At 37.9% G+C, this 105,872-nt stretch overlaps 4 protein-coding genes across 5 annotated transcripts; 3 read left to right on the top strand and 1 right to left on the bottom strand.

Moving 5' to 3' along the window:
• The first annotated feature begins 9,730 nt into the window (after nt 1-9,730).
• On the top strand, nt 9,731-11,046 carry LOC114362635 (putative nuclease HARBI1). Its single transcript, XM_028318105.1, has 2 exons — nt 9,731-10,152; nt 10,246-11,046. The coding sequence occupies exons 1-2, from the start codon at nt 9,871-9,873 to the stop codon at nt 11,035-11,037; spliced, it is 1,074 nt and encodes a 357-aa protein (XP_028173906.1). The 5' UTR covers nt 9,731-9,870; the 3' UTR covers nt 11,038-11,046.
• A 195-nt stretch (nt 11,047-11,241) lies between these two features.
• On the bottom strand, nt 11,242-19,559 carry LOC114362643 (putative per-hexamer repeat protein 5). The gene is made up of 9 exons (XM_028318115.1): nt 19,529-19,559; nt 18,682-18,712; nt 17,359-18,060; nt 16,297-16,698; nt 15,838-16,035; nt 15,061-15,312; nt 14,507-14,974; nt 14,146-14,413; nt 11,242-11,266 (listed from the first exon to the last, which is right to left on the bottom strand). The coding sequence occupies exons 1-9, from the start codon at nt 19,556-19,558 to the stop codon at nt 11,242-11,244; spliced, it is 2,376 nt and encodes a 791-aa protein (XP_028173916.1). The 5' UTR covers nt 19,559.
• An 806-nt stretch (nt 19,560-20,365) lies between these two features.
• LOC114362642 (formin-like protein 2) lies at nt 20,366-24,480 on the top strand. The gene is made up of 5 exons (XM_028318114.1): nt 20,366-20,377; nt 22,224-22,327; nt 22,952-23,220; nt 23,921-24,352; nt 24,455-24,480. The coding sequence occupies exons 1-5, from the start codon at nt 20,366-20,368 to the stop codon at nt 24,478-24,480; spliced, it is 843 nt and encodes a 280-aa protein (XP_028173915.1).
• A 5,170-nt stretch (nt 24,481-29,650) lies between these two features.
• Nucleotides 29,651-85,012, top strand: LOC114362616 (homeobox protein araucan). 2 transcript variants are annotated; one of them, XM_028318081.1, is made up of 7 exons: nt 29,651-29,949; nt 50,852-51,220; nt 68,513-68,625; nt 74,343-74,659; nt 80,934-81,522; nt 81,653-81,715; nt 83,571-85,012. In XM_028318081.1, the coding sequence occupies exons 1-6, from the start codon at nt 29,890-29,892 to the stop codon at nt 81,690-81,692; spliced, it is 1,488 nt and encodes a 495-aa protein (XP_028173882.1). In that variant the 5' UTR covers nt 29,651-29,889; the 3' UTR covers nt 81,693-81,715; nt 83,571-85,012. The 2 variants fall into 2 exon arrangements, with proteins under 2 accessions (XP_028173882.1, XP_028173883.1); XM_028318082.1 differs by lacking the exon at nt 81,653-81,715.
• The last annotated feature ends 20,860 nt before the right edge of the window (nt 85,013-105,872 follow it).

The following is a 105,872-nucleotide window of genomic DNA, read 5'->3' as shown; positions in this document are numbered from 1 at the left end:
ATTTAATCATAGTGTGATATAAGCGTACATGTGTTAAATTTGTAATAAACTTTTTTTTATAATATTGCGTTTTATTTTATACATATTCCCCTTATGTATATGATGCCGTAAGAGAGTCGCGAATGGGCATATGCATGATAGGCGGAGAGAGCAGTTTCCAAGTTGGTAATCCGTTTTAGTCGACCCAAGGCATATATGAAAGATGACAATTTGTTTGATAGCTTCTGGATATATGGTTTCCAATTTATATTTGTATCAATGTCAATCCCTAACATAGAAGTTGAATCTACCGTTTCTATTTCCTTTGATCGATACTTAAAGTTAATGTCAAGGGGAGTTTTTTGGTATGGTTTGAATTGAATTAGTTTGTTTTTTTCAAGATTCAAGTGAAGGTTATTATGACTAAGCCAATCCATAATCGAGTCCAGTGCTACGACCAGGTCCGTCTCAAGCGTGTCTGTATTTTTACATGGCAGGATAATCGATACGTCGTCTGCAAATGAGACACTATCGAAGGGAATTTTCTGAGGCAAGTCATTCACATAGGCCAGGAACAGAACACAGCCCAGGACGCTTCCCTGAGGGATAGAGCCGGTGATGGGGATAATGTCTGATCTTATGTGTTCAATGCGTTTCGTCTCAAAATCTGTATTTTCCACCTCAACATACTGATACCTGTTTCTGAGGTATGATTTGAACCAATCAAATGGCGTACCCCTTATACCAAGTCCGTAGAGTTTATCTAATAAAATTTTGTGATTTACTCTATCGTACGCTTTACTCATATCGAGTAACAGACCCACAGCGTATTCTTTATTATTAATGATGTCTAGTATTCTCTGCACGTACTTATATATAGCCAAAGTAGTACTTCTATTTTTTCGAAAGCCATATTGGGTATCGTTAAATATTTTAAATTTTTCAAAGAATGAGGTAAGTCGTTTAGCCATTGCCATTTCCAGTATTTTTGCGGATGTTGGTCTTCCCCCAAGTTCCCCTACCTACCTAGTCACGTAAGTCCCCAGTTTCCCTTAGGCCGTTTGTAGACATCCGTTTTTTCACCGGACGACGGACCGTCAAAAAACGGATATCCTTTGTTTGCTGTCAATTTTCTCGCCGGACCCATGCCCGATGCATGTGCACACGTTCATTATAAACCATACGCCACTGCTAAATCCGGTGAAAAAATCGGGCCGTTGTCCGGTCAAAAAAACTGATGTTTACAAGCGGCCTTAATCCCAGTCCTCCCAAGTTGCCAGTCTTCCCAAGCACGTCAGCCTAGTCTCCTTAACCGAGTCCCCCAAGTCTCCAGTCTCCCCAAATCCCCGTCAGTCCAAGCCCCGCTTATCCTAGTCTTCCAAAGTCCCGTCAGCCTAATCTCTCCCTACCTAGTCACCTAACTCCCCAGTCTTCCCAATCCCGTCAGTCCAGTCCTTCAAGTCCCGTCTACCCTTAACTTAGGCTCTCATGTCCCCAGACTCCCTCAAGTTCCCCTAACCCCAGTCTTCCTAAGTCCCCGTCAGCCCATACCCCGCTAACGCCAGTCTCCTCAAGTACCTGATAGCCTAGCCTCCCGAAGTGCCCAGTCTCCCCTTAGCATAGTCCCTCAAATCCCTCTAAGCCCAGACTCCAGTCTCCTACCTAGTCACCCAAGTCCTCAGTCCCTAGTTTCCCCCAAGTCCCTGTCAACCCCAATCTCCCCAAGTCCGTCAACCGTCTCCTCAAGTCATGTCAACCCCAACTCCCCCAATCTCGTCAACCGTCTCCCTAAGTCCCGACAACCCAGCCTCCCCAAGTCCCGTCAACCGCAATCTCCCCTAGTCTCCCCAAGTCCCGTCAACCCCAGTCTCCCAAAGTCCCGTCAACCCCAGTCTCCCCAAGTCCCGTGAACCCCAGTCTCCCCAAGTCCCGTCAACCCCAGTCTCCCAAAGTCCCGTCAACCCCAGTCTCCCCTAGTCTCATCACCCCAAGTCCCGTCAACCCCAGTCTCCCAAAGTCCCGTCAACCCCAGTCTCCCCAAGTCCCGTGAACCCCAGNAATTATTTGCATCGGATTTGTCTCCTTTCTTATGGACTGGCTTAACCAATGATATTTTTAATGCATCAGGAAAGCAGCCCTCCATGAATGACTGATTTATCAGTAAGGTATATGGATATACTAGTTCATCAGCGCAATTTTTCACTAAGCATGGGGGGATTTCGTCTATACCAAAACTTGTTTTATTTTTAAGATCATTTATTATTTTACGAGTTTCACTTAGTTCAATTTGTTGCAAATAGAGGGAGTTTTGTATAATGTTATTCTTACTCAGGGTCTGAAAATTACCTATAGGCTGTGTATTGCTTATTGTACTGAAATAGTTGTTAAAAAGGTTTGCTACTATTTTTGGGTCTTTGTGTAGTGTTTGATTTTGTTTTAGGATAATGTTTTGCTTAGGTGCTCGGGGTCTGGAATTTATCTGGTTATTTATAATTTGCCACATAGCCTTACTTTTGTTTTTTGAGTTTATATATTTGTATGAATTATTTAACTTTTTAGACATATAGAAAGCCTTTCTTAATATTTTACTGTATGATTTATAATAATCGTGAATTATTTTACTCTTTGTTTGTGATTTAAGGTATTTTAAAAGTCTTTTATTATGGCAAGACCTTTTTAGGCCAGGAGTCAGATAAGTTTTTCTTTGTTTGTTGTACGATTGGTATATTGTTTTGGGGATGTGCCTATTTAAAAGGTTTTGCAGAGTAGCATTGAAGGCGTTGTAATTACAGTTAACACTATTTCCAGGTAAGAGTATATCGTTCCAGGCAATAATTTGAAGTTCGTTTTTAAATTTCTTTATATTTTCATCGCTAAAGATTCTTTTTACCGTTGTGAATTTTTTTGGGATTTGTGTACATGTGGACATGGTAAATAGAATTCCCTTGTGATCAGAAAACCCATAATCTTTTACTTCTAATATATGTTTGTCATCCTTATAATTAAAAAAAACAAGATCGATACATGTGGAACTATTTACGGTGACTCTTGTGGGTTCTTTGACAATCTGATAGAAATTATAAGTGAGCATGAGTTTTTTTAAGGTGTTCTTTAAAGTGTTATTCGTTAGGTAATTTACATTAAAGTCACCCCCTATGACAATTTTTTTCATTTTGTCTTTTAATGACAACAGTTTAAGAAGATTTTCCATGCAATTAAAAAATAATTCTTTGTTACTCTTACTGTTGGGCCAATATATAACAATAACTAAAAGGTTACTTTGTGTTAACTCTACTGCACATACTTCAAAAATGTTAGCTTGAGACATTTGCTGAATATCGATCCTAGCTCTTATCTCTAAGTTGTCTTTGGTTAGTATACACACTCCTCCACCCTCAGTTTCTCTTCGCGTTTCGCGGCAGAAGTAGTTTCCTATTTGGTAGCCTGGAATCTTGAAGTTAAGTTTTTCTTTGTTCAGCCATGTTTCAGTCAAGCAGATGGTATGGACGCGGTGATTACTTTCTATGAAGTCTTGGAGTAGGTGGATTTTATTATTCACACTTTGCATATTTTGGTAGAAGATACTGGAATTAATTTCGAAAGGAGTGACTAGTTTTATGGCTGGCTATATTTTTATTGTTTTGATTATCTGTGTTTTCGACATCAATTTGTTGTTGTGTTTTACATAAAGTAATTAAATTTTGCTTCGTGTTGTTTTGTGTGTATGACCTGTCGTTTGTCATCATTAGATCTTCATTACTGCTATATGGCTTTGCAACAACCCTTCCATTTACTATCAGTTTCTTATTCCTTATAATGGCGTGATGCCCGTTTTTTCTAGCTGCTTGTAGTGCTTTTTTTAATTCTCGTATTTCTCTGAGTTCCGAATCATCTAAATACTCAGCTATTCCCAGGCCATATTCTCTAAAAAACTGAGCATTTCTAAGGATGTGTTTCTTTAGTCTTTTACTATTTAATTCGATTTTTAAAGGGTTTCTATAGCCCTTTTTTCCTATGTAAGATATCTCCTCTATATGCTGCGATACATTTAGATTTAATATATCATAGAATACATAGGAAACCCGATCGAAAAGTTCATCTTCAGTCTCTCTGTTATATACAGGTAATCCATACAGAACAATGTATTTTTCGAAGTTTACAGGGTCTTGTCTCACAGTAGGTTGACATGGGTTTGACTTTATTTTTAGGAGTTCTTTTCGTATTTCTCTATTTTCTTCTTGCAATCGTGAGCTTTCTTTTTGCAAAAGCTTAATTTTCTGTTCGATACTGATAATATTTTCTTCGATGGCTGTTTGTTTGTGGTTAATATTCTCTATATTTTCGTTAAAATCATTTTTTAGGTCTTTCAGGGCCTTTTCAATTTCTTTTTGTATAGTGTTCTGTATTGATATGAGGAAAAAATCATTGTTTTGTCTAAGATTTTGTTGTATTATATTATTTATTTGTTCCAGAGTTACCTGATTTTCTACTTCACTCATAGGGGTGATAGCAACGATATTATTATTTTGCGTGTTTTGAATTTGCTTCGGATCCTCCAAAAATGTGTCTCCATGAATAAAGGATAATGAATCATCGTCGTGAACTGGTGTTATTGCACGGCGTCGCTGCTGACGTCTATTATTTACTCTTGTATCTTCGCTCATTTCGTCATCATGGGTTTGACGGACAGGGGTGTTTTGATTATTTGTTTTTGGCATCTTAGAACAACATAGGGGACATTTCCAGTTTTTTTTGTGTTCTTTAGTCATTGTATTTATGAATCTCCTTTCAAAAACATTTGCACAATCTAAATCATATGCCTGCTTGCATAGACAGCATATTAAGAAATATTTATCTGTTATTAGTTGTTTACAACCAGAACATTTCATACCCGGGGCCGCCATCTCTTGATGATAATTTATAGAAATACACCAAAGTAGGTATTATTCAATTCAAAAATGAGGGAGCCGATGAGGTTCGAACCCGGAGTCCTTGGGACGGCGCGGCGCAATACCGTGCTGTGCACAGTTGAGCCAAACGTAGTTAGTACAAGTGCGCGAATTTAAGTATCAGTTCTTTCACACAATAACAGTCACTTTTTAAATTCGGCAGTATCGTTGTTGAATTTATTTCACTACCGTTCACTTAATATTAATTCACATTAGTATGTATAGATCACAGTTTTTATTAGTTTTTCGACACAGACTTTGGTTTTTAATAGTTTTTACACTGTTTTTATGTATTTAGATATTGTTTGTGGTAGAATATATTCGTTTTGACACTTTAGTAAACATTGTCAATTTTCTATAACAATCCGGACTTTTGCACTGAGATAACACTTTCACTTGTTCATTACATTGTTTACACTGATTTTAGTCCAAAATCATTTGGTTTAAGTTACTTTTACATTTTTAAATCAAGTTTATTTACGGAGTCGATGTTCGAGCAGTGACCTCTAGCGGTCATCCTCCGGTAGTACTATTGGCGCGTAACAAACCGGTTTGTTATTTATGTGAGTTTAGGTTCCGAGTTACGAGTAAATAACACTGCGTTTTGCGTCAATAGTTATTTAACGAGATTAATTAGAACTATTTAAATTATACAGGGCTACTATGTAATGTTATTAATAGTTATAGGTTGTTGATATGTGATATTTAACGAGATTAAATTCAAGAACTGAACGATCTAGAATCTAGATTATACAAGGTTGCTATGTAATGTTAATTAATACTTTTACATTATCGACTTGTTTTTAATATTGATGAATTTACTTTAACGAGAACTGACTAGACAATTACTAAGTACTTTTTATCTATCTATTGGAAACGTGACTTAGGTATAAAGTTAAGCTACGAGTAAATNGTTCCCGTGGTATGGCCTACGATCGCATCAATATATTATTTTCGTAGTATAAAGAGGATCGTAGCAGCACAATCGTAGCGTTATTCAATCGAGAAAAGGATAGCAATATTAGCCACCGCTGCTGTTTCGTTCTCGCGTCGCTGCTTGCGTCCGTGTCCTTGAAGCACGTTAGAAAGTATACGCGCAAGCTCAATTTGTTGTGCAGATTTGAGCCTTATTGCGGGACAGCCGAACACACGTCCGCTCTCAACAACACCACAGAGGGAAGAGGAATAAACGAAATCACTGAACATAGCGATTCCCACGCCTGGAGGTACGTGCCAACCAATTTAAACCCGGCCGACATAGGATCTAGGGGATGTAATGCAAATCAATTGAGTGGTTCTCAGATATGGTTTAATGTCCCGTCATTTTTAATACAGTCGGAATCTCAATGGCCTACTCAACCCAACTACATGCCCAGCTCTTTGCCAGAGATAAAGGTCGAATGCAAAGAATGCAAAACAAAATAACTACACTCAAAATTACTCAAATTTTGCTAAATTGAATCGAATCACTGCATACTTATTACGATTCATAAATAATTGCCGAAACCCAAGAAATAGATTCACTGGTCATTTAACAATAAACGAATTAAACTCTGCCACGCTTACTTTATGTAAAATAGTACAGTTGGATGCATTTTCACATGAGCATAATATTTTAACTAAAAATAAACAACTGCGAGTTAAATCTAAAATTTTGAATTTAAATCCTTTCATGTCAAATGAAAACTTAATTCGTGTAGGTGGAAGGTTGTCAAATTCCAACTACGACTATGACACAAAGCATCCCATCTTGCTCCATGCATGTAGCACATTCTGTAACTCTTTACAACAAAATAAATCGCGTACTAAANGAATAAACGAAATCACTGAACATAGCGATTCCCACGCCTGGAGGTACGTGCCAACCAATTTAAACCCGGCCGACATAGGATCTAGGGGATGTAATGCAAATCAATTGAGTGGTTCTCAGATATGGTTTAGTGGCCCGTCATTTTTAATACAGTCGGAATCTCAATGGCCTATTCAACCCAACTACATGCCCAGCTCTTTGCCAGAGATAAAAGTCGAATGCAAAGTTGCCACCGAACAAAATAACTACACTCAAAATTACTCAAATTTTGCTAAATTGAATCGAATCACTGCATACTTATTACGATTCATAAATAATTGCCAAAACCCAAGAAATAGATTCACCGGTCATTTAAAAATAAACGAATTAAACTCTGCCACGCTTACTTTATGTAAAATAGTACAGTTGGATGCATTTTCACATGAGCATAATATTTTAACTAAAAATAAACAACTGCCAGTTAAATCTAAAATTTTGAATTTAAATCCTTTCATGTCAAATGAAAACTTAATTCGTGTAGGTGAAAGGTTGTCAAATTCCAACTACGACTATGACACAAAGCATCCCATCTTGCTCCATGCATCTCACCACGTTACTAGGTTGTTATTTAGACATTATCACAAAATACTTATGCACGCAGGTCCTCAGTTAATGTTATCTATTTTAAGACATAAATTTTGGATAATAGGAGGTCGCAATTTGTTAAGAAAAATAACGCATGAGTGTCATGCCTGCTGTAGATTTGCTGGAAAGTCCATACAGCCTATAATGGCTGACTTGCCTAGAGAACGACTTCATAGTCAATTTCCATTCTCCAATGTAGCAGTAGATTATGCTGGCCCTATTATGCTAGCGGACAGAAAAGGTAGAGGATGCAAATTGATCAAATCATACATTTGTGTATTTGTTTGCCTAGCTGTGAGAGCAGTACACCTGGAATTGGTAACCGAGTTAAGTACTGAAGCATTTTTGGCTGCTTTAAATCGATTTGTAGCTCGCAGAGGTAAGCCTGACTTAATTCATTCCGATAATGGTACCAATTTTGTAGGAGCCGCTAATGAAATTTCAAAATTTTTAAAGTCAAATTGTGATGACATTAGTTCGAAATCAGCGGAGCAGTCAATTCAATTTAGATTCTCTCCTGCTTATAGTCCTCACTTCAACGGCTTAGCCGAATCTTCAGTAAAGGCAATTAAGCACCATTTAAAAAGAGTTCTCTCACTTGCAAATTTAACGTATGAGGAGATGTATACGGTACTTGTAGGTATCGAAGGAATATTAAATTCTCGTCCATTGACCCCCCTCTCCTCAGATCCCAACGACTTTATTCCATTAACCCCATCACACTTCCTTATCGGACGCACACTCACGATGTTGCCTTCTCCACAGATGGATCTGGAAGAAACGACCAGAATATGCGCCCTGCCTCGATATCGGAGAGCTCAGATCCTGACTCAGCACTTCTGGAATAGATACTACATGGAATATATTTCAGATTTACAAAAGAGGCTGAAATGGAAGCGCAGCAATGGAGGAGAATTGCGCACTGGAGACCTGGTGGTGGTAAAGGACGACCGGCTACCACCTAACCGCTGGCTGCTCGGACGTGTCACCCGCCTCTACCCTGGCTGCGATGGCATCGCACGCGTAGCAGACGTCACCACCGCAACTGGAGTGCTGAGAAGAGCATACAATAGATTATGCTTGCTGCCAACCGAGGATATTTTGGAACTAGACGTTCCAACCCGGGGAACTTGTTAACGCCAATCGCGCGCCGGCGCAGAAAACCGGTCCCGCAAACTGGACGCCGCGCTGCCCGCCGCCCGCCGACCGACAACGATAACGCCCTCGGCTCCACTCGCCACTCGCCGCAAACCGCCGGGCACGACGCACGTACCCTAGCCTACTCATATCATTTGTAAATTTTACGTCATCAAGTAAATCTTTGTAACCGCAAGAAGTCTTGATCATTTCACGACCCTGGAACCTGGTTAGCCGAAGAAGATTCCCGCCATTTTTGTTTAAATCGCTAATTTGTACAGGATTAGGCTTTTAGAAATTCAAACTGCACACGTTGATGATTTTAGAAAGCGTTGATAGTAAATATGGAAGCCCGTTTTAACTTGGACGATCTATGCTTTAGGAAGACATATTACTTGTCGACATTTTTAGACCCCCGCTACTAGGACTTTTACTTTGACTCTACCCAAGTTGAACGGATCCGTAGAGTTGTGCTCAGAGATTGTCTTAGGCTTTCTTTAGATGACGAAAATGATGATTCGGATCCAGAAACGGCATCCAAAAGGTCAATGAAAGTGAGCATATCGATTCGGAAACTCTTACATTATTTTTTTGAAGAATCATCAGCAACCTACTGAAGAGCACCCCAAGAATGCCACTGCTGAAGAAATCGCATTAGCAAAGGCTGACAGAAAAATAAACCCATATGAATGGTGCACTTTGAGTACCAATAAGAATAGATTTCCTATATTAAGTAAACTTGCTAAACGATACTTAATCACACCAGCAAGCTCTGTTTATTCAGAAAGACTATTTTCCGAGGCAGGTTTAATTTACGAGGAAAAACGAAACCGACTTGCTCCCGAACGTGCAGAAAAAAAAAGTTTTTTTGCACCACAATCTGCCTCTGTTGGATTTTAAATATTAATTAAAAAGCCTAACTAATTTAATATCATGAATATGATAGGCACAGGTACATTTTGCAAATAATAATTGATATTGTGTATTGTTTTATTAGGGAAATTAATAAAAATATGATTATTTTTAACTCATTAGTTTTTTTGTTTACTTAAAGTTTATTTTAGACGACTATTCGCCAAATGCCGAATAATACTAGCTATTATTCGGTATTCGACGAATATCAAAAAAATGTCGAGTAATGCCGAATACCGAATAATAGCGAGTATTCGCGGCAACTGTACTTTAAACCTCTAATAAAGAGAAATATGGCCGACAAAATGTGCAACAGCTGATTTTTTTTGCGTCCGGCCCGAACAGACGAGTGAGTCCGAACCGTTTTGACTTGAGGTTTGTAACAGTTGTCGTCCTCTTTTGTGTGGCTATTTGCAAGGTTTATAAAATTGATCGGTGATATCGTACTTTTTGTTAGCTATGGAAGCTCTGCTAACTCTGCAAACTCTGGAAACATTAGAAGCTATTGAACGCATTGAAGGAGCAGAAAATGCTCCACGTCGTCAAAAGATTTACCAGGAGAGATGTGATCCGTTTTCTTTGCCAGATGTAGAGTTTAAACGGCGATACCGTTTCAACAAAAATACCATGAACTTTATAATTGATCTCGTCAGGCAAGACTTGCAGTTGGACTCACGAGGTTGTGGAACTTCACCTGAGTTACAGGTGTTAACCGCTATAAGATGTTGGGGTCGTCGTGAAGTAAGTACTCTACTTACAAGTATTTAATATAATTATGCCGCATTTTAATACACCTACATAAAGACGTTTTTAAATTTCTTTGTAACATTTTAGGTTCAAGATGATGGGGGAGAAATCCATGGGTTATCTCAACCAACTGTAAGTCGCATTTGTGCCAGAGTAGCCCGCGCGATAGCGCGCCACTCTGAAACCTATATAAAAATGCCAGAGTCACTGACAGAACAAGAAAAAGTAATGAGGGAATTTTACAATATACGGCGATTTCCTTCTGTCCTGGGGTGTATTGATTGCACCCATATAAAAATAAAGAAATATGGTGGTGACGCAGCTCAATATTATATAAACAGAAAAGGATATTACTCAATGAACGTACAAGTAACTTGTGATGCCGAACTAAAAATAATGGACATTGTTGCAAGGTGGCGAGGCAGCACTCATGATTCCAGAATATTTAATGAGTCCACTCTTAAAGAACGCTTTGAACGAGGCGAGTTCAGAGGAAGACTTTTGGGGGATTCTGGGTATCGACTAGAGTCATATCTTTTTACACCCATATTAAGGCCTCAAAATGAACAGGAACAAAGATACAATCAAGCCCAGATTGCCACTCGCAACTGTGTTGAACGTTGCTTTGGTGTATGGAAACAGCGGTTTCAATGTTTATTAAATGGTTTAACAGTGCATATGCACAATGTAAAACCAACCATTGTCGCACTTGCAGTATTGCACAATATTGCAATAGGAAATGAGGACTTGGTACCAGATCAAGGCAACGAAATTATTGAGATACAGGATGCTGTTGCTGAACCACGAGTTAACGAGAACAGAGAAAGAGGCCCAAACAGTGCTATCTTACGAGCATTTATTGATAGGCATTTTAGATAAATAATAAGTAGGTATCTTATCTAGTTAAAGTTTTTATTTATTCTTTACTGTCTTCTTTATTTTCAAGCAACTTAATTTTTTTTCTATAATATTCCATTTTCAGCTGTAATAAAGATTCTTCCAAGTCCAAGTTTCGGGTTTTTCTTTGTTCGTTTGCCAATACGACTTCATGCAGTTGCTTCCTGTATTCAGTATCTACCGCAACTACAGTTGCTGCTGCTGTTGACACCTGAAATAAAGTAGTTATGAAGATAGTAATTGCGCTAGTAATCTTAACATATTATAAAAACACATTTTTTTAATAAATACTCTAGTTTTATGGATATACTCATACCTTGTTCACCTTTTCTTGTTTATTAGATTTCATCCTAGAAGGCGTTGTTTTTATTTTTGGCGAACCAATGGATATAAACTGAAACAATGAAGGCTGTTATAATTTAATGAATAAACAACTTTAAATTGATTGTGTCATTTCTACCTTTATTTGCCTTACCTTGGGTGTATTTTGTATCTCATGAAGTGGTTCTTGAGCCACATCTATCACTTCACTCTCTGGGCCCTAAAATAATAAACAATTATGAGACACACGATATGGAGGGCTGGACACAAATAAAATGGGAAGGGGCCAGGCAAAGAAACAATTATTAAAAAGATAATAAATTGTTGTTGTACATGATACTTACAATATCTGAGATCTCATCCGGTATTTTATGTATTATACTATGAGAAGCAATTATGTCCTGAAAAATGATATAAACGTTTATTTGACCACTCTTATAGGTGAGACAAATTATATAACCCTTTACACACGAGAATAAAAAAGTGTAAATATTTTAATAAAACTTGACTTAGGGGTTATTTTAGAGTTTAAATAAGATCAGAAAAATACTTTAAAAATTTTTGAATTTTCAGTTTTCCTGAAAGTATGCCCTCACGACAGTGAGGCTTCGGTATAATTTGTTAGTCTCACGATAGTGAGTGTTATACTATTTAGTTAATTTATTTAATGAAAACTACTAATTTATGAGGACATAAGTATTCATTTGGTGAGAGACCCCTATAAGTAAAGAGTAAGTTATAGTTTAACAAGCAATGAAACCTCTTTTAGCAAATTGTCTTACAAAAAACGAATTAATTAAAAAATATCCACCTTTTGACAAACTTGCAAAGTAAAAACCTTTATTAGTTTGGTTGGTACCAATATGAGGTCCGAGATGATTATTAACAGATTGTAAAATAGAACAAAATTACTTTATAATTAATAATAAAGAAATAATGTCATTTTTATGGCCTAAGATGATATGACTGGCAACAGCTTTTTTTGCGAGAAAGGCACAGGTAAATATCTCACTTAGCACTTTTAATTTTTGACCAGCTAGAACATCCTTCCAACATGTAACACCTCGGTGCTTTTTAGCCAGGTAATCGTTCTCATCTGTGTTATTATTTGCCTTCTGACCTGAAAAGTCTATATTATATTGTTTATGGATCTCGAGTCGTTTAGTAAATTTTCGACACGATGCTCTTTATTAGGATATCTGTTTAAAGCCTCAGCTATGCTGAATCGAAAATCTAGTAATGCTAAAACGTCTTTTTTTGAATAACCATTAGTTGTGCAATCAATTTTCTAAAGCCGCCGCGAATTAACAACTGCCAGGTCCAAAATTTAAACTAGTACTTTCAAACCCTATTATCTTGTAACAAAGGTTTGGTGGCATTCCATTTGTTAGTCCAGAATATCTATACCACTCATATCGTTCAACGATTGAATAATAAGATGGACCTCTTTGCATGTATATTGATTGATCCTTTATTTATCATGAGTTGCACCTTCCAAATCGGTTGTCTTGTTCTGTTTCTGCTAGTTGGTCATGCTCATGGTAAAATACATAAAGGGAATGTCGTGTGTGTACAAATCGGTTATGAACTATTTTGTTAGCAATAAGCCCCTATTTTTTATACTAGTGTGTCAGTACATATGCAAACATGGGTCCGGAAGACATCTCATGAAAATATGTGCACCGAACACTATAGCAATTTCGGTTCTAATAGTTTTTAATTCTTTATCGATTTAACGCATGTAGTGCAAGTTTGTACACCTAGCCATCTCTTTGTAAAATGTGCCATCAAAATAATCAATTCAGATACTCAGTTGGAGTACTAATTCAATTTGTTTGAATTTTCTTCCAAATTGACCCTGTATTTTGTTGCGGACGTGGCTTTTGTTTCAGCTTTTGCTTGCCACATAGCATTTTTAAAATGTCTGACCAGCCTTGCTGATTCATGTTCAGGGTCTACTTCGTCTCCTGAGCTTTCATATTTGGTATTCTACCCTTCAAAGTCCGTAAAAACCCGAAATTGTGTTTCCTGGTCTTTTTAGTCATGAAAATCTTTGATTTTATAGTCGGTTGCGTTTCCAAATAATGCTACGACACATCCTTCATATTTAGGATGCACTAAAATAGAAAAACAACTAAACACTAAGCCATAATATCAAATAACAAATAAAATAGTTTTCAATCAACTACTGGAGGTTTGACCGACCAGCTACGATCGTGCGACTTAATTTTGTGGTAGTAATAATTATAAATTTATGCAATGAAATAACAATAAAAGTATTCCATTCGGATAATCACTGTTTTCGTAATAAAATAAAACTATAACACTTATCCGAAAACAACAATAATCACATAAAATCAATCTTTACACTGGCCGCCTCTCGTACCAAAAAATGCAGTCAACTTTAAGTCCGAGTAAACGAGCACTGACAGGTTCCAACACTAAATGAGCGGCACTGTGTGCGAGTAAATATCTCTCACGAGCGATCGCTGCCGATTGCGGCCGCAAAAACAAGTTACCATGGGCATGAGATTTTTTCAAAGTTACTCTCACGTACGTGTATCGTCGTGTGTAAAGGGATAAAATATGAATAAATACTGTATTGAAACTAATAAAGCTCACCTTTTTCTTTATCTCTTCTACATTGTCCTTTTTATCCAACGTCTTTCCAACATTGATCTGAAAAGGGGAAGAAGTTTCATGTTACTGTGAAATATATTTGCGAGGTCTGTTACAGAACCATATTTAACATCAATAATATGTACCTACCTGATTTTTTTTTTTTTATTTGTGTTGNCAGATCCGGTGTCAGATCCGGAAGTTGTGCTACTGCCAGAGCCGGTCCAGCTGCCAGATGAAGTGTTGGAGCCGGATGATGTGCCAGATCCGGAGTTTGTGTTAGATCCGGAAGATGTGTTACTGCCCGAGCCGGTATAACTGCCAGAATTGGTGTTGGAGCCAGAAGATGTGCCAGATCCGGAAGATGTGTCGCTTCCGGAACTGGTCCAGCTTCCGGAGCCAGTGTTTGAACTGGAGCCTGTAAATAAATAAATGGTAGTTATAGTTTATTTTCTGAGAACGCGAACTTCTTTTGGTTATGAAACTATGAATTATGATAGTGCAATAATACCTGTGTTTGAACCAGATCCGGTGTTAGACCCGGAAGACGTGTTACTGCCCGAGCCGGTATAACTGCCAGAACTGGTGTTGGAGCTAGAAGATGTGCCAGATCCGGAGCTTGTGTCAGATCCGGAAGATGTGCTACTGCCAGAGCCGGTCCAACTGCCGGAACTAGTGTTTGAGCCGGAAGAAGTGCCAGATCCGGAGTTTGTGCCAGATCCGGAAGATGTGCTACTGCCAGAGCCGGTCCAGCTGCCAGAACTGGTGTTGGAGCCAGAAGACGTGCCAGATCCGGAGCCAGTGTTAGATCCGGAAGATGTGTCGCTTCCAGATCCGGTCCAACTGCCAGAGCTTGTATTGGAGCCGGAAGAAGTATTGGAACCAGGTCCGGTATCAGACCCGGAAGATGTGTTACTGCCCGAACCGGTATAACTGCCGGAACTAGTGTTTGAGCTAGAAGACGTGCCAGATCCGGAGCCTTTAACAAAAATAAAATCTGTTTAATAACTATTTTGTTTGAACTTATACCTATCCCGAAGTAGATTATTAAATAAGTAAACTTACCGGTGTCAGATCCGGAAGATGTGTTACTGCCAGAGCCAGTCCAGCTGCCAGAACTGGTGTTAGAGCCGGAAGATGTGCCAGATCCGGAGTTTGTGTCAGATCCGGAAGATGTGTTACTTCCCGAGCCAGTGTAACTGCCAGAACTGGTGTTTGAGCCAGAAGATGTGCCAGATCCGGAACCAGTGTTAGATCCGGAGGATGTGTCGCTTCCGGAACTTGTCCAGCTTCCGGAGCCAGTGCTTGAACTAGAGCCTATAAATAAATAAATGGTAGTTAAAGTTAATCCTCTCCAAATTAATAGCTAACGATCTCTCTTTGCAACGTAGACTGAGCCAGGTCCAATTGCCTTCGGTGTTTAAAAGTTTGATTGTCAAGTGAAAAGCAAGTCCACCAAGAACAATCGTAAGTAAAACCTATTTTCTATTTGTGACAACAGATGGCGCTGTGCTCCTTTAGCTCGCGCTAACATTTATTTTTTTCCTGGCTTTATATACCTCCTGGAAATGTATGCCCACCCAGGTTCAACTATTAGCTAAGCTTGAATCTCAATAAATGATGCTATTGCCTGTAAAATAGCTTTCATTTTCCCTTGCACACCTCGCTATCGTAGGGTTGTACACAGTGTTCTTTTGTAGTTGTAAGACTAAACTTCCTGTACTTAAATGTTGAATGGTTCGAAGGCAATAAATACTTTTTTTTAATTTATTGATTTAATTTTCTGAGAACACGAACTTTCTTTTGGTTATGAAACTATGAGTTATGATAGTGAAATAATACCTGTGTTGGAACCAGATCCGGTATTAGATCCAGAAGATGTGTCGCTTCCAGAACCGGTCCAACTACCAGAACTGGTGTTGGAGCCGGATGATGTGCCAGATCCGGAGTTTGTGCCAGATCCGGAAGATGTGTTACTGCCAGAGCCGGTCCAGCTGCCAGAACTGGTGTTGGAGCCAGAAGATGTGTTGGATCCGGAGCCTGTAAATAAATATGATAAATTATTCAGTGTTGAAGTAAAATATGCACCAATAAAATTATAATAAAAACCCAACCAGTGCAGGCAATGTTTGTTCTAGGCAAAAGTTAAACTGTCATTAGACCCTCAACGAATTTAACCAGCAGTGCGAAACGGATAACAGATCACAAACAAAGGTGTAAGTCACCTTTGAGAAAGGATATACACCACATTTAAAATAACTTTATTATTAATTCACTCGTAATTTTAAACAAAAATCATACCTGTATTTGAGTCAGAACATGTGCCAGATCCGGAACCAGTGTTAGATCCGGAAGATGTGCTACTGCCAGAGCCGGTCCAGCTGCCAGATGAAGTGTTGGAGCCGGAAGATGTGCCAGATCCGGAGCTTGTGTCAGATCCGGAAGATGTGTTACTGCCAGAGCCGGTCCAGCTTCCGGAGCCAGTGCTTGAGCCAGAAGAAGTATTGGAACCAGATCCGGTGTCAGATCCGGAAGATGTGTTACTTCCCGAGCCGGTATAACTGCCAGAACTAGTGTTTGAGCTAGAAGATGTGCCAGATCCGGATCCAGTATTAGATCCGGAAGATGTGTTACTGCCAGAGCCGGTCCAGCTGCCGGATGAAGTGTTGGAGCCGGAAGATGTGCCAGATCCGGATCCAGTGTNCTTGTCTTCCAGTGCCTTTTCGACCCTGTCAATCAGGCTGATCAGGGCTGTTTCCGTAGATTTACCTCTGCGGTAGGCATGCTGTGTGTGGTGAATAGGTTTCGTTTTTAGTGCTACGTCCCTAATATAGATGTCAATTACCTTTTCCATAACCTTCATAAGGAAGGATGAGAGGCTTATTGGCCTAAAGGACTTTGGCAAGGCGTAGTCCTTTCTGCCAGCCTTTGGAATGAATATGACTTTTACTGTGGTCCATCGTTCCGGTATATGTCCCCAGGCCAAGCTGGCTCTGAAGATTTTGACCAGATGTGGAGTGAGGATTTCCATCCCCTCCTTCAGTTGAGCAGGGAATATGTTGTCCTCGCCACACGCTTTATATGGTTTAAAGGAGCTGATGGCCCATTTTACCTGGTTGGGTCTTATGATTATAGCAGCCCTCCGCCAGTCGTCATTCTTCGGCCTGCGAAGGTTGCTATGTGTAGTCGCCGAGCAATTGCTGCCCACCGATCCAGGGAAGTGGGTTGCTGCCAGCAGCTCCAATGTGTCGTTTTCACATGAAGTGAAAGTTCCATCGGGTCTTTTCAGAAGCCCAATNGAGCCGGTATAGCTGCCAGAACTTGTGTTGGAGCCGGAAGATGTGCCAGATCCGGATCCAGTATTAGATCCGGAAGATGTGTTGCTTCCAGAGCCGGTCCAGCTGCCAGATGAAGTGTTGGAGCCGGAAGATGTGCCAGATCCGGAGTTTGTGCCAGATCCGGAAGATGTGTTACTGCCAGAGCCGGTCCAGCTGCCGGATGAAGTGTTGGAGCCGGAAGATGTGCCAGATCCGGAGTTAGTATTGCTTCCAGAGTTTGTACTTGATCCTGAGCCAGTCCAGCTGCTCGCGCCTGTGCTTGAGCCAGATCCTGAATTGCTGCCAGAGTTGGAGTTAGACCCAGAACTTGACCAGCTTCCAGAACTGGAACTACTTCCAGAATCGCTGCCACTTGAAGGTGGTCCTACAACTGGTGGACCTATCACAGGTGGCCCTACCACAGGAGGTCCTACTACAGGTGGTCCTACCACAGGTGGTCCTACCACAGGTGGTCCCACTACAGGTGGACCCACCACAGGTGGACCCACCACAGGTGGACCCACTATAGGTGGGTATTTTCCTTTAACCGTGTATTTTTCAGCATAAGCACTGCTAGCTGCATTTGATGAACTCTGGCTTTGACTGCTGGATCCAGAGTAAGTGCCGCCATATTGTTTAGCCACATAGCTGTTGGAACTGCTGCTGCTACTTGCACTGCTTTGGCTGCTTGCAGAAGTGTAGGACTGTTCCACGTATGGTGGCGGAACGTCAGGCCCGCATGGAACTCCTGAAAAAGTTATGAATTTTTAATACAATCAGGCGTGTAGGATACTAGGATATGAGCGGGAAACGGAACGTAAAGATGTGTGAAAAAGAAAGAGAATGTGTGAGTGTGACGTACGACGACGTGTGGACGGACGACGATTGTTATACATTTTTTTTATATTTTATTATTTTCTATTTTGATTTTGATTAGAACGGAATTTTAATTCCTTGGGGGCTCGTACACGTCCTAGTTAAAACTGGGAGCATGATGAGAAAAGCGCAGGAATTTACAAGTCTAGTGCATTAACTGGGCCAGTGCCTAAGTTCGTAGGAGCGGCATGGAAGAGGCCACATGACTTGACAGGTCAAACTGGAAGCACACATATGTGAAGTTTCTCTGACGTTTGATAATACCCTGACAAAAGCTCCCATATCTCAGGCACTGATACAATTAAGCACTATAATCCTCATGATGATAGCGAACGAGGGACACCAATGCTATAAAGTATTTTATGACAGACTGAAATTCTAGAAAAGCTCTAATACAGTCAGTGCCTATTTGTTTACTGGTATCAGCTACGAATAAGTTAGGTTTCAAAACGTAGTTAATGGTTTAATTGAATGAAATAAGTTGAATACTTACGAGGCGGCAACGCCTGTACGGCTACGATAGCCTGCAAAAGAAAATATAGTTTAGTCAGCAATAGGATAAATCAAAAGTTTTACGAAGTTCTTTCCATTAGGTTCCGATAAAGTAAAATATTGCCACTTCCACTCTTTTACGGGACTTTTCCCACCTCTTGTTCCCACCGCTGCAACTCCTATGTAGCCAGGATCTACAGCTTGACCACCAATAACCCAATCGGTGCAGGTCAAGTTTGCCCCGGGGGAAAGTTAACTGCCTTTGGACCCGCAACGAAATTAATCAGAAGAATATAGGAGGAGTTCGAAGGGTAGGTACGACTTCCCTCCAGTGCATAGCTGATGACAGGTCTCAAAACCAAGGTTTTGATATGGGAGCATTAGGCCTCCACAACCCATCTGGCCAGGGTGGGGAGTGCAAGCCAAATCCTCCAATTTCCATTGGTGAATTAGAGAGGATCGTGCTCCTGAAGTGGATACTAAATGGCCTGATGATGAATGTGAACATCAGGGCTCCCCAACCCTTGGGCCAATGTGGGGAGTGTACCTACTGCCAAGTCCCCGATTTACCGTTGTAAATTAGAGAGGGTCGTGCTCCTGAAACCCCCAAGGAAAACACAAACGTGGTCGCCCCATGCAAACTTGGCGGCGCACTGTAGCAGAGACGAAGAAAATCGGCAAGACTTTGAGCGAGATCAAACGCGAAGCTCAAGACCGAACGCGATGGAGGACTGTTTTGGACGCCCTCTGCCCCATCTAGGGGACATAGGACCTTAAGTCAAGTAATTCAAGTGCTCCTGCAGTGAAGACTGGGAGACTGATGATGATGATAAAAGGCTTGTACTCACCGCAACTAAGAAAGCAGCTGAATAGATCATATTGGATCGATTTGTGCTTTGAACTTGTTACCTACGACTTATATACCATCAAAAACAATGGTTTTTCAAATCGCATTCTACCCTGTGCAAATACCACACTGTGATTGTACCCTGTGCAAATAGTGACTATTTCAAACTGTGATTTGCAATTGTGTAAATAATTTCTTGTTTTTTTTTTCAATAATATTCAATGAACTTATTAATTTATTAGGTACAATACTTTATTGTCATTTTATTGTTTACTGAAATCATACCAGATAGCTACATGTTGGTTTTATTGAAATCGTGTGAGTTATTAGTTTCTTTGTTGGGGTTTTTTATGAATAAGTATTGATATTTCATAAAGGGCAAAGAATTTCATTCTGAATGCTTAGGACTTGCCACACTGAAGGCGTTGTGTATCCTAGCAGAGTTGATGCTGATTTTGCTGATCCGTTTACGTTACGGTCACGGTGCTTACGTAGGGTGGACGCTAAGGCTACTGCTACATACTCGCGACACCCCCACTCGGGCGATGACGGAACGCCGCGGAAGTTTTAGTGGGTATACCCCGTCCTTTTCAGAACGGAGCATCGTCCTTTTCAGGGCGCCGGGAGTCCCACACACCACCCTGTCCCCCGGCAGTGTGGACAAAAAAAGGGTGGACGCTTGACCGCGAGGCGAGGCGTATACGTTACGGTGCGAATAAGTGTGCGTTGCAGTATGGAGTTTCATACAAAGAATACTGACCGCCTCGAGTTGATACGGTTACGAATACGATCCCTTGCCGGGTTGTTAAATGTGCGACGACCTCAAAGGATTTGCCACATGCGTTCTGCGGTCAGGTCAAAGTGAACGCAGCCTATAGGAAGACGTAGTGTGGGCAGGCCTGACCGCGGATCTCTGAACGCATGCAGTGTGGAAGATCCTTTATTGTTAAGATAACTAATAAGTAGGATTATTGTATAGCAACAATAAGGTTAATAAATCAATAGAAGAATTTTTATTGTTCAAGTGTGAGTCGTGACCCCGTGCTAAGGAATTAATTACTTATGGTCTAAGTAACGCCAGTATTCACAAACGATGCTTGCTTAAGTGAAGCAGCTAATCGAACGCACAGCGTTGAATAGAGCTCTGTGATTGGTTCGTGTGTCACCCTGTGCGTCCACGCGCTCTGTGAGACCTCTGTGTTTGTGAATACGGTCGTTAGAGCCCGTGGACCTTTATCACGAAATCTTAGAAACTAAAACTCGCACACACCTGTACAAACGGTTTTATCTTTTTATTAGTATTCTTTTCGTAGTCTTTCATCCTTACCGATTTCCCGCCTTTTGTATTTATCTGTGCACTAATATTACTATTTATATATGTTTAGAAAATATTATGCAGCTCACTATTTTATTTATTTTACCAATGGTCCGTGACCCTCACTCGGCATGGGGCACACTGAAAACCAGCGCCGTGGCCTTCGTCACCGTGGACCACGGCATATTATGCTGAGTGGGGTCCCGTTGCAGTGGGCATCTTGTTGGTGAATGGGTGGCACTGCTCAGTTTACTCTTGTTTTTATTTTTTCTTCTTTTATTATTATGTGCCACTCTCATGTCTATGTAATTGCCTGTATTTGTGTGATGTCCATTGTAATAAATGTATCTTTCTTTCTTTCTTTCTAAAACACTTACAAACTTGAAACTTGGCAGATAGGTCAAAGACCCAAGGCTCTGCGAACTATGTGCCCCGTCCACTGCCACTTAATTTTAGCAATGAAGGCTATCGTTTTAGCGCTCACCAGTTAGCGTCACTGTAGAGTAAGGTCCTGTCACTTGCTAGTAGCGAAGACAGTGGCACCAACTGGTGAGCGCTAAAGTGGTAGGAGGACTATCGCATTTGCACTCATCAAGATGGCACCACTGTAGAGTAAGGTCCTGTCACTTGCTAGTAGCGAAGACAGTGGCACCAACTTATGACGTCCACCAACAAGGTGGACCGACGACATCGTAAAGGTAGCAGAAAGTCGCTGGACGCAGGCCGCTACCAACCGGGCGACATGGAAAGCATTGGGGGAGGCCTATGTTCAGCAGTGGACGTCCTGTGGCTGAAATGATGTTGATGATGATGAATAAGTATTATACGAGCTGTTATACTAATCACGGGACTCGAACCCAGGATCTTATGCAGTTTATAAGATAAGAAAGACTTTATTTAACATTATTTTAGGTAATAACAGCAGCAACTGTACCCGGAGCACGAATAAATATATTGTTGTCGTTAAAGTACAGTTAAAAAACAAAACAGTGGGCTGAGTGTGAGTTTACATACGCGCTCACAAAAAATGTATGAAAATTTTAGTTTTTGAAAGTTTCCCGCTAGGAGCGCTGTACAATCCGTCATACAGCCTTCAAGCAGCCTTCTAAAATAAATAAATAAATAAATACATTTAATGTCATTTTTTGACGCGCTTGTTAGATTTTTGGGCATTAGTCATTTGTAAATTAGGAAATATTAATGTATTAATGCAGATTCTTTAAATAATAAAGTGNCTTTCGCTCGCCCGTTGTAACAGTTAAACTATCGATATTTTTTAGTGACCGTCATGATTTTTTTATCGATTTATTATATTTTTTTATTGGTTTTAAGGATAGTAGATGAAACTTCTTTTAACTTAATTGGAACTCACTATCAATAGTTTTCAACTGCCCTATTCCAGGAAAAAGCCGACCGCGACGAGGTGGAGCTGTGCCCGGGCCCTGAAACGCCGCGGCCGCCTGACCACCCGCCGCCCGAGCCCGTGTAAGTTATTTTTTCTTTTTATCCACAACGAGGAAGCTGTGTCATTACTTTTTATTAGATGTACAGTGTGCGGCCATGAATGAACCGTGTTGGACAATTATTGCAAATTGCATTCTAAAGCACAGATATCCGTAACCGTATCCATAACCGAAACTACATATATCCCTAGTTTTAAGAGTAACCTCTTACGTTCTTTAATAAATAATACATTCATCTAATTCTTAGAAACATGTGACATGTCATCTTCAATTTCGGATTTTATTAAACTTTACACATTTCTATGTTTATATCCGTTATCTATAGTCTGGTCCGGGAGCACGTAGAATTTTGTCCAATGACCCTAAGCTACCCATCCTTATCGCTCGCGCGTAATTATATTGCTGTCGCGACTGTGTGACGGGCGCCCGCAGTGAGTGTGCGAGCGCGACAGCAACACAATTACGCGCGAGCGATAAGGATGGGTAGCTTGGGGTCATTGGACAAAATTCTACTTACTCCCGGACCAGACTATAGTACCCATTGGGTACTACCCATAGTACAAGCTTTGCTTAGTTTGGGACTAGAAGCGCAGTGTAAAATGTCCAAGGATATTTATTTATTATTTATTTATTTATTTTCTTTCAGCGACCCCGAAATAGACAACATAGTAATTATAGACGACGAAGAAGACCCCCTATCCTTACCCCCCACGCACCCTCCTCCCCTCACCCCCGCCCCTCCCCCTATAAACCACCCCCTAATGAACGACCCCCTACAGTCCAACTACCCTGAACAGTTACCCATAGTGCCGGAGCATATGCCAGCTATGATGCCTAGTGTGCCCACTATTGTTCCAATTGATAGACTGCTGGATTCTTCAAACCCTAATGAAATAGCAGTTATACCGAATGAAGGTAAGATATGAAAAACTTTATTGATTCACAACAGTTGCTTATCTACATAGTTACATACTTTTAAAGGCTGGTAGATCTAATTTCATAAACACTATAGGTCGCTCAACTAAAATTGATCAACAGAATCATGATCCCTTGTTGGGGCTTGCTATTCGTTATGAATAAAATTGCTTATTTGATACTTTTTGTTATTGTTTTTTCCAAACAGATTCTACTTTACCTGTTGTTGGCTATACGATCAGTCTATTTCGTTGTAGCTAATATTTTCTGTATCACTGTTGGTTTCTATAAATAAATAAATCAACACAAGCAAAGATTTCTATCTGTATACGCTGTCTGCGCTGACTGACAAGTGCTTTTTGTCTAACTTGGAGACATTTAACAAAAGCGTGATAACTGAACTTGTATTGTGTTGTATATTATATTGTATTGTGTTTTTAAGTTTAGCGCGAAAACAGTAAGCGCCGGCGCACATTGGGCGACAAAACGCGGCGACAGACGCGGCCACAAAACACATGCGCGTCATTTCATATTAGCTGTCGTTGCGACTCCACGACATGTCGCGACAAAAAGCGTTTTGTGGCCGTCTATCGCCGCGTTTTGTCGCCACATGTGCGCTGTCGCTAAACAGATACAAATCTTTGCTTTTTGATCGCCTCAACTCTCGTTGAGCGACCTATAATAATTATTATTTTTTTAGGCATGATCCTAACCAAAAACAACAACAACGGCTACATTCTCCAGCCGCTTGTGATCGGTCCAGACGGGCACTACCATATCGTGAGCGCGGACGCCGCTATTGGGAACCATGAACTCATGGCGAACCATGAACTCATGACAAACCATGAACTCATGGCGAACCATGAACTCATGGGGAACCATGAACTGATGGCGAACCATGATTACATGGGGAACTGCCCGCAAACGTTCACGATGCCGCAAGACAATAATTGCAAGGTAAGATTTAAAAACATAACCCTCCTTCTGACGCAGTCGGGTAGAACCCATCTACAACTCGGTCGAGTTAACTGCGAATGCGATTCTCCCTCCCCGTCCGTTATTATAAAGCTGAGGTTTCTTTATCCACAACGAGGAAGCTCTTCGCCTGTATTAAGTGACGATCAGGCCGAAGGTGGAAGCGAGCTTCACCCGGAATCCTCAACCACGTTTGTTTGTTTGCCTGAATCTCAGGAACTACTGGTCCGATTTGAAACATTATTTTTGTGTTGGACAGCCCATTTACCGAGGAAGGCTTTCTAGGCTACTCAGGGTGGAAATAACTGGGGGTGTAGTGTGAGTTTAAAGAAAGAAAGTAAGAAAGATACATTTATTACAACGGACATCACACAAATACAGGCAATTACATAGACATGACAGTGGCACATAATAATAAAAGAAGAAAAAATAAAAACAAGAGCAAACTGAGCAGTGCCACCCATCCACCAACAAGATGCCCACTGCAACGGGACCCCACTCAGCATATGCCGTGGCCCACGGTGACGAAGGCCACGGCGCTGGTTTTCAGTGTGCCCCATGCCGAGTGAGGGTCACGGACCATTGGTAAAATAAATAAAATAGTGAGCTGCATAAAATTGTCTAGATAAACATACATAAATAGTAATATTAGTGCACAGATAAATACAAAAGGCGGGAAATCGGTAAGGATGATAAGACTACGTCTATTAAGAATACTACTGAAAAGATTACTAATAAAAAGATAAAACTGTTTGTATAGGTGTGTGTGTAGTAATGGTGAAGTAATATTGTGTTAATGTGTAATATTCGTAAAGAGTGACATTTTTACGCGTTGTTGAGTGTCTCGACGCCCGCAAAACCGGTTTGTGCAATCGAATGCACAAACCGGTTTTGCGGGCAAGTTTACATCAAATGTAGTCGAAATAGGCTACGTAAAAAAGTGACATTAAATTATGACGAATTGTACAGCGCCCCTAGCGGAAACTTTCAAGAACTGAAATCTTCACATATTTTTTAAACGCAGTCGATATCGAATGCGTTTGACTTTGATGTAAACTCACCCTACGCTCCCTGAGGGCTGAGTGTGAGTTTATATCAAACGTCCTCTCTAGTGAGCAAACATTTTAGTTCTTGAACGTTTCCGCTAGGGGCGCTGTACAATCCGTCATACATTTAATGTCATTTTTTACGCGCTCACTAGACCCCTTGATCTCACTCGATTATTTCTAATACAAGAAATCGCTACTGATCCTGAAAGTGCTTCACGAGCTCTTTTTCAGGGTTCCGTAGTCCTGACAAGGAACCCTTATAGTTTCGATAAGTCTGTCTGTCTGTCCGAGGTTTTTCGTGGAAACTATTGGCACTAGGGGAGCTGTAATTTTGTGGAGGTATGTATATTAATTACGCTGACAAAATGGTAGAATAAAATTTTGAAAAGATTTTTTTAGGGTAGCTCCCCTACATTTAAAGTGGGGATGAATTTTTTTCATCTTCTACCCTATCGAGTGGGGTATCGTTGGATAGGTCTTTTAAAATGGCTTGGGGGTTTCTAAGACTATTTTTATTGTATTATAAAATTTCGTAACTAGTAAAAATTCCTATTAAAAGTGACTTTAGATGAAGTAATTGCTTGCTTCTGAAATACAGGGTGTCCCGTAATGTAACGTCAAGCCGGAACTGGGTGTTGAGGCAAGTTAGGCTGGTTATCAGAAAAATATAAAAAAAAATCTATGTGGCATATTTAAAAAATAATAGGCATTTAAAAAAAATCAAAAAATTCTACTCCAGGTGACGGTCCNGGGGGGTTGCCGTGACGTCCAGCCTAGAGGTTTTCTTCGGCTGTTCCCGCGGGGATTCTTCCTCCGAACGTAGGCGTTTTTTCGCCTTTGGATCGGGAGGGGGATTGTCGACCGGAATTTGATCCCAGGGCTTCCTGCAGAGAGCAAGGGCTTGTTCAGCACCAAGTTCCGCTGCAATCAGCCTCCGGAACCTCTTCCTGGCCGCACCACAAAGCCTGGCACGCTTTGTGTCTTTCGGGGTCTTTGTCGACTCTGTTTGTGGTTCAGCACTAGTGCCCCCCACAGACATAGCCGAGAGACTCTCCGAAATTTTGGAGCAAGGCGATTTGGAGGTCAATGAAGGCTCTCCGTCAGGCCTGTCCAATTGTTCCCCTAAGGGAGGAGTTTTGGGTGTTTTTATAAAAGTATTCATAAAAGTTCCCACGAGTAGCTAGGGAAGTAATCGGTCACCCTCGGCAGAGCCCCGCATGCCCAGGGAAGAGCTGAATACTGCACCGAATCGCTCTGGTCTCGGGCAGGCACCGTTCAAGACTGAGCTCCCTCTCAGCCACGCGTTCATCGGCACGGTTCGCATCACACCTTGAATTAGGGGGCAGTCGTCCATGGTACTTTCCCAAGGTAGCCATGACCACACTTTTTGAGGAGGCTAAGGACCTCAAGGTTTGTGGTATCCCTAGGAGAGGAAGGAAATGCAAAAGCAAAGCAGGATTGGGGTAGGAAAAGGGTGTTAAGGAGCATGGGATGCGTCTGACCATTTCCGTTACGTCTGTTTCATAAGCCCATTTACCAGCCCTAAGACACTACGACATGCGTATCGCCCCACCGACTTCGTTATCTGATCCATCGTAAAAATTAATTACATACACATGTTCATAAATATCTAAACTGTTAGCATTTACTGCTAACGTTCGCTCGGCGGTTCGGTTCACGCGAACGCTCACGCACGTCTACCCGCGCCCGCGTAATTAGTAACACGGCAAAAACTTAAACATGTCAACCACTACTTTATTTAGTGTTAGTTTTTGTGTAACTTCCTGCCCGCAGAGACGCCTGGGCACTCGGTTGTATTCCAAAAATGCAAAATTGGCTCAAATTGCTTGTTATTAACGATGACAGATGTCTTGGCGCCAGGCCATGGGATTCTGATTTTGGTGCGACCTTAAGCGCCTGTCCCATGGTTGCATTTGCAGCGTCGGCTCCGGGAGTGTCCCGAGACGTCCGATCGGATGTGTTGATACCAGAGCTATGGATACGCAATTAGTGACACAAAAGTTTTTTTACAAACGGAGGGAAATGAGACGTTGAGTTGTGCTGTAACAGCGTGCGCTGGGCGTTCACGACTATTAATATTGTGGTAACAGTAATGAGCCCTTATAAAAGCAAACTTTATTTTTCGAGCTTTCAGTGAAATACTTAGAAGTAATGACTGTCGCAAACAGTTATTTTACATGTAAGCTGTAAGTAACATCGTTTCGTGTTGGCGTATTGTGTAATTGGCTTGCACGTGTTGGAGGTAAAACTCATAGCTTAGTATGCATGTTTAAAATGCTACAGTAGGTATATTAAAAATAGAGACTACTTTGATAACGTTATCTATTCTTGAAACTAATCTACTTTACAAACTAACACATGTATATTTCAAATATAAGTATGTTTCAAGTGTAATGAAAAACTTGTTGATTTATATTATTATTACATAGTTTAATTTCTAAAAACAATTGAAATTATTACTCTACTATATTACTTATGTCTCTATCACAATCTACATCGCCTGTGTTGCAAGTTTAAAATGGAAATATATATTTGAAAGCATTTTTAAATTTTTTAATTACTAAAAATATATTGTTTTTAATTTTCTTTGAAATCGAATTATTTTAACTTGATATCGTTTAATATTTTATAAGAGGCATTCAATCGAACGTTGTCATGACATAAAACTACCTTTGAATTTACTTTCTTTTTGAATTAACTTCAAATTAACAGGTGAGTTACAAGAAAAAGCTCCTGTCTTGTTTAAAAAGTTGATATTGGTTACTAACCACTTACCTATAAGGCTTAGAAAATATTGTCAATATGAAATACAATGTTTATGATTAGACTGCCTTTCCTGAAGTTGTATCTCGATTAGTATTGAAAACCAATAAGTGTAACAAACAAAAAAATGTAAGTAGTTTAGAAAAGCTTTGATCCATTTAATCTCTTCGCGACATTTTTTACTACGAGTTCATTTTAAAAAGATAAAAATAAATCTTATTTTAAGATGGCAGAGAAAAATAAAGTTTATGAGTTTCGAACTTTTACCTATTAGGCTTAATTATCTAAAAAAGCTCAATTTTGTTAAGTTAATAGTTCTCAAGTGTTCTTTTCGTCGTTTTTTAAAATTACTAGCTGAAAATGACAAACAACACAGATCAATCGTGTAAAATTGCTGTATTACTATGTCATTAGGCATTTGGTGAATTATGAACTCTGATATTGGCAATGCATAAAACATCACCGTAGTAAAAGTTTAATTAGGATCAAATGCAAAATAAAAGTGAAGATAGTAACGTTTTTGCAAGGGTAGGTAGCGTAGGGATGACAAACGGCGATGCGGGCGCCACCTGTTACGCGGCCTATGAAACTCTACTATGCGAATTTCATGGCCTTACGTTTTATTTCACCCCTAAAGTGAAGATGGCTAAATGGTTCTGCTTTTGTAGAAACCTTTCAATGGAAAGCACATTCCAATTCATTATAAATGCCGACTCGGGAAAACAGTCAATTACTTAAATAGGTACGTGCACTAGGTTGTATTTATACAAGCAATCATTTTCGTTTTGTCATTTTGAATCGCGCACACACTTGGCTACTCGTATAAATTTTGTTCTGAAATAAATACCTACTAATTATTGATTAAAATTATATTTTTTTAGTTTCCATGTATTTAATATTCTGTGTAATTATTACTTCATAAATTTAACATTTGTAATTACAACTATAACTAAAATAGAGAGCATGAGTTTTCATTATTTGAAGTAAAAAAATGATTTATAATAATTTATTTTAAAAAGTAGAGTAGGTACCTAGTTGTTGTAGAGCTTGAAAAATAAACAATATTTTACAGTCAAAATGAAAAACTGTTTCGTAGTATTTGAAATGCTTTTTACTCAGCAAACATCGTGTGATTCTTGAGCATAGAAATTTTTTTAAGACAAATTGTTCGCGAAAGTTGTCTACAACGCCGACACAGGTAGAGCCTATAAAGTAAATTCTTAACTCTACGCTACGGCGATGTTCGTAAATCTGACGAGGTGAAACAACTTGTCGTCGGCCGAGCCATTTTTTGCCACTAGAGATTTGTTTGCTTGTGGTACAGAGCTGGCGGACTGTCTCCACGGAAACCCATAAACATGATCAAGTCGGGCCGACTCTGCCGCTTTTTTCCAGCGCCCCACCCGGACGAGGGCGGGGCTATTTAAGTAGGCGTGGTTTGCGTGATGGTGGGGATAGAAAGTGCCAATGGGAAGGCGTGATTTTGTGCTGGCTGTCGAAAAGGATGGAAGATCGGGGTCGTCATTGGCGTTGGCGGGCGCGTTCCGCCTCCGAGGCGGGGCTTGATTGGCTCTCTCCTACAGCGGAGGGGCGTCAGGCGGCGTACGCGCGCCAGTCTGTGTCGAGACTCGAACGCGTCAACAAGGTATAAGACCGGCCGCACACGACCCGACCCCGGCATGCGTAGCGCGCGCGCACCGGCCCGCTGACGCGCAGGGATGGCAGCGCGCCGCGCAGCCGCCGCGCACTCAACCAACTGTGATACGTTAACTTAATTTCGCATTAGCAGTAGTCATAAGGAAACTCATACGTCCGTGCTGTATAGACTTTGAGAGACAGTGTTTTGTGTGAAGCCGCCCATATGATCGTCCCGATGGCAGCGTACGCGCAATTTGGCTATTCGTACCCGCCCGCCTCGCAGGTTAGTCCCGATATCTCTACCTATCGAAAATACCAAGGATATAAACATACTTTTATGTAATCAGTACTGAATAAACAAGAACTTCTTGTACAGAAACATGTTGATGTTCATGCAGCATGACATAACACACTGGAATCAAGTACCTATTAAGCATCAATATTGCTGAAAAACAAAAATGGTTTAAGAATATCCGTAAGCTGAAGTTATGGTATAGTTTGTTTTGTTTACAATAATCACAAATCAAAATAAACAAGAAGAATAGATGGTACATCTCTAATGTAGAGTCAGGTAAAGCAGAAGTTTGTTTCTTTAACCACTATCAGCTAATATTCTGGTTTTTTAATGCTTTTAGTAGTTTTAGACATATGTTTTATACTACAAAACAAAACAATTGTGTATATTCATGTCTAATAAGAAATTTAATTTGATAGTATTAGAGAATGCATAAAATAATACAAAGATTGGTATATAATTTTAAGTTGTAGTTACAGTAAAAGAATAATTTTATTGAAAAACATTCATTTGACATGTTTATCAAATACACTACATACACATTATTTTTATTCAACGCACTCAGATTACAATAAACAAAAAAATATGTCATTAGCTCTACATTTAGTGTCAAATCCATAATCTAGACATTGTTTTTGTTTGCTTTTACGTTGTTTTTAATAATTATTTCAAATTCATCAAGGTAAACGGATTTGGCATAGATGGATTGATGAAGATATCATATCTTTTAAAGATAATTAAATTAAGTACACATATTAATGCTAGTTTTCTATTCACATGTTCTCATAAAACAAATATTACTATTCCGTTTCTTTTAGACAACATAAATTCTGAAATCTTAATTTACAACATTCTTTGAATATACCATTCGCATATTATAAATATTCTATCACGCATTATAAAATATGATTTATGAGAACTGTAAATTACCTACCTATGTTTACACTGAGAAAATGTTGATATAGCTAATATTATAGCCTATTTTAGAGCTTTATCCAGGCCTCAATTGGTTACCTATTGCTATTTTTGGTCCGTTATTAAAGTTTAATGCCCATGTAATAAATTGCTTGTTTTTTGTTATTATCTCTTGACATTTTGATAACCTGCTGATGCCTTGAGCCGACGGCGCCCTAAATGCAGGGTAATGCAGCAAGCATTAATTATAACATCTTTCTTTAAATAGGAGTTTAATTATTTGAGGATGATAAGGTACGTGCTAATGGGGCTTACATCTGTTGTCTGTACGACTATAAAATGATAATGTAGTCCAGTCATAGTTTAAGTAGCAACAACCAGTAACATTTAAGTACGGGAGTAATAAAAGCCAGGGTTATAGTCCTTATATAATTACAAATAGAGTTACCTTATGTTAATCTTCTGTAAATTGCTGACAGCAATTTTAAACGAAAGTGGCTCATTTAATTTTGAAATCATTATGAGTTGTTATGTTGATTATTATAATACCTACTCTATGACATGAAAAGGTACCTATTTATGTAGGCCTATTATATATTATTATAGCAGTCTTACAATATAAAATGAACAACAAATGTTGTTATTGATAAAAGGTTTCACATTAGTACAAAATTGAATAAAAAATTAGTTTCCTATTCGCAAATACTTAAATGTTCATATTTTTGTATGCGTCTTACATTAACATGCCTAACACACATTAAAAAAAACTACACAGGTAATTCCATAATTATCCCGTCTTACTTAGTCTCAAGTATATTAATTAAAAATAGTGTTATTCCCGCTAATTATAACAAGTTTATAAACAAGTTCCCGTCGAGGGACAATAGTCGCTAATTAAGGTGGAGTTTTGTCTAAAACAATGGGGAGGCCGAAGGGCGGTCTGGGCACACCCACTCGGACAAACAGCCATAATAAACATTTATTTGCCAACATAAACATCTGCCAGATTTAACACTATCGCCTTTAATAACTCCCATATCATAAACATACATCATCCCTAGACCCCTTAGCCGTCACCCGCATCCGAGTCTATGACCAAAAAAATAGAAGTGGCGCCTCTTTGAACGATTGCCATCAGATAAAGTATCACAGACAGGTAACGTTGACCCTTGCTTTAAACTTCTTAATTTATAGCCCATCGTAAAAAAACATCCGTTTCTGGTTTCAATAAATGAGTTCAGTTTTAAGAGTATGCAAAAAATACTACTTTTCGGGAATAAAGATCTAAACTTGAGATCAGTTTACAATTTACACGTTTATGTAACTTGAGTGAACTTCCATACAATTATAGACATGTGTTAACACCAAACTTACACTGTATTTCTAAAATGTCACACTTTATAAATACAGTGTAAGTTTGGTGATGAGCGTAAAAATAATTGTAATGTAAAAAGATTATACATGTTCCAAATTCAAAACAGCAGTGTTACTACACTAATGTCTTTTATGCTTTACTACATAATATAATTGTTACTTACTTTACTACTTATAGTCGGTACACTACGGTTATACATCTTACACTATGTGTAATTACAAGTAATTTAAACTGATAGATTGAATTGGAACGTTTAAGTTTAAATAACCGTTCAACAAATTAAAACCTATTTAAAATGTTTCTAAATTATTACCAAATGTATTTTAACAGTTTTTACAATAATTGTTATGATATTAGTAGCGCATTTATGTTTATTGTCTCAACATTTTTTTGTTTAAGTGTCAAAAACATTGTTTTATTTTATCTAGTTTTTTACGCCTCACGCAGATATTTTTATCATCCAACAAGCGGTAATATTATGCATTTATTAATTAACAAAAAGGCTGCAATTTTAACTAGAATATAATTAAATGCAAAATATGTCAACGTTAATGTTCAAAGGCATAAAAGACTGATTATCACATGCTTAAAATTTATGAAAGTTCTTTTGTTCATTTTGTATTTTAAGGAAACCTGTTGGTCAGGTTCGGGCCACCAAGACAGAGTATTTTGGGAAGTAATGCACTGTACATTACATTACAACCATGTTTTTAAGACGTAGTTGATGTGTAGGAAAGAATGCCAATACATGTAACTGTAATATGCCTAGAACGTAGAGAATAACAACAAACTAAATTTAAAAACAAACATTCGAAAGAAGATTCTGGCATTAAAAATTCTAAGCTTGAAAACTTTATAAATTGTTTAATTACAGTAAAGAGATTGAAAATTTAATTACTGCAAACTGGAGATTATTTTGTGGTTCCATATGTATTTTTAAGAATTACAGATTTTTTTCAAACCACCGTAGAAATAGTGTAATAAATAAAATAAATATTAAGTTTAAGTGATGTAGTATTTTTTTATAAGAGCATACTAGGTTCTCAGAAAAAAAAACGCACTGTACAAACTGTACATGTTCTCTATTAAAAATATCGGTCTAAACTCGTATTTCACTTAACCAATAATGTAATAAGATAAATGAGACAAATCTTTACAATAAATTACATCTTTATTTTATCGACGTTCATAAAATATTCTTTTATCAATAAATCATATCACAGATCATTTAAAAAAAACATTATTGGTATTACTTTAGGTATTGCCCTCATTTTATGTACCCTGAAAATAAAAGAAATAGAAGCATTGTAACAATGAATAGGTACATTTTAGGTAAATTTTAGGAACAAATTCCTAAACGGAATGAAATCGTAAACGGCCAGTTAAAAGTGCCTACCTAATTATATTGCATACCTACTTATACTATAATCATAATATGCATACAAAAGTTTAATCCAGCGAAAAAAAATGCCAGAAATCACGTGTTCTAATCGTCCACGTCTCGGGCGAAGGCAACACAATGCACACCCACAACAATTTTCCGTCTAATTGAGCGTATGCAATTGACCATTGAAGTGGACTCGATGGTTGTTAGTAGTTAATAGCCCTCGCATACTGGTTCATTGGTAGAAAATCAAACAAACACCAAGAATGGCTATGGCGTAACATTCCATTGTAAACGAGTCGTCTATTCTTCTGTTTTTTCTGCGCGCGTTTTTACCAGACGCGGTGGATTCAAAGAGAGGGTAATGCGTTTCGCGTGGTTGCACTTCGACATGTTCAGAGATAGTAGTACTGTTCGGGAAATAGTAATAATATGATGTTGATAGAGCAGTAGTTGAGATTTGATTGCGGTTTTTAGGACCATAATGAAACGGGCGTTTTTATTTCTTGCTCTCTGTGTACAGTCAGCGTCAATGTAGTTCGTGGCACCCAAAGTGCCTAAGAAATTGACAACACAATCTTATTCCAATTGTAACAAAGACGTATTGCGAACTTACTGGCTACTAAGGCTGGGTTACACCATCTTACTTTGACTTTATCAAACGTCAAATATCTGTCAAACTCCATACAAAAAGCACCGGTTATCGTTATAGTTACCGTCAAAGTTAGGTGGTGCAACTCAGCCTTAGTGTGTCCCGAACTATTTGACGCTGACTGTATCACAACATTCGTAGAGATTATGTCAAATACATAGTACGCCGGAGCGTGGCGTTAAGGTTCGGCCAAACCAACGCGTGCAGCCTGCGTGCGCGATGGTGATGTGGCGATGGCGATCAGTAGAAATCAGTAGGATATGCACGCGTTGGTTTGGCCGTTAAAGCAGAGTTTTTTCTATGGTTAAATCTTCGGCAAAACCAACGTCTGCAGCTCGCGTCGGCGATGGCGATGGCGAACACTGAGCGTGCGTAGACAAGGACAGGACGCGACAAGTGACAGGACGCGTTGATGTTAACTCATCGCTACAAATTCATACCCAACATCTGATCGCAATCGCCATCGCGCACGCAGGCTGCTCGCGTTGGTTTGGCTGAACCTTTATGTAGTATCTATGTTTGACACCTATTATATGTAGAGTTAGCAGAGGTAGAGCTGCGCGGTACAAGCGTGAAACCGTCAAGCCACACTCAAGACATGCCACGACATCTCCGCTGTTCAGCAGATACATTATGGCTGGGTTGCACCATCTTACTTTGACTGTAACAAACGTCAGAAATCTGTCAAACTCCATACAAAACACACCGGTTATCGTTAAAGTTACGGTCTTACGGTGGTGCAAGTCCTTCACTAAAATAATTAAAAGTATTCTTTTGAATTTAAATTATTGCTATTACCTGATTATAAAATAGTTTCTATAATTCCTATGATATCTATTCAAAGTCTTATCAATTTCCGCAAACATTGACAAATAAGTCAGTTTTTTTCAATTTGCAAGATTATAAAGGAATTAATTTATTTATTACATAAAGGGCTTATATTTTAATAGTGACTTGTCTATTGAAATTCTTTTAGTGACTTTCATTATTTATTATATAAATGTTCATCAAACCACTATATTATGTATATAGTTTATTTTTAGTCAACTTTCAATGATGGGATCCCTAGCGGAATTTATAATAACATTATTGTTATTTTCTTATTATAATAAGTAGTTCTATAAAATTATCTTAGCTCTTCCCAATCACCGATCATACCGGCTATTGTTTTCTCTCTAATTAGCAATTTTTTACAAGCGCCACTATAATTAATTAAATGCAAATAGAAACTGAGCTGTATTTCATCATCAAGATTTTTTAATAAATATCGCAAGATAATTAATATAAAGTTTTTCAATAAATCCAATTAATTTCCTTCGGCATTACGTTTTAGAAAATAATTGATTTGCCTCGAAGGCTTCGTAACAAAGAATGGGAAAATTTAAGATAAAAGATGCTTAAAGGCCAATTACAATATAAGCCATTTTAAATTGCAATGTGTGTAAATTCCCGGAGCTTATTAATTAAAATTATTAGACAAGCAATCAAGTAAATATGTAAGGTATTGAATTTCATTAAGCGAGTAACAATGGTCGGGAAATACACCCAGCCATAATATTTCTCCCGTCGCCACAAGCACTAGTTTTTGTTTAGACATTGAGCGAACAAATTAATAGCAATTGAGCAAGAAAATTACCTTTTACTCTGTGAAGTTTCACATTCTTAAATTATTTATAGCAAATTAGTTCTAATTTATTGCTTTCCGTAAAAAGAGATACACCAATTAAGTTAACATAACATTAACCTGTGGTCTATGGTATATCTTTATGATTGTGCTTAAGTATACACAAATACGATAAAACGATACATACATTAGTCACTCAATGGCGATCCGTTTGGGTATCATTAAAGGTTGAATTTAAGTTGTCTTTCACAAAAAAAAAACTATTCACTCAATGTCTTGGAATTTCGCTAAAATAAAATTCATAGTCAAATCGTACCTAATTCAGTTTTGTACTAACAGAGAGGTAGGTACGGTGCACATAAGTAATCCACCTGGCTATGATATTTTATTAATGAAACGCTGTGGTTTATTAATTTATTTATTATAGCACTACATAATGGTTCAAATATTATTTAAGCCTGAAAAAAGGTGACAGCTCTTTATTATAATTATGTATCTTTAGTTTTTTTTTAATCCCAAATATGTACTTAGCTTCATGAGACCTAAGAGTAAAGCAGCAGGTAATACTTTTCATATTAAAAAAGATTTCCATGTTGTAGGTATCCCGGTGCGTTATGGTGCTAAACACCGTGGTCGTGGACGCACCACTATAACGCATCGCGTGATTACAGTCTAGATTTCTGTACTATTCTGTACTAAAATGCGTAAAAAAATTAACCTAGTACTCTATGGCTACCAAAATAAAAGATATGTGAAAAAAAACACACACAACAAGTTACTAAAAGCAGTAGAATGTAAAAACACTGAAAAATTTGAAAAAAAAACTTAAAAAATACCATTTTGATGACTTATTCATGTTAATAAAAACCTTAGGCAAAATAATTTTATTTTTTACTACTTTTTATCCTACCAATTAGGTTAAAAGAAATACCGCTTAGGCTTTTTTCTTTGTTTTTACTGGCTGCCTTGGTTTTTTATAACTCTTTTAGCGTGAAAACAAAAAGTAATAACAAAAAGTCTAAAATCTTTACCTTTGTCTTGAAAATGTTCATCCTCACAATTTTCAAGGAACTGACAAAGTACTAATGGTACAAAGGACATTGCACACGCACCTGCATGATATAGAAGACCCGTATAGCTTGAGAATATCCACACACTGCTTATCTATTATGTTGCAACGTTGAAGAGAATTCAACATATTATAGAGAAACAGTGTTGAGAAACACATTGGGTCGATATTGTAAGGCAATAATGTAGCTGTAAAAGCAAAAATGAAAACCGGTTGAACTCTTTACACATCTCAATTAGCTTGACAACATAGATGTGTCTAACATTAATTGAACATCCAATCCGGAAGAGAGCCTGTTCAGCAGGTTGGTACTGCTTCAGCGAGTAGGCCAACTGTTCTGAACTTCCGAAAACAGCTTGTAAAAGTAATTGGCAGATATCATATTTGTTTTTCTAGGTCGTGATTAGTGGGTGGCTTCTGAGCAACCAGCTGAGAAAGCTTAAAAAATGCGAGTATTAATAGAGCATAAAAATACAAAAGCTTAATTTAAGAAGATACAGAGTTTAAAATGTGCAAAGAAACGAAAGGATACAAAAAGTTTCACGCGACTATGGCGATTCAGGTAATGTCGACAGCGCCATCTCTTGGTAGAGCGTAGAACTACTTTCTTGATACAGTAGATTGAGGCTAACCAGCTCAAGTAATTTCAAAGTTCTCAAGCAATAATTATATGAAATAGTATACGAGTACATATTATATGATTGATTAAAATAAACAAATTAATTTTTACTACTTTTTCAGATTTTCACTATTCTCTTATTGATTAAAAAAATATTTGATTTTTTTCTTCAGATTTACATATTTAAAAAAAAACCTATATTATATTAAGTTCAAATTACAAATATTTTTGTATATTTTGTAATTTTCAGGTATTACTATAAATATGGTAAAATATTTCAAACTCTGACTACACAACACCACTAAAACTTCAACATACGGTTCACAGTAAACGCTCCAGACTATTTATGGATAGTCAATAGATAGAAAGCAGCAACGGCCCGCATGCAGACTACAGTGATATTAATCGTTAATACTCCCAAATTCCGTGCGAACGCTAACACTGTGCGTAAAGTGGATCCATTTATCTGGGAATCCGGTGGGAGGTCACGGGAAAAGTCCACAATAAAAGCCGGGCACAGTTTAATTGAGTACTGCGACCTCATAATCCGCGCTTCGCTCCGCCCGCTAAATGTTATTTATACGAAACTCCCGAACAGCCGGCGGCGGCCGCACCTATACGCCGCGTATAAATTTTAGCCTACTGCGCCCTAGGGATGACAATTAGGAAATAAAGTCAATTCCAAGTATACTTATTGACTTGACAATAACAAATTTTGAATGATACATACTTCAATGAAAAAAATATGACAACATGAAATATTCCGGAATAGAAGCTAGAACCGAATTGCTCACCAACCTTTTAGGACCATTAAAAATTTGCAGTCTTAAGACATCTAAATAATTTCTTATGAGTGTGGTGGGAGTGATTTACCCAGGCAGTAGTTGCACACTTCAGACCAGTTTTATCGATAAAACACTGTTTACTATGTAGGCCTAGCTACAAGTATATGTGCCACATACCCCTGCCTGAAACTATTATTTCTCCATTGCACCGAGAACCATAACTGCTGTGCCTACCTTGTTCCATCAACGCGTCATTGCTTTTACTGTTTTTCTCCGGGCTGGGTTAGAGCCAGTAATTAATTTGCGGCGATTATTGCCATTGCCTTTATGCTTGTTATTAAACTTGTCGATAATTTAAGATGGAACACGGGTCTCAAATTGCCCGGTCTCGGCCGATTGCCCTTTCGCGCACGCTTAGATTGTGTCGCCGAGCGATTAGTCCAACCGATTTGTTTGTGATGTACGGCACGCAAAGCGAACACTCGCGACTCCAGTTTTGCGTGAGTTTTCATACGTTATTTCCATTTTCACCAATCCAATCATGGGTTGAATTATCACTTGGAAAGTTTATGAAATAGGTAGCCGTTTATTACTGTCGAAACTTGTCGAAATGTCACCAGGTAAGTAATTATGAAAATATCATGTGACGCTTTTTATCAGTTAACTTTATAACTCGAATAGTAACATTAACATACTTTTACGCTCTGATGGTTGCGAACGTTGCAGAATTTATTAATGCCCAATGGTCGTCGGCTGGACGTGCGGCTCGTACGTTGAGAGCCATAAATGAGTACCGGCCGAGTATTTAACTACTGGGAATTTGGCCATTGGAATTATCGATGCAATCCGCCAGACGATAATTGAATTGAAACGCGTTAAATAACCATTAATTGTTGTTGAGAGCGCGATGGATATTTATCTACGGGCCGAGCGTCGATATTCTGGTCGCAGTCCCCAGGTGCAGTTCGCGCTGCGATGGGGAAAATCTAATCGCTTCACACGTAAAGAGTAGCAACTAGAAATTAGGATTTTAGTTATTTTAGTACTTTTAGGCTGAGTTGCACCATCTTACTTTAACTTTGACAAACGTCAAACATCTGTCAAACTCCATACTCCATAAGCTTCGGTTATTGTTATTGTTACGGTTTAAATAAGGTGGTGCAACTCAGCCTTAGATTATTGTGAAATGTTGAATACCTACATAGTTTTAGTAAATGCATAAAAATTGTACTGAATACGTCTGCACTAGTAAAAGAATTGATTGATTCATATTTTAAATACGTACTGTTTTGTGGATTTCTTATCCATTCACATACATTTTGAATGGTCTGAATAATAATGGGTCTTATCATTTATCGAAAATTATGTCGTCTTTGGATTAATAAGCTAAAATTAGGGACATATCAAATTAAAAGAGATAATATTTTAAACTAATCTCATTGAAAAAATACCTATTCTTCATTTTTCATTTACGTCGACGCCTAAATCGGGGTGCAATAGCAATCTAGTTGATCGAGTGTGCAGTTCCTGTTAATTTATTCGACCGATAAATCGAATTAGGAGTCCAAATTTACATTAGCAATTGTCCACACGTTTGTACAAACAAGCACGCGTCCCGCGGCTGCGGTCGTGTCCGGCCGTGCAGCGCGCTAACTTTGTCTTCGTGACAACGTGTGTCACGCACACATTTCAATTTTATTACAATTGAGCTATTTCGACGGCCGTGTTTTGTTTGTGTGTGATTGTTCGCGTTTTATGCCCAGCGCGAGTTAGCATGATAGCAGATTCTACCTACTGTGCAGTTCAATTTGCCAACGCCAGTCTGAATTTCTGTCGGACTTAGATATTTTAAAGTCACATGACATATTGTACGTACAATGTAAACGCATTATAACGACGCTCTTGGTACAACATGCCGAGGCAGGGCACTCTTAGCAGACATAACTGCTCAGTGTAAATGTGCATTCGTTTGTAGACACAAATTATTGTACCTGCTATTCTTTGTATTTTTAGCCGTTTCAATGTTGTTGTACAGACGACTGCACATCAAGGTAAACATTGTGGCATCTTATGTACTTCTGATAGTGCTTTTTAGGGTTCCGTAGTCCTGACAAGGAACCCTTATAGTTTCGATATGTCTGTCTGTCTGACCGAGGTTTTGCTTGGAAACTATTGTCATTAGAGAGCTGTAATTTTGTGGATGTATGTATATTAGTCGCGCCATCTAAGTGTAGAATAAAATTTTGAAAAAAAAAATTTTTTTGGTGTTGTTCCCCTACATAATAAAGTGGGGATGATTTTTTTTTCATCTTCTACCCCATCGTGTCGTATATTGTTGGATAGGTCTTTTAAAATGGTTTAGGGGTTTCTAAGACATTTTTTCTGTTTAGGGATCAGTTTGTAAAATATGAAAGTATAAAGTGCCAATTTTTGTTTAAAAATTGGCACTTTAAACTTTAACCCCCCCTTTAAAAACTAAACTGTTGACTTGAAAAATCTGGATAATTCATAATAATACTGCTTTTCAATATCATCATAATATCAGTTAATTTAAGAGTAACCTAATAGTCATTTATTGTATTAGAAAATTTCATGTACCTAATAGATGAAGTAATTGATTGCTTCTGAAATATATTGTGGCAACGACGGACTACTACGGAACCCTACACTGCGCGTGGCACAACAAGCACTTGGCTATTTTTTTTTTGTAAAAGTAATGAATAGTGTGATATGTATGTGGGTTATAGACAATGTGATAGTTCTGATTGATGTTCGTATGAAGAACAGATCTGAGTCAGCGATTGTTTGATTACAATATTCAAAATTATTAGTCAGAATGATTTTATGAATTCACTTTGTGTTAAAAAATCTTGGTGTCGCTATGAAAAACTTCATAAGAAGACTAATGTAACAAATTAAGCAGACACACAAAATCACTTATTTCATAATAATTACCATTTCCCATTTTGGTATCTAAATCCAGTTCCAGCGTCACATCGTTGGATAACTATTTTGGAGCTGATATTCTGGTGACATATTTCAATTTAGTTAATTCTGAAATTATTTGCAAATTTTTGTGCTATTTTAATAATAGGTACATTTAGTACGTTAACCTCGTTAATGCCCTGGCTAGTGCGTTTAAATTTTTATCATAAATAGTATCTTTTAAGGCAGCTTTATGCAAGTGACAATATCATCATAGGATCAGTAATTTAAAAACATAAATTCCCTTTAGGCGCACCGGTCAAGGAGCACGTGCCACAAGTCTATTTTTTTTTTTAGAAGATAGGAATTCAATTTAATCCTTGTAGACTAATGTTGTACCTCCATAATTGAAACAAATTATTATTTTAAAAATCACCAATATTTTATTATCTGTTTTACTGAATTTTAAAATATATTTAAATAAAGGTCACTGACTCGCTCACCCATCAGAAATCTCAGAATCTACAAATGCTAGGAGTCTCAAATTTTGCATGGAGGTTCCATTTAGAACGTAGGTGCTCACCAAGACGGAATTTTGCAAAATTCAACCGCTAAGGGGGTAAAACGGGATCCACGCATACGCAGTCGCGGGCGGCCGCTAGTTTAATAATCTATTAAAATGTTTTAACTGGATGGAGCTTCGTTTAGATAATTGGCAGACTGCCATTTCATGAGATTGTTATTTTTTAAAGATCAACCGTTCTTAAACAATAAATAATTGTAGACAGAGCAAATTCAATCCATCATTCTGATGCGTTCATTGGATATGAAAAAACTGATGAGTATGTTATGATTTTTGCTCTCAACATCAACTGTACTGACATTTTTGTGAGAGGATATTGTTGCTTTCTATAAAATATTCATAACCTTTTAAAGATAAAGATGTATGATTTTATTGGTAATGATAAAGGACTATTAGATGAAAGCAAGTTAAACATGATACTCAGGAAATTCTGGATGAAGTGTATTTGATTATTAATATTAACTTAGTTGCACTTTTTTTCGATTTGTAAGCACTATATAATAGTCTATACAAATAAAGAAATTTTGACTTTGACTTTGAACAATTATTATCTTGTTTTCATTACAAATACATCAGCTAGTTAAAGCAGGATCCATTGATTTTATATGGCATTGCATTATTAGGCTCAAGTCCACATCGCTGCGTGAAGCCCTATAGTGCATCTATACATAGGCTTGGGCGAGGTGTCGGGCCTATCCGATATCTAGTATTACTGACATTACAAAGTATTGATACTTGTAAATCTATTACTCAAAAACTTACCGTATAAACTAATTAGTTCACAAAGACTTTATTACCGTACATTAACATTAAAGAACGGTTCTGAAAACACCTACATACACCGTCAATGTTAGCAGAGAAAAATGTTTATGTAGCAATAAATAAAATTGATCCAGTTAATTTAGTAATTTTCTCAATAGAAGTACGACCTATGCTATTAGTAAGCGGCCAAGCGACTCACCAAAAGCAAGTTCTACACAATATAACTCCGCACAGTCGACTAAATGGATAATATAGGGTGGGTAGTGTAGTGTAGCGTCATATTAGAGTGTTCTGTGTTCTCTCGGACTCCGCCCCGCTTTGGTCGCCAGACAGGCCAATGGCTAGACAGTTTTGTATGCTTGCTTTAGCATTTTAATGTCTTGTTCATAATGTAGTATAATTTGTTAAATAAATCACATAGATACATGCCGAACGGCTTTTTTCTTTTCTCAAATTAGATTTACGAGAACATATCTTTCCTATCATCAATCTATTTAATCATAACTTGTACCTAAACTTCAAACACATTTTGCAAAGAAGTAAAACATCAAGTAATTTCTTTAGTCGACTAGGGAGTGTAAAAATTTAGAATGGCCGATCGGTCAGGTGAAGTGAGCACGAAATAAAGGGTCAGCAAAAAAACAAACAATAATTAATGATGCTAAATTATCAATAAAAATAAAGAAGGTTGAGTTAAGTGTCTTCTCATTCAAACACTAAAAAGTGATGTGATAAAAATGGAGATAACAATAAATAAATGATCGATATTGACTTTAATTCACTAGAATTACAAATTTATGTTAATAGACAGCTGCATCTTTCAGCACTAAGCGGTGCTTTTATTTGATTAAGTGTCTGTGTACGTGCAGCGTTAACAAAAGTACAATCGACAGTTAACCGCTGCAGACAATAGCTTTTATGCTCTAGTAATTAAGCGCAGACAAATTAGCGGCCGATTTTCATTTTGAAACTCAACAAGTAGAAAATGATACTAAATGTTTTAATGTTTGTTTTTACGAAGTCGATGTAAAAAATTAATACGGTCATATTATGTATGCGGCATAATTTTATATTAAGTTTGTTTGCGATGCTAACCGTACATCCGGCGACCGTCTTGCGCTCACCGCACTGCCTTTTCTCCGCGTAAGAGGCAAACCAAGTCTTTCACAAAATTTTGAACAATTACACAAGGTTTTTGTTTGCTTTTGTCATTTTTATAAAATTGTAGCAATTATGTGGATTAAATACGAAGCGAGTACTCGAGTTACAGCAAGTTCGGCAGCACATCGCAAGTTCGGCAACCCTTTAATAAAAGTTGAAGTTGATCTCATTTCAAGTTTTGTGTAATTACTTTATTATTCACCTAGGTAGTTTGGGTTGTTTATTAAAAGCTATTATGAATTCAGTTTTACAAAGTATGTCTTGATCAAGAATACGAAATGCAGAACACGTGAGCTGTAGTAGCTATGACCGCGATAGCTCATTTTGCTTGTAACACGCGTTACACTTACACGCAGTTGCGCCGGCTCTAGCATCAACTTCGCTTTAATAATCGACTCCCGTTCGTCAAGCTATTCAAAATAAAAAAGAGTGGCGTTTACAGGGCAATCATTATAATGATCGGTTATCGATTTGTTGTGTGGCGTGCTTGCTAAAGGACCAAAATTTGGTGCGCTCGATTACGCCTCTGCCCTCGGCGATTCCGTAATCTATTCCTACCGTCCACACGATACTGAACTTATCGTCCTCCTTATAATTTTGGAAAATTCATATAATAACATCTGATAACAATCTAATTATTATAATGTCCTCTTTAACATATCCCGAGCGAAATTGGAGCGAGACGGGCCTTCGAGACGGGATAATGCCTCGCTAATGTAATGGAAATTATGAGATCATCTTTATGCCTCTTAACAGTGCTTTTAAAATAAACACATTACGGGGCTTTAGTGTCCGGTGGTCGGTTTATGGCCGTGCATTCCGAGTGTGAAACGGGCTTTATATTCAAATGTGGAGGTAGCAGTGTCTTTCAATTAAAATAATTTGAAACGACTACAGTAATGAATACTTTAAGTTATGTTTTATAAACAGAAGCATACCTACTGCTACATAATTCAATCTTGCTTCAAATGGATAAGACATTTAGTAGGTGCAAGTTTTATTTATTTGATTCTTAAATTCTCAGCAAAGGATACTCAACTGTTTTAAGGCTCAGTGTGAAGCCAAGCCAGCAGATGTATTCTTATTTGTGCTTATCACTTATCTTGTAAATACTTAGAGATGCTGAAGTGTTAGCGGAAATTATAATCTGCGAAGATATATCTTTATATGAATGACAGAGCAAAGTGATAAATATTAAAATTGTTAGTAGAATTGCCCAAACTGGTGTACACACTGCGGATGTTGTACATAGTGCTCTCATTAATCACTTGGTGTATAACAATTTAGAAATTCACAGTCATAGTCTTCATTATAGACAGCAAGCGTTGATTAAAAAATAGAAAGTATCTTTTGCTTCAGGTTGAATTTCACCATCAAAATACGAGACCTGAAAATGTATTAAGGCAAAATTAACGTAGTGTTCTTTTTGTCGCAGAAATTCTGTCTCTCGGGAACTGTGTATCATCTTACAAACGAAACAAATTTACCTCTTTGTTCTAACTTTATGCTAAACGTCGCTCGTAAATGTAGAGCCGAAAAAACTGAGAAAACTTGAGAAATGTCATTCAACACATTTCCAGATTCTGATTAATTTAAAATAAAAGCTAATATCATCTGTAGAGTCATCACTGCCTTATATAGAATCAGTTTGAAAGATCAGATATAGCGTTTTGTTTAGAAGCGTTGTAAGCTTTTATAGCGCCGATCTATGACAGAAGTCCATGCCTACCTTCGGCGTCCGAATCTCATCAAATATTGACACACCGAAAGCCCCCCCTTCCATCGCCTGGACGTCGGTTAATGTACCTACCCACGAATAGATCACTAGGCGCATACTAAATGAACCACGCCCCATTTCAATTACCATCTGGCACTGCATAAATGATGAACTTTGACTATCAGAATGACCATTCCAATACGAGGAAAACGTACCTCATACGTGGAAACTAATCAGCGCAACGGATTGGTAGGCTCACCCCGCGGACTAATGTCCATGTATACTTTATTGAACTACTAAATTATAGGGCATCAGTTCCACAAGTTAAGGGAACAAACGTTTGGTAAATTATACGTGGCGTGGAAAACGAGGGAGAATGACAATTATAGTATGTACGTGTTGTGTACGGTTGCCGTCCCATTCTGTATTTTAGGGCTATCTACGCATGCATTTTACATGCGATAATGATAGAGGGGCTATAGTTGCATTATATGCGAGTATATTTTTCAACGTTTAACTGAATTGGTTTGGTTGTACATTCAAATTTTCCTTTGTAAACAAGTAGGTGTGCTAAAACACCATCATAAAACTCGTGTATTGATTAAAAATCTTTCTTTCGTCGATACGTAACGACAACTAAAACATTCACTTCATAAAGCCTGATAAGTATTCCACACAAACATTAATCCTGCTCCCCTTTCTTTGCTTAACACTCTTCATTTGACAGATTGGACTAAATTACTAAAGCTTTTTTATTTAATGTAAGGGGTAATGGGAATCGTAGGAGTATTTTGAGTGTTTGCCCTTGTGAGATCGACTGGCGAGTAGCTAGTTTTTATTTGCGCGTCTGTTTGCCGAGGCAGTCGAGCGTACTCAGCTCCCTCTGTGTGCTGTGACATAATATCGCTTATATTTGATTTGATCCGCCCTCTCTAAGGTTTGTTATTGTATCCATCGTTATTGATTGCTTGGCTACCTTTGAGCTGTGACGTTTGTTTAAGGCTGCAGTCGTACTGTAAGCTGCTAATGTCAAACTCTAAATTGACTCAAACTTACCTAAATTGCTTGCATCACTAGGGCATTATACCGCCTATTATCATCAAGCCCTTTGAATAAGATTTTATAACTTTACATAACAATCGTGATCATAATTTTGTTATTTGAACATTCAGAATCATCTGTTCTCTCAAATGCTCAATTTGAATAAGTATACATACATGCTACAGACCAATACCTACCTATACCTACTCACTAATGGCAGTGTAATAGGGTAAGTCCAGGATAGATGCCCCACTTTTTGAAACAGCTCTGTAACTCAGTCAGTAAGTTTTTACCAACAATTTGACCTTAGTATCTGTAAACTTTGGTCTTTCGTCTATGATATTACTATAATTATTTTAGTTTAAGTTACACCGATTCTGAGTAAATACCATTTTAATTGACCTCTAGAAAGTGGGATAGACGCCTAATGTGGGGGATAGAAGACTCACTGTATGATTGCTTCAAAGGATAGATGCCTGATGCAGGGATAGATGACTCGTTAATATAGTTTTTGAATTCTAAGGATCAAATACATTTTGAAATCAAACAAGCCAAGTATTATTATTTAAGATTGTTTGTTATTAAATGAATTAAAAATGAAATTTAATAATTTTATTAAAAATAATACTACTCCTTCTAACGCAGTCGGGTAAAAAGGTAATTCGATCAGAAGGGCACCCTATTTATTACTTTCCTAAGGTTAGCCGTACTACATTCTTTTTTTCTTCTTACTTGCTACTTGTGACAAAAAGAGCAGGTTAGGATAGATGCCCCTAGGTGCATGGGACATGGCCCTAAGGGCATCTATACCCAAAAAAAATTAGGCAACTATCCTTTTAGCATAGGATAGGTGCCTTTTTTAATAAAAAATATAATAACACTAAAAATCGAATGAAACATAGCTATCCCGTATAATTTATAAGATAGTCTATCAAATTATATAAAAATCTGCTTCATTTTACAGCTGACAAAAAAATTATCCATTTAAAGATACTTACCAATATTACTTCGACGCTCGCTAAGGTCTGGCCGCGGAAGATTTTTGCTCTCACTGGCTAAACGAACGCACTCTTCGATGGTTTGCGAGGCGAAAAGTGGTACGGGGAGGTCCCTTTCTATTATATGTACTATAACTTTAGGCTATGTTGCTTGTAACATAGTGTACTTAAAATCGCGGCACCTATCCCACTGGGGCATGTATCCTGGAATTACCCTACTCGTACATATGCGGCTCCGACCGACACAAAGCAGCTTTCAATAGGTACATTATCTCTAGTTATCTAATGTTCTATAAATGTATATGATAACATCACTCAAAGACAATCACACAGCTAATATATTGACGGTGCTGAAACCACATTAAATCTGAACACGCGTGTTTGAATATCGATCACACGAATACAGCCTTTGTTGTGATGCTATAGAGTTTATAATGGTGTGGCTGATAACATAGAATGGAGGTACCTACTCTAACTTATCAGTAGGCCATACCGATCAAAATCAGTTTCGTACCTAAATATCAGTATGGCGAGCTGTAATGACACCGACCAAGCACTTTGTATGGGTACTTATTGACAGGCATTCCTACTTTTATCGATGCTTTTATAATTATAGCAGGGAAGGGAAATACAGGTGCTAATCATAATCATATAAAAACACTACTCATTCGCCCACTATCCTACGATAAAAATATGTATACCATTATTAAACTTCCATACTCGCTTAGTAACATGTGTCACTTACAGATATCAATGACAGTATTTAATGATATTCTTGTTAGATGATGGATGTAATAAGAATATCGATTAATGATCATGATAATGTATCTCTGATTCATGTCGTAGACGTACATTTTTAAAAGAAATCTGCATTAATAGTGCCAATCCTGCAGTAAATTGATTGAATGACACAACTTTATGAACCTAATAGAGTTCCAAGTTTGTTAAAATTTGAGTATTTCTCACCAACAAAGAAAAAAAAACTGCTACAGCTGAAAGAGTGACAAGAAAGTATCACTGACCTACAACGAAAATGTGGTAAAGTAATAATGTTTTACATAGGAATTCCATGTAATGCTGAATAAATGAAAACGATTTATTATGCCATGTATTCCTTGTTAATAAACAGCCTACATTTGTAGCTTAGTTCATTCATAAACATATTAACATTTCAAGGACTCAAAAATTAGCTCGGTCGTTACGAGTACCTGGTAGAGGTAGGTCGTAAATGCGATTTAATACAACGTGTATCTGCATTGAGTCAGCGCAATCTTATTAGAACGCTATCAACAGCGTGTAAGCTCTATTACATAATGTGAATCCGAACCAAACATAGGTTGTCTAATCTTATTACACGTTGCGTTATGTATGCTGCCTTGCATCGTACGAGTACACAAAGACATCACAATATAATAGAATTTAGTTAGATAATACGCCTTATGCTTAGTACTAAACGTAGTTATTACTCTAACTTAGCATGTAGAAACGAAAAGTCTCTAACGCCAATATTCTAAACATTACTATGAGGTCTTATAGTGCGCGTGGACGCACAGGGTGACACAGGAACCAATCACAGAGATCTATTCAACGCTGTGCGTCCGATTTGCTGCTTCACATAAGCAAGTATTGTTTGTGAATACGGGCGTAAGTTCGTTTGGTTCGAATTGCCAAAACATTTTAGGCGTTGTAAACGACGGTACGACATCCGTAGTGTCAGATTCGCCGGTGCATCTTTTAACACGTCGAAGCAAGCGCGCTATGCTTTCGTAACCGTATCCCTTATCCGAACATGGACCTGTCCACAGGTACCTGTAGTTAAACCGAATCAGATTTCAGCAAACCACGAATCGATAAAGGTTAACGTTGGGAGACGTTGAACCAAGATTAGGTCAAATATTAGATAGCTTTCCAATTAATTACATGTTTTTTTTTCTGTTCATACCTAGTAATCAAAGGCCACTTACTGATTAATTTAAGCTTATTCCGTAAATCTGATTATTTTTCTGTGTGCATGATATAAGCACAGATCTCAATGAGCAAAATGTGAGCACAGCCTTCTTCAGCCTCCTTAAGCCTCCTTGAGGACTTTTCGCTCTGTTTAAAGAAAACAAGTTGGTGCTCCCAAACGAAGCATTAGACTCTCAAGTAGGGTCGCTGTGTGCACAGTAACTTATGCTATTATTTCTAAGTCAACTCGCCCTAATGTTTGACCAAATCTGTTGACGTCCTTTCCCAGACCTTTCATCTTTTACCGACTACGTCTATATTTAATAAATAAATAGCGCATGTTTGTAATATTGAGTGGTCTGTTAGACCGATCTGCTTCATGCTCTTTCTGTGATTGACTTTTGAAGTTCCCCTTTCTTCCAACAACCTTCGCGTACAATAGGCTTGTTTAAATAAGAATGAAAGAATTGAAATGGAAGTATATCTGCTAACATGGAATAATATTGCAGTTTTAGATATTTAATATTGAAATCTTAACCGTCATTTTGATTATTTAATGTTATTAAGCCAAAAAGGTAATTAATCTTGTAAAACAAACAATCTTAATGCTGTTTATTCATTGGAAAATTGCTGTTTATTATTGTTTTTTGAAATTATGTATATTCATCTTTCGAGCAACTGCAACAATGTATATGAACAATAGACAAAATTCGCTGACTAAAACTGTTCAGTACAAACAGGATACAATAATTAACAACTGTCTATGGCCGTTGCTTCAGTCTAGTTGAGCGCTAACACGAATCCTCATAATAATATTTATACTAATTATTTCGGAGAAATGGCCGGCTCTCATTCGGACGAGGCGACGGCCGACCGCGTCACAAGATGTTTAGATTAACCGAATGCCCCTGATATTATCTTACGCTGCCCTAGAAATTGAATTAATTTGCATTCGTTTAAAAATAAAATGAAAGCGCTCCACCCATGACGTCCTGTTGTTCGTGTGCTTTCAAATTGACCGTATAACGAGATCTTTACAAGAAGTTTCCGCTGTTTACATTTCATTTGCTTAAGTCTACGTAAAAATATTTGCTTATGGATTAGAAGTGGCAAAATTAAATTTAATCGCAGATATTTTCCGAGGGTGACAAACATATTCATGAGGTCGTTATAAATCATTATGGGTATAATCGATGTAGAGTTTCTTTTCCTTTTTCTGTTAATCCATCATTCATAGTTATTTCAGTGCCATCGCATACTAACATTCAAAAATGTATTAATTTTGCATAATGTTTACAGAAGAAGCAAATACTTACGCGTAATATCATTCCAGTTGCTCGTGAGCAACAGCGGGGCGGGCACCGGCGGCGCCGCCACCTCGCCGGATGGTGGGTCGAGTTCGGCGCCGCCGCTCTCGCCCGGCGGGTCCGGCGTGGCCGGCGGCGCGTTGTCCCCCGGCGCGAACAGCCACGCCAGCACGCCGGCTGCGTCCTGCTGCGACACTCCCCGGCCCATCATCACGGATCCAGTGTCCGGGCAGACGGTGTGCTCCTGCCAGTACGACAATGCAAGACTAGCCCTGACGTCATACCCGAGGCTGTCGAGCGCAGCAGTCGGCGTCTACGGCGCGCCCTACCCGTCCACTGACCAGAACCCATACCCCAGCATCGGCGTCGACAGCTCAGCTTTCTACTCGCCACTGGTAAGTTTCTTCAAAGAATGTTTACTTTGACAGACAGGCGTCATACTGTGGGCACGTGAAACGTCCTTCAGCTTGGGCCTCTGGAAATTTCAACACTTGAAAGACGAAACGGCATTTTGAAGACTTCAATCAATATCATTATTGCCGAACAATTTTTTACCTTTTTAGGACTTTGTAGATCTTAAATCTAGCTAGGGTTATTGGTGATGCGAGTACCAGAAACAGGAGGCAGAAGACTTGTTAAAAGAGGAACAACGGATAATCATAAGCTTATTTATTGATTGTGTAAAATAGGATAGTACCTAAGTAGGTATCGAGTGAAGTAGTTCTATTTATTACTGCATAGTCATCATGATAGTTACAGATATGACCAACGTGACTCAGATGGGTTGTTTTGTTTGTTTTAAGTTTTGAATTCAAAATGTTTCTTTTAAGGTGCAAGTAATCACAACAATTCGAACAATGCTTTCTGTTTACCCGCTAGTGACATTAGCATCAAAACGGCTACGTGAAAAGGAATCTTGTGTTCGCGTCTTAGTGGCATCCAAAAACAGCAAGCATCAGGCTGCAAATTGGTACCAATAGCTCGTTTGCCGTATACGAGGCAGGGTTTATCGCTCTCTACCCCGATACGAGTTTGGCTTTTCTGGCGTCTCGTGCGAGCGCGCCATACAACCGGTCCCGACGCGCTGGGCCAGAAAACCACCGACACCTCGCGGACTCCGCGCCGCCGCCCTGTCACGAAACATTAATATTTAAACTCAAAAAATAAACCCAAACACCAACCGCTATTATTATACCAATTACACTTTATCTCAGTTCAGCCCTGTAGGATATCTTTACGTTGTTTCAAATGACACAAAAATTTCACGTTTTGTGTCGAGGCGGTTTTAAAATGATGACAGCATGCAGTATTCAAGTAAATTACTAAAATGCCATTAGCGGTTGCGTACAGACAGAGCGGTTGAAGTACAGTTCGGTTTAACACCTTGTCTGGGCATAGGGGACAAATGGGCGGTCTCAGTAAGCGGTACTCGTAATCCCTATAAGGCAGCACACTCGCAGGAATATCGATTATGCTTTACCCAACCCTTTGTGAAAAAGCTCCCATAGCGAAAACACAAATCTTAAAAAACTTTAGAGCTTTTTTGGGGTTTAGCAAAAAAGCGTTTTCATTTCATACGATTCAAATGACAAAGCACATGTAAATTCCGTTAAATCCAGCAAATCCTATCAAACGAGAGATGATCCTTTTTTGTCGAGTGTTTAAAAGGAATTTCCTCGCCTTAATCTTCGAGTGCTGAAACGTTCATAACGGAAGTTTCGACTGAACACACGAGAAACTTTTGGCTCCATTGCGATATTTTGTTCTTTGTTTTAGTGTATTTCGTCGCGGTTTACATATTATTATGATTGCGCTCTGAGTTTAGTCTTAATTTGTAGATTGCAACCGCGATAAACAAACCGTGAATCGTTCCAGAAGTTTTTGTATAGTAATGCGAGGTCGCTCAACTCATCGTAATTATAATATCATGTGGCAACTCGGGTTTGTGGATGCATCCTAAATCGCCGGTGAGATCTCTATCTGTCATTGTATTTAACGAGCTTTGCAGTACCTACGCTCTGTGACCCTGTGCATGTTTAATAACAGGTGTTTAAATGTATGTATAGTGTCATTGTGTGCTCTGTGCCCGTACCTAACTCACGACAAGCCTGGCCGGTTCCGTGCCAGCGACAATTTAGCGAACAATGACGACGCTCTACCACAAATACACTCGTGCTCGTTTCTGGCTATGTAAGTCTTCCTTTCGCAGCGATCGAAAATCTTCCTTATACCGACAGGAATTAAGCACAATTCTGCACTCTAATTTTGTCGACCGTTGCAGGGGAAAATATTCAACTGCCATTTTTGTACACGAGCGACTCCGGTGGCGCCGTCTGTTGAGTTGCGACTTACTAACAATACAGGCAGCGCCATCTTTTATCTATTGTACGCTTTTGATAATCAATAAAAAAGGATTTGTTTGTGTAGCCGCGTTGTAATACTGTCTACGTAACTACGCTGTGGTTTTTCAGCACAAGTTTGAGCTTTATGAGTAACTAGCTGTGCCCGCGACTTCGTCCGCGTGGAATAATGACTTTGGGTAGGCACTTTTAATAATTTAGTCTAATTATTTTACAAATAGCTTTTGCCCGCGACTTCGTCCGCGGAGAAGTCGAAAACGTTCTCATTCGATTTTTAAATCTTTTTAACGTTATATCTAAATGTTTGAATAATAAGAATAAGAATAAATTTATTACTTAATAAAACTTAGCCTAGATACATTTGATTTCAGAATACTTATAAAATATAAAAANCAAACAAACAAACAAACAAACAAACAAACAAACAAACTCTTCAGCTTTATAATATTAGTATAGATTGCAAAATAATTTGACCTACCTACCTACACGATCAATTGATTTTGTAATGCGCTATTTACATTAGCTACCTGATGAAGATTTCAAAGATAGATTAGATATCAAACAATTTTGTGTGAGTTAGGCTGTAGACACACGAAGCTTCGGTGCAGTAAGTTGCGAAGTTCACGTTTTAATTATATTATTTACATATTAGTATAGAATATAATTGAGGAGTTTTTTCAGGTGATTACATTTTTTACCTTTCATCTATATCTTGTCGTTTTAACTAATTTCCTTTTTTAAACACAGCCTTGTCTAGTACAAGGCTGTGTTTATGCATTAAAATTCACTCATTCGTACTGTTTGACTTTGCTTTGGCTAATTATTTGTGTATTGGGAACTGGAACTGAAATTACCCACCTATAAGCTTAATTAAATTAACATTACATACTCGTACTTACAACACATTTTTTTAAATATTCATAACAATATTAGGTTTTCTTCTACGTTAAGAAAATTACTTGCCGACTACAGCACAAATTGTTAAGACGTTAATCTTAATTAATAATGTGATTGTGTGACGGTATATTTAATTAATAATGTGATTGCTGACGTTACAAAGAGTTTATACGTGGGACACTATTTAAGTTGTGAGCCTAACTATGAAAACAAAGTAGTATATTATTAAAATGGTATTGGTTGCGTTTATTGGTATTGTCTTTCATGATTTATGTACTTTTTAATGTGTCCGAAACATTTTTCATAGCATTTTTTCCACTCAGCTTGAGGCACCTCCAAAGCATGGTTTTTGACCGCACCGACAGTTGCTTCTGGCTACATAAATCGCTGTTGACGCATTTAATTTTAATATATGGGTACCAAAAGAAGTGTTTAGATTCCAAGCAAGAATTTTGTAGCGTTGGACCTGTTTATTTCATATTTTTTAGTGTTCAAATAGTCAGTTGTTTGACGAGACGTGTAAAAGCTCACATTTTCGTCACGAATGGCGATTCGACTATGCTGGTCAGTTTCCCTTATTAAACTGAAGACTTTTGGAAAAAAACTGGCTGTTTACTTTTAAGAATTAACCATTCTAAATTTCTCTAGTAACGTTTCTGTCATATAATCGGATATTTCGGAAAAATAGGCGACCGTAAGTTTCAAAGTGTTCCGAGCGCATGGGACTTTAGTTGGAATTGGTTCATCTTAAAACACCTTCATAATCGATAGTTGTTTATTTTCAGGATCATTATGCATAAATCCTTAATTCGTCAACTGTTACAATTTTAAAAACGGCTTTTAAAGCTTTTTAAACGTATTTATCAAACATTTCCAAGGACTAAACGACACAAGCGTCCTATCGAGCATTTGAAAAATTTTGTGACATCCAGCGAGAAAAAAACGTATTAACCATAATATGGTCATACAATATTTTATTACTGCTAGTGGAATTAATGCCTAGGATTATCTCAATCCTACAATATATCACATGATGAGGTTTCTCTTCCATTTTTCTGACAACATCAATGTTTTCCGCCACTATTAGTCATTTTGGACGACTTTCGCAAAGTTCACTGGTGAGCCAATGACATACAATATTATACTTCTTAAACTAGCGTTTTACAATGGTAAAGGACAGATCTTTATCACCAAAAGTGAAATTTAGCTGACCGCTTCAGTTTTGTATTGATTAACCACATCGAAAATCATAATAAATCTTCGCGTGAAAATTTCCGCAAGTTAATTCCATGTTTTTGTAGCCAAGATAATTTCAATTCAATGTTAATAATACAAAATGTGCTCAAATGATAAAAAGTTTTGAATAAGGTTGTAGTCAAAAATGTCAAACTTTTCATTAAAAGTATCAGATGTCGTCTAACAACACGTTATGTTGTCGAGGCTCACAACTTAAATAGTGCCCTAGGTAACCTCTTAATAAACCGCTATTAATAGTATCTCGAAATAAAATAACCCGACAAGAGTATCGCACATTTACCAGCAAAACAGCGTCAAAATTATACACAAGATATTCAGCCAGGGAATAAAATGACAAACGGTTTAATCTTCATTTAACAAACCGCCGGCAAATCGTGGAGCGGAGCCATAAAATCTTTCGTCAGCGGAATTGTAACATGTGCAGTAGCTGCAGCTTAGGTATACATATCTCACTCGTTTATTGCAAACGGAAATCTTATGAACCCTTCCCCTTGCTGCATTATAACCAACTGATAGACATAATGACGGCGACATCCGAAATTAATGACGACCAGAGAAACGCGAACTTGCACCGCCCTTGATGTTTCGCTTTGAAAAAAAGACGACTCAATTTAGAATCACGCGGAAAACTTTCTTTATCACGACCGAATTAAAAGTCCGATAAGTGAACAGGGGCGGCCGGAACGGTAGACCCGGCTGGCTGTAAAAACGTAACAGAACGACGATTTAAATACATCACTAATCTTAAGTCAAAGAGAATCAGTTTAGAAAAAAGGAGAGCAGAAATTCAATTAAAGAAGGGCGGTGGAACGAGAGACGAGATGCGCAGGAGCGACCGCGGGACCGAGAGGGACAAAATAAATAAAAGTGAAGAGGAATCAGGCGAATTGAAAATATCCATTAAGGTGTTAATGAGGCTCTTATTAAGCCGTCTCCTCCCCGTGGGTGGTCGTTGTGTAGTGCTCGCTTTGTTCATTAATCACTACAGATTACGTTCCGACCTAATTATCAAATCTGTATCAGCGAGTAACAATAGCCTTTCTTTTGGCCTTCGATACGTTATCTCTTGCTTTCGCTTTTAAATACTCTCGGTTTTGCTTTTTCAATATTTTTTCGCGAATCGTGGACATAGTGCTAATGAGTAAAACTCTGAAGTATTAAACCCAGAATTAACAGTAAAATTAGGATAGCTTAATGATTTGGGTGGTCCTTGATTTTAAATATTTGTAAGTGTACATACATAAATATTGCGAGACGACATCTATTGCCCCCATCACTCTTTCGCCGATTAATTAGTCAGAGGCGACCTTGCTTGAGTAATAGCCGCGGTGCATTTTATTTCCTTTTTAATTAGATTAAAATAAAACATGAATTCGTGCTTTAGAGTTTCAAAGATAGAGTTCAAAGTTCTATAAACGTTTTTAAGCACTAACATGTGGGGATATTAGGGAATTAAGTGCGTAATAGACGCGAGGGCTCATAAACGGGCGAGTTAAATTTAGTAATATCTGGAAGCAGCAGCGGCGCAGAGTGGCAGGCCTGAATTACAATTTTCTCTTCTCAATATAGAGTGGCTTACACCACCAATCAAACAATATAATTTCTGACAGTTATCAAAATGCAATTCCTCAATATTTGTAAAGAATAAATGAAACTGATGAAATGCCTCTCAATATAACTTACTTTATTATTAATCTATTAATAATTTTAAAGTTACAGTACCAAAGTAAAAGCTTTGAGTTTCGTTGAAATATTTCTTCAGGACCTCGGAATCGTTAGGTAATGAAAACAACAAAGTACCACCTATTAAAAAGATTAGATTTTTTTATTATATTAGATTTCTTATTATTGTGTGCTATTATTAGAATACAATGAAAAGACAAACAAAGAAAAACATAACGCGATACAAAGACAGTAGAGATACATCTTAAACGACAAAGAATAAGAATCTAAGTATGTATGTTACAAAGAAATTGATTGAAATTAGTTCTCTGAATTCGCATTTTATTATAATAACATTATTGTGGCGTGCAAAATATTTTAAATAAATTATACACTAGTATATAGCCTTTGGCTATGCTCGCGTGATAACTTTTGAATACTAAGCAGGTTTTGCTATTATAAAGGTTATTATTTTGTTTCTTTAATGGCTCAGATTAACAAGTTTTCGACAAGCTTTAATAATTATAATTTATTAGTTTAGCATAACCATACCTATTATAAAAATATTGAATTATCTATCTCAACATGAAACATATCAAATTAAAACTGTAGACGAAATTGGGGGAACGACATGGAAGTTTAACAAAGTAAAATGATTTCGGGGTTTTATTTCTTTTTCAGTTTATTAAAATTGTTCTTATTTTAGCTTTTGATACTCTATTTCTTGGTCTCTAAAAAGATATTAAGATACATTATCAAACGATGTCTAGATTTAATTAAAAGCGCTTTACCGCGTTTTCATGGTCAAACTCCAAATTTTAAATTTGCTGAAATACGAGACAAACAGACTTTATCTTGTCTGGAAATCAGACTTAATCTTGTATAACAATAGTCCGATAATGATGTAGATGTTACGGTCAAAGTGATAAATGTGAAAATTATGAATAGTCGCTGGTTATTATGAATAATTACCGCATGATTTGATAAATGTGATTAATATGAGGTCATTTATGTGTGTAAAAAACTAAATAGGCGGCTTAGGGGTGGCCCAAGGGCCACCCCCGCCGCACCTTAACCTATTTTTCACTTTAAATCAAAACATTATGTTATATGCATCATGGAAAAGTAATATTATGCAAGAAACATTCCAAACTCATTATGCCAAATTATATTAATATATGATATCAAAATGTTCAAAAGTTTGGCTGTACACGAGCACGTACACAAGATGTTGTTCTCTTTTATGAAATTTGTTAGTACTAAGCTTTAATTATTAAATAATCACTGTTAAATGTGATTAATTTATCACTATTACCGCGACTGTCGGTAATTATTCATAATAACCGGTTATTATTAATAATTTTCAATTTATCACATTAACCGTAACATAGACATCAATAAAACTTAGTGAAGTTTTCCGATCGATTCGCGCGTCGATAAAACATTGCTTAATACAAGTATGTCACCAAAACACCGTGACGTATTGTTAATAACCATCCCCATTGCTCAAACATGAGGCAACTGATACGTGGGTGGGCTTATCAGTGGTAACATCGGAGATTTGACGTAAATGCGTTATACTTGGATTACTATGTGACAACCGATAACGCTTGTAAAGGGCCGCCTAGCTGTGATTGACATCGTCATGTTTACACACTGATAGCCGGACGGTCTTCTGTATCGTTATCGCCACATAACCGTTAACATATCATATGCGCAAGATGGTTGAACCAGCCGACAGAATATTATGTACAGTTCAGCCCTGTTTCAAGTCGCTATACTTATGTTTAGCCGCCATGCCCTGCTGCGTCACGCTGCAAAGACGCACGTTTTAGCAAAAGAAAATCTTTCTTACCGTTGTAAACTGAAAATTATGTTATTGTAACTGTCTACTATTTACCACAATGGTTGATGGTTTACATGGTTTAAATAACATAATCATTCTGTATATGAAGCAATAGGTCGAATAGGAAATTATTCTAACTGTCTTACCGGTCTCTTAAAATAACAACAGAGTCTCAAATAGGCAAATAGTGCTCCATTTTTGATCCTAAGGTGTGAAACTTATGTTGTTATTTAGAAAATGTACCTATTTAAAAAAGCCAAGAGAGTATCAAGGCTGTCCAAAGCTCTAGCTTTATCTAGCCTATCTTTATATTAACCTATCATTATTAGCTGTCAGTTTGAAGTTTAGACTGGCGACGCTAATACAAAACCCATTAGGCTAATCCTGATTAAGGATAGTGCGCAGGGGGACCTAACATAATTGTATTATGTAACAGTAATGTACTGATTTTAAACTTAAAAAACATTGATTAGATTATGTAGAGATTAGAGACACAATTTCAATATACATAATACAAGTACATCATATTATAAATACAACATAAAATAGATCACTTTTATAACTAGCTAGTTATTAAAACAGGAACAGCGTTTCATCATAGTTTTAGGTACCTACTAGGAATTCAAACAACATATTATGTACTTCAGTCTACGTCTTACACCTATATTAACAAACGATGCTTGCTTAAGTGAAGCAATTAAATAGAACGCACAGCGTTGAATAGAGTGTGATTGGCTCGTGAGTCACCCTGTGCGTCCACGCGCACTGTGAGACCTCATAGTAATGTTTGAGAATATGGGCGTTTAACTGCGACCTTCGTCAGTTCGGAAATGACCGACATTAAACCAGGCGATTCTTCATGGCTCGTTTTAGCATAACGATTACAAACAATGACAGCGGATCAACCCGCACCCTTGTCTCACCTCAAGCGTTAATTGCTTCGCAAATATACTCGTCTTCGCACTAAGCGTCCACTGCTGACTTTAATGAGTGGACAAACATTGAGCGGCGCGGTCGCGCGGTCTCGCTCCGACCGCGTCCTGCGGCTACGCCACCAATAAATCTTCGGATTTTCCCCGCTTTCCCGGCGGGACGTCGGCCACGGCCGCCCTACGTCCACTCCCGCGCTCCACTCTTATAAATTACCTACACGCTTTCACTATAAATCAAACAATGGCCCAGCTAAATGTATTTGCTATTGTTTGAATACACCTCTGACCGATAACGCTGATGCATATTTCATTCGATCATTCTCGCAATTTTCGGTCAGACATTACGTCAGCAATCCTACGGCATTCAGGAAATTTGTCGCCTCCCTTTGTTTGGGCCCGGAACTCGAGGATAATATCCGCAAGGCATCGCGATTAATCTTGAGCGGAAAGTTCGGTCAGCCGGCTGACCGAAAGGAAATCAGCTAATGCGGTATAATTGAAAGTTTACGACGGACCAAAAAGGGGTCGCATTCATCGGCTATATAAACGATTATATTCTTGTAGTTAACTAAGTGATCTGTGAACATTTAACAACGTAAAGGTGCTTAGTTTGACCGTTATCTCGACCGGAAGTTAAAAAAACGTGATCCAAGCGTAATTTCGTCCAAGCCGCCCGCCGCGCTCGCCGGCTCTAAGCATTAGTAGGATAAAAAAGAAGGTGTCGATTAAACGCCAGATATCTTTTAACTACGTTATTATTTCATTTAAGTTTGTTTTAGAGATCAGTTCGTTTGAATGAAATAAGTTTCACTCTAATCTCACTCCTTTGATTACATTGTTGAATATTTTTCTCTATAATGCCGTTATGAGATGGCGAGGCTCTGTTACTAGTATTAAGTAATATTAGCTGCCACGAGCATCTATTAATGATGATTTTTATTGTGATTGATTTTCTACGCGTTGGTAATAACTCATAATGTTCCATCATCATTACGTTATCTCTTTTTCTGCACTGGTAAAAAAATATCCAATAGTTTTTTTGAAACTAATTGATTACCTGGAAATGGCAAAATTTAATGCCGTTTATAATATTATGACACCAACTAAAGCTTATTTGTGATTGAATGGGACCACCGGGGTGTCAGGGGTAACGCAAAATGGGATAAATGATATGTCACGAGCAACAATGATGGCAATGAAGACATCTGAAATGGTACTACTACATTGTGTTCATATTCAGCGGAAAATAATCGCGCGCAGCTTTACAGTTGGTGATTTTTGAGTGAGTTTTTTGCGAGTTATTGTAACGATTCGGACAGATGTCACGGGCAGAATCCATGGCAACAAAAGCGCTCCGGGGGCGTATTGTCCCGTCTCCCCAAGTCGACCTCCCCGCAGACACCATTAACACTGACACCTCCAACATTTATTTTTGTATCAAAATAATACATATAATTTATACAATTTATTTATAGCTCTACTCCATAACAGTTATTGCTCTAAATGGTTTTTAATGTCCTTATTTTGTAAGTAATTTATACGAGCTTTTACAGCTGCATTTTACCCTCCAATGATGGCTATTAGCAAGACATCAGATAAATACGTTATGCGATAAACGCTCCCGGAAACTCTTATGAGCTGTCGCACGGTTTGTTGGGCATTTATTAATAAAGGTCACGGGATTACTTAGAATTAGTGAATTTAGTTAATTAATTAAACTTTCAAATAGTTCATTAGTGGCTTGAATACAGATACAAATAAATAAATATCAATTAACTTATTTCATGTATCATATTGGCAACCCTCTATGACCGTTATTAAAATTGTTGAGCCAATGAAGTTAAAAGGTACAATTGCGTTGGGTTCTTTTGATGATGGTGAAGTAATTAGAAACGGAAGGACATCGGAAACATTATTAGCGTAAATTAATTATCTCGCAAAACGACTTTCAATCAGGAAAAGTTTCATTAATGAACTGTTGTGAAGTGGGATTTAAAGTGAGGTTGGTTCGGGCGTCGTGGTTTCGTGGTTGCGGTGGAGTTGGGGCGGCCGAATCAATTGCAGTTTAAGGTCACGCCGTAGCAACGGGTCGCAATTCCAAATGGAGAAATTGGTGGTGAGACAATTTTAACCTTATTCAGATTGCATTAAAATGCTATGAAATTTCAGGCATGTTTTTTATACAATAAGCAGTGTGTATGGAATACTTTGATGTAAAGGGTGCGAGGCAAGAGACTTGAAACAGAATTAGCTACATCTATTAAAAATGAATTGGTGTTGAAAAGTAATTTACATGGGATTTCAGTAAATGGATACCTCCTCTAATCCTGAGTATTGAACTATTGAGTATTGAGTATCCAACTCCAAATCCAAACATCACACCTTCGTCGTTATCGTATAAAGGATATCCTCGCCAAGCGCCAGCTAGCACATCTTGTTTTTTTGATTTGCATTATTGTTTATTTTTGAAACTTAAAATAACAAACTACATCATTTATTTTGTCGTTCCTACACACTTAAATTAGCTGTGAGACTCTACAATTGGCTAGTTATATTATTATAATGTACTAATCTGTAACATGTAAATTGTCGACAAAGCTGTTGAGTTTCCAAATAAATGAATAAAAAAAAACACACCTCTACAACTCATAATGCTAACTTTTGTGAAACGTCATGTAAGACAACGTCAGTTTCGGAAGAACTTTCGAGGGTATTAGACAAACTTATACCACCATAACCAACATGAAACCACCATGCAAAGCTCCTGAAATCAAGGCCAGGGACGGAATTTACGGCAGGGTCCAACTCTCAAACCATGAGACCACGAAGGCTTCTAGTTAATAAAGTTGTGATTCTGGATTAAAACCGAGGTTGCGGTAAGAGCCACGGTATACTTGTGAGCAGCGCGACCAAATCAATCACTAAGGCTCAATAATTGATCGCCCCCTCTCTCCAGTCCCTCCGACCTAATTACCTCGCCCTCCACACGCTCACGGCTCATTACGGACCGTCTGTTGTTTGTTCTCCTAATTAAAGCGGAGCTTTATCGGTCTTGGGGCCGTCTAATTGATATCATTGCGAGCGTTTACGATCATTGAATTACGGATCGGTTGCGTCGGGTTAGGCAGTTAAACCTGACCGCACATTGTCAGTGCCTCAGCTCCAATTGACTTGTTTAATCCCAGTTTATTGTTTATTTATTTATGGCGGAGGAAACCGGCGCCATCGCGGGCTCGTATTGGTATTTAATTTAATTGTGGTGCAATTTACTTTATTTAATTTTATAAATAACTATTTTTCCAACACACTTTACTGGAGTAAGATATAATATTGCTAACTTTTTTAACGCAATCCAGTAAATAAGTCTTTCGCAGCAATAAAAATTACGAGTAGATAAAAGAAAAAAAATTTTTTAAAGAATGAATTGCATCGATTGTTTTTGTTCAAATAACACCAATGAAGTTTCCGCTTTATGAAACAAAGGTTAATCTTCTCACACAATAAAAGCTCCCGTAAAACGGAATGAGCGAAACAACTCAATTCTAACATGACTAAATTAAGTTTTTTGATGGCTTGTAAAAATATATTTTGGTCAGGAACATAATATCTCGCGTAATAAAATAACATTAACTCAATACAATGAATATAGTCAACTTATAACCGTCGAAGTGGAAAATAACCAATTCCGTTTAAATCACAATCTAGCAATTCTTTGATACCCGTGAAATTGCCGTAACGAAATAAATGTTAAATAAAACGTAAAATAAAATTATTATGCCTCCACAAACAAATAATTGGAACGGGAACATACCTACCTAAAGCGCCCGCGCCCGATGCCGTCGTTTTATGGCTTATTTGGGGGAAAGCTTTATTGAACTTAGCCACGTTGTCTGCCGCCCCGCAAATACCACCCTTAACTAGAATCGAATAGGATTCCGAATCGAGCACTTCCCGCCAGTTGCGTCACCACCGTGCGGCATGAAATGACTTTTTCGTTTGTATTCGCTTTTTATCCACTTAGAGTCATTCTTTTTCCACTCGCTACAATTCACTTTCAGATTTTTGCTAGTGCACGCCGACATTATTATTTTATGGGGCGAATATTATTCCTAGTACCTACCGAAATTAGAGTTTCATGATGAAATTTTACCCCAATAAATTTAACGTGTCAAGGGTGGGCTCCGAGTGGCCCATGGCGAAGTTTATGCGTATTGAAGTATATTTTTGCACCTGTCTTTTGTGGCGTTTCTGTATGCGAGCGGCGCTGAATAGGACTCCTGTCACGTTACGCCACTCGAACACAATCGAGATCGGATCGAGGTCGCCGTCTTCTGGCTGGATCACGCGATGCTCATGCCGCGAATATTACTGTTTTTACACGTTCATTTACATGATAACGTATCTAGCTTGCGCATACGATCTTAACTATATGTCGATCGTACCATTGTACTTGCATAGTTGCAGTTAATTTGAACGATATCATATTTCAATACATCTTGGCAACATGGGAAAATTATGCCCCGAATCGCGCCACTAAAACCAAATGACAGGGGCACCACTAGCGCTAAAGTACAGTTTATGAAGCAGAAAATGGTATCGCCTAACATGACATCGGAGTAAAATCAAGGCTTTAACTGGCGTGCAGTAGCCAGGAAGCTGCGTCGTGGGATGATAGAGTGGCGTCGATTTGGCAGCGCGGCGGGCCGCCGCGGCGCCTCGGGCGAGCGGCGCCCGGTGCCTCAATAAGCCAGACATGGATAGGGTACGAATTTATGAACCGTCAAATAACTTATCACCAGTTTAATGCAATGAAAACGAGGTTTATTTATGAACCGCACCGATCACTCGATCGTGAACTTGTGTTTTTTGTTCTAGGGTCGCGATCGCAGGAGTCCTAGTTGGCTCTTATTTATGGGTCTAGCGACGCGTGTGAATAACGTTAATAGTGGGGCCGGCCCCTTTGCTACTGTTTATATTTATTTGGGGTTGGTGTAATGAGTCTATCTGTGCGCTGACTCGCGAACTCTGTGGAGAATTGATTAAAATGTTGTTTAGATTCAGTCTCGTGGAAAGAGGGGAGGAATTTGTCACGAAGAGATTTTTTAATAATTATTATGTTTTGCTTATACGTATCAACTTTAAATTAGCGCGTAATAAATTGGACAACGGCTTTTATTAACGCATTAATTTTAAAGAAATAAATCAAACGCCATATTCTTTTGAAAGGGCAAGGTAAGGGTTAAAATCAGTGATGCGCATGATACGATCAATAACTCGTCAACTATTTTTATTCACAGTTTATCGATTTTAAAATAAAGAGACTAAAGCTCATTTACATATCGAGTCGACTTAAATAAGGTCAAAGTTATCTGTGGCAGGCAGAGTTATGCTACCATTAATATCTATCATTGCAAATAGGTATTTCTTCGTCCCTAAATAAGTCAGTGACAAATTTCTACTCGCAACTCTTTTGTGGTGTGAGATAAAAATTGCGCGTTTCCCTGACGCTGACAGTGAGGGACCTAGCTAACTATGAGTGATGATGGTGGCGCCCCCGGCATTAGCGAGGAGGAAGCCACGTGCCGAGAGCATTAATGATCGCGTCTGTGATTGCACGACTCTGATGCTGGCTTTAAAGTGTTAATCTATTGAGTAGTGTCTTCTTCTCAGCCATTAGTCAACAGACACTACTCTGCCAATTAATAGTGTAAGTGCCTTTTTCCAGTGATGCGGATTTCGGCACGCGTGCGGATCTGGTCTAATCTGTGGAGTGCGTACAAATCACAGTATTGATTGGGTGCATCGTAGCCCGCGTAATAGGAAAAACATGTATGAAATTGAAATGCGGACAGCCCGCATGCGGAAGATCCGCACGCGTGCCGAATCCGCATCACAGGAAAATTGACGCTCTTAATGGGCAGAGTAGTGTCTATTGACGACTAAAAGTAAGTTATAAGTACGAGGAAAGAAATAGTTTGTCAAGTACAGAGGTAGTAATTTATGTAGAGACATTCGCATACTACACTAGACCGCAATGAAAAAGGGTCTGTTAGAAAATTTAGCTAATCTAAACAAAACACTGGAAAATCTAAGCATTTTTATTAATTTTATAAAGTTAGATCTTTACTTCATAAAGTTAGGTCAGCTACTTTTGATGATATTAACAATTTTCTAACCGACTTTTTACTTTGCGGTCTAGTGTTTAAACCCCAAATCTTAATAGATTATTTTATTGATATTACGTCATGGAAAGAAACAAACAAAAGAAAGCTCATTACAAAAGCTTAACAGTGAAAGCTTTTGTAATGAAAATTTACAAGTAGTTCATTTAACAAGATTTATTAACAAAGGGTACAGGTAGAGATTTAGTGAAGATACATTTTGTAATGGCTTACTCGTGGTGGTGGTGTGAGTACGGATTTAATTTGTTGACTCCACTCTGAGGATTATGTCAACACAAGGGAGGGTAGTCAAGTGTGATTATATCTACTCTCAACCTTAATGCATTGGCCCAAAGATACACTTAGTTTTGGCACATTGTTTTAATGTTTATTCATGCAATGATACAGAGAATAGTGGCAACTTAATAGCATCGAATTTAACGTTTTAATCAACGCGGCAACGTGATGATTAATTATCAAATATCTATCATCATCTTTGAGATAGCTAGTTGGATATCGCCAGTCTTCGATTTATATTGATATTTACACGTTGAAAAATTGTAAACTTAGAAACGTATCTGCTACGATTATAAATAACATAAATCATGAAGTGAGAATTATGAATTAAATTAAGCCAGTATTCAAATTATCTGTATCATAAATCCCTTATAAAGTTGTTATGCGCAAACACATGTTAGTACATGGCCATTACACTTTACGTTTTACGTATATTTTTATCCGAGTTTGACTTAATACATCTTGTAACTGCACGATAATTGCTAACGACAGAGACAATAATTACTAGTACGGATAGAAAATAAAATCTATCAAAAATAGTCCAACCAAGTGTGTAGTGCCAAGTTCATGTAATTTTTAATTTTGCACGTCATTATCCCATAAAAGTAATTTGAGACAGACAGGTGTATCAAACAGACTAAAGACGCCTATAAAGATGTGCTTTTTATGAGCTACGAAGTTTTTTTTGCTTAATGAGCGTGCAATTAGAGGATCAAATTAAAATGTAGTCAAACAATAAATGTCCAAACGAATTGCTAATCTAGTATTTTTTACTTCAATTATCTGTTGTGTTGACCGTACCGACACGATGCTACACAATTTGTTTGAGCAATGAAACGAACAAACGACCTGCTTAGCTAGAACATACAACTACCAGCTTAGAACAATAATTAAGCTATTATCTCGGAATAGTTGTTACCATGCTAATGGGAAACGTTACTTTGTTATTTTCCAATTTCCACCAAACTGCGCGGAATGATTGCTAATTTTTGAATTGAAAAACGGTAAACAATATTTGTTGCATATAAATCGAATACTTATTTGAAAATACATCGATTGAGCAATTCATAAATGAGCAATGCATTTATTATGACTGTAAATAATTGAAAACAACAAATATTCATAGACTTAGAAATTGCAGAATGTAATTTTTATAAACAATAGCATAATTAAATACAGCGTGTGACAGATTGCCAAAAAAAATAAACAAATACTTCAGATACTTCTGAAAAACCAGTGGACTAATTTTCCGGAAAATTCTTAATTTTCAGGGTATTATTTAACACGCTTAACACAATTGTTCAATCGTTTTATAACAGATCCAATAGCGTGCGAATTTATTTCCGGGAAAAATGGTAATTATATTTTACAAAAGTGATCTCAGTAATTGTTTAAACTGTTTTCTTAGAAACGTAAGAAAGCAAAGCAAAAATAAAGTTGACGCACTCAAATAACGTTGACAACAATGGAATAATGTGCCGCAAGATTTTCTTAAAACGGGGGAACAAATAAGCTTGCTCTTATTCAGTTATCGCACTTCGCAAACAGGGTTCCATATGTATCGTAATAAGTGAGTCGTTGCCAGTGTATTCTTGCGAGGGGGCGCAAACAGGGGATGACGTCCCGGGTGTAGTTCACACTTTTAATTTAGCTTTTCCTAATGTATGCGAATAACTGCAAAGAGTATTCACTGCTCACTTGGCCCCCTCCGAACTCACTATCCGACTGTTAAACAACTATCACGCGAGGGTGCGTATGCCTTAATAGTTTAACCCTCGCATCTACATTATGCAAATACGCCAGTGATATGTCAGCCCGCACACTTGGGACTTTTATTGTCGCCCGAGTTTATTCCCTTTTATTAAGTTAAGTTTAATTAAATTCAAGCCGACGTATTTGTTAGCCCGATTGACTGAAAGGTATTACTCGTCGAGATTTATCTGATTACACGCGAGCTTAGTGCGGAGTGCTACTTTGATTCACTTAATGACATTTTGAAATGATCCAGCCATTTAACGATATCACACTTGTCTTAGTCGGGAATTCAAATTGAATTATTGAGGCTTAAGATAACATTAGGTGTACTATATTATATTAAGGAACACTCAATTAATTGCTCCCGTATCAATTGATCTAACATAGCAAGTCATCTATAATATTTTTAAAGCAGAAGTCTAGATTCCCAAATGTGGCTTGAGAGCTTTATTATGAAGATATCCAGTTCAGTGTAACACCGAGTGATTTTGTTTATTTATTGTGCGTTGCGATGTTTCAGAGTAACCCTTACGCGCTGAAGGAAGGCGGCGGCGAGATGTCTGCGTGGACGTCGGCGGGCCTGCAGCCCTCCGGCGGCTACTACCCCTACGACCCCACTCTCGCGGCCTATGGGTAAGTCCCCAGGGTCCAAAAGACCCCATAGGTCCACAACACTTTAGATAAAGCCCGCGCAGTGCTAGGATTAACATAATACCTCCCTATCGGAACTTATCTCTCTAATAGATTGCAATGCGAAAGGCTCATGTTTGTATTTGGCGACTCGCTTTGACTTTAATAAATTTTATGTTGTGCAAATGTATCCCCTTCCTATGCGGGTGTGTAGTAACGTTGTGGATTGAGCCGCATTTTTCTCGGGTGATAGATTCAAATTGCTTTCTTTGTTTGTGTTACATTTTGTTTTGATACATGTGTAGGGCGTCGGTATCACATAAAACAGGCAACGTTTTCAATTAGAATGGAGAGTTATCAACCGGTGAATAAATTAACGTGATTGTATTTTAAGCCTGCGTCCGGCGGGTTATCCGTTATCGAGCGATCGTTAAATATCTCTCGTGATAGGACGTCAATATGCCGCGCTGTTTATTAGACCGTTTATATCAAATTTCGAAAGCATCATCGCCAAATCACCTGTCGTTATTAACTTGTTAACTATTCATTTTATATCATCCGGTGAATGCTCAGACATGTAATACGAACCTGAATTTTAGGGCTAACACTCCATGAACAATTTAAATATTAATGGATATGAAATATATTAATATTAAGTAGGCATTCTCGGATATTTTCACGGTTCATAGGATGTGCATAGCTTTCAGTTAATTGATTTTCATTAATTGATTAAGTTGACCGTAAAAGTAAAGTAAAAGTGACCTCTCGTTATCAACATTTGGATTTAATCACTTACATGGAAAGGTGAACAACTGACCTTTTTGAAATTACAAAATTTAAGCGTTGTTATTCACAATACTGATAACACTTACGAAGCGTTACAAAAAGTAGAGGCATAGGTGAGCGGGGAGTTGGTGTAATGGCTTTTTGATAACTTTTCGTATCAAGCATTGAGTTGCAGCTTGCTTGATAAAGGCACACCTAGCCTATGGCCCGCGATGCGTGTCGGCCGCGAGGGACAAATGACCGGGTAACCACTCCCGGTTGTCCGCCGTCCCTTTCCGACGTATATGAACACCGAAGTGTGACAAAGACGAATGACGCCACATCCATTTCGCACTAGCGCCTGATTAATTCACAGTTTTTCTTTGAAATGCGATCGCTTGTCGCGCTGTGTTGACGTTTTGGGAAAAATTACCGACCCGTTCGACGACGCGTTATAAGCATTCAATATGACTGGCAATCTCGTTCACCTTACGATACAAATCAACATATAATTACAACAACCGACAGTCAAATAAAATCAAGTTCCATTTACCGTATAATCATGATTCAATTAAGTAATTAGAAAAACGTACATTATCATAATTTTTTCATTTCACTGTGCACAGCAAGCCTTAAGTATAAATCATCAATGGAAACTATAATTAAAACACAATCATATCAGACAACTTTGCTGCAAAAAACTGTTTATTTGAAAGATAGTTTCGTAACTTTTTTAAACGTTAAAATGGGCATTAAATAGTTCACTAAATACAAAAATAGCCATTGTTAGAGTGTCATAACAATGTATTATGTGGACCCATCAATTAATACGTTTCACGGCGCACTTGAAATTTATCCGTCCATGAATCACGCTGGAACTGCCTGAAAATAAAAACAAATCATGATACATCAAAGCAAAGTTATGCTGACAATTCGGCTCCACTCGACTTAATATATAGCAAGCGGAGCGTTGTAATCTAAAAATAATTAGAGGCGACATTAGTTTTTATGCGTAAAAAAGACGTAGCGATATAACTGAGCGGCGGGACAAGCACGGAAATACTCCGTGATATATAGCGCTCCCGAAACTCTACACAATTGTTCACTATACCACGTATAGGGTGATGCAATTGAGGTTGAGAGCGAAACAATACTTTTAACGCGTCATATATAATCATAAAAAGTGCACGTACATTTTCAACACCGGTCCTCGGTTCACATTAATTCACTTGAAAATACAATCGCCAACGGTTGCCGACAAAAATTGTTGCGTATTCATTATGAAAAGAAAAACTTCATAAGGGTTTCATAAAGCGTACTGCAATAAGTTTGCCGGGCCAAATAAATGGACAGAAAGGAACGAATGCGGTGAAAAGTGTGCACGAACAACAAAACTTGGCCACGACTGTAGGCTCACTTCAGTTAAGTACCGTTGGCTTATTATTTGAAACAGCCTGTAATCTGCCACGCCCGCCGCGCGCCGAAATGAAAAATTACTCGGCTATATTTAACACAAGAGTCGAGCACAGAAAACGTACAAAAATTAGAGAAAAGAGTCGAGGGAGTTGTACCGCACCATTGAGATCAAAATACGCAGGAAATTACTGAGCTCCGAGCTCTAAGGGAATTATTTTGTGTGCCAACGATTTGGGCTGTTACTTTTAAATAAACCAAACAAGGAATGCTTGTTAGCAAGACGTGACGTCTAAGCGACATTTATGTTTTAAAAAGGGAATGTTTACGATATACGTTTTTAAGGATAGACGAAGAAAATACAATAATATAGATACAAATTCCACATTGTAAAAGCTCCAAAATGCGTAATCTCTGGCTGTTTGATTGATAATATTTTATAAACAAAATCAGACTTTAATATCGTAACATTTAAAACTTGCTCATTGATTTGCTTCACTGATTTATAGAAGAATAGGGTCACCACACACTTGTTATTGTTTATAATTTGTGCTTACTGTGTTCAATAAATTCTATTTCTTTCTTTCTTTCTTTCACCACACACTTGATCGAGATTAAAACATCTAAAGTAATTTCTATCTAGTTCGCTTAAATAAATAAATAAATGATAATTTTGTACAATATGAAATGACGTCATTATAACCAATTATGTCGCTAACTAAATCTAATCAAGCTTACAATGGAAATCAGACAAGGCAGATCACTAGCGTTGTTAACGTTGATCAGATGTACCTACATATCAGTGCTAATGGATTTCTCGGTATGACAGCTCTGAAACCGCGAGCTCCGTCTCGATTGACAATGTTAGCATAATCGATAACATTAATTACTGTCTTATCAAGAGACAAGGTACATTACATAGGTACGTACATGTAAATAATATAGGTACACAATAAAAAAAACAATCAAGATAAGAGGGGAAAGAAAATTTAAGGCTTGATGAAAAACAACAAGTGTTTTAGAAATAGAACAATGTTAAAAATTTATTAGCAGAATGATTGTTTATTTCAAAAATAACTCTTTGGCGAGAAATTAACATATAAATAAGTAACTTTGTACCTACAGAGCTCCAATAGAATTTAAATAATCTACGCTGTCGGTTTTTTGTGTACTTTGCAAATCACTTTTTAAGCAGTAATTTTGGAGTATAAAGAACACTAAAATATTTTCCAAACTGAAAAAAACCTAAAATCTTGTCTACATCGTGAAAATTCATGATTTTTCGTTCACTAGAAACTTGAATCATACAAAAGGCAACGAATACCCAACCCCGAATCTCGTTTCGAATTTCGAAACACTCAACAAACTACATCCACACGGCGTAGTTAAACACAACGATCGTGGCTAAAACGCCTACTCCACTCGGAGTAACGAATCCTAATTCTAATACACCCGGTCCCAGTGGGGAGGCATTACTTATGTACCTTACATAGTATACAGGAGGGCACGTAAAGGCCGCGATTCCCCCAAGCGGGCACATCGTAAACCTCCGATACCACTGAATTGAATACTCCGCACACAAATATTAGCACTGCTTGTAGCTAGCACTCTATATGCCACTACAGAAAGTTCGAACAACAACGTATGACTGAAAAAATCATTTTTCATTTCATAAAGTAATATACAATTCAAAATACGCACAACTGTACGAACTTTTAAAGCAATCGAATAATAATACACACTAAAGCACTTTTAACCGCGACTTTCATGAATATCAGATTAGAACAATAAAAGCATCTTGCTTATAATAAATGCAGGAAACGTCACAGTGAGTAAATCCAGTCGTTTGTTGACTCCACGAATATAAAGCATAAATCTAAATTAAGCATCGGCATTATGTTTTCGTCCCCAAATTATCAAAGATACAAAGCATTTCCGCCCGTGAATGTATTAACATTCAAACCAAGTGCATGTGTTTCTCTTCTCATAGGGCGGGCGCGGCGAGTAAGTGGACTGTCTAAATTAATTAGTAAGCTTTAAGCGGAGAGCTAGCAGCGGCTTCAGCGCTGAAAAAGATTGCAATCTCATTCAGAGCCACGGCTTTAGAGCGCTTGAATGTAGCCGGCACCGCTGTCGTCGCTAACCGCGGCAGATTTCTGAAGAGCTTATTCATGTTCCAACTAATGTTCGGTTTCAGACACTCGGTTTTCGTCTTTGACACTGTATTGGATTCAATTAGGTGGTTTAACGTTTAAGAGGTTAAGCCTACATTATTTTGACGTACTTGTAGACTCGGCGCGGTATGAAATTTATTGAAAGTTGCGTGATAAGATTTCGCGGTGTCACCTTAGAAAAGCACGTGAGACGTTCCTCGTCTGTAGACTGGCAAGAACGGAGATGTCCGGTGCGCAAGATGGCGACTGGATCGATTGAGGTGTTGCTTGAGTACGCCCACGGTGCCCACGCCTGCGCTGCAACGCCCTGCAGTTGCAACAAGATGCAATCGGTCCGCCCTCTAGTGAAACAACTGTCTTAACTCAAGAACAAAATATTAATGAATCAATAACGTACTTAAAATTCAATAACTAAAAAAAAACTATTAATTATTGTAAAATTTTTCAAAACCCAATCTATAAATTATAATTATTTAAGAAATTAATCATAACGAATATAATGATAAAAACGTTGATTGACCACAAGCAAAAAATGTATACTTAACTGAAGTGGAAAGAAAACAAACCGTTTATCGTTCCCATTCATCAATCTCATAAGATCTTGTTTATTTTGCACCAATTTACGAAATAAACACTCGCATAGATCTTCAGTAGTCTATTTTCTAAAACCATCAATTCATTTCTAAATAAATTCACTTTATCACGTAACTATTGACCAAACATCGTTATTCCAGCAAATCAATTCAAGACCTCCAGCGGGGACCGCTTTTTAACTATTTTCACGCGCGAATCTATTTATTGGACCCCTTAGACCGCGCCTTTGTCATGTCGACGAGAAAATCGAAATCAGGTACGAATGCTGCTGGGGGGAACAGGACGGTTCGCCACAATTACGCTTACAATGCGGATGCAAATGGGACCGTGGGTCCTAAAAAGTGTATCGAATGTCGCTCCAGTGCCGCGATAGCTTTATTTTTGCTGCCGTTACGAGAAATCTATTGCCTCAAATAAAACGCCTATCTGCTACGAATTTAAAAGCCAGTTTATTGTTCGCTGTAAACGCTTCGACGTATAGATCGTAACCGATGAAAATGTGTTGTGTACACGAAATATTTCGCGGTAATATTCATATTTCGTTAAATCTATTATTGCGGAAAACAGAACACCTGTTAATGTGGTACTTTACGCATTTGAGCTTTCGTTTATTAATACTCTGAGAAATTTATTGAAATGACTAGCAATTTGGATAATCACATATAGACATGTGGCTCGGTTCAGAATGTTCATTGGCCTATGCGAGTTTTAATTTAAGGCCGGAAGCGGTGTTTCCCATTAGGTATATGTAAGTATAAACATGTTTGTCGACAGATACGGAGCTGGATACGATTTAGCTGCCCGGCGGAAAAACGCGACGCGAGAGTCGACCGCAACACTCAAAGCGTGGCTGAACGAGCACAAAAAGAACCCCTACCCCACAAAAGGAGAGAAGATAATGCTTGCAATCATCACCAAGATGACACTGACGCAAGTGTCGACGTGGTTTGCCAACGCGCGCCGCCGCCTGAAGAAGGAAAACAAGATGACATGGGAGCCGAAGAATAAAACAGACGACGACGACGACACCATGCTCTCTGATGAAGAAAAGGACAAGGATGAACAAGATGAAAAAATTAAGACCCACAAAGGTTCGTTGAGTTTGATACTCGAAGCTCCGATCAGACCTTACTCTGTAAACAATTGTTGAAAATGTATCCTATAGCAAAACTCCATCAATAAATATTGTTTCGCAGTAAAAGGTCCGTTCGAAGCTTTATACTCGGAAAAGCGTTTGATAGCCAACTCGGTTAAACGAGTAATAGGATTTCGTGACAACCAGTTGTCCTTCAAATGTTTTCCAACCAAAACCTATTTACCGTAACTCTACCTGTACGTGTCACTCTGGTTCATTTCGATGTTTGCAAAGCGAAATGTGTGTTTCAGATAATTTACTAATCCTGTATCCCGTTTGCACCTGCGATTGCGATGTTTCCTCTATTTCGGTGTAAACTGTCCATTTTATTTTCATGTTTGGATTGCGTCAATGTTGTTAACCGTTTAAAATTGCTTTAATTTTGTCGGTGTATAAATCGTAGAGTGAATTGGCATAACGCGGCTGAGGGCCGGAGGGTGCGCGGGCTGCGAAGAGGAGGCAGGGGGCGCCGGGAGGATTGGTCTCAGGCGTGTAACAGTGCGTAACCGTTCCTCGCTCCCGGATTTCCTATTCGTACTAGTGGGCGGCGCCAAGGCCCAAATTTCATATAACGTCGGGTGCTCGGGTACAACAGGGCGACGCTCGGAGGTCGCGTTCGGCTTGTCAGACGATCTGCCCTACTTCATGTTCTTGCCAAAGGATTTGTCGAGTTCGTGGATCGTTTCTTTTATGAGGATATTCCGACGGAACGTAAGTAAGTACGGTTTTGGGGATTTATAATGTGTTCCAATTGAATGTGGAACCTTTTCAGTGCGGTCTTTGTCGTTGTTCGTTTAACATTTTCAGCTCTGTTTCACGTAATCGATGAATTCGTTGAGGGTTTTTAACCTTTAACTGGTGACCTGCCCGTCTCTCAGACACCGCGTTTCGTTTTTTTGATTTATCTCCCCGCCTTTTTGTCGCTTCTCCCCGTGCGTTTTGGTACCTTCCGCGTTTGCCATACACCTTCGCTCAGTAGGAGGCGCACGAGCTCAGGGTCTCCTGTGTTGCCTGTGTGGAGCTTTCGCCGTCTCACAGACGTCAGGTCAGTGCTAATGTGTATTTTACCTATGTGTCTGTTGTTCGTCACCTCACTTTTAGTTTACACAACTTCATAGTGTTTGAGGGACGTCACAGCGGTGGTAATGTTTTGTTATTATCTTTTATAGAATGTCTCACGATAAACAAAAGAGGTCTGCCAAACGAAGAAGGGTTCTTAGTCAGCGAGGTATAATACAGGAGCTTCTAACAGAGAACGACGACGAGTGTAGTAGTTTTGACGACGATATAGGCGATCCTGACTTCGTTTTAGAAAGTCTGCATGTTACCAAATCTGAGCAATCTGGAGATGAAATCAACACCTCCACCATTGAATAACAGTGTCCTGACTAAATAGGAGGGGTTGATGGATGAGATGGAACAAAGTGTTTCAACTATTCAACATCCTTATTGGCCTATGTATAATCATATTCTATAGCTTAGCTCAGTCGATATTTTTCAGTAATAATATCTTATGTCTTAAACAGTGATTGCGACAATACTAACAAATTAACTAGAGGCAGCTTCTTATTATCATTGGATAGCTCTTTAGTTATACCTCAATTGAAACTCGTGCCTTATAATGACTACCCTACTCCGCGAGCTGCGTTCAGTTGGTGTTGATGAATTACCACCTAGACCGACTTCTGCCTCGTCCCAAAACCATCCTGGGGTTAAAAGAACATGTGCCATTTGTCTTAGCCATGTAATAAAATGTACTAGGTTCACTAGAACTCATTATGATAAACCTATGTGCCTAAATTGCTGCAAGAAAAATTGTGATGTCTGTAGACGTGAACGTTTCTAGTAAGTGATGTTTGATGATTGTAGTTTTTTTAATTTCTTATCTTAGGATAGCTTTACCTGCTAAGTTTTGTTGATTAGTATCTAAACTATCTAAAAATGATGATTAGGAAGGTCCCAAAGTGTATTCTGGGGGCTAGTATGCCCATTTTAGGTGTCTTAACTTTATTTTTAATGAAAAGTACCTTGCTCAAATTAAGACTGATTTTGTACCAAAAACTAATGTTTTTTTAAACCATGTTTTTATATTATTTGGACAACTTTATAAGTTACTAAATTCTTGGCCTCAAACTTATTTTACGTTAGCCAATTTTTTTATACATAAGTTTTTCTTTGACGTCTCTTAAACGTCACCTCACCAAATACGCACTGTTGACTTCAGGTCACCAGTTAAAGGTTAAGTGCAATAATAAAATGCAGAAGCGGAACGTGTGAATGTAGAAAGGCAATAACATAACAGCAAGGGTTGTTAGTCTCGGTTGTCAACAGCATAAATTATAAGTGGGTATTGTTGCAGTGAGGATGGTGGAGGAGTGTTTTCAGTGCAAACTTCACGGCTAATGGCGTGGGGCGTCACGGCTTACGGCGGCATACGTCGCCTAATGAAGCCGACTATTGTTGGGACAGAAGTACGCTTAATTCGCGATGTGAACGCCGCAAACAACACTTAGGGTCATCAAATTCGATAATAAAAGAAGTCCCGCGATAAGCGCGGGCGGCGCTCTCCCTAAACAAGGACCATAAACTGAATATTGGGCCTTTGTGGGACAGAGGACAGAAGGCAGATCTTCATATTTATAAAGCGATAAATACAAAGCTAATCATAAGTTGAAATGTTAATTCACATAATATTCTATAATCAAGAAATAAATTATATTTATTGAACTTAGAGCTTTGACCGGTTGCCGTAAATGTTTTAATGCCGTAGACATAAATATATGTTTGTGTCGTCATAATTAGATGATCAATGCCTAGATATTCTTAAATGGTGTCATAAAAAGCAGGTTTGTGCACAAGTAAGGTAAATTATTCACTAGCTGGTAGATACTCTATGATTAGTGTAATGGAATTATTCACTTCGTATAATATCTGATTACGATCGCTGAAAACCGAGTGATAAGATTATGAACGAACTTAATTTTGTTCAATCTTGAAATGATTATCGGTATCTGATACCTTCTATGGATTTATAGTGTTGGTTTCGCACCAACCCTAACCAAGTAGCGACAAAAAAAATCATAAGTTTTCCCCACGCATTCAATAGACACGCGCCCCCGCGGCGACTGCGGCGTGCAGGGGTGTGCACGCGTTTTAAGTGGTTTAGAACATTTTTGCAAAGTGCAACATTAAAAACCGACTGCAAACGCTTTTAATGCTGCATGCAGGGGCGTGTGTAAGCGTGGAATGCAGGCATAAAACTAACAACGTGCTAAAAGGTCAAAGACTACTTTAAGACCCGGTACTTACAATTTCGAGGTGCCCGTGGTCAATAATAAGATGAAGTTATGATTTTCGTCGATGGATATTTTGTTGGGTAGTTAAGTTTAAAGGTTTTGTTTGAAGATGCAGTTGATTTTTGGTAGTTCAGTGGTTTTTAAGAGACGTTACAGGAGGTATACAAGAAGTCTTTTCACTGCACTCGCATTCAGTCGGCAGATATTATGTCTACTTCAAAGCAGATGTAGGTAACGGCCTTTTAAGGTAGGCTCTACAAAATGTCTATGCACCGCACACCTCTGCACCTTACATATAAGGACCTTTACAGGTATCAGACCAAACTTAAAAGCCCATGAAGTTACTTGCTGTAAACTCTTTTACAGTTAGGTTAAAAAACGAAAACTTGTCAACAAAGGTCTGATCTTACTACGAAATGAAAGTAAATCCTTGGAAGCCTCATCATTTCTTAGGAAATTTTTTTTTAAGTAAATTACTCTGTAATGTAAGTATTTAAAACGTAAACGACCTTTCATACTTAATACAATATTATTTCGTACCAAATCCCCTGATCCTGTACAAACAAACCACAAAACACTGCACAACCATTCTTTTCGTGAAACGTCAATGATCACGACGTGTAATATATCATTTTAAGTCATGGCAAACAAAGCCGATATAAAAGCTTTCACACGCGATCGCTAGACCGTCGTCGGCAAACAAACAGAACTATCCGGGACTAAGTCTCATGAATAAAAGCTTCATTTTGACCCCAACCAATAAATGTTAATTTTCGTCGCTGGCGCACGCATCGCAAACAAAATATTAATCCGCCGCGTTAATGGGGAATGAGTGGAAGAAACAAGTGAGCATCGGGGCGGACGTCGCCGAGCACTAATAAATTGCAGTGACCTCGTGAGTGCGGGGGAGGACGCTCTGTCAATGAGTACGTATGACAGTTTAATATGCTTCGGATAATGCAACTTGATGATGTTAATTGTACGCTTTTTGACCACATTTTTTTTTTAATTTCATTTCATTATACTAAATCCAAGTTTAAGTAAAAAAAGAGTTAAAATAAAAAATAATATAGCATAACAAATTAATAATTTACAGTTTTTGTTTAAAAAAATAATATTGTATTTAAAAAAAAGCGTGTTGATATACAATATAAAAATATACGCATGGACTTAAGAGCCTCCATTTTTCCTCGGTTAAAAAGCAAAACAAATCCACTGATTGGTCAAAAAAGAATATTGGATCAGACTCCCGCTTTTCATTTGTCAATCTTATAGACTTATTCTAATCCCACGCGATACGAGTCTCGAGTGATTCACACATGTTGGCTGCATATGTGGCGCCCCGGGTTTTATTACGCCTACAGCGCCCCCGGTGACTAAAGGGGAAAACCACTTCGTATCAAGAGCTCCCGCGTTTTCCACGCTCTTCTGTAGCGCACGCGGACGCGTCGCTTCCAGGCCAACATTCATCGCAGATTCGCTGGAAATAAAAGACGTGGCCTTTTGTTACTAACACGATGATTTAAGGTCCGTACGGAAGAATTTTCCGTGCGGTCACGAATGAAAAGTGAAAGAAAAACTGTACTGTTTGTTTTAAGTGAGATGCGTAATTAAAAGTTTTGATTACAATAATATAATAAAAATTTGATTTTATTAAGTACTCGGAGATAAATTACGATGTCCTTGATTCAAACATTATCAAACAGGGAAATAATTAGCAACTCACTGAATGTTAAATGTAAAGTTACTGAGAAATCTAGATTTTAATATTTAACCTCATATTTCGCCGTTGTTACTAAAACAACAAAATCGCGAATTAAAATCAAAGAAATATTTCTATAATAGCTTAATATTTTTACATACCTACTAACGAAACAAACCATTTCACAGTCAATTTGCAAAATTAACCCAACGGATACATTAAATGCGTTGCCAAAATAAAACATTACGGAATCATCGTCCAATTCGCGCTTATCGCCCATCGTTGTGGGCCTTTATTAGATTAATACAATGAAAATTAAAACAATTTGCCGGATAAATATCTTTGCGCGGAGTATCAGTGGCGTCCCTATTTATCCCTAGGAGGGCAACACGGATAACCCCTCTTAAAAGCTAGGAGCAGTCAGCATTAAATGGAATAAAGAGAATGAAGTCGAGCGGTCGCGCCTCCCTCCCCTCTGAATTTCATTAGTGGCCCGACCCGCCCCTCACCCCCCAAAACCCACTTTACAACGGAAAATGGCATTATGATAATACTTAGAGCCTTATAAAATTTCGCTGAATAAACATTTTTATGTAATTGTACAATAACATCAATTTTTGAGAGAAAATTTCATAGCAAAGTAACTGGTCGTAATCAATTACAATCCCGTCATAAATATTATGAGTTTAATTCGTTTCGCACAAAAAGCATTCGTTTGTTGCTAAATTGTGAAATAAAGGAATAAGTATGCAAACCAAATAGAAGAAAGACCAAAAGCGAGGTTGACCATTAATTGTGTCGCTGTGCACATTCCGCGAGGAGCGTGCGGTCCGCGGGGAGCGGCGGGAAATGCGAAATAAATGCTCAGCTTAAATGCGAAAGGGATCGACGGCAGCGCCCGCGGCAGGGGAGTCGCGCCCCAAAGTGGTATTTTCACTTCGCTAATCGGATAACCACTTAACGAATGGGTCACTGCACGCCAAACGTATTTTCACACGACTTTTCTGGAGGGAGCCCATCATTTCGCTTCTTACTAGCTAAAACTTACGGCCGCCCGGTAACGGTCACGGCGACCGCTCAATCCGCGTATCGATCCTTTTTAAGCTCTTTTATTGTTGTTACATTCGTTATGGAAACGGCAATTGCGACTAATCTGATTGCGACGACGCGTGCTCGCGCGTTTATTGCCGGTCGGACATAAGTATGATTGATGAAAATGATTATCTTTACAGATGAGGAGCGGAAGGGGGACGACATGCTGCAGGGTATGCATCATCAGCTGCTCGGCTACGGCATCAAGGAGGAGTCGAAGCGCGGCTCCTCCGACTGCGGCGTGCCGATCCCCGCGTCCAAGCCCAAGATTTGGTCCCTGGCGGACACGGCAGCGTGTAAGACGCCGCCGCCGGCTGCGCAGCCTTGGCCCCAGCATTCGTACGGGCCCGAGCGCGCGGCGGCATCCGACGGCAGCTCCAATGGATTCGCGCTGCCAGCCACGGCGGCGGCTAGTCCAGCCAGCGGCTCGTACGGCCGCTATGGAGGCTTCCCTGGCGGCCAGTACGGTGGACAGCACCCGTGCGTACACCCCGCGGCCTTCCCTGACGTGCAGACCGACACGCCGCCTCAAACACCACCGAACATGAAGGTTCCGAGCGTCGCCAACCCACTGGGCAGCGGTGGCGGCTCCGGCTACTGCTTCCCCCGGCACCAGCAGTCGCCGCAGCGCGACCCCTACCACAACCCCCATCACGGTGCAAACAGCCATCAGCCCAACCAGCCCCATCACAACGAAGGATCTGCGGCCTTCAAGCCATTCTATAAAAGGTAACTATCGACTCCATTCCCTAAAACTCACCCAGTAGGCACACTCAATTTACAAACGTGCACGAATGATATTCCTAGGAGAAATTCTCGCTCTACACGACGTGAAAAGAGTGACTGTTTCCTATTCCAGCTCACTACAACACCCCAACGGTTTCGTGTCGGCCGTCTGAAAGCGGACCGCGCGCCACTAGCGGTGAGTTACTGATTGATTCAAATTGTCGAGCTTGAGAATCGTGAAGTAAAGTGCGCATATAAATGAGAGACGCGCTCGTAAATGGATGATTGTAGTAAAGATATCGAGAAAGCCATAAACAGAGTTGCGGTTTAGTAGCGGAGTTTCGCGCCGGGGTGTCATGTCGGTAATTGAAAACAATGGAGTCGAGTCGAGGCGGAAGGGGACGCGGCGCGAGGGCGGCCAGATTGCAATCTTGCATCATTTGTCAGTGTCACGGACGCGCACCGCACGCCTACGTACGCCGCTGACCTGCCCAAATTAGCTCTTTCCACGTGATAACACGTCCACAACGCAAAGAGCTCGGATCTTCCATTGGTTGTGTACAAACAATACCAACTTATCAAAACACAATCTGTTACAAACAATTTAATCAAACCGTTTTCACGTGCATTACGTACTCGTACCATTTCGTTACAAATTACAAATTTCACGGCACATAACGTCCATAACGTATCATTGTTTGAAAGTGGTTTTATTCGGAAAATAAATAAAAATAAAGTAGAGTGAGATAAAAACAAATGTCAGCTGGAACAGTGGCACCGTGTGAATGTGAAGCTATGTATTTCCCCTAGGAGGCGACATGTCGCATTTTTCTAAGAGTCGTCAAAGATTTTCTGAGAAGAGACCGCGGCACTCGGGCATCCGCGTCTCATTACAATAAATCGCGTTTTCGACGCTGCCGCACAGAAAGGCATCGCCAAGAATTTTGTTTTAGTCAAACGCTCACAAATTCACTTCTATAACCTTTTGTATTATTTTATTTTTTCACGCCTTTTTGTCCCTCGGATTCCTTGACGCGAAAATAACTTCTTATCGCGGCATTCCTTTAAAGTAGCCCCAAAAAGAACGGTTTGAATTCGACAGTTTTTTGTTTCGACTTAAATAGCCTCCCAGTATCGTTTTAACTTATTATTTTGCGAAATGAAATCGCTACCAAATCGAGAAGTGATATCATTTTACGTGTACTTAATTCGTTAATTGCCGACATAAGGATTTATTGTGTCCCTTTATGTTACGACTACTAAGCGCCATGTTTGGTCGTTGTAGGAAAATAGTGGAGATGTAGTAATCCAATACACGCCTACTCTAATCCTATTGACCGAGTCTAATTTGAATAATATTATAATAGGGGTTAGTAAGACAAAAAACGATAATGTAGAATGCACAATGAGTATTGTTTCTGTGGCTGCTGGCGTCGCGCAGCAGCCGCGGCGATGGCAGCGCGCCGCGTGCGTGGGCGCGGAATCTCAATGGATCCTCTTCATTCACAACACTACCTCCACATTAAAGCCGCTTTACTTTTTTTCGACGCCCTAATCTTTCCTCTTATCTTTTGATCCTCACTCGGGTCCTTCTCTGTTTCATTCAGTCGCAACCCGTCCGGTAAACCTGTTTCACTTTTTTTTTTCATTGACGCCGTACAAACTTGAGATGACCGCGGCCGAGGTCGAATTTTTATTTCTTTCACATTTCGGTTTTCCGGTCCGGGCGATTCGTTAATAAATTCTCAGATAATGAGACTGAACGTTTCGTCACCTCATCTCGATTGGTTTAGATTTTTTCTTTTTGGGTTTATATGTGTGAACGCGGCGGCGGGCTCGCACCGGCGACACTGCGATAGAATCAAAACAGCTATCGGAATGAACCTCCTTTTTTATTAATTTAAATACCGCTATTCTTTTTACAAGATTTAATTTAAATAACTTTTGAACTACTGGGGAATAAATAATAAAAGTTAAGACAATGTCTCTGACAAGGATGCTAATTTATGTGTTAAATTTGTTTGATAAAATGTGTTTATTGCTTGTTTCAGGTAAAGTAAGTGAAACCTGGGTCGCTGCACACGCATCACCATTAGGAACTGTCGAAGTCACAGTGGCACAGTGTTTCCGTTCAATAACATAATGATGACACGTCGTAGGGGCATAGAACTATGGCTGAATGTACGACAACAATTGTAGAATCTTTGTAAAATTATTATTTGGAACTACATTTATTTGTATATCGCATAGTGTAATTTCTACTTCTTAAACTTAAAATGCACAGATGAAAATAATGTATAAAAGTACATAAATTTTGTTTTGATGTGATTTATGTCGACGGTTGTCTTTACATACTATCAAATTGTATGAAATCAATATTGCTCAGTATTTTTATAGATTTAAGAATGATACTAAAATAATATCCAAATTATTTAGAGATACACGAAATGCGCAATTATGATGTAAAATTAATGTAACCATTTGTTTTAGTGAATTATTGTACATTTAACGGAATTTCTCAACCGGGATTGTACGACATAAAGGAATCTGTTGTTATGACGATGTGCTTTCTTTCTAAGTTCTTCCATTGTAACTTGATTTTAATATTTTGGAGCAATAAGTTATAATTAGTTCAGGTGCCAGACTTTACTTTCTAGTTTTAAGTGATTTGTACATTTAGTGGAAGGGAAGGTTAGTTCGGTTCGCAGTTTATTATAAACATTGAATTTAATTTTGTTAAAAACTAGATGGAACATCGATTTGCAATCGTCGATTTGGTTATTGTTGTTGTCATTGTATATAAAATGTTTTGTAGATTTTCTACTTTTAGTTTCTCGAGAAGTGTACAAAGTAATTAGTATGGTTTCGCTACAATCGATGTCGTTCACAAACACATCGAAATGAATTTTATAAATATTGTTTAAAAGTATTATTAGAATACATTGTAAATAAATATATTCTGAATATTTTATTTTTAAATCGGTCGTAGTCTCTTGACAAGATCAGGGATTTTTAAATAATAGGATTTTATTTGTTTGATGTTGGATTTTAGTCATGTGGGTTAAGTCTTAGGTACATACATATATGAAGATGCTATTGAGGAAGATGAGTTTAATAAGATGCAATTGATAGGGTTTCTGTAGTAGAACTAATCTGAGGCCATATTTGAACTAGATATCCGGAAGCAACTGACCACCAGATTTTGCTCTGTACTTTGTCAGGCACTACACGAAATGTCCACTTATTTATGCTGTTAGGCTTTAAATTAAGTTCGTTTGTTAATACATTGGTGAAATTTACACAGTATATAGTAAGAGTTTGCACACGTCGATTAATTATTATTATTAATAAATTGATTCATATTACAAGCAACGAAGTGTTGGAAATAGATATCCCTCGGCAATATTTTATTTAAGATATATCCTAAGCCTTTACATGTATAGGTCACAACACTGAACTGTTCAACGCAATAGTTTGGAGGCTTTACAAATGTGTAATACAAATACACCTTGCAAAATGGATAAAAATTCTATGTGACCAAATCGAATACATTCGCTTAATATTAAATGTTCTATATAGATATTTATAGAATATATACCTATTAATTATTATTATTGTGAGTAAAATTATGTAACGATTGTAATTAAATCTTTATTTCAATGGAGTTACTTTTATTTAACAACCAATACTGTATAAAATAACCACGATGTTGTGTATTAACTCTCTCCTAATCCATAGAAATCGTTTTATAAATTATTAAAAACAAAGGGGTTAGCTAAATACCTAGATGGTTATGTCTTAACCGAGTCTTAAATCCTATAACGAGAGTTAATTAAACATTAATGCTTGAATAAAAACGGAATATCAGGTTAACCAGAGAGCTGTTCAATCTTGAAGAATGTACAAACAAAATGGAAAAAGTCTATAATGAGTCGGTAAAAGTCGTCAGTTACTTTGGGAGGGTCCCGCCCTTGCCTCTTAACTCTTAAACAATGCTTAAAGGGTAATAAAAGGACTGCTTTTTTCAACTTTTGGAGTGGTGCAGAATTATGAGGGTTCCTTTCTTCGGTTCACTAAATTACTTTAATTAAGAGAAAGTTTAATTATAAATAAAAAATGTTTTGAACAACAGACATTTCGATTCTGATCGACGTAGAATAACTTATTAGTTCATAAATAAAGTAAAACTCAGTTAATATTGACAACAATCAAGTTCCAATATACGTTGAAGATATGATGTGTTAAATGCCATTTCTGCATTATTAAAGAATAATGCCAAATCTATAATAAATTAGAAAGTTAGCCTAACAATACTTAACGTCATGTAGATTTATGAAGTGACTGGTTTCTAACGTGCCTTACAACCTACTAATAATAAAAAATAATAATGATTAATGAACGAAATAATTACAGTCAAATAATAAATTTGTTATTAAAGCCAAGACAAGTAAACATAAAGTTACGACGTCCGCGTTCAGATAGTAAATTCAATTTAGGTGAACCCGGCGCCCGCTCTACAATTCCAAGTACATCATTTCGCGCATTTGATTGTGAATAAAATTCGTAAGTATCAAAACTATTCTTGAGTCTTCGTATATCATATAAGCTAATAGGATTGGTTTGTAAGAATTTCACTCTGATAGAGATAAGAAAGCATCATTTTTTGATGCTACATTTAAGAAGAAAATAAGTACCTACCTAAGTAATAAGAAATAGGTCTTCTTTAAAGAATCTATTATACAAATGGCATGTACTTAAGTACTTACTTACTCTTATGATTTTCCATAGTAAAATGGTTTCATCGACTGTAAAATCTTTTAACTCGAGGATGCAGTCTTGCTAAGTTTTTAGTAAGTAGTAAAAGTCAACAAAAATGATAAGTACACATAAAAGCAACATAAGTACCTACTCGTAACTAATTATATTTGAGACTATGTACTGTAGGCTTGTAAAAAACACATACCTGTAGCTTATACGGCAAATCAATTTGATACTGCACTTAATTGAGTTTTTTATATTGTTTATGTTTAGTCATACAATAACAAACAAAACATAACGATTGCTTTACTTAATCAAATCAGTGACTACCCCAATAGAACCCGCAATAAAACCGCCAGTACTCATAAAACGGTCATAAACATTGACAACACAAATAGCAACTAATAATCTACGAAGCCAATCAAACGAATATATTTTATTGGCACCTCCATACAGAGAGAGCATTGCAGATGATTGCTACAATAAAACTGTTTACCGGAGACACCGGCGCTAATTAACTTAGCTCTTAGATTAAATTACGTGGGTTCTTGTAAGCACTTTTATACCACAACCGATTTCTTTTCAAAAATTGCTCAAGGAAAATCATGTACGAGTACTTACCCATAAAAACGAAGTTTTCCAAGCAGTTTAAATCACGCAGAGAGTGTGTGCATAATGAGAGTAAAGCCATTCTGCTGACACCACCAATAATTTCCAAGAACTATTAGTTTCCCGTGCATTTCACCTGAAAGCAGTTCAGCTTAGTCGCGGCGGTTTTTCACGCTGACGAGTTACCACCGCACCACGATAGATGGCACACCTGGTTGCAGATCGCAGGTTGCCTTGTTAGTGCTTTTTATTGATTTGTAAGCCGGGTTTCTTGAAAAGATTGAACTTTTAAAAGAATTTATTACTTGAGATATTTAATAGAATTAATTTGTATAAAATAATGTAGAGTCTTAATGTAAATGTTAGCATATTTCTTCTTAATATTGCCATGAATATATTAAGTCAGCGGCTCTTTCGTTTACAATTTATTACTTATAATCTATTCTCTATTAATAAGGAGGGCCTTAAAAATTGTGCCTAGAAATACAATATAAATAGTTTTATGTTACATGTCAATATCGATGAAAGATATTAGATGATGCTAATCATCGTATCGATTCAACCGATTAATAATGAGATTACAATAACATTTTTCTCGTGAATAGAAAAAATAAATGTGTCACTCTATTTCCATTAACTTAGATCTTATCTATATTTTATATTAACATTGTAGAGTCTGTCATCTTTGTAATCTTCCGCCCCGCAGAATCAACATCGGCGAGCCCACGACACTTTAGTATCGACCCTTTGTACGTAGTCCGTTCCTTACACAATCGCCCGCGACCTGCATAAATATTTTAGATTTGTCTGCGAAAGGAACTCCAATTTTTGTTACCAAAAATCTTCTCTTTGTCTGCCACATCCCATTAACATAGCTAAATATAACTTGTTTTTGCTGGAAAACTAGCATCATGATTTATCCCTCCATTTTTAAAGTTAGTTTTGAATTACCTATCACCTAGTTGTGCTGGGGATTCGTATTGTATCTATCTAATGTTTTCAGCAGTCAAATCTGATAATAACTAAAGACTTATTTATAAAAAGCACAACTTTTTGCGTTTTAATCTCATACACGAGTAAAATTTGGTAGAGTCGTTTGAAATTTAAGTAAGTATTTTTAAAATCAATGCATTTCTGTTGAGGAGGTCAATCTCCTACGTATAACATGAACATATTATTTAATCTGCATAAGGGCACAGGTGTAGTTAATGGCTAAGTCAAGTTCACCTGCTCCGCCTTAGGTGTCGAACCTAATCACTTCAGATTTTTGTAAGGACGGGCAAATTTATTCATACCCTCGCATTTATCACCGGGCCTCTCTTGGGTAGTTTTTCACGATGTTATGAGGAAATTGCCAGCGCGAAATTCTATCACGCTTCCGAGAGAGGGCGCTAGCGACCGTTAGACTCCGTGCACCTTGCCGATACCCATAAATCAAACTATTCCGTAATCGCCGCTGTATGCATGGACACCACCCGTACCTTCTGTTTTATTTATTGCAATCCTAAACAGATTTTTATGCTTTATGACCCAAGAAAGCCGTTTAGCTTGTTCTTTTTTATGAGTCGACGACCCCATATCGATTCATATCAATAAATCTAAATTAATCGACGAATCGCCAATTTGTTTACACGTCGCGTACAACAGATTATACGGAAATATGACATAACAGGCACTTAATTTGAATTTTCGGGTAGGAGTAATTATTTATTGTGACATACTTAGCGTGTTAGAGGTAGTGTTATTAAGTAAAATAGTAGTCCATAAATCTTTGTGACTTCGATAAATAGGTTGGGCGGTTGGTCGTCGCCGCCAGCGGCTACCAGAGGTGTAAGGCACGTATCGAGACATCGATCGCTGATGTGATCATCCACATTCCTGCCGCGGCTCCTGAGATAACTGAAAACGTATTATAATTTATCTATGGCAATTCGTCTGCGACTTCTATCTGGTGCCGCACCGTCTTTGTGATGAAAACAAATTGTTTTGGTGTCCAAATTAACTACAAGTCATATGGGTAGAATTTTGTCCGTAATAATGACAAAGCTACAGCTTCTATTTATACCTACTTACTTTGATCTGTATAGTTAGTTAAGGAATCGTAAAGACGATTTTGAACTTAATTGCCTATTAACAATATTGTAATCAATTCAAATAATTTGTATTTTCTAAGATGAGTTTACACACGAGTAGGCACAGTCGTTATTACAGATTTTAAAAGTTAATACAAACTTCATCTTCTAAAAAACTTACATATTAATTAATGATTTCATTTAGACATCGTAATTTGACAACTTTGTGGAAAGGAAACGAAAACAAAGATTCTTCATCTCCTGAATATTTCGAGAGTAGTGAAGCGCGCTCAGATCATAGAAAGAGAATAGATATGAAGTCGCGCGTAACTACAACGAGAACCAGTGTCCCCACATTTCCCCCACCACAGCTCCCACACACACATTCAACTGTGTAAAAACAAAGCGACTGAGAGTCTACGACAACATGTGCAACCGTCTTAAAAGTGCTGTGATTGGCCAGAAGGCGTGAATTATGGCCAATCAATGGCCGCGTGATGTGACGCACACATAGAAAACGCTAGTGAGAGAACAAAGATAAAATGGAGTCGACAAGATATCGATACTTTAAATCGCTAGGGGCAAGGCTCGAAACTGGTTTCACAAAATGCTTATGTATGAAAACCTTTTTATTATTATACGTTAATAATAGCTACTATCACGCATTTACTTTTTAATTATGGCGATCTGCGTACCGCATATGTTTACCAAAATAATGCCTATATTAGGCTTTCAACTAGCTCTTATAGTAATTACATAGTTGACAGTTACTAATTACTTCTACTGTTATTATTTTTTTTGTAAAATCTTATAATCGCAAGTAACACATCATTTTTTTATTTAAAATTACAAAATGGAAAATTATAATTTACTTCTATTTATCGATAATAGGAAACCGCATTAGAACACGAGCACGGCACTATGTTACGACCGGCACATGCGGCCGTACTGTGTATTTTCACACGACAGTGGATATCGGAAGAAATTAAATACATTGCGCAGTAGTTGAGCACGACATAAAGTGGTTGCTAACTAAATCGTCAATGTACAAGTGTGTTAGAATTTTTATCACCACTGATTTCGATATCGCAGTAACTGTTACGGCACTGAATACGTTCGTAAAAATGTTTAGTTTTTTTTATTTATAAGCAAAATACCAATGGATTTGCAATACTTACATGTAGTAAATGACTCCATTGTTCCTGTAGTTCGTTCGTTTCACTTGTTTTATTGCACGTAACGACGCATTATCCAAAATATCGGAGAACATTTCCTTAGTACGACTGAATCGCGACTAACCTAGCTACGCGGCCGATGTTCGTTTCTGGGCATATCGCGGAGACACGCGCCACGCCCCCGTTTCACATCTATTCCCTTCTATGATCTGAGGAAGCGCGAGTTGGACATACTTCCATAGGCCGCATAATCAAAATCAATGAGGGATTCCTGCACGCGTCCCGAGGGTTCATAACGGGAGCTCAACTCCTTACAAATTTCCACCTCAGACTTCCATCTGGCTTTGATTGTTCCGTGTAAATGATTGATTTTGATTTGAAAAATACTTTAAATTAAATCGCGTTTGACGAGTTGATGTCCTTGACCTGTTTGTATATTTAGGTATCGAGGAAGGTTTTGTTGTTAAAACCAGATTCAACTCGTTTTGAGGCAAATGTCATACGTTATTTGTAATGCTCGCAGAATATTTTTACGTTATCAATGAAGAAACGATTAGTAATTCTCAGTTATATTTAGTTACCTGCTAGTTATTAAACGTGAATGTCTTCATCGAGGCATTTATTCAACAAAATTTTTATTCATTGATGTCAACGTTGTGTATTCTATAATGGTCTATAGTAGTTATTTTTATGAAAACCAATTTGTGCTATACAACATCAATAATAGTTTCAGAGTTTGAGAAGAGGGAACTGTAATTTTCTTAGATCGCATTATAATAATAATTAGGCCAAGGGTACTATATTTTAATTAATCCTGGGTCTAGTCTACTGAGTTGCACCACCTGACTTTGACCGTAACTATAACGATAACCGGTGTTATTTGTATGGAGTTTGACAGATTTTTGACGTTTGTCAAAGTTAAAGTAAGATGGTACAACCCAGCCTAAGAATCCAGCTCCGAAGATTGCCCCAATTGTTGTGGTAGTGACTATTAGGCGCTTAGCTGGCTTGCCTGAATACTGGAGTGTAATGTAGGTGCATACACCGACAGCCGTAATCCAGTTAAAGGGTGTGTAGCTTACCTACGTATCTACCAGGTGAAATCGATTTGCTGGCTGATCTGGTTATAGATAAATGGTTCTGCTATTCTACTTACAGGGTGTTAGGTGGAACGATGTTATTTCTGGAGCAGACAGAGAACATCTCTGAGATCATTTAGGGCATGTGACTTTATTGTGAAAAATGCTATAATTTTCAGCTATCGTATCATACGTTTTCTGTTGACTCCAAAAACATTTACATATCTACTCGTACATCGTTCCGCCCAATACCTACTAATAAATACCTCGATATGATTTGGCTACTGTCTCAAGCGGGTTTTTAAGCGCCACACAAAACACCTATCGCCGTTATCCCCAAGCAAAGAACTCCCCAGTGTTACGAGTTATCAGACCACGGATTATCGCCGGGGGCGTTACAGCAGCCAGTTAAGAAAACTTCGTTTTTTATACTGATTTGATCGGGGACTCGAATTTGAGTCATGCTCAAGGCAATTCACCGTGCCATTGCGCCATCGTCATTCTTATTAATAAAAGATGTTTAAAAAGCCCTTATGTGTTTCAAAATTAAATCGAATTAAGTTAATACAAACACGCTGATATTATAATTACATTGAAAACGATATAGTTTAAAAAATTGAAAACACAGCTTGATTTAATCCTCCCATTAACGAAAGCGGACAAGATGATATAAAACAACATAAATCGGACCCCGCCGCGTGAACTGCGGACTCCGCTGCTCATGCGCCGAACATGCGCGAGTACTTTATTGCGCTCATCGTACACGCTCCGAGCGAGTTGTCCAATCGATGTATTAGGTCAGACGCACATTTTAGATCACGATAATCGACCGAAATTCAGGGATTTGAGGCATAGTTGCCAGATTTCAGGCTCGTATTCTGAAACGATTCTCAAAAGTTGATTTAAATTCAAGCATACGCATTTTTCTTGAGAGATTCATATTTCGGTGTCTTTCCATAATAAGGGCCTTAAAGCTGAATGAAAGAATAGTCACTCTATCCCAGTCCTTATATTTGAATATCCCATTGCTTTTATAATACGTATTTTTATTATTTCTTAGTTTTATAACTAGTTTACTAAGTATATTTGATAAAAAAAATTGGTGATCACTCCAGCCAAAACCACACCGTACCTACATAAACTTTTAGAAACGAACTTTGAGTAAATCTGAGAACTTATCCAGTGCACCTCTGCCCCTAACCTACTCATAACCTTTTTACAAACAATTTAATTTAATAGTTATTATTTTTCTCCAGTTGCCTCCTCCCAAGAAACATGTTCTTTGTTTTGCTCGGCGCTGTGCGAGCGGCGCGCGTTGTCAGATCGATGAATTACGGTGTTACGTAGCTGTCAATTTTGCGGTATAAAACTCTTCTCCGGACAACGGCAGCTGTCATCATGTTACTGAAGGGTCACACCGTCCCCCGAGGCTAAGCTGCGAAGTTGCCTCTGAGACACGTACGCCCGTCCCATACTCGCCTAATCCGCACCTACTCTCCACATTAAACCCATCTAATTGATAATAAAAGCAGGAATTCGGAAGCATGCGGTTACATCACTCAGCCAGAGGTTCTAATTGATTTTTACAGTCTCTCTAATTTAATACGACTTTATAGGGTTAATCGGCTCTAAATGTTATTTGACGCTAATTACGTGACTTAGACTAGGGAGGGCTAACGCATTGTTTGAACCCTCCAGAAAATTCAATTCGAATTTGCATCAAAAGGACAATCAGCGCCTTCGGTAGGTCATTATTAAGAAAATCTTAATTTCAATGAGATGATTCAAACCATTATCACAAGGCGATATAAATAAGATATCTTCTTACTCTTTAGGAATGTAAGCATTAGATCATAACAAGGCATTTATCACTAAAACGTACAAAGGGCAGCATACGATACCCAACAACAGGACGACATTAGAAGAATTTCCAACTCTTATTCTATTTAGTTCTCATCTTCATAATTTCTGACAATATTTTTGAAAAACGTCTTATTTTCTAGTGAATAAGAATTTGTTGGGACTTCTTGAGCGTGTACAACATAATGTTATTATAATTTATGTCATACTAAGCAGGTGAAGATATACGGGCGACTCATTCATTTTATTAAACATGTTTGCTAAGTCGATTTTGTTATTTTTTTGTCGCTCGGCAACGGGCATCTATCACACAGCAAGCGGGCGCTTTCTCGCGCAGCTCTTTATTATATCGAATGATTTCCGGACAGCACCGAGTCCACTTGGAACCCCATGTATCGCGGCTGGACCAATGTAAACCTTATTGGCATATGAATAGGAAACGCACCGCAGCCAGTCTGTGTTGGCCTTGACTCCTCACTACTACAATACAACATAATACGCCAAAACGCGATATGAACATTCTTAGAACAGATCATGTGATGCTTATCTAACTGAAACGAAGTTTACTGACGCCATTTAGTAGTTCGCAGCAGCTATTGAACAAAATGAAGGAATACTTCTTGACAACATTGGTGTATTTTGATTATGCTTGTATTAACTACTCATCGTCCTACCTATGATGAATTAAATATACGAGTAGAAAAGCAAAAAAGTTTAATAACGAAAATAAGAAGCGGTGATCAATTGTTATCAATCCATAGTTAAAAGTGTGTAACAGTCTGATAGCAAAGCCGATGAGCCTGATCGCATTTCCTCAATTAATAGCCAACGACTGTCAGTTGGCTAAGTAATTATGTACCTATTACTAAAACTCTTAGGCTGAGTTGATGATTTTAACCGTAACATTATCGATAACTAGTGCTTTTGTATGGAGTTTGACAGATTTTCTGACCTTTTTCAAAGTTAAAGTAAGATGGTACAACTCTGCCTTAGATGATACGTGCCACAGACGACTGTTTGCCTAATTTTAAGAGTCTCGATGGCAAGTGTAGTACGAGTAGATAGTGTGTACGGGACTATTCCCACCTCTCGTTCCCACCGTTGTGTAGCCAGGATCTACAGCTTGACCGCCATAAAAACCCAACCAATGAAGGTCAAGTTTGGTAGCGTGTAGTGGTAGTAGCTCTAAACTTGCGCTACTGACTGATGAAACAGATTTGCTATCTTCACATGAATGAAGGTGAGACAGAACCAAACCAATGTCCATTTTCGATAGGCTCCTAAAACCATCACTAAAGAAAATCTTTACATTACTGGTCGGTCAATTTCTTTGACTGAATTTTTCCAGAACCGTCCCCAGTTTTTCAGCATTTTGTTGACTACTTCGTTCCATTTACGTAGATACGTGAGGCGAAGAGTTATTTGGTTTGGCTGTTGGTCAAATGGAATGAATATTTCAGGACGAGACGGCAGAAAACATTTTATTTCTTTTAAATCACTGTAGTGCTTCTCTAACTGTACCAATCGTACAAAATGCACACTATATTTTATACAAACATAATAGAGAATTCAATTAATATTTCGCCTATCTGGATACTTTTTAATTTACTATCAACTGTGTCCTATGCTAAACGTTGAAAACTTTGGACTGTTTTTTATGCAAAATCCTTTAACATCAATAAAAACCTAATAACTCATGTCCCGCAGTTTTTCCGCTCCAAAGTCCTAATACACATAACTTTCTGTCCCACAGTTATTTCAAAGAAATATCAAACAAAATACTTAAGACATCATCTTTTTGTAGTAAGAGCAACATTTGCGCAAAATGCCTATAACAATATCGGGGCCATCCATTATGCGACGTCGCCGGCAGGATGGTCGAGCACTTTGTATTAAGTCAACAAATCCCAAACCATTCAATGGACATTTGTTTCCATGAATAATAATATGTAAATATACACTAGTATAGCTACAAGCACAGCGACAGACACGATCGTTAGGGTACGATTCGCCCTATAAAACCGTTGTGCAGATTTATCTTTTTATGACCCTCAATCTAAAAATAATTCAGATCTAGGTTTAATTTAAAACACTTTTATAGCTCGACTATTATCAAGAATCTAAAACAGCTGGAACAGGAAGGAAATGACCGCTGATATCGTTCGTTGCATAATTATGTATGAAATCTTTCAGTTTGCAAATATTTTGAATAAAGCTTATTAAATTAGAATAAATTATTATGTCAATATTCAATGATATTCAAAATTATTTCCTAGATCATGTTGAAAACACGAAGTGTGCAAATTTTAGAATTCAAAATTTTTTAGGTTAACATATTAACAACTTTAGCGTTGCAAAAACTTTATGTACAGTCAAATTTAACTGTTTACCGGCAATGCAGCACATCCCTGATCCAAGCTTTCACTACAAGTCGTACAGTCAGTCCCAACAGTTTTACAGATTTTAATTTTCCTTTTGTCTTTTGTGGATCACGAATGTTTTGTATACGAATACCCCGGGAGGGCTCGGACCCCCCGCCGTGGCTTCCTTCCTACATCGACTCGCCACAAAAACTCACTTATAAAAATGCACGTGAACAAAAACGCTTACGCTGGGTGACAAGTGGTCTTTGTTTATAATATTCCTTGATTTGTTTCAACCTTGTTTATAAATGTTTCTAACACCTGATGACTGCGCTCTTTTACACATCGAGTAGATGTTGTGTGTGATCCATTGTAACAATTTTAAGTATACAAATATTGTTTTTTAGGAATTTTAAGTGGTTGAGTTGTTTACATTATGATTGTCGCTTGTGTTTATTATAAAATCAATAAAGAAAGTAAAGCAATCAAACAACTGTTAATTTAATACAGTGTTTTGGGAGTAGGGTGTTCGAATTAATTAAACTGTACCTAATATTTGGGGTGCCTTGAAGGATGTGATTATTAAGTGACTTGCTGTTTTGTTTACATATATCGTAAACTTGAAATGAGATAATTTACATCAATTGAAGAATGCATAAAAAAACCTGTGTGGGACCTATGTGGGATGTCAGAATGTCTACCAGGGTTAATGTGCTGTTCTGTACTTGAAAACTGACAGGACATATTATTATTATTTAAAATGTAGAGTTTACTAATTCATAATTACACGAATTTACCACTTAATTTAACCCTGTAACACTTCTACATATTTCATGAAGATTCCAGATCAATAACAAAAACCACGACGACTGTTGTCGACGAAGCGTCCATCAAACGAACAAGTCGATATTGATGAAACCGATGACACGTCGAGCGAATGTCTTCATTGTGACACGGTTAAACAAAAATGCGTTATTATCGGAATATCATACTAATGTGGAATGTTAAATTTATCAAATATAAGGTATTTGGATGAAAACGTACAAGATGACAACACGTGTAGTCGCTATCTCGCCGGACGGATCGGCGCCCCGGGGCGCGCCGGCGCAGCATTACTCACGGTGACCTAATGGGCGGGGATAAATCATCTGTAAATCTAAAAAACATACAAAACAACCCAGAAACGGACCAATGTTGAATAAACAAAATTCATGGAAATAGGGACAAATTAGACAATGCCCCGTACCGGTGGTCCGCTGATTCGTCCCGTGATCCATTTGCAAATCTCAGATGATAACGGTTTATCTGCCTCGGCGACGTCAGATGCTGGAGTGGAAGTAAAACGTTTTACTTTATACCTTAGCTATTTCATTTTTGCTGAAAAATAACATTTTAAAGGAAAATTCAGTATTCAGGATTTTCACACAGTAGATGTGAAGCTCACCGAAAAAAAGATTAATTTACTGATGTTATATTTGGAAATCATATCACAATGAAACGTCTGTGACTATTCTAAAATAAATTAGGTACCAAATCTGCAATAATATATCTGCATAAATTACAATAATATGACTAGGTAATTTACCCACAGCCCGTACCATTCAGATAAAACAGAATGGCTGTAACCCGTGAGATTATAGGTCATCTAAATAAAAATATCACTTCTAATGATTGCAATGTCACCGAGCGGCTATGCAAACTCACGATAAGGGCCCCTTGCGACCCAACACAATGAAGATATGTACGCTAATGCGATTAAACGAAAAGTGCAACAAATTAAATTCTCCCACGCAAAACGTCCAACGAATAAAGAGAGACATTATTCTCGGGCCCGAATACAAGTAATTCATAAAACAGTCCCTTTCATATGAAAATACGACTAATCCATGGCACGCGCCCCGAACTCCGGGAGGCGAGGCGAGTTTGTTTGTTTGTTCCACAATATAATATTTATTTATCATAACTTTCAACTTTCAATACTCCCGTCTAAATTTATTAATGCTGCCCTCGTACACCATTATAAATTATAATATATCTCGAGATTAATGAGCTAAGTCTTGGTGTGTTATAATCATTACAGTATTCGAGTATGTATCACACGAATTTGTGGAATGCGTATGCGCATTAGCCTTTATTGATTATCACATTACTTACTCTTAAAGTAACGATAGCTAGATTTATTTGTAAGATATTATTTTTGTAATAACTTTAGGTGTTAACCAATTCAGGGTTAAAGTGATATGTAGAATAATAGAAGGTTTAGTAAAAAACTAGCCAATGATTATTCTGACGTGCAAAATGGGTTCCAAACATTTTTATTTTAACCTCGTATTGATATGAAACTTGCCTTATCCTTTGATTTTAAAACTTCAATTTGGCTAGACTAAAACTAATCTTCAAAGCAGTTTGCATAAAAATATGTAGAGTCACGGGCATTCGCTAGTATGCTCTAAAGAATATTAACTACCCTTTTAGTTCAGTGACATGACAGCATTTGAAAGTTTATTTTTGCTGTCAGCGCGTTTAAATGAATTGGCAGGTGCAAATTGTTTTGTATTTTGGCTTTTGATTTGATAGAATATCAAATATTCATTATTTGAGTCTCGGCATTTAGAGGAAAAGTTTTCAACTAGTTTTCCCCAATTAGAAAAATGATTATGCATTAAATAACAAATTGCATCAAACGTTTTTATTTTATCCTTGCCTATGAAAGGCATTGATAATTAATGTACTTTTCATAAATACATAATTGAATTTAAGTCTTAATGAATGCAATAAGTATAGGTAATTTTAAGTATACATGTACCGTCTTCTTTTGATCTATGTGTACTGTCTTATGAGTCTCCAGATACAGATAGATCCAGTCATAAGAAATACTACCTGTTTTTTATATTGTCTGGATTATGGGCAGATGACAACTTTCAGCTCTAAAAATTCAGAAGCTACTTCTACTAATAAAAATATTTACTTTATTTTTAATAAGAGTTCTTTAGTGTAACACAGAATGGTTGAAAGAATCAATCCCCAATATTCAGCTTGCTAATCAACTCCATTTAGTTATTCTTTACAAGATGTTAAGTTCAAGTAAAAGCTAATAGTAGCAAGATGAAATTATGCTTATTTTTTATTCATAATAATTGTTACACATATTTAAAAAAACAGTGAAGAGGCAGGTCGAAACTCGAGCACCTATTATTAAATGTAATTTAGAGCTCAAAATGAAATGCGGTGTAATAAACACCAAGTTGAATGCTTGATCCCTTGAATGTTTTAATATAACTCGGTGATTGAATATTACAGTCTCGATGAACTTTTTATTGATTTCGGACTTGTTGTTTGTGTTTCGTGAAATATGAATGGAGCCTGCTGTCGTTGATTTTTTATACGTTGAACTGCCAACATTTATTGCGGAATTTAGGCATGTTTTTAAGAAATACGACTTGTCTTTACGATATTAAGACATTGCGCATACGCTCGTGTATGATTATTATTGTATTCATTAATCCCCAAAGAAGAATAAACTCCTACCTTTTTAAATTTTGAAATTCGTGTAACGAAATAACCAAATATCTACAGTAATTAAAGTAGTTCATCGTCTTTATTATTATGTTATGGGTCATTCTGAGCTCAAAAGTCAATTTTCAATATTGAAAATTCCTTTTCTTATGAGTATTAATAAACGAAATATTACTTATTAAGTATGCGAAAGTAAATCTGTTTGTAAAAAAAAACAGAATTTTGTTACGTTTCAAATCTCATGCTCAGTTCGAGGTTTGTCTTTTCAGAATATTACGAGGGCGGCACTGAAAATTTCGGGAATCAAGCAAGTGAAACAACATTACTATTTAAAAATGTATTTATTGCTTTTTAAAGTATTCTCCGCGAAATTTGACACATTTTTCCATACACGAAACCAATCATTGAAGCAACCATTCCATTCGGAAGTTTGGGTCTCCAAAATGGCCGTTTTGTAGGCGTCCACAGCTTCTTCAGGTGATGAAAATCACTGACCACGCAATTTATTCTTTATTTTAGGGAAAGTATAGAAATCATTAGGGCTTAGGTCGGGGCTGTACGGCGGATGGTCTAATAATTCTATGTTTTCTTGCTCTAAAAACTCTTTTGTTCTGTTCGCGGTGTGAGAACTCGCATTGTCGTGATGGAGGATGATGCGGCGGTTGCAGTTCTCTTTACGGAGTTCAGAAACGACTTGTGGCAAACAAATGCTAGCATACCATTCTGCATTAACTGTTCTTTGTCCCCCAAGAGGAATAGTCGCAACATGGCCGGTTTTGGAGACAAACGTAGCCACCATTTTTTTTGCAACACTCCGTGAACGAACAATTTTTGTTGGCTTTAACTCATTTTCGAACACCCAAACTCGTGACTGGTTTTTTGTTTCGGGTTCGTACGCATATATCCAGGATTCATCACCTGATACGATGTTGTATACAGCATTTGAGGATCCTGCATGTAATCTTCCGAGAGTTCTGACGCACCAAGTAACGGGAGCCGCTTTTTGCTCTTCACAGAGCGAATGCGGTATCCCTTAGATTAATAAAACCTAGATAGATAGTCAGTGCACGAAAGGTGAGGCAGATTTTAGTAAGCCAGAATGGCTTACTCGTAAACGTCACATGAACTGTCAAAGTGAAAAATTGGTAAACACGTCCGACGACTTTTAATTAATTAAGACGGTTTGTGCTGTGAAAGGGTGTCTAAATACATCAGAAAAACTAAAGAAAGTGACCAGTGTTACATTTCATAAGTAAGTACTACGATTCGACGCGTATTTTGCTTGAATTTGGCTTTCAAAAATTAAATACGGGAATGATACCAGTAACAAGAAAATTTATTTCCCAATTGTTCGCCGTACAAATACACTTCCTTTTTTATGAAATCGAGACTTTTCAGTCGATTTATCTTATTGTAATTATGTAGGTACTTTGAATTCAATAAATAAGTAAGTACATGATGCGTTTTGTTTTTGTTAGTTATAAAATAATTAAAAACGTATTAAAAATTTCCCTACTTTCGGGAAAATCGCCTTCACTGTCTACACTCCCCAACAAAATTGACACTAATGACATAAGATTTTTGCCTCACTCTTGACAAAGCGTTTGTATGAAGACTATCCATCTAGGTTTTATTAATCTAAGGTCATCACCATTTCATTTACAAGACGTCCACAGCTGAATTTAGGCTTCCCCCAATGATTACCAAATTGGCCGGTCGGTAGCGGTCTGCATCCACCAAGCTAATTTCAAAAGATTTTTTATGGATCCAGTAGAAAATTGCCTTGATTCTCACAAACTTTTGAATTTGTGCCCTTTAGCTGTTTATGAATGACAAAGAGAAATGTTTCATTAATGCCGTTAATGAGATCTGAACAACATGGGGCGTTCATGTCGGAGCTAGTAAACATGACGTGGGCCGACTATCTCGCCACAATCGATGATGCATCGAGATGTGTGTTTCATTAAGTTACAAAGCTTGATGCTGCGCTGGAAGTGACACTGTGACCCGTATGATTATTTATTTATTTATTTATTCACAACAACACTTCACTGTCATCATGATAAATGGATGAAGTATGGAAACATATTAAAGAAATTGATACTTTACTCATATGATATGGATCAACTCTGACTTTGTTTCAAGTCTATGATTCTAAAATTGAATTTTTTTTTGCTTGACTGGTCCAGAAACTGAAAGTTAGCCAAATACAGGGTCGATATTCAATTCAGTTCGTCGTGACGAAACCAGGTGATCACAAAAAAAAATCGACAAAGTGAATTAAGAAGTAAGAAAGAAAATCAAACAACCCTGAAAAGAGTAGGTACTAAGTTGTCTCAAAAAATTCGAACCCAGTAAAACAAACAAGCTTTTACGTAGGTATGATCCTCCACGCCTCTACGTCATCTAGCCGAATTCATATTGTAAAAATTTGAAATCCAAACTGATTTGGTTTTCCTCTATCATTAATATATTATTTTCATTTAAATTTTATTGTGTATTGAGAGACTTCTCTTCCAGATCCAATATTATAATTGTGTTGTACATGTGTTACATAGGTTTCGGTTAAATACTGAGTCTTGTACGCTATCATAGATTTCAATTTGGCAGTGATATGTGTGTGGTCTGCCAATACAATGAACACAACCCTACCGAAACCATGTGAGGATGATGTCAGTTGTCTTTCATGGGATAACTACTGATATGGATTTTGATGAAAATGTAAGGCTTTTTCAATCTTATTACAGCAGAGTTTGTGAAAAAAATATTGACTAAAACTACTACCTAATTTGTATCTTTATATCCATGGCAGGACTCATGTGGGTGTCCTTGACTCCACAGCCCATCGATCATAACTGAACCGTGGAATTTTTCTAAACAAATAATATGTATTGAAAATACTCATGTTCAAATTATAAAATATGTAAGTATAACTAATGTATACACATCGCCTATTAAAGACACAATTTATTTCAGTCCTGTTAAACGAATACAAAAATTGCTTTGTACGAAGTCTGAAAACTTAGACGTTATTGTAATTTATTTTACCCAAAATGGAGTACCTACCGGGGGAAATGTTCCGAAATAATGTAGTTGTAGTAAGTGTTCATTATTTTCATATTTATCTGGAATCAACAAATATTAGGACGATATGCCTTTAAATACTTCTCATAGTAAATAACCAAAACAGTCTTTAAAGTCGTTTTTGTAATATTATGAGCACTTAAAAAATGAATAACACTGATAAATGACGTAACAAGTAATACATTTTGTTTAATAATAAAGTAAAAACCACTTGATTCTCAACTTCTCAACTTTACACACTCAACGCCTATGGCTTTAGTTACAGCAAGTTGCTTGATCGGTTCGAATTATGCCAGAATTTTACCTCAGGCGTTATGCGCGTGCGCATTGAACGTTTTAAATCCAGAGCTCTATAATAGTGTTGAGAAGCGTTTATAGATTTAAAACTATTACTTAAATAATAATTAAACAAGTTGTGAAGGTATATTACTTGTATTTTTTTTATTTTTTATTACTGAGACAAATTAAAAATACCCAGGTTTATGTAAACAACCAAGAAATGTGTGCAGGGTGTTTGTTTCTTTGGTTCTTAATAGGCAACAAAAACACGTATTTAAAACGACGGTAGGTATGGGTCGAGGTGTTGTAACTCCGCAAAAAAGGAACAAAACCCTTGAGATATTTCAGATGCTGTTAAAGATATCGAAAACAAAAGCACGTGAACGAACACAAAAAACAACTTAGGCCAAAATGATTTAGCACCATGTAACATTATTGATCTTAGGATTTTTCGTGCATAAGAATTTAGCTTGATTTCACTATCACTATCCTTTTGAAATTATAATTCTATCATGACATTTATTTAGACTATAAATAAATCTTATTATTAGTTGATGTCTCATTTTAACCCAAATATTTCGGTCATAATGGTCAGTAAGGGCACAATAGGATGGTACATTCACAGACTCGAAACCCAAACAGCACATTCATATGGCATTTGTAATGACGCTTTCTCACGCAAAACTGAGACACCTACCGCGTGGCGATCTGGTGACACGGCTGCAGGCCAAGTGATATTTCACTTGAAGTCATTGTGCACATCACTGACAATATTTTATACACCCTCATTTCACGGAACTTGTATTTGGGTGGACAACATTCGGACATGTAAGCAAACATCTTAATGTTTACTAATGAAACATTCGAGATACATTGATTGATGGTGCACCTCGCACGGGTTTTGTGTAGTATCGCATTATTCTATTCATAAGTCGCTCTGCGGGAAGCGGTGCGTCAGCGTTGGTGGCATTGCTATTGTAGGTTGAGACTTGAGACGTTTGGCAAACATTTTTTTGGGTCATTTAAATTTCATGCGTATTTTAGCGATGCGACATTGGCGACGCATCTGCGATTCCATTAGGAGTGAATGATTAAGAGGTCGAATGGAGGTATCACCCCCGCCTCGTGGGGTCCCGGGGGATCATGGGTCCCTGAGTGTGGTGCACTGCTTGCAATTAACTCCTCTGTCTGAGCATTATCCCGGCATTAGGTCGTCGTCGCGGCGCGCCCTTCGAGACATCTGTATTATAAATGGAGTTGTTTACCTACACCGATCTGTACTAATATAAGCTTTTATGGCTAGTTTTGTCTTAAAAGAAACGTATCCATCATTGGTTACAGTGAGAAATGGTAGTTTTAAACATCAATTTTGTCGCAATGTAATGAGCTAAAATTTGATAAATCAATAAATTTACGCTGTTCCAACATTGCTCGTGCGTGTTTTGTCTCATCATGAAATCAATCTTCGTACCTACGAGTAGATATTTTTACTACTGACGGACTAATAGGCTTTTTTAGCATTACTAAAATTTTGATGTTATACCCTTGCTCTACATTGTGCTTAAATTAACAATTCCATATTCGTTAAATCCAATAAAAGGTGCCAGACCAGTTCATCGTGTAACCGAAAGGATTAAATCAGTCGACAACAAATTGAAGTATTGTCGTCGAAATCAGTAGAAACATTTTAATTCATGTTATCAAATGAACAAAAACTGGCACGTCAACGAGTGTGATGGTCGATATAAAAGTTAATCACGTTAGTGTGCCGGGGTGGCCGGGTGTTGCCATCTCATTGTCCCAGGTTCGAATCCCGGCCCCCCGCAAGGATTCGTTGCTTATTTAATGCAACGATGCACACGTAAACATCTAAATAACTTTTGTGTGACATTTCTCCCCCACCCTCTAATTTTACTAAGTAGCCGTATCTTTACAAATGTATTGGGGAAGAAACATTTGAACCAAATGTGTTTTGGTTCAGATTTGTTCTTCAACTTTAATTTGTTTTGAAATAAATTAAACGCAGCGCCACTTTGGTGATAATTTATTTCTGGGTTTAATTACGAAGTGTTCAAGCATTGAAAATATTATAATATTATTATGTACATTTTAAAACGTTCAAGTTCATAATTTGTAGTGTTGATGTGATGACACATAATGCGGTTAATCAAGTAATTTACATCCAATTACACAAATTACAAGTTGTGTAATTGAGACTATATGCGTATATTCAACGACGGTGGACGTAGAGCTCACGTAGAATCGCCGCTTTGATGTAGTGGGGTCTGTTTACAGAGAGACAGCTTTAAGAAAGATTCGATTAGAAGCATGCCTCCATGCATTCTGTGAAATTGTCAAATTTCTCAATAGACATTGTGAATCAATGTAAAGGACAACATCACCCGAGGTCATCGTAGCACTCCTGCTCAAGCGCCGGCCCTCGCTGCACCCCACGGCTCCTGCCACTCTCCTGTCACAGCTTACGCAATCCGGCTGACAGCCTCCCAATAATTCGTTACGAAAATGTGTTAATCGCACTTTTACGCTTCACGACTCCAAATTAGATTAGCCCGATGACAATACTTGCATCTGTACTTGAATGACGCTCGTCATATTTTGACAGGTATCGTCACATCGGACCCTCGTCGCCCACATACACATGTTCCAACGGCCCACGCGAGCTCAACGTTCAATGTCAGTTTTTTCCTCACAAAAGTTCTGATTTCACGCGGCGCGAACATTCATCCGATTGTCGTGAATTTCGTTATCTTGTATTAGCAAAAGTGCGAGATGATATCGAAAAAATAATACATTTGGGATTTGTTGGCTCCCCATGTGTGCACGGCAGCTTCCTTTTGACTGCAGCTCTCTATGAAATGGGATGATAAATTTATTTAATGTATACAAATGTTTGGACATTTTTATTTTGCTGTCGTTTAGACGTAGGTAACATAATTTAACTTCACCATATGTTTAACTTACATCGGTTTAAGTAGGAAGTGGAAAAAATGTTTTACGACGTGTGAGAGAAACTATGACAAACCGGTCCTTTCCTTGTATCGTCCTCATACTTCAATAAAGAGAACTTTTTGTACACGCAAAAACATATTGATAAATGTGTCTGTTATACAAACGAAGCAGTGAAATGATATTTATTAAGTAAGTCCTTATTGTGTTTACTTAAACAAGAAATGACTGGATACATTAATAAGCCATAACAGTTATAATGTCTTAAAGAATACGTTTAGTTTATTTGTACGCAGTGTGCAATGCTCACCAATTAGAATAATGATGACTTTGATAATCTATGTAGAGTGCATACAATTAGATCTTATTCAAAAATCTGGATTAACTGTAATCTCAAAATACACGCTACTATTCATAATTTTGATGATCTTTTTGTGGGCTATGGTAACTAAATTATAAATTTTTGCCAGTTCATTAACCGCTCTTAATTCGAGGTTTCCGTCTAATTGATCTTCGACCGGGCCAAACAGGGTAATTATTCACAGGGGTAGCGAGGTACGGAGCGCTCTGTCCATTATGTATCCGGCCTGC

Source organism: Ostrinia furnacalis, unplaced genomic scaffold (genome assembly GCF_004193835.3).
Source record: "Ostrinia furnacalis isolate ACB-3 unplaced genomic scaffold, ASM419383v2 OfSCF6657, whole genome shotgun sequence".
Lineage (NCBI taxonomy): Eukaryota > Metazoa > Arthropoda > Insecta > Lepidoptera > Crambidae > Ostrinia > Ostrinia furnacalis.
This window is presented reverse-complemented; position numbering and strand designations above follow the sequence as displayed.

Coding starts and splice junctions, on each gene's coding strand:
- LOC114362642 (XM_028318114.1), top strand. Junction 22,328..22,951: donor CACCCGCCGCCCGAGCCCGT/GTAAGTTATTTT, acceptor ATTTTCTTTCAG/CGACCCCGAAATAGACAACA. Junction 23,221..23,920: donor AGCAGTTATACCGAATGAAG/GTAAGATATGAA, acceptor TTATTTTTTTAG/GCATGATCCTAACCAAAAAC.
- LOC114362616 (XM_028318081.1), top strand. CDS start 29,890: ATGATCGTCCCGATGGCAGCGTACGCGCAATTTGGCTATTCGTACCCG. Junction 29,950..50,851: donor CGTACCCGCCCGCCTCGCAG/GTTAGTCCCGAT, acceptor ATATCATTCCAG/TTGCTCGTGAGCAACAGCGG. Junction 68,626..74,342: donor CCCACTCTCGCGGCCTATGG/GTAAGTCCCCAG, acceptor GTTTGTCGACAG/ATACGGAGCTGGATACGATT.
- LOC114362635 (XM_028318105.1), top strand. CDS start 9,871: ATGGAAGCTCTGCTAACTCTGCAAACTCTGGAAACATTAGAAGCTATT. Junction 10,153..10,245: donor GATGTTGGGGTCGTCGTGAA/GTAAGTACTCTA, acceptor GTAACATTTTAG/GTTCAAGATGATGGGGGAGA.